This window comes from Schistocerca gregaria, chromosome 5, assembly GCF_023897955.1.
Source record: "Schistocerca gregaria isolate iqSchGreg1 chromosome 5, iqSchGreg1.2, whole genome shotgun sequence".
Classification (NCBI taxonomy): Eukaryota; Metazoa; Arthropoda; class Insecta; order Orthoptera; family Acrididae; genus Schistocerca; species Schistocerca gregaria.
This window is the reverse complement of record NC_064924.1, coordinates 533281674-533425852: the sequence shown is the minus strand read 5'-3', so window position 1 is coordinate 533425852 and position 144179 is coordinate 533281674.

Sequence of the window (144179 nt, the reverse complement as noted above, 5' to 3'; positions counted from 1 at the left end):
GCGTGTTGGTGTGAGTAGAAGAGTCGGTATTGACATCTGTGCAGTTGCATGGTAGAAAGTGGGATTAACCGTTGAATGTGTTAACGTCAGTTTGTAGAAGAAAAGTAGTTTAGTGCTTCAGCTTCGGAAAAGATTGCGGGATCAATTAATTGTCGTGTTTTAGGATCAGTAATTATTATCGTGGCGAACCACATTGGTAGTAGAATGAAAAGATGAAAGGCTTCCGTGATTAGTGACCAACAAATTAATTAATGTGGAAACGCAACATCGCAATGGATACTTCATAGTGAATGTGAAACAAACGGAATTGTTAATTAACACTGGATGAGCGTAGGCTAGGGTGACCATAAGTGCAGTTTTTAACGGGAATGGCCTTTGTTTTCATTCTGTATCTCGTTGTCCCGAAATATATTCAACGGGACGCCAAATGTCCTGTTAATCAGCAAACAGTAACCACAAGCGGTACTTGTTGGTCACTCTAAGCTCATTAGCCCAAAACATCGGGAATCCTTACCACCTCTTATCCTAACTGGAACAAATATTAACTTCTCTCCCTCAGCAAAGAGTTTGAGAGTAATAGTAGATGAAAATCTAAATTGGACAGAGCACGTAACTGCAGTGTGCAAAAAAGCATCAGCATCCCTTCATGTCCTACAAAAATATAAAAAACTCTTCCCTTTCGATCTGAAAAAGAAATTAGTACAAACGCTTATACTCCCAATCATTGACTACAGAGATATTATCCTACAGGGCCTCTCTCAGGAAAATTCCCGACGTCTAGAACTGGTCATGAATGCCTGCGTCCGATATATCTGTGACGTTCGACTTTTTGATCACTTTTCACCAGCATATGCAAAATTGTCCTGGCTGCGTGCAGACAAACGCAGATATTTCCATACACTCTGTCTCATCTACTGCCTTATAAATGTAAACTGTCCCTCATATCTCTCCTCGTCCCTAACGCTCATGTCGGAACAACATGACAGAAACACACGTTCCCATTATAATAAAATCCTCTGCGTTCCACTGCACTCCCTCGTTATGTTAGAGAACTTAAAAACATGTCCAGCTTCAAAAAACAGTTAATGACGTATCTACTTAAGCAACAGTAATGCCTTCCTCTGTACATGAATGCACTTCACCTCATTACTTCCCTCTTTCCACCTCCTTAAATCCCCATTCCGCAAAACACGTTAAACTAGTAAACATCTACTTTACACACCAAGATATTATGTACATCGGCACAAACCTTCGTTACTATTGCCAATCCTTCTCATGTTTGTCATTATTATTTGATTTTTTTTACTGTTATTATTATTGCTTATCACTGCTTTTATCATAATCTGTATGTATAGCACCTGCTGTAAAAATACTGCCAGCATTTAATTTATTAAGTCTTAGTCATGTTTATCATTACATTTTATTATTGCTTTTATCATAATCTGTATGTATAGCACCTGTTGTAAAAATACTGCCGCATTTAGTTAATTAGGTCTTAGCCACTACTCTTTATTCATATTGTCACTAGAGTAAGCTAACATTCTCATTTAAACTATTGTCATGATGTAACTCTGATGTGTGAAATGCTGCATGTGTGGAACACTGGTCCGATGTAAGAGACGGCCTGAAAGCCCTAATCTGATCAGGTTAAATAAATAAATATCTTTTCATTTTATTGTATTATTTATTTTTACGTCAATTTAGTGTATTAGACATAGTTTTTTGCCATTTTATTGAGTCTTGCTTTGTCTAGAATGCAAAGATATATTAAGGAACCATTATTTTGGCCGCGGGATGAGGAGAGGTGTGAACAGAAGATTGTGTGTCATCATGCTCACTGCCAGTGTCTTATGCGTGAGGGACCGACGACCGTAGCAGTCTGGTCCCTTGAATCCCCCAAACCAGCCAACCATCCTTACGCATGAGCTTCGCAGTTCGTATCGACTACTTGGTACTGTAGTAATGACGGACGGATGTAACAACTTTTCGTTAAAGTACATTATAGCGTTACCAATGTTCAATTTTTTTTGTAGTTACGAATTAGCTATTCACTGTTAGATGACATAAATTTGTAATAGATGCAACGGACACGATGCCTTTGCACTGTTACAGACAACAATGAGAAGTAGGCGGCAGTTTCAGCACTTGGTTCGGCAACCCTGCTTTAGTGAGCTTCATTGTCTGTTGTCTGCTGTGTGTGAAACTAATTCGTGCCTGTTAATATGAGGAAAAGAAAGTGTTCTTTCTGAAAGACCATGAAAGAAGAGTTCCTTTTCTTGAAGGAAACTACGAGTACGGAGGTAGAACGTACGTCATGCCGTTAGATTTTTTTCTATGGAACACGGAAGACGTGTCGACGTAACGCAGCACGTAAAGAAAGGGAAGCAACTTTTGGTGGTTCTACGAGAGCTTCTATCAGCGTAACATAGTTTGTAATAACGTACAAACAGAGGAAGATACATGTATCGCGCGGAAGAAGGGCTGTTTACGTTCCATACCGCAAAACACAATCATTCATCTGCACGGCACCTTCTCATCAGATACCTGTTTGAGAAGAAATACACACGTTCTAGGGCAAAATGCGAGTGGACTTTAGTGAATATTTTATCGCCGTACGCAATGTATAAAGTTCAGTTAGAACTTACAGATGCTAAATACGTCTCTGTGATGGTTGATGCATTAAATCACGAACGCTTAAGGCTAGTGCCGATTCTAACAAGGTATTTCATTCCTACCGAAGGAGTTCACTGTGAAGCGATCGTTTTCAGAGCACTGTTGGAGAAATGTCAGAATCATTACGTAGATATTTTCTGAATAATTTAATAAAGGAAAATATAGTGGACAAAATTGTCGCATTTTGTGCAGGTAATACTAATTTTGGTGGTTACAAGACGGCAGAAACAAACTAAACAGTGTTCTCAAGATGAACTTTCAAAGTATCGGTTGTGTAGCCCACACGGTGCACAATGGAGGTCACACAAGTGAGGACATGTTTCCCATTGATATAGAAACAATAGAGATATTTTTTTATGTTTTCACATTTACACTATGCATTTGGAAGAATGGAAATCATTCTGGTAGTTTCGTCGATACTGAATGCAAGCATCTTCTAGGTAGTATTAAAACTAGGTGGTTATCATTGTTAGGAGAAGTTACATGAGTTATTTTCATGTATGAACCTGTGAAATCTAATTTTCTGTCTCTGGGTATGTGTCCTACATTGCTGAAACAGTTTTTTTTTTTTTTTTTTTGAGAACTCACGGTCATTATAACAGGAAATTTCAAATTTCTGTTATTTCTTCAGTTTTAATTAACCTGGAAATGGAAGGTATTCTCATTCAGTCAAAGTACGAGACGATCAAAAACGTATATTATGAAACTTTTGTCACTTATTAAGAAAAGTGGACTTCATTTCAACCGCTGAAATAATTTCATTGTATACCACTGAAAAATTCTGTTTCTTGGGCTAAACTTTTAAATTACCTGAAAATTCTTCAGACAGTAGCTTCAAGTGCAACATTTCAAATGCATTGTTTAATGAGATAGGATGCGTGAATAACATTGAGTCCAAGAAACCTAAGGAATGGGAAAAGATAATATGAAATAGATAAAGATGGTGTAATGTGTTCCATATACCTAAACGTACACATACTTTGTGTAGAAACATAGACACGATCATGACTTTTACTTTTGCTGTAACAGGGAAATGCTGTTGTGGAAAGGAAACACCGTTTTACCTCGGAAACTATTGAAGCAATTATAATAATTAAGGCTCATCATCAAGCCCTTACTTGCAAGGAGTTCTTGCTATTAACCAATTCAAACCTGTTGAAAGATATTCGGATACGTACAAAACAAGTAGTAGTGTTGCTGATGCAGTAGATAAACGGTCTACAGATTTCTGATGTCTACATTAGTGTTCATCTGCCAGTTTCTCAGTATTTTGAATTATTAGAATTTCTTGGAAAAACAATGAATTATCATGTGATGTAGTAACATTACAAGCATGTTTTGAAGAGTCTTGTTAAAACATTCATGGTGGTGTCTGATTGTTCTATATCGTGTCTCCCTACCACTTTCGCGCAACGACGCTCTGAGCGTGTTTTTTAGGGAATTGACTAGTTTGAACCTGTGACCTGTTGCTGGTAAGGAGACCCCAGACCACACATGACATGTAGAATTCAGAAGAGTTCAGTGAGACTAGCGATGATATAACCAAATACTAAATGATCTCAGCGTCAGCTCCACTGCACTCCCTGTAAAAGAATCTTAATACTAACTAAATATAGTGGAAAGTGTTCAAGGCTTTCCTATTTTTAGTTAGATGGTAAAATAACGTCGAAAAAGCAGTTAAGTTTACCATTGGAAATTTTAGTCTATTCACAAAACATCGTTTATAAACTGCACTATTGATAAAAGGAAATGTTTTAATACAGGATGGTAAAAACCAACTGCGTTCAACAAAAATGTGAACGAATATTCCCTGAATGGGTTTCCAAGTTCTACAATCGATCGAGGGATGACCTATGCCATATCACATCTATAATCTAGGTTTAATTTAAGTTTCATAAAAGAGAAAACTATCAAAATGGTCTACAGTGACCCTCAATTATCTTTAATAACTTATCTAACTTGTCGTAAATTACAGTGGCTGATGTGGCTTCTCAATAACTATATAAAAGAAAAATCATCGCGTTTCAGATCTGTTCTTCAAGTGGCAAATGTGAACACCATGAGTTTTAATGAACGATCGACACTAGTATTACGCAAAAAGAGGTGTAACAGATGAGTCTTCTGCAGTTCTGAGTGAAGCCTTATGCGCTCAAAAATGCGGCATCGCGTGCGTTCATTACCTTGTCGCTGTTTAGGCAGCGTCAGGGCGACAGCGGCCAGCGCACCAGCCATCCAGCTCGCCGTCTCGGAACTAACCCTCCTCTAACTTCTCCTTAATACAATTTACCGAAGTTGGTTTAAAAAAAAAAACTATCTGGCTGTGTTTTAATCTGACCAATCAGGGTCTCAATGTTAACCTTAAGCTCCGCCTACAAAAATTCTGTCTATCCTATGAGAAACGTTATACTTTTCGTGGTGGGGCAATGTTTTTAAAGTTTGCAACGTAACAGAGACGCTAAAAAGTCTCACGCTAAAACCTGCGGGTGGTGTGGTCCTTTTAGCGTTATCGTAAGATCTATACTGTTCTTCTGGAGGGCTCTATGTTTTAACATGGGCTGGGGGGTGGTCATTGACGTACCTGAGACGCGAGAAAGTCTCAAGTTAAAACTTGCGGATGGTAGTGGCCCTTTCTGTGTTATCGTAAGATCTATACTGTTTTTAGGGAGGGCTCTAGCTTTTAACATGGGCTGGGGGGTGGTCCTTGACGTAACAGGGACACGAAAAAGTCTCACGCTAAAACGTGCGGGTGGTAGTCTTACAGGTAGGCTGCCGACGTGGGTGTCCGTCCCCTATCGTAGGGCCTTCTAGCTTAACACGGTTCTGCTCTCGGTTTCTGTCCTCGTTTCTCCCCTCGGAACTGCGTCTGCCTCACGGTGGGAAGGTACGACATGCATTTAGGTATTCTTGTGTTAGTCTCATCTACATGACTACTCTGCAATTCACATTTAAGTGCTTGACAGAGGGTTCATCGAACCACAATCATACTATCTCTCTACTATTCCACTCCCTAACAGCGAGTGGGAGAAACGAACACCTAAACCTTTCTGTTCGAGCTCTGATTTCTCTTATTTTATTTTGATGATAATTCCTACCTATGTAGGTTGGGCTCAACAAAATATTTTCACATTCGGAAGAGAAAGTTGGTGACTGAAATTTCGTAAAAAGGTCTCGCCGCGACGAAAAACGTCTATGCTGTAATGACTTCCATCCCAACTCGTGTATCATATCTGCCACACTCTCTCCCCTATAACGTGATAATACAAAACGAGCTGCCCTTTTTTGCACCCTTTCGATGTCCTCCGTCAGTCCCATCTGCTAAGGATCCCACACTGGGCAGCAATATTCTAACAGAGGACGAACGAGTGTAGTGTAAGCTGTCTCTTTAGTGGACTTGTTGCATCTTCTAAGAGTCCTGCCAATGAAACGCAACCTTTGGCTCGCCTTCGCCACAATATTATCTATGTGGTCCTTCCAACTGAAGTTGTTCGTAATTTTAACGTGCAGGTACTTAGTTGAATTGACAGCCTTGAGAATTGTACTATTTATCGAGTAATCGAATTCCAACGGATTTCTTTTGGAATTCATGTGGATCATCTCACACTTTTCATTATTTAGCGTCAACTGCCACCTGACACACCATACAGCAATCTTTTCTAAATCGCTTTGCAACTGATACTGGTCTTCGGATGACCTTACTAGACGGTAAATTGCAGCATCATCTGCGAACAATCTAAGAGAACTGCTCAGATTGTCACCTAGGTCATTTATATAGATCAGGAACAGCAGAGGTCCCAGGACGCTTCCCTGGGGAACAACTGATATCACTTCAGTTTTACTCGATGATTTGCCGTCTATTACTACGAACTGCGACCTTCCTGACAGGAAATCACGAATCCAGTCGCACAACTGAGACGATACCCCATAGCTCCGCAGCTTGATTAGAAGTCGCTTGTGAGGAACGGTGTCAAAAGCTTTCCGGAAATCTAGTAATATGGAATCAACTTGAGATCCCCTGTCGATAGCGGCCATTACTTCGTGCGAATAAAGAGCTAGCTGCGTTGCACAAGAGCGATGTTTTCTGAAGCCATGCTGATTACGTGTCAATAGATCGTTCCCTTCGAGGTGATTCATAATGTTTGAATACAGTATATGCTCCAAAACCCTGCTGCAAACCGACGTCAATGATATAGGTCTGTAGTTAAATGGATTACTCCTACTACCCTTCTTGAACACTGGTGCGACCTGCGCAATTTTCCATTCTCTAGGTACAGATCTATCTGTGAGCGAGCGATTGTATATGAGTGCTAAGTAGGGAGCTATTGCATCAGAGTAATCTGAAAGGAACCTAATCGGTATACAATCTGGACCTGAAGACTTGCCCGTATCAAGCGATTTGAGTTGCTTCGGAACCGCTAAGGTATCTACTTCTACGAAACTCATGCTAGCAAATGTTCGGGTTTCAAATTCTGGAATATTCCATTCGTCTTTCCTGGTGAAGGAATTTTGGAAAACTGCGTTCAATAACTCCGCTTTAGCGGCACAGTCGTCGATAACAGTACCATCGGCACTGCGCAACGAAGGTATTGACTGCGTCTTGCCGCTTGTGTACTTTACATACGACCAGAATTTCTTCAGATTTTCTACCAAATTTCGAGACAATGTTTCGTTGTGGAACCTATTAAAGTCTGTGGTATTCTATTTGCTCACTCGTTACTCGTATTACTTTGGTTAATTTAATGTCACGATTTATTCGGAGCTATATGACATACTACTGGATTTGCTTATCATGTCAGGGTTTTCATCGAAGGTGTTGGATTTGCCTGACACCTTACACTTGTTAAAATATATGCTTTTTATGTGTATAAACTTTAGTTTTTAAGTATTATAGTAAAGCGATGCAGTCATATATGCAGAATATTTTCTTTCTGTCTAGTATCCCGTTTTGTCCCTTTTCTTACCCAATTTTTCGCGAATGTCCCGGTTTTTTATTTGAAAAATCTAGACACTCTAACTTGGACGTTGTGATGGAAATGTGTTATTTGCGAAAGGAACAATAAAATAAAATAATTGAGTTGAACTATTATTATTTCAAAAAGACAGTTTTAATTTTTTATTTGAGTACGTTTAATATTTGAGAAGAGTAAAAGACAGTTTTTTTTTATATGGACATGGTCATGCTTAATAAGTAACGAAGCCTGTTCTGAACGAAAGGCTCCCATACTTGAGTCCTATAGTCTGATAGCCCGATGGCCGTAAAAATAAGTAAGAGCAGGCATTACTAACTAGTCGTGGAGATTTACAATTGTACCATTGTACGAAAGTGAAAAATGGATGATACGCAGGTCAGAGAAGAAAAGAATAGAGGCTTTTGAAATGTGAAGATTAGGGGGACTAATGAGGAGAAATTTAATTTATGGCACAACTTGAATAAAAGAAGGGATCAGTTGGGGGGGGGGGGGGGGACAGTCTTAGGAATCAACGAATCGTCAGTTTGTCATTGGACGGAAGTATGAGACGTAAAAATACAGAGGGACACAGAGGGGTAAATATAGCAAGCAGATTCTAATGGATGCTATTTGCAGTAGTTATTTGGAGATGTAATGGATTCCAGATGGTAGACTGCCATGGACAGCTGTATCAAAGCTGTCTTCAGACAGAGGAACGCAAAAACAACACATAACTTATAATTTCTGATGTAACGCAAGCCCTGTTTCAAATATGAGATAATGTACTACATATCGTCAGGCGATCCACCTCTAGTAGCTGATTATATACTTGAAAATTAGACAAGATGAGATTATGTACTCGCGAAAGTGGTTGGAAACCAAAAACAAAACAAAAAAGCCTTAGAGATTATTAATGACCTCCGCTTTCTGGCTTTGTCAGAGCGTCTAGTATCGTCCTGCCGAAGTTTCAACAGCTGCGAATGGCGTCATTCAAACCCTGTGTGGAGGGGTGCTGGGCCACCACACCGCAGTACAATTTCACAGACATCCCAGGCGCGGCTTCACATTCAGGTAGGCTCTCAGATGGCATCACATGTCTGGGTGAACTCCATCTAATCGTCCCATAAGAAAAAGCCCTGACAGTCCCGCGATTTTAACGCAGGACCTCCACGTAACAGCCACACGCACTGACTGACGACAGCAACGTGAAATGTAGTTAAATCAGTGAGATGAAAGCGGCAGACTTACATACTCCAGTGGTGAACTGTAATGCCAAACGGAGGCAGTATTCGAAAATACTACAGTGCATCACAAAAGTATTCTACCATTCTCATTGTTCTTGAAATGTGAAGTTCTCTTGGAACATCTGAGGCCCACAAGAAGCAATTGCCGGTCATTCTGTAGTGTGAATATTTTCTGACAATGCACCACAAGCAGGTAGCTGTATAACTAACTAGGTACAATGTATATTTGCATTATAAGACACTACAACACGCAGTCACTTTATTATTCGGGCACATGTCGTATAGGTGGCGCGGCGGTGGTGCTTGCTGTAGACCGAGCGGGGCTCAATCTGTGCTGCGTTTCCGTGTTGTTATGGTGCACAGTACGATGGGGCGACAAAGGAAACAATACCTCATTTGAAGAGAGACAACTTGTTTTCTCCATCACGCTAAACCAGGTTCCGAAAGACAGATTGCCGCATTGTTTCAAATGAGTAAGAGTGCTAAAGGTGACATTATATGAAGATTCAACACAGAGGACAGATTTGAAACAAGGCTACCAAAGAAGCTAAGTAGGAGAGAGGGATCGTGAGCAATAAGAAAAATTATAACAAAATCAATGTAGTCGGCAAATAAAATTGGTGCAGCAGTGCAGCAGGGATATGAGAAGGATGTGCATCCTGAAACAGTCAGACGAATAATCAGACGAGGGGGGGGGGGGGGGGGGGAGGGGTATAACGGTCAAGTAAGCACGAAGAAGACTATGATAAGTGAGAGGAATAGGAAGACACGACTGGACGTCGCGAAGAAGCACGTAAATAAAAGTGTCAATTGGTGAGACGAAGTAATTTTTGTCGATGAATGTCAAGTGTAGATGTTCTCCTCAAACAGAAGACCTACGACTTGGAGAAAACCAAGTGAAGAATTTTAATCTAAGCATCTTCAACCCAGAGTTAAGCACTGTCGTAGAGGTGTCATAATTTGAGGTTCCACGTCGTCTTCTGGGGTAGGCGAATTAGCATTCATTGAAGGTACAATAGACAAGCATAAGTATCTGAACGTCCTAAAAGAGAATTTACCGCAAAGTGCTACAAATTTCTGGCTTTCGAGGACGTTCAAATTGTATCAAGTCAATGATCCGAAGCATAAAGCGGATATTGTGAGACTATGGACGCTGTATAATTGCCCTAAGGTTTTGGATACCCCCGTCCTCAGTGTCCCGACTTGAACCCAATAGAAAATCTTCGGAGTGAATTGAAGCGAAAAGTACGACAAATGCCAGTGACATCAAAGCAAGCTTTAAAGGAAATAATACTGAAAGGATGGCGAAGTCCTGATTATACTCGGAAGCTCGTTCACAGCATGCCTAAACGCTTGGAACAAATGATTAAACAAAAAGGACTGCATACAAGGTATTCAAATGTACAAGGTCACTGTGATAGTGAGCATGTTTCTTCATGTATTATTGTTTATCTTGTTTGAGTTACGTTTGCAAATAAGAAAATGCTGTTTGTGCCGAGACTACTATTGCAATATGTGATGCCTGTATATAATGAGGTAAAAATAAAACATAACACTGGTGGCCGAATACTATAGTGATTCACTGTATGTAGTCCCCACAGAAAACTGCACAGAACAAACAAATTTCACTTTAACTATCAATATGAGGAACTCAGTTTAAATATAGTATGATTTCGAATTTATGAATAACAAAGGAGAAATATGTTCCCGCAGAACGAAATGCTGTCATCCTTAACATCGTTCTGAAAAACATCAGAATAAAACGAACGCAGATTTCAATCGGATCGGTTCTGACACAGCGGATTCTACGCATATACTGGGCAGTAAACTTTGTCCAGTTACAATACGGTGTTCAGCGATGTTATAAGAATTGTCAACGTTAAAAACGTCCTTCCATATTATCTGGGCTTTCTGAAAAAATTTACAATAGTTGAACAACGAAAAAAAAAGCCACACAACTCACGTCAAAATAACGAAATAGACAAAAGTCTAATGAAGTACTAATGAGTTTCTTCGGAGATTTCAAAGTAGATACAATATTTCAAAATCGATCTGCACAAATAAAATACCAGCAAAAGAATCATGGCTAATAAGTATTGTCAAAATAGTTCGATTCCGTTTCGACAACTGGGTGTAACATTTTAAGAGACTGATAAAAAAAACGTCACATCTGACAATAGTATTTCTATTAATTACTGGCTATAGGAAACTGCGTACTACAAGAGAAACTCAGCTAAGTGAATTGGTGCAGTCTCTGGTTACTGAAAACTGCGCCCTATTCACGCAATCCAATCTTAATGAATGAACGATTAATTTGTAGAACAACACCCAAATGACTCTAAAGTTGGCAAATTGGATCATAATCAGTACCCAACCAACCTATGGATTTCAAAAATCAATTAGTCACGTTCACACATGATTTCAAAAGATTACTGAAATCTGCGACAGGTGGCAGTTATTTCATTACCGCCCGACTGCATGCTGGAGCCATACGGTGCTGGGGTTTCGTGATACGCAATACGTGTCCTAATCAAAGTGTCAAAACGTAAAACAACAATTGTGTGATTTAGCTAGAATCCAATTTCCTCCAAGACTGTATTCCGCAAGCGATATGTAAAGTGGACGGCACTGGTGTTAGGACTACGAATTTCGTTTTCCTATTCCACTTGGGAGTGGCACATGGAAAGGACTGGCGGTGAGCTACTCTATGAGCTTTAATTTCTTCGACGTTTTTCGTGGTGGTCATTTTATGGAATGTACGTGAAAGGAAGTAATATGATTTTGGATTCTTCTTGCAACGATAAACTTTTGAATTTTAATAGTAAACTTGTTCGTGATATGCGACACGTCTTTTGTAGCTTCTTCCACAAGCCTGCAGAGTAGCTCCATAACGCTCTCGCGCCTACTGGACTATTCCGTGACGAAGCGCACCGCTCTTCTGTTTTGTGTAGCTTGTCTATTAATCCTGTTTGGTAAGTGTTGCAGATTGATGACAAATTCACAACTGTCGATCGAACTAGTGTTTTTTTAGCAATTTCTTTCGTGGATGAATTATAGTTCCTTAAGATTTTTCCGATGAATCTCAGTGACGCATATGTTTTCCCTAGAAGTATTTACATGTAGTTATTCCACTTTAGGCAGATCTGCATGGTTACACACACGTATTTTGCTGTTTTTACTGTTTCCAGTTCATCGATGACTTCGTCAGATGTCTACGGATGAATGTCTGAAGACTAATTATGAGCGTTTTTGTTTTTTTCTTTTTTTTTACATAGTTCAGTTTATTCGTTTTGCGGTGAAACAGGATTTCCAGAATAATTTATATGCAATTTAAATCTCAGTAGACATGTAAGACAACTTTAAATTTTATCTAGTATTTTATCATCAGAATTATTACACTTACTGTAATATAGACACACTCAAAAAACAAGCTTATTTTTTAAGAATTTGTAACCATACAATAATCGCATTAGGTTTTCACGGTTTGAAATATTACTAGGGTGAGTCAAATGAAAACCTTAAACTTGTAGTAACAAATCGAAATTTCGCACCGTTATCCTGAAAGTTGGTAAGCGTGCTACAAACAACGTGTAGAATGACCTGTATGTGGAAGCATAGTGCAGATGCACACATACCGTCGCAGTATCAATATAAAGATATCCGCCCCACTTGCGACTTGCACCAGGGAAAAACAGCGTTCTGTTATTCGGTTTTTGCATAGTGAAGGTGTGAAACCTATTGAAATTCATCGACGAATGAAGATTCAGTACGGTGGTGCACGTTTGTCACAGCAGCAAGTCTACTAATGGAGTAAGAAGTTCGCAAATGGTGTGACTTCAGTGGAAGATGCACCTCGTCCAGGTCAGGCACAACCAGTTCTGACTCCACAGAACATTGCAGCAGTTGAAGCCATAGTGAAGGAAAACCGCCGCTTAGGCGCTTTGAACGAGGCGGTGACAGCTTCCTTGCAAGAATCATTATTGAGGACGAAACCTGGGTTCACTTCCACCAACCGGAAACGAAGAGAGCGAGCAAGACATGGTGCCATTCCTCATCACCAAAACCAAAGAAGTTTCGAACAGAACTACCAGCAGGGAAGGTTATGCTGACTCTCTTTTGGGACGAAAAAGGCGTCATTTTGGAGCATTACATGCCTAGAGGGACCACTGTCACCAGTGCATCATACACAGATCTCCTACAAATAATCATCTGTGGCCTGCAATCAAATCAAAGCGTCGTGGATTGCTGTCAGCAGGAGTCCTTTTGCAACCTGACAATGCAGTGCTCCACACTGCCTGTACAACAGTTGCAACAATCGCAGACCTGCTTTTTGAGTTTCTTCCTCATCCACCATACTCACTAGACCTTGCCCCAAGTGATTTCCATTTGTTTGGGCCACTCAAAGACGTAATGGGAGGAAAGAAGATCCGTTTTGGTGAAGAGGTACGCCACGCGGTGCATGATTGGTTTCGCGGACTACCAAAAGAATTGTTTTCTAAAGGAATTCATGTACTTTGTAAGCGCTGGAGGACTTCCATTGGGTGTGGGGGAGATTATGTTGAAAAGTAATACAGCTTTGTACCACTTCTGCACAATAAATAATATTTAAAAAAATTTAATGTTTTCATTTGACTCACTCTCGTACTTTCTTTAACATACATTATTTTGTTGTGTACATAGTTCCGCATAGTCAGCGCATACACAACTTTCCCACTAGAGCGCGCCCCTCTAAGCATAACAGCGCAGGCGCAACGCTCGTCCGTCTCCGCACTACGAGATGGCGCTGCCTTACAGACGGACCAAATTCTGCTTCCGCCGATACGCGTATTAATATGTAACACAGCCAATGAGATGGCTGCTAGCGTAGAACCTTTTCTCCTCGCGGATCACACTTGTGCAGTGATACCTGAACGCTCGAGGTATTGTAACGAGTGTACAGACCTCCGATTAGTCAGTATGCATTAGTCTGTACCAGTCTATAGTCAAGTTTCAGTCTGCGCCTAATAAGATTATCATATTCCTGTACATAGCCATGAAGATAAATGTATAGACACTTTGTCAAGTATCAGAGATACCAAGACCAAAGGAACTTCAGATTGTCAATTGTAAACAGCATCCAGAATCAAGTAATTTCTATGCTTTTTATTATTTTAATAAATGTTTGTGAAAATTAATCAAGTTCTGTTTAAAGTCGGTTACCGTCAATCTGCTACTCTAAGCGTGCAAGTGGCATTTCTATCGTCTGACCTAACGGCATAAGATAAACACGCCACAGTAAGACCACGAGACATATTGCTGACACTCACCTACTTCGTTAGAGCGACAAGTCAAATAATCTGATGGTGTGTGTAACGAAGGTCGTACAGTTCGCACTTCACATATTTGCTCTACGTCGCTTACGTTGTGAGAAACCTGCGTAAATAATTAATTCAGTTTTTCAGTGCGGCAGTAATAGATCGCAGAAGTTAATATGCTCCTTCTAGACATAAATATAGTCCCCCACGGACAGCGGTGATTACGTCACCTCACCCCACACGCTGGTGCCACTGACCGCTAGAGTTCAGAAACGTTTACGTTATCGATCGTCAAAGTGTCATATACATACTGAAAGATATTTGCTATATGTAACATCGTTTTATTATATTCTGCATTATTTATACATCGGTTTTTACGATACAATGAATACATGATCAAATATTTCATGCATAAAATTAACATTGCTGCATGTGAATGTGGTGGAGGCAACCGGCACACCCATTTATAAAAGAAAATCCTTTGCACGTAACCAACAAGATCCTCTTTGCTCCCCAACGGCTGTTACTGTCTTTCTAAAGGTTGCCTAGCAACGCAGTAATGTGCAAGTGAAATAGCATATGAATGTGGCGGTTGATCTTCGTAAGCAAGATCTTTCCTGCACACCTTTTAAGGACAGCACAACGGCAGAGGTTCAGGCACATGTTTGTCCCCATTGCAAGGGTGGGAGAGAAGGCGGTGTTTCGTGGGATTAGGATGGGTTTCACCAGCCGCAGAGGTAGTTGGATGCCTCATCGTTGCTGGCACCGAAGTCCCAACCCTCTCAATAGTTCAATGGCACTAAGCATCTGAGTCCTGACTGGCCGTGGCAGTTGCTTTACGGGAATATTCCATCACTGTCTGGGTTATCTCCCTCGTTTTCCGAGAATTACGTTTCTCATTGCAGCAATCGCATACCTCCCACCTCTACCTGAACTCCTTTTACTCGTTTCTCATACAACTGTACTGCAGTGTTCGGAAGCTGCTTTGAAGATCTAATAATACTGTGACTATCGGCACTTAATGTTCAAAAGGTTTTCTGCAGTTCGCAGGCATTTGAATTGGCATTTAGACTACACAGATCCGCCCTTGTATCACTGATAGCAGACCAGCACTCGTTGTTACACCAGGGAGGAGGACGACATTTTTGCTGACATGAACACTGTTGGATGATGGCGTCATCGACGTAGTGAATCATTTTAAAAAAAATATGATATGGGTATTCTTAGATGCTGTCACGATATTTAGGTACAGCAACCAAATGTTAAAATGTTATTGAAATCTTATGGGACTTAACTGCTAAGGTCATCAGTCCATAAGCTTATACACTATTTAACCTAAATTATCCAAAGGACAAACACACACACCCATGCCCGAGGAAGGACTCGAACCTCCGCCGGGACCAGCCGCACAGTCCATGACTGCAGCGCCCGAGACCGCTCGGCTAATCCCGGGCGTACTGCAATCGGCAACAGCTTTACCCAGGGGCAGTTTGTGGTCGTTCCAAGTAGATCCTGTGCTTTCAAATCCCCACAGATGACGAACTGCCGGGGGAACACATGACGTCAATGTTGGTCAGACCATCTCGAAATACTGGTTAATGACGGTTCAGACGGAGAAAACTTATAATGCCCCTATGATGCACGTACACTGTGAAAGCAATTGCTCTTAAAATGCTGGTACGGAAAAGGGGCGTGGAGTACTATGCAGAAACGCAGAGATGGCCACATCATCATCATCATAAGTCTCACTCTCCACCGAAGTCAGTGAAAGTTTCAGTTGCGTCACACGCGACCTGAACCCACCGACAATCCACTGCAGTGTTGGAGCTGTTTTGTCAGTGTCATTCCTGTGCCACCTTGTTTTTCCACTGAGATAAGGATACTGCGACGATTGGGATTTTACAGAGCTGGATGGATTCGTCAGACAGTCTTTATCTTCCATCGTCTGAGCTGGCAGAATTAAATTAATGAGAAGAAAGTAGATGCGTTGTGTGAATAAAACGGTTCTATATTGCAAATAATATTACGATGATAATAATTTTAATTTCGAAATTTGTGGTAAGGTTTTATGAGACCAAACTACTTAGATCATCGGTCCCTAAGCCTACGCACTACTTAATATAATTTAAACCTTACGCGATGGACAACAGACACACACATGCCAGAGGGAACACTCGAACCTCCGTAATAATTTTAATAATTATGATAACTGAAGGTATATGGCTTTACACTCACTTCATAAGTAACGCACGGGCCAAATAACATGGAAAAAGTCCTACTAAACGGTACTGACAAACCATAGCATCTCGTTAAAATGACTACTTACTGTCTCTGTCGCAAATAAAACGATTAAAATATGATGCACAGTTATTACTGTCTGCTTAAGCACACTGCGGTATTGCTTCTCTAGTACCTCCGACGTATGCTACAATGATCTCTGACTGACACTGTCAGAGAATATTGGCTGGCCGGAGTGGCCGTGCGGTTCTAGGCGCTTCAGTTTGGAACCGCGGGACCGCTACTGTCGCAGGTTCGAATCCTGCCTTGAGCATGGATGTGTGTGATGTCCTTAGGTTAGTTAGGTTTAAGTAGATCTAAGTTCTAGGGGACTGATGACCTCAGATGATAAATCGCATAGTGCTCAGAGCCATTTGAACCATTTTCAACCAGAGAATATCCCTCAAAATTCCATACCTTTACTTGCTGTTGTTTCACCAAAATAACTCAGTCCTAGACTAATGCTTCAGTTCAATCTGTACACTACTAGCCTCACTTCTGTCTTCGTCTATGACGTTAAACAAACACACATGCCCGCATTGACATTTACGAGAGAAGAGATGCAACTGTGGAATCACAATGACATACTATGTAAATACCACCACTGTTTCTACTGAATATTTGTCTAGCGGTACAACTATCGGATCTGTTACTGTATGCAACCCCGACTGTATGAATCAAAGTGAATTATAAATAATTACTGACGATTACTGAGCATTTAATGATGGCGTCTAACTGAATTTTCTTAGCATTGGGTGGACTGTGCCTCTTGGGTCGCAGTCTGATTGGGAATTTCAATCTGTAACTGCTCGTCATTCGGCGAAGTTTGAACGTTTCCTTCGCTCAGTGTCTATTTCTAATTTTCGACGTTCTGTGATAAATCGCACGGAGAAAACGTTTGACGACGCAGCTTTGTCTGTGCTGGGGAAAGGTTTGAACTTCGCACCGACGTCTAAGAGTTTGCCAGTCGTTGATTTTATTAGTTCTATCGAACAGACTGTTTATGAACTACCTTCCGAGGCTGCGGAAGAAGTTAGGAGGGAACCTTATCTTGTGCTGACTGGGGCCCGTCCACCCAAGTGTAACATTACAGCAGCTGAGGCTGTTGCTTTACGTTCACTCAGAATGGATCTTGATATTGTTATTTTACCTGCGGACAAGGGTAATGCCACCGTTTTGTTGAACAGGAAAAGGCAATTGTGCCTTGAGAATGGCAGGGTGTGCTCCTGTCGAAATATCGGCGGTGTTCGACGACGTCACCCGGCAGCAAACCCGTAAGTTATTTGAACAATTACTGAGCAGTGTAAACTTTGTATGACAATTTAAATGAAATTTTCAACAGGGAGAGACTATCGAAATACTGGTAATATTGCCTGTGGCTGCTTGTACACCAGTGAAGCTCTGCTGTTGTTAAATTTATGTGTGGACTTCAATTCTTGCAAATGATGTTATTCAAAAATTAATTCAAATTTCAACGCTCATAACAGCCGTCAAAGATTCATTTTCTGTTTCGCGACTGCAAATCAAATATTTATGGTTCCACTATCAGCTTAAACAGTGTGACAGCAAAATGTAACGGAGAGATGATTTCAGACTGAATGGAAACCAACTGTATTGAGCATAACTATTATTCTTTTAGATAAATGTTTTTAGTTTTTCCTGTACTTTGCATTCGTGCAACTTCAGTTAATTTCATACAAAACGTTTGCTGCGAGATAAATATCTACTGGGATGTAAATCAATGTTCAGCGCCAGAGATGAATAACAGCAGTACTTTCTTTGCCCAACTGTGATGCCGCTGCTGTAGCTGACAATCGTTAGCGGTGTCGCATGGCAGAGTTTTGGTGACTCACACGACAAGGACAAACAGGCTCTACCACATCTTGTCAGTGAGGTAATTAATTTAAAGAAATAATAAATAATTTCTGTCACCGCTCCAAGGCATCATCCTGTGATTGTTGTTGTTGTGGTCTTCCGTCCAGAGACTGGTTTGATGCAGCTCTCCATGCTACTCTATCCTGTGCAAGCTTCTTCATCACGCAGTACCTACTGCAACCTACATCCTTCTCAATCTGTTTAGGGTATTCATCTCTTGGTCTCCCTCTACGATTTTTACCCTCCTCGCTGCCCTCCAGTACTAAATTGGTGATCCCTTGATGCTTCAGAATACTCCCTACCAACCGATCCCTTCTTCTAGTCAAGTTGCGCCACAAATTTCTCTTCTCTCCAATTCTATTCAGTACCTCCTCATTAGTTATGTGATCTACCCATCTAATCTTCAGCATTCTTCAGTAGCACCACATTTCGAAAGATTCTATTCTCTTCTAGTCCAAACTATTTATCGTCCATGGATCACTTCCATACACTGCTACACTCCATACAAACACTTTCAGAAACGACTTCCTCACACTTAAATCTTTGCTCGATGTTAACAAATTTCTCTTCTTCAGAAACGCTTTCCTTGCCATTGCCAGTCTACATTTTAAATCCTCTCTACTTCGACCATCATCAGTTATTTTCCTTCCCAAATAGCAAAACTCATTTACTACTTTAAGCGTCTCATTTCCTAATCTAATTCCCGCAGCATCAACCAATTTTACTCGACTGCATTTCATTACCCTCGTTTTGCTTTTGTTGATGTTCATCTCATATACTTCTTTCAAGACACTGTCCATTCCGTTCAGCTGCTCTTTCAGGTCCTTTGCTGTCTCTGACAGAATTACAATGTCATCGGCGAACCTCAAAGTTTTTATTTCTTCTCCGTGGATTTTAATTACTACTCTAAATTTTTTTTGTTTCCTTTACTGCTTGCTCAATATACAGATTGAATAACATCGAGGATGTGCTACAACCCTGTCTCACTCCCTTCCCAAGCACTGCTTCCCTACCATGCCCCTCGTCTCTTTTAACTGCCATCTGGTTTCTGTACAAATTGTAAATAGCCTTTCGCTCCCTGTGTTTTACCCCTGCCACCTTCAGAATTTGAAAGAGAATATTCCAGTCAACATTGTCAAAAGCTTTCTCTAAGTCTACAAATGCTAGAAAGTAGGTTTGCCTTTCCTTCATATATTTTCTAAGATAAGTCGTAGGGTCAGTATTGCCTCACGTGTTGCAACAGCCGGGGTAAGTGGCCGTGCGGTTCTAGTCGCTACAGCCTGGAACTGAGCGACAGCTACGGTCGCAGGTTCGAATCCTGCCTCGGGCATGGATGTGTGTGTTATCCATAGGTTAGTTTGGTTTAAGTAGTTCTAAGTTCTAGGCGACTGATGACCTCAGAAGTTAAGTGCTCAGAGCCCTTTGAATCATTTGTTCCAACATTTCTACGGAATCCAAACTGATCTTCTCCGAGGTTGGCTTCTACCAGTTCTCCCATATAATTTAGAATTTACTATTGAAAATTTGTGACAACTTTTCATATAAGGTATGACACTAGAATGTGTTAGGACTGAGGTATGAACACTGTCTTCTGTGCAGAGCAATGGGCACTTACAAAGTGCCGTAATTAAATAACGTATTGTCAGTTTTATTAATACTGTTACTGCCAAACTGGGTGCACACTAAGCACCTTGCTTCAAACAATTTAATGGTTGGATAATCTCTTTACAGTTTAATTCTTTAAAGACGAAAGATCCATTAGTAATCACTTTTCACAGCTCCGTTTGCATTACTACAGTAGTTCACAGTCTCTCCTCGACTAAAATAAAGCTGATAACGTTTACTACACTGTCTCATCGAATTTAACATACACTCACATCTTTTTAAGATCACTGGTTTTGTCTTGTTTTTTCGGCGTCTTAATTCTTCTGTTTTTCTGCGGAGGTCTCTTACTTAACCTAAGTGTCTAAACATTTTGGTCCTTGCATTGTTCTTTCTTGTAATCCCACTCTCTTGCAACCCTTCTTTTCTGAAACATCGAAATCTCATTTGTTCTCAAAATGTTATGTCTTACGTCAACAATGATGTGCCCTTATGAGGCGTCACGGCTCTGTGACAATTTAAATGCCGCGCCAATGTGTCATACGTTCCGCGGCAGCCAAGTACGTTACTGGGTATCGCCCTGTGATGGTGCACGTACAGCTCACCTCTGAGAGTGTGCTCTGGAAAACTGGGCTTTTAGAGCTGCAGGGTGGAAGATGGTTCGGAAGCACAAAATGACGGCAACGGTCCGTAGGAGGCTAGTCATTTCGTCTGTGGATTACTGTGCTGTGTGAATGCAGTATGTGGTCGGTATTTCCCATAAATGGCCGAATAACAAAATTTTGTATGAAATTATTATTTTTATCATTTTAGATTGTAATTGTTGTACGTCTAGACCTACGTATTCAAAGATATGTTGATTAATGCGTTAGAACTGTGGTTGGCGGAGTCTTGTTTGAGTAACTGACTAACAAATTTAGTGATTACATTGCGGCACAGTTCTAATTAATTTTGAAGTGCTGATAATTCTAAGTTATGTTCTAAGTGATTTGTTGAACTAATACAGAGTTGTTCTACTTTGTTTATTATTGCTGAGCTAATGACTATTGAGGTTAAATGGGCTATATTTAGTTTTATATAGCTGCACCGTAAATTATTTAATTTTCAAATGATTTAAAATCATTCTTGAACACTCAACCATAAAACCATTAGCGTTCCTCTTTTTATTCTTCTGTGGGTAGTAAAAAGTTTATGAGTAATGACCAATCACAGCTTTTTCTAATAGAAAATTTAAGGGTATTACTTTTTTTTCAAATACTAATCCGTTGTGGTTTCTGTTCGAGTATATCTGGAAGGGAGATGACCGGGCTGATGAACTTAAGAAAATATTGGCGACGTTATGAATTGGAAATTAATAATTCTAGAATTATAGTACTGAATGCCAAATACTAGTATCCAGCTATTAACCGTCACGTTAGCAACTGTATTTTTTCTTTGGTCTGGTATTGTCATAGCTATGAACTGGAAAAAAATGATCTATAATCATTATAATATGCTTGTTACCAGACGATGTCCTATTAAAAAGTCCAAGAATATCTACAAACATCTCAAAATTTCGCTTCTGAGCAAGTGTTTCAAAATGTTTTTTCGCTTCTTGTAATGTTTTCAGTGTCACGCTTGAGTGACTCAGATCTGTTCTTCGTGCGCGTGACACACAGTCCTTCATGTTTCAGGCAACTTCTCGCTTTCTGGTTTGTCACCAAAACTTTTCTGTTCTACATCTACATCCATACTCCGCAAGCCACCTGACGGTGTGTGGTGGAGGGTTTTATTTGTCTTTGTGTCGTTCTACATTCTCCATGACCCGCCAACAGGTGATCGTGAGCCCATTGCAACACTTCATTTCTAAATGATGCAAAAACTACCACATATGGTCCGCACTTTGTACTTCTGGAGAATAAATCGTCGTGGGTCACAAAGTGTGGCTGTGACCTAATAGCTCAAAATACTATGTCTGTTGCTTGTGCTTTCTGCCATTACCTTGCCATTACCTTGTCCTTACAGAGCTTTAATTTTTGTGCTTGTCTGTGTCAGTATGCACTTTCCCAGGTTTATGCAATATCTCAAAATTAGACTCGCTTAATTTAGATTCCCACAGTGTTAATCTACGGGAGGGCTCTTTCAATCCCAGTAGCCACTTAAGGGAAGCATGATGTCACTATCTTAAGTGTTTATTCACATAAATGACAGTGACAGTAGGTAAAACCATAAATAACAGCTAACAGAACTTTTTATGCTGTTCAATAGCTGCATTCTGCTTTATTCAATTGTCTCTGGATTTTGGTTATTACCGATGATCTGGTTCAAGACACAGCCAACAGCAGTATTTCTTGCATCGCAGGATAAGATGAACTCTTGTTTGAAGTTAGGAAATATCAATACAGGACGGGATACTAAAATATGTTTCAGGTTCTCGAATGTAGGTTGACACTTTACTGACCACTACAATGTTACTCCTTTTTTTTTAAAAAAAAAAAAAAAACGATTCAAGCGCTCGTCAATGTACAAAATCCCTCACGCATTCCCCAACGTAATTACAGAGGCCTAAAAATAATTCCAAGCGTTTTGTAGTTTGTGGTGGTATGAAATCACGAACCGCTGATATTAAACGTGGATCAGTCTGCACCCTTTCTTGTCTGTACAAGTCCTAGATAGTTTATTTCTGTTCTAGCGAAATGGCACATACTGGCGCTAAGTGTTAAGCATGCTGTTGATATTCGTTTAAGGATTTCTTCTAATCATTTCACATGTTCTTCCATATCCTTTGCAAATAGGATGAAGTCATTAGGATACACCTCGCATTTCTTAGGTGTCAAGTCATGGAGCACTCCATATAAATGTCTCTGAATCGTAGCAAGTGTGTTTTTAGTCCAGATGGCATTGTATGATACAGGTGATATCCCCATAGCTTAGAAAAAGCTGTCTGGTCGGTCTTCTGGAACTACTTCAAGCTGGTGGTAGCCACTCTTCAACCTCATAGGCCCAATTTATTTACTTTGCCCCAGATTATGAAGTGTCTCCTTGATGTTGATAATGACGTACGCACAGGTGACAGTTTATACGTTTAAAAAACGGTAATCGCCTCAGAACCTATATTTTTTGGTAATATCTGATGAAGTTTTGGGCACAATGACACAATTTGCACTCCAGGGACTACTGCTATCCTAGATGGTACCAACTTCACGACAGGTACACTTCGTGATATTGTTTCACTCAAACCCATTTTTCCTGATGGAAACAAAGTTGCACAACTTTCGATCGCATGCCGTGAAAGATCAATGACTGTGTGATGTTTATTCAGAAACTCGAGTCCTACCATCGCCTAATATCCCTCTCCAACGTCTGTAAACACCTTCATACGCTTCTTAAACCTTCTGCCCCAGTGTTAAAAGAGAGCAATGTTCTCCCCAATGATTCTACCTCATTTTAGCCACTATACGGAATTTACTTCGTGGAGACCGGTCTCTTACTACTTAAGAGGTCCAGACTAACACTGCCACATGTATACCCCTGTCTACCAGGAATTCATGTTCCCTATTCCCTACAAAGTCAATCAAACAACAATCTTCCTCTTCTTTCGTTCTTTCGTTTACTATTTTGATGGGAATGACCTCCGCGGGTCAAGGCACTCCCGTTTGAGGTTCACTAGAGCTTCCTCTAACTGCGCTTCATCTGCTTACTATTTGTGCAGTTACGCAGCTTATGTCCATCTTCACTTCATTCAAAGCATTGTACTGGAGCCATTGCCTCTTTATGTTCCCCGTTTGTACCCGTCTTTAGCATTTAACATCAGAGGACAAAACACCTGAGTCACTCTGCACCCTAGTCGAAAACTGTATCTCCACTAACTTTGTGGCAGTTCTGATGGCTGAGGACAAGTCACTAGGATTCTGCATTCTGACCTTTTGCGACAAATCTCGGGAAATACCTGTCATGAATACGTGAAACGCTGTATCTCTGGGCCTGCCGGAGTGGCCGTGCGGTTCTAGGCGCTACAGTGTGGAGCCGAGCGACCGCTCCGGTTGCAGGTTCGAATCCTGCCTCGGGCTTGGACGTGTGTAATGTCCTTAGGTTAGTTAGGTTTAATTAGTTCTAAGTTCTAGGCGACTGATGACCTCATAAGTTAAGTCGCATAGTGCTCAGAGCTGTATCTCTGCTTCCCTCAAGAGGACTCGATCCGTCTCTGCATTGTGAGTCAGTTTATTACTTAGCCACATCTCAGCAATATCGTTTCTTCCAGGAGTGATGTTTCGAGCCGGCGTGTAGTTTTAATCTGCCACGAAGTTTCATATCAGTGCACATTCCTCTGCCGAGTGGAAATAACATTGAACAATGTAATTCTTTTATTAAATTGTTACGAAATATTTCTGTTTATCCATTTCTGATTCAGTTATCAGTGTTTAACGACTTTTATTATTTGTGGATTGCTTTATTACTATTATTATTTTACAGCATCGCATTTCACCGCTAAAATTTGACACTCATCTTGGCCTCTACTGATGTAAGAACTTCGTATTTGGATTCCGCCTTGGTTGAGGATGATAACTTTAGAAATAGTTCTCAAAGGGTGGATGCCTGACTGCACTTATTTAAGTTGTGCATTTGAAGGTTAATATGTTTGTCGAACTGTATTGTCATTTTCTGGATCACTAATCAAATCGATATTCAAGGGTAAAGGGTATGCTAACATGTTTTCTTCTCAGTTCTAGACTTTGTTTAGTTATTATTAGAACTACCGACCAATACTTGAAGGCCTTAATCGTTACCTGTACTCAATTTGTATTTCTTACCACTTACTGTGTCGTGTTGTCTGTAATGAACATTGTTTTTTTTAAATTACTTACATTCTTTGGTCTCAGTAACCTAGTATTACCGCAGCCCGCACCCTGACTTTTATCCACCACTCCAACGATGTGGAAACTGATACAGAGTATGGGGGTGATATTATCTCTGTAGCAGACGTTGGAGGCGGTTCCAGAGATTGCACTAAACACATCAAAATGGGATGATTTTCCGCTACAGGGAATACGCACCCAGCCCGGCGGCTAGAGAGGAAGCTCTTATCTTGTTGTTTAAGTCTCTTTACGCCGAGTCGCAGATATAACTTTTTTCCTACTTTATTTATTTTCATTTCGGAACGCTGGTTGTGTGAACTGGTGTTGAAGAGGACGTGACATTTGTTGATAGGTACTGATCAAAGCACATGTTCCTTCAATTGTAACGATCACTCTATACTTTCTGACCATCCACTCAGCTTCGATGCTGCTCCACTGATTGGCTTGGCGCAGTGGCTTGCTACATTCGTGTTTGACTGCGACAAGAACTCTAACACTCTCTTTCTTTTTAAAACCCTTTACTTTCTCTTTCCCAGCGTCATCTCCTGGGCACATCGCTTCTCATTATGTCCCCCCCCCCCCCCCCCCCCGCACTCCCCCGCCCTTCCCTCGCCACACACACCTTCATTATTCTTTATTTGCTCCTCCTCTTCTTTCTCACCATTCTATCCATTTGTGTGCTTAAAATATAGTAATTTAAACTCCAGTTCTTAAGATGTTTAGTAATTTTCTTCACGAAAACTGGATGAGAGACACGGAAATCCAACACATAATATTACTTTCACATGAGGCGGCAAGGTATTACTGTAAGACTTCCTTTAAGTGCAAAAGATCTTTAATACGCATTATCAAGGGAATACAGTTGCTACTCAGATCTTACTAGAGCCAGTGATGAGAGAGAACTTGAAATACGCTTTACCGAAGTAACAAATATTGGCATTTACTATCTTAGAGTAATCATTGTTCGTTTGCTGCGATTACCTACTGGAAATCACCATTTTTAATAAATTCACTGAGGCTCTGGAAAACGTTTTAATGCGTAAGATGGACAATCATATGTGGAGACATACTTATAAACATAAATGTCATGGATGAAACAACAATACTGGCCATTAAAATTGCTACACCACGAAGTTTCCAACCCATTTCTCATACAGAAACAGCAGTTGACCGGCGTTGTCTGGTGAAACGTTGTTGTGATGCCTCGTGTAGGCAGGAGAAATGCGTATCATCATGCGTCTTTGAGAAAGGTCAGATTGTAGCCTAGCCTATCGCGATTGTGGTTTATCGTATCGCGACTTTGCTGCTCGGGTTGATCGAGATCCAATGACTGTTAGCAGAATATGGAATCGGTGGGTTCAGGAGGGTAATACGGAACGCCGTGCTGGATCCCATCGACCTCGTATCTCTAGCAGTCAAGATGACAGGCATCTTATCCGCATGGCTGTAAAGGAACGTGCAGTCACGCCTCGATTCCTGAGTCAACAGATGGGGACTTTGCAAGACTACAACCATCTGCACGAACAGTTTGACGACGCTTACAGCAGCATGGACTATTAGCTCAGAGACCATGGCTGCGGTTACCATTGATGCTGCATCAGAGACAGGAGCGCCTGCGATGGTGTACTCAACGACGAACCTGGGAGCACGAATGGCAAAACGTAAGTTTTTCGGATGAATCCAGGTTCTGTTTACAGCATCATGATGATCGCATCCGTGTTTGGCGACATCGCGGTGAACGCACATTGGAAGCGTGTATTCGTAATCGCTATACTGGCGTATCAGACTGCGTGATGGTATGGGGTGCCATTGGTTACACGTCTCGGTCACCTCTTGTTCGCATTGACGGCACTTTGAACAGTGGACGTTAGATTTCACCTGTGTTACGACCCGTGCCTGTACCCTTCATTCGATACCTGCGAAACCGTACATGTTGCAGGTCCTGTACGGGCCTTTCTGGATACAGAAAATGTTCGACTGCTGCACTGACCAGCACATTCTCCAGATCTCTCACCAATTGGAAACGTTTGGTCAATGGTGTCCGAGCAACTGACTCATCACAACACGCCAGTCACTACTCTTGATGAACTATGGTACCGTGTTGAAACTGCATGGGCAGCTGTACCTGTACACGCCATCCAAGCTCTGTTTGACTCAATGCCTAGGCGTATCAAGGCCGTTATTACGGCCAGAGGTGGTTGTTCTGGGTACTGATTTTTCAGGATCTATGCACCCAAATTACGTGAAAAAGTAATCATATGTCAGTTCTAGTGTAACATATTTCTCCAATGAATACCCGTTTATCATTTGCATTTCTTCTTGGTGTAGAAATTTTAATGGCCAGTAGTGCATTACCAGTCTCATAAATACTCTTCACAGCTTTGGTATGTCAGAGTTGCCAAACAAGGCAGCAAGGGTAAAAAAATCTCAGTATAAGTAACCGGTCACTACAAGTACAGACAAGGACCATTGCACTACACTCGTCAAATTTTAGGAAATTCTGATCGTTTTTGTCAGCTGATAAAAGTAAAAGCTGCGTTCCATGAGCCCTGCACACTGTAAGCCTACAAAACACCTCTTTCATAAGCCAGAATTAAAAATTGGATACATTGTTCTTTAAATTCTCTACAACATTTAATGTAAACGTTGAGCAGTCATTTTTAAAAGCATTCATATCAGTACCAATGTCTAATAAAGTGAAGTGCACCACAATAGTATTAGAAAATTCTCGTAGACCTTGAAATATCTCATTTCCGTAACCAAAAGCAATAGTGAAGGAGAGTTGTTAAACTGTTTATAGATAGTTGTTGCTTACTACAAAAATTGCCAAATGGCAAAATAATACTTATTACTGAAAATAACAGCAAATTAGTCTGGAAGATTGCAAAACAGGAAACCGAAAAACAGAAACAGAATCACACTAACAAAATCACAAAAGAGTGGCCAAGGCCGAGAAATGACCCACGGAAAATACCAAATGCATATTTTTCAACTAAACAAAAAACTGAAAATCAAAAGCTGTTACAGTAAAAAGTTATGCAGCAAGTACAATAAAGTAGTTTTCCGCCACGGAATTTAAAAATAAGAAGTTAGCAAGTGTAGATAAAACGCCGGTCTGCTTTCTTAAAAATGCATAGGAAGCATGCAAACCCCATTGATTGACACAATAATTGAGTCTTTCAGCTCAGGTAACATGTTACAGTATCCGAGATAGACAAGAGTTTGATGTCTACTAAATAAAACTGATGGAGAAGATGTTGAAAGAATAGGTTCATTTCTCTGCTGGCGTCATTCAAAATAATAATGGGCATATCTGCATTATTGAAGCCTTTTATACTGTTGACCATAAAATTCTATTAAAAACCTAGAATCATTAGAAATAGGTGTAATTGCAATAACTGATCCTTGTCACATCTGAAAAACAGTGTACAAAGGGCAGAGGTAACACAGGTTGCAAGTAAAACAAACTTTTTAGTGAGATATCTATCAGACCCTAAGTATATTAATAAAGGAGTCACTCAGGGCAGATCTCATTATCAACACTGTTTTTTTAACATATCAGCAACGTTCCAGAGGACTTTGGATACGAAGAAAAATGATCTATGCTGACGAAAGCAACATTTTAATCACAGATGAGACATCAGAACTGCTAGTAAAGAAAGCAAATGAAACCCTCAAATATGTTTGTAGCTCGTCATCATGCCATAAACTTACACTGAATGTAAAGAAAACATAATGCAAGTATTTCTGCTTAAGGGAAAAAAGATGTCTGTAAAATTAAATGTCCATAAAAATTTCACAGATTGTATAGCAAGCACAAAATTTATAAGAATCAATGTTGACTGTGAGAAAAGAAAAAGGAAAAGGTCGTTTGAAGGACTTGTTCAGCGTACAGAAACTTAAAATCTCTCAGATGGTGGTCAGTTTGGATTTTGGAAAAGTGTAGACACCAGAGGGGCAGTTTTGAAGTTCCGATTAACAATGGGGGCAAAACGTAAGAAAAATCAACACGTTTATTATTTTTGTCAACCAAGAAGAAACGTTCTATAACGCCAAATGCTGCAAGGTGTTGGACGCTCTGAGAAAGTAGGAGTAAGCTATAGAGGAAAATGAGTAATACACAACATTTTAAAGAATAGCAGGGAACAATGAGCGTGGAAGACAGAGTGATGTGATGTGCCAGAATCAAGGTGTCTTTCGTCCCTACTGTTCAAGTACTGAAGAACATAGAATAAAGCTTCAAGAGCGGTACAAAATTTAGGATCACAGACTGTCATTGTTACACTTTGCTGATGTCATTACTATCCCCAATGAAAGTGGTGATTAATGACAGGATCTGTTGAATGGAATGTACACTCTAATGAATGCAGAATATTTACCAAGAGCAACCCAATGGAAGATGAAAGTAATGGAGATTAGCTGAAATGAAATTAGCGATAAACCTGACATCAAAACTGCTGACCACGAAGCAGACAAAGTTAAGGAATTCTGCTAACTTTGAAGCAAAATAACATATGACAGATGAAGCAAGGATGACATTAAAAGTAGACTAGCACAGCCAAACTGGACATTCCTCGGAGAAAGACGTAAGCTAATATAAAACACTGGTGAGCCGTTTACCGGCTCATGGAACGATTTTCGATCCCTTCTTCCACCTATGTTAGTGGTTCCCAAACTCTTTCAGACCACTTCCCCTGAGTGCAACCAGATACTCGCTAGTAACTCCCCCTCCCTTCCCCCCACTGCTGCCACCATTAAAATTACCGCCTAACTTAACTTTAGAATGAAAAAAACTTTCATTAACACTTTCATTATTAAAACGACGGAAGATAATTTATATTTATTTTTATAGGTGTTTTATTGAACCAAGAATTAATGATTCAGTACAACAATTGTCGCTGTTTATTTCTAAAAACATAATTTCAAGAACGATGAAGCAATGTTCATTGCATGATGAATGTTACCTGTAACTCCTTCTAAGAAAAGGAAGCTAGCTGTCCACATTGAGGACTAATACTTGTTACAAAACATGCTTCCTCTGCACCATAGCTCTTCTCAGCAACACTCGCTTGACGCATTCTCTGCACCCTCATTTCAAATCAACGAAACTTAAATCTGTGCACTATACTTAAGGCTGCTGTTTGTGCTTCAAATGATTGTAGGACTCGTTACTTCCGAACAGACAGAACGTGGAAGATATCAAGCCGTCATGATTTGTACCTTACCACTGATCCTATTATTACTATTACGGGGTTCTGTTGTTCTATCTATTGGTTTGTTTATTTTTAAGTAAGGAATAAAGAAACAATTTATGGTTTGTTGTGGGAACTACCTGCAACTCGGAAAATGTATTTTCTGCAGCTATATAGGCATATGTGACCTTACGAACCGTAGAGCGGCCTGAGCTAGCGAGGCGAGCGCATCGCTGCCGTTGCGCGCTACGCTAACTCGGCCGTTGAGAGCTCGTGAAGAGGTTTCTCTGCTGTGGGAGCCGCGCAGAGCAAATTGTCGTGCGTTGTTTTCACAACGCGTGCAGATTGTCGTGTTCCGCGCCTCACAGCATGGGAAAGAAGGGTGCGCAGAGGAAACCTGCCGTTACGTAGGGTCCTTCGGTTGCGCAACTCACTGAGTCTGCCGACCATGCAAGGAACTCCCGAGAAGACGAGTCGCGGCCTGTCCCTCCTTTGTACATTAAGTGTAAAGGCGGGTGGACAGCGCTGTTCGACACCATGACGAATTGCGCTCGGAACGAAGTGGTCTACGAGTCTGTCGATACAGACTCGCTGATCTGCGTTCGAGCTGCCAACGTGGCCGACCACAGGGCGATCAAGGTCGCAGTGGCCGACCACATCGTCGACGCGCCCCGGTGCGTGAGAAGGCACCTTCCGTAAGAAGGATGAAGACGACCAAGGCACTCCTCAGGGGGCTACTTTGGTGCTGTGACGAGGCAGCGGTCCGGGAAGGGCTGCTGCGAGCCGGGTTTGGTAGTGCAACCGCAAGGTTGCACAACCGGACCAACAAGAAGAGGGCGCCGCTCTATGCCGTGACCGTGCATACGGTCGACGGCGGGAGCGACATCTTCGACTTGCGGAGGCTGCTGGGCTTCCCGGTGACGTCAGAGGCTCTCCCGACCGCCATGGACCCCCAGCCCCAGTGCTTCAGGTGCGAGGGCGAGGGCCATGTTGCGAAGTATTGCCGCAACGCGGTGCGGTGCGTCAAGTGCTCAGGGGAGCACGACAGCCGCGCCTGCAACCGCGGCAGCAACGTTCTGCCGACCTGTGTCCGGTGTGGCGGCCCGCACGTCGCCAGTTGGCGCGGTTGTGCGGCTTTCGCAAGCCGCAGCCGTGCCGGGGGCGGCGAGGCGGCCGCGGCCGCGGCCGCACCGACGCAGCGGAAGAAGCGAAGACGACGTCGGAAACGGCGTAGGGCGCAGAACAGCCCGGCGCAGCAGAGGGACGGCGCAGCAGCAGCTCCACCTGCCAGGAGCAGGGAAGACCGCTTGGAAACGGGCGGCCAGGACGCAGCCCGCGCTCCCGAGAAGTTACGTGACCTCGAACTCGGCACCGCCGTGAAGGAGGCCACTGCAGCCCTCAGAGCCGTCATTGCGACAGAGAGGGCTGCCTTCGCAGCCGCCGTGGCTGCAGAGAGAGAAGAGGCCTTGAGGCAGCTGCGAGCAGTCTTCGCCCGAGGCCCCAGCGCAGTAGTACCTGCGAACACTCCTGCGACCTCGCAGAAGGACGTCCGCGCGCCTGAGCCAGCGGTTGCCCCAGCAGCACCGCAGGTGAAAGGTGCTAAGAAGAAAACCGCCGCTCCAGCTGAACCGGTGGCAACGCCGACCGCTATGGGAGCGGGTACCGCAAGGGATCGAGAAGCCAAAAGGGCAGCCTTTATCGCCGAGTTGCGAGCGAACGGCATCACTTCCTCGGACGTTGAACAGACGCAGCTCTTCGAACAAGCGGAGCTCCTTGAAGCTACATTGCAAAAGGGCTGCGGCGTGCAGTAGAGGAGGACGCTGAACGGTAGCCACGCTGCCGTTCTGCACCAGCCTGATGAAGCTGCACCAAGTCCCCGACGACAAGGCGCAGCAGAGGGCATAACAGCAACGCATGAGTTGCCGCGCCGAACTCTTATGTTACAGGGAGGAAGCCACTGCGGCCGGCTCAGGGGACTACAAGCGAGCCCAGCCGCAGCACTCGGACTGACCCAGCTAACGGACACGCAGCACATAGGTAACGATGCATGATACCTCACGCTAACCGACCTCACCTTGCATGCTCTATCGCAGCTAGCAAGCCGCTACTGCCCTTACTACCCGTCCTACTGTCGCAGAGGTTTTTTTCCCTTGGCGCTGGCCTTGGCACTTTTTCCCCTCTGCCCTTACAACCGCTACCCTTCGATCGCTTTCGACCACTTCTATCTCCTGATGGACCATGTAAATGAGTAATCTTACCCAGACGCATGGACAACATCACAGCCTGCATCCTGTGACGCCTGATTCAAAACTAACATGCTTACGGAGGTGACAGTAGAACTTTTGGTTTGGTCACCACGTTGGTGCGGGCGTGGAGGGGCCCCATCCTATATAAAAAAAAGACTCAATTTTATCGTCACAGATGCAAGGCACACAGTATGTATGTAGTGGTTGATCTCTGCGAAGAAGATGTTCATACTTAAGTTTCACGAGCTGTAATATATACCACATTGTTTCATACATTAATGCTAGTATTTGAAAAAAATGCAATTATTGTCAACTGCTGTTATTAGTATTAAGCGTAACGAAATAGTGATAATAGCGATTTAAAATATAATTTAGTGTCATAAACGAAACACAATTCAATCCTATTGTTTTTACGCTTCAAAAATTACGTTCTACCCCTCAGGGGGTAATTACCCCCAGGTTGGGAACCACTGCTCTATGCTGTCGTCATCTACCAACGAGTGCAGCCGAGTCCCACTAAAGGACGCTGAAGGCCTCGAGTGCATGAGTTAATAGAGCTACCTCCGCAGTCTCGCTCTCTCAGTGCATATTCTTATACTTCGGAGCGCCGGTATTCAAGTGGTGCCATTGAGACAGAGTGGTATTTGCCTTGCATTGGGACTTGCTGACTGGACCACAGGTCGAACACGTTGCCAGCCGTAGGCTCGGGCTAATTGCAGACTGAAGGCATTTGAATGTATAATGCTCACTCTGACTTCCTTTCGTTGACACATGTGGGATGGAAAACCGAAGAAGAATGAATTTGGTGAGGAACATTGTGGAGCAAACGGTTCTGTCGAGTGACTTGTATGACGTCAGCTAACCGTTGTTCGCATTGTCAAGCATCACTAGAACTGCCCCTGTTACTGCAAGATTTTGCGCCCCTCTCGGCATTTTTTGGACTGATTACAGCTCCCCTGCCAGGACGAAAATTTTTTTTCCACTAACTTATTATATATAGCCTTGGATTCTATCATTATATACTGTTATTGGGCTTCATAATGTATTTTTATATAAGCTTAATTATACCGTTACTTGATATTACTATCCTCATTGTTTTAGATATATTTTTCAGTCACAGCTCTGAAAGCTTCTTGGAGTGTGTGTTATGTATCCCTGGCATTGTGTATACCTTATCTAATTTTATGGGTTATAAAGAGTTTTCCAAGCGTTGAGCAACACTGTACAGCCAGTTTAATGCTCTCGGGACTTTATGACCGAGCCCACTTATTTATAGAGTATAGCATGCATTAGTGCACCTTTTTCAAATCTATTTTTGTGCCAGTGGAGCATGAGATGTGTTTGTAAGTACATACTTGTGAATGAGGCCTCGTGGTTATAAAGTTGTGTACGTTCTAAATAAAATAAGTTTCTTGAGCTAAATATTTTTGGAGTTTGGCTCTTCCACGCTCAGCTCCTCGCTCTCAACACTTTCAGTTGGCCTTAATTTGAGGGAGAAATTTCTGATAATGCATGTCTGGAGCACAGCATTCTGTGGCAGTCAGTCAAGGACCATGGGAAATTCTGAAAAGAAGAGAGTTGAAGCGCCTGAGATCTGGGGCCACAGAATGATGTTTAAAATTGAGTACACTGATAAGGTAATGAATGAAGTGGTTTACCACAGAATCGGCGAAGAAACAATAATATAAAATGGTGACATAAACAAGGGAAACCTGATAGGAGAAATTTTAAGACATAAAGAACTTTGTAAATTAGTGGTAAGTTCCTATGGAACCAAACTGCTGAGGTCATCAGTCCATAGGTTTACACACCACTTAATCTGATTTAAATTAACTTAAGCTAACTACCCAGTGAGGCTAAGACATAAGGGAATAACTTCCGTGGTGCTAAGGAAGCTGTAGAGGATAAAATCTGTAGGGTCAGACTGAGAGTGGAAGACTCCCAACAAATAACTGAGCACGTAAAGCGTAAGTGCTCTGAGATAAAGAGGCTGGTACCAAACGAGTCAGTAGACAGATGACTCCAGAAACAAAATAAGTTGTCAATCACCTGAAGTATAATCAACACACAAAACACGTGAAAAGGAGGTGTGGTTGTCATGTTATACCCTTAGAGTCCTAACAAGAGGGTGTAATAGACGGTACCTTATAGTTACATACTATTCCGTATGCACTTCATCTTCAGATATTCAATTTTTTCAGCTTTCTGTAAAGAAAACATGCTCACAATCTTCAAGGTACTTCAACGAAGAGCTATAGAATAATGGTTAACCAGTAACCAAGTTCCTTGCAAAGATGTCTTTAAACAACCGTATATTCTAAAAGTAGCTGTGAGTAGACCTATAAATCTGTTACGCACACGAAGAACGTCAGCGGTCATCTGATAAATAGCAGTATTGATGATCATGTGGCAAGTGCCAGACTAAAATTACATACACGAAAAGTAAATAAGCAAAAAACACTTAACATTTTCTGTAAAGCAATAAAATTGTAGCATGTATTGCCGAAGCAGATTAAATAGACAACTAATATCCAAATATTTAAATGGTCAGTTAAAGAATCCAACTTAAATAATTCGTCCTACAAAGTCAAGTACTATTTAGATAACACAAAATATGAAACTGTAAAAATTTATATTTGTAATAATAAGCAACTCTCATGAAACTGTCATAGTGTAATGCTTGTTACTGCAAAATCCAGTGCACAGGATTTGTGAAGGAAAATTCTAAATTTATTTCCATTTTCTTGAGCTCAACGTTTCATTTATTGTGACGAGGAGGAGACCAGCTTTCCTGATGGGCCAAGTAGTGTCAGAATCATAACACTGTCTGATTGCGTGTCTGTGTGTGTCTGTGTGTCTGTGTCTGTCTGTCTGTGTGTGTGTGTGTGTGTGTGTGTGTGTGTGTGTGTGTGTGTGTGTGTGTGCGCTCCTGCATGAGCGCATGTGGACAGTTTAGTGTACTATGTGGCTGTGTGCAGTCTGGACAGTGAACAGCGAAATGAGACATATAAATAGTGATAAGGTATATTTTGATAAGATAAAATTTTTATATGCATGAATATCTCATTGTCATGTAAACTGTTTCCCTTTTAAATGAATATGATCTGGTTGATATCATTTTGCAAATTATCTGTAGATGATAAAACAACTAACTAACAAAGTAAAGCTTCAGACGCGATTTATCACACCAGTGTCAGCATTTCAACTAGCAGCAGTGTTGTTGAGGTTGCAGTTCAAAGTACCGAAACCATGCATGATCTTAGTTGAACGACAATGAGTGAAGTATTGGATATACACCCTGCTGACGGCTGTAGCTCTGGAAATAGAAATATCGGTACCATTCTTATGACTTGACATACTCTTCCCTTTGCTATCACAGTACTCCATGTCAAATCCATACCTTCCTTACGTCTGAACATAGTCATTTCCTTTGCACATTTCAGAACAGAAATACATAATCTATAAGCCTGCTGTCTGTCTTTGCTGTATACGTATGTATGAGTATCTGGTGGTCCATAGCTATACAAATGATAAAGGGCCAAATTTTGTATGACGCATGATATGAATTGTATGTTTACATAGACACAGTATGCGGTGATATTTTGCTGGATTGGAGATTGGTTTCAAGCTCTAACATTCTAGCTCCTGTCCTCAGTGGGAGAGCAGAGTAATTGAGAAAGAGTCTTTCTGTATTTGGCGACATGTAGGGGCACTTTGCTGGGTTCATTATCGGCGCAATATGGCGATATGTGTAAAATAGTTTTTTGCTGCTGAAAGTCTCATCTGCAGAAAGGAAGAACAGGCAGACAGTGCTTCCAGACTGCCGGCATCAGTAATTAGACGGATAAATTCTATAACAGCCAATCATAATGCTCAGTTCATGCACAATACATCCTTTGTGATGAGATATAGGAGTCTCTACATAATGGTCAGCATGTTTGCTATGTTAAAAGCAGGAAGGGTAGCACATGATGGATGGGGTGCCACGTTATGACCACGAGAAAGAATGCATTCGACCTTATTCTGCGCTATTTACGTAAAAAGTCTCTGTTAGGACAAAAATCTGCATACATACATCCGAGACATCACGAAAGCTGCTACAAAAGCGAGCGTTAACTATTTGTGGGGCACTATACAGTTTCCGAGAGGTCGACATGGTTCTTCTTTTACATAGCCATGTGACATCAGTATAACACTGAGAACCTTTGTAGACACACTTGCAGTGATGTGTAGCTATGTCCACGCATTTCTTGGTGATGTATCAGTCACACTAGGCAGGTACACATGACTAGACACACCTCTAATGTCCCGTTAGGATCGCGAGGAAGAGAAAGCAGCCTGTGGTATTCTGGGAAACGCTGGAACTGATTTATGGAGCGTCTGCGAGGATGAGTCGCTCTGCAAATAGGTCTTCGCTCCCATTCGGTTGTGTCAGCAATGGCCGGCCAGAGTGGCCGTGCGGTTCTAGGCGGTGCAGTCTGGAGCCAAGCGACCGCTACGGCCGCAGGTTCGAATCCTGCCTCGGGCATGGATGTGTGTGATGTCCTTAGGTTAGTTAGGTTTGATTAGTTCTAAGTCCTAGGCGACTGATGACCTCAGAAGTTAAGTCGCATAGTGCTCAGAGCCATTTTGTCAGCAATGGTAAACACATGTGCGTACTGCACAGAGGATGATTTGGCACTTATTTAGATAGACGTGATGTCAGTACAACACTCAAAGAACTTTAACTATAGACTTGACTTTCACATGCGTCGGTTGCGGCGTGTGAGTGATGGCTCTTGCTGGCTTCAGTCCAGCGGTGGCTCGCAGTGGTATCGACAGGCGTGCACGCCCATGGGGCGTCTGATATGTTGACGATAGTTCGAAAGCGATTTTACGTGCTATGAGTGTTTGTGGACAAGATTATTTCCATCTGTTTAAGCGTTGTGAGCGTGTTCACACAGCATTATGTATGCATTATTTCAGTGATTTATGAGTAGTTTACAGGTCTGCACATCAGTACATCGCATTATTTCAGTGATTTACAAGTAGTTTGCAGGTCTGTATGTTGTGTACTGCATTATTTTGACAATTTACGAATTGATTTTATGTCTGCACATCTGTGTGCTGCATTGTTTATGAATAGTTTCCATGTCTGTGTGCTATGTATAGCATTCTTTCGGTAATTTAGTAGTTGTTTGCGTGTCTGCAGGGCAATTAACATGCGTTATTTCGGTAACTTACTAGTAGTTTGCCGGTCTTTAGGCTGTGCGGCGTGACCCCAAGCATGTCAGAGAATGTTTGTTCCTAAATAAATAAAGTGCACACCTTCTTCTCTTCAGCAGCCCAGCACAGGCTGAGTCATTTTCTCGCCATTTCCCCCTCCAGACCGCCATATTGGATTATGTCATAGGAGGGACAGCAGTGCCTTCTGGTAGCAGCACTGTACACTAGGTCAGTTGGACTCCAGACCTCATGGCGGAGACACTGGATAACTGTACTGCCTCAGATTGTTTAAATAAAGACTGGCTGCAAAATAAAGACTTATGTCCATTCTATCCAGAACAGGCTGTGTCCTTTTCCCGCCATTTTCCCCCAATCCAGACTGCTATCTTGTGGCCCTCTGGCGGTGGTACCATGAACTAGGTCAGTTGGACTCCAGACCCCACGCCGAACACACTTGATGGTGGTACTCCCTCTAATTGTTTAAATAAAGACTGCATGCAAAATACAGACTTGTGTCCAGCACAGTCTCAGTCCTCTTCCTGCTATTTCCTAGGAAGAGGTGGCAGTCAGATGACAGGTTAGTGGAGGTATCCCAAGTGACCTCTCTTCCCACCAAAATCTGCCATCTTTGATGATGTCACAGCAGCCATCTTGGATCACTTCATGCACTGTTGTCAAGTCTACCGGCCGTCATCTTGGATGACATCATTGCCGCCATCTTGGATAATGATACTTGGGACCACACATACTAATGGTGCAGGCAGTGACAGATTTTCAATAGCTGCTAACTGCCGATTAACAGGCCGTTCTGTTCTTATGAAGAATAAACCCAGGTACCGAATGTTAGTATGAAAATACTGACACTTGCTGAGATAAGTATTCAGGCCTGCGTGTTACAATTTTGTGGATTGGAGTTGCGGGTTCTGAGCATACTCTTTGCTGCGGACTACTGTGATATTTCTCTTGTAAGTTCGTCAGAAAGGAACAGCTGGTAAAATTTTCAGGAAAACGAATGTATGTTTTACATGATAATCGCTTTTATTTGCATAAATTAAAATATATATGGATAAATAGTAGTTGTTGTGACTCCTCATGGAGTGACAATTTAAGACAAATGTTGGGGCAAATTGATATGGTTCAAGTGGTTCAAATGGCTCTGAGTACTATGGGACTCAAGATCTGAGGTCATCAGTCCCCTGGAACTTAAAACTACTTAAACGTAACTAATCTGAGAACATCACACACATCCATGCCCCAGGCAGGATTCAAACCTGCGACCGTAGCGGTCGCGTGGTTCCAGCCTGAAGCGCCTAGAACCGCTCAGCCACAACGGCCGTCCAAATTGACATGAATAAATGTTTATATTCCCAGGTCGTGTACCAGGAAGGATTTTTATTGTGGTTTGAAAATTTATATGTTTTTATGAAAAACAAGTGACATAATCGACAGCTCGGCTGCTACGGGTTCAATAATGACCATTTCTTGCAGCTTTCCAGAGCGATTTTAACTTCATATCGCATATTCAGGTGAGAGTGAAAATTACTGAGTTAAAGCAGAGGGAAGCAAATCTGTAGTAGCACAGTCAACGAAGTAAAATTAAGGAGAAGCATCTTGCAGTCGCAAATTTTTTCACTGTGGTAGGAGGGAGCGTGTTTAACAACATAGGGTTTTCCCTGACTGGTAGGGTGCGAGCAGCGGGTTGTGGCAGGGGGGGCGGGGGGGGGGGGCATTTAAAGTCGACTTTTTATGTCTTTCTGAAAAACACGAACCCAGCGGTTTCAAAATTAAACTACCTTAAATTTCCTACAAAGAATATTGTTTTCATGTTTTCTGTAGGATTGATAGTTTGCACGTTGCAGGGAATGGAAATCTCGCAGGTCATTAAAGATAGTGTTTTAATAATATTAAATAAATGTTTATTGCTAAATGAAGTGGATTAAGAACTAATATTAAATGTGTAGACCACATATTAGGCAATAAATTGTGTTCTGGAGGCGTAACACGACGGAAGTGAAAAGCGAGTGGGAGGAATGGAGGTGGAGGGCAGAACTGCGAGGAAAGCTACGTCGCCAGACTGTGGTCGTGTACTTCCCTCCTTCGTAGCCCGCAAATTCAACATCGAAAAGACAATTCCCCATTCCCTCCACCTCACTATTTCATAAAAAGCAATTATAGGGTGTTTCAGACAGCCCACCTTATGTATTGCTCTCGATGTAGGGAGCATACGCTACCGTAGGATGCACAACGTTTGATGATGCTACATCGTATACATATATAAGATACTAATAATAATAATAATAGTAGTAACAGAAGAAAATGAGATAGACAGGTTCTACGTAACTCTCCGACCACATATCTTTTATTTCAGTAATCAGTCTTCTAACCTTTTTGATGCGAACCACCATGAATTACTCTCCTGTTCCAAATTTTTCATCTCAGAGTAGAACACGCAACCTACATCCTCAATATCTATTGCTGGATGTATCTCAATCTCTGTCTTCCTCTACAGTTTTTACCCTCCAGTTCCCTCAAGTACCATGGGATTTATTCCCTGATGTCTTAACGGATGATCTTTCATGTTTTTCCTTTGTCTCATCAGTGTTTTCTGTACATTACTCTTCTCGCCGGTTCTGCAGGGAACCTCCCCATTCCTTTGCTTATTAGTCCACCTAGTGTTCAACATTCTTCCACAGCACCACATTTCAAATGCTTCGATTTTCTTCTGTTCCGGTATTCTGACAATCAGTATTTCACTGCCATACAACGCTGTGCTCCAAAAGTTCATTCTCAGGTATTCCTTCCTCACACAAATAGTAGACTTGTCTTGGCCCGGAATGCCCTCCCTGCCAGCGGTAGTGAGCTTTTTATGTCTCCCTTCCTCTTCTAACAATACCACCACTTGCAAAGGAGGTTAGAAATTAGATTAATAATGTTGCTCACGCAGCATATGTTCCCTTTATCGGGCAACAACAAAGTTATTGACTGTGGATGGTATCGTCAGATTGTAAATAATGAAGTCACTGTAAAAAATTCATTAATTTTGGCATTTATCTTGAATGGATTCCCACGTAGATTTCGTAGAAGTTGTTATGGCTCATCTTGTTGATTCTAGGGTGATTCCACTGTGACTGCTAGAAGGTCCAGATCTATACTTTAACAGTATTTGAAGACCTAACAAATGCGTTTTCCAGGAATTTCTTAATGATCAAACAATCCGAGATCAGAACAATGGTATGGTAGAAATAATTTTTGACATGGTGTTCACGATCCACATTTTTGTTAAACTTCTTGCAAATTCACATATACTTCTTCTTAATTGTCACATCATCAAGAAAACGGTTTTGTATCAATCCTCATATATTTAATTTCCAAACACAAGACTTGACTGTTCTTTTACAAAGCGAAATAACAACTTAACTTTTGCAATGTGAAACGTAGACTGCTCTATGCGAATTCGCGCCCACATGGTTACAAGTAAGTCAAAGATTATGACAGTCTCACAGGAATGAATACACCCAAGAAACATATCAGTGCAATATATCGATACATCGGAGAACATATACATTAATAAAACCAAACGTGAATATTGTCACAAAAATATGTCTGTTACTTCGCAGAAAAGTAGTACGATATTACTGGTATCCTGAACTGGGGTTGGAATGCCGTAATGGTCACGTAAATAAAGAACCATTACACTCTGTCCATCATGCATAATTTTTTTCCTGCTTAGATTCCAGTATTGCTCAATTTCGTCTACTTCTACTTCTCATGTTAAGTTGCTCACTGTTCTCATTTCTCATATTTCTCAGTACTTTACACATACCTGCTGCACTTACATATGGCACACACATTTAATATTTGGTATTAACTCACATCATTTAACAATAAACATTTATTTTGTAAAATTAAATCAATATTTTTAATTACTTGTGATGATTTCATCCACTACAAAGCAGAAACTGTTAGCGATAGGGAAAAAATGAATAGAAAACTTTCTGTAGTAAATTGACCGCAGGTAAATTTTGTACTGGGAAACATTTTCGCTAGATGCCGACGTTTTTGAGTTATTAGAGAAAAACATGAAAAAATTACATTTAAATGCTCTCTCGCCACAACGATCACACGCCCTCCTAGCACTGTGTAAAAATATACGACTAGGATTTTTTCCTTAATTATTTTCTTTTGTCTTCGTTGACTGGACTATAAGCGCTTCAAGCACTTGCGCGTAGCCCATACCACATGCAAATAACCCGTCAAATTATTCATAACGTATAGCTTAGAATATTAGGCTGAATTCATCTGACATAGAAAAACAGAACACTGCAAAGGCTTCGGACCCAAAAACTGTTTACGTGCAACATGGAGGCTCCTGTAGTGAAACGATCATAAATGAGAATTTTCTGGAAGCTGTATTTTAATTGTCTTGCGTTGCGATGATGCTTTGCGCAGAAGACGGAAGTATTTAACATACTGTCGAATACGAAGCCATTAGATATGCAGCATAAACTCAGGTTTGGGTATGATAGGGAAGGAAATCGACCAAGTTCTTTTGAGAGGAACCTCTCCGGCATTTGCCTTAATCACTGTATTACAACAACGGGAAAGCTCAGAGAGATTGCATGGATGATGATTCGAAGCAGGGTCCTGTAGAACCTGAGTCCAGCATCAAACGGCACGGTCCCCTGAAGGTAATACACTCCTGGAAATGGAAAAAAGAACACATTGACACCGGTGTGTCAGACCCACCATACTTGCTCCGGACACTGCGAGAGGGCTGTACAAGCAATGATCACACGCACGGCACAGCAGACACACCAGGAACCGCGGTGTTGGCCGTCGAATGGCGCTAGCTGCGCAGCATTTGTGCACCGTCGCCGTCAGTGTCAGCCAGTGTGCCGTGGCATACGGAGCTCCATCGCAGTCTTTAACACTGGTAGCATGCCGCGACAGCGTGGACGTGAACTGTATGTGCAGTTGATGGACTTTGAGCGAGGGCGTATAGTGGGCATGCGGGAGGCCGGGTGGACATACCGCCGAATTGCTCAACACGTGGGGCGTGAGGTCTCCACAGTACATCGATGTTGTCGCCAGTGGTCGGCAGAAGGTGCACGTGCCCGTCGACCTGGGACCGGACCGCAGCGACGCACGGATGCACGCCAAGAACGTAGGATCCTACGCAGTGCCGTAGGGGACTGCACCGCCACTTCCCAGCAAATTAGGGACACTGTTGCTCCTGGGGTATCGGCGAGGACCATTCGCAACCGTCTCCATGAAGCTGGGCTACGGTCCCGCACACTGTTAGGCCGTCTTCCGCTCACACCCCAACATCGTGCAGCCCGCCTCCAGTGGTGTCGCGACAGGCGTGAATGGAGGGACGAATGGAGACGTGTCGTCTTCAGCGATGAGAGTCGCTTCTCCCTTGGTGCCAATGATAGTCGTATGCGTGTTTGGCGCCGTGCAGGTGAGCGCCACAATCAGGACTGCATACGACCGAGGCACACTGGGCCAACACCCGGCATCATGGTGTGGGGAGCGATCTCCTACACTGGCCGTACACCTCTGGTGATCGTCGAGGGGACACTGAATAGTGCATGGTACATCCAAACCGTCATCGAACCCATCGTTCTACCATTCCTAGACCGGCAAGGGAACTTGCTGTTCCAACAGGACAATGCACGTCCGCATGTATCCCGTGCCACCCAACGTGCTCTAGAAGGTGTAAGTCAACTATCCTGACCAGCAAGATCTCCGGATCTGTCCCCCATTGAGCATGTTTGGGACTGGATGAAGCGTCGTCTCTCGCGATCTGCACGTCCAGCACGAACGCTGGTCCAACTGAGGCGCCAGGTGGAAATGGCATGGCAAGCCGTTCCACAGGACTACATCCAGCATCTCTACAATCGTCTCCATGGGAGAATAGCAGCCTGCATTGCTGCGAAAGGTGGATATACACTGTACTAGTGCCGACATTGTGCATGCTCTGTTGCCTGTGTCTATGTGCCTGTGGTTCTGTCAGTGTGATCATGTGATGTATCTGACCCCAGGAATGTGTCAATAAAGTTTCCCCTTACTGGGACAATGAATTCACGGTGTTCTTATTTCAATTTCCAGGAGTGTATTTGGCATATGTGTGTACTCCAGAGTTCCAGATTTATGTCCTTTTTTTAATTACTATTAGGAATATGTTAGGACATAAATTAAGTAACAGATTATTAATTGTTGAAGCAGATCCGATTGCGAGACCTTACTTACAAGACGCCTTACTGACAAGACTTGTTTTAACGACACAACATTGGTGACTGCTTGCTGGTTCCTTAGATAGCATACAAAACTTCTAAAGTAATATTTTCAGATCCTGTAATAACTCCAGATCAGGAATGTTGAAACCAGATATATTCCTTATCCCTTTTTATATCATTTATTGAAAATTTATAAGCACTAATGTTTACGATGGTCAAAAAAATGGCTCGGAGCACTATGGGACTTAGCATCTGAGGTCACCAGTCCCTTAGAACTTAGAACTACTTAAACCTAACTAACCTAAGGACATCACACACATCCATGCCCGAGGCAGGATTCCAACCTGCGACCGTAGCGGTCGCGCGGTTACAGACTGAAGCGCCTAGAACCGCTCAGCCACCCTGGCTGGCTCACGATGGATAACACGTTACGTGAGGGAGCTACGCTTTTCGTTAACTAAACAAATAAAGTTCATTCAGCAACCGTTAACGGAAAAGAGATAATGTTTTACACTACAGCTGGACCTCAAATAAGTGAGATGAATCAGTATTAATCAATGACCTCTATATATCAAAGGTAATGTCCTGATTGACTGACTTACTAATCGTCGCCCAGCCCAGACCGCTAAAGACAGAAACTTGAAATTTGAAGAAGGTGTGGATCTTATACTGTATGTAACGTTTAAAAAGTGATTTTTCTAAATCCCAGTCCTAAAGAGGTGAAATAGAGGATGAAGAATTTTTTGAAAACTGTCGTTGTTGTTGTTGTGGTCTTCAGTCCAGAGATTGGTTTGATGCAGCTCCCCATGCTACTCTATCCTGTACAAGCTTCTTCATCTCGCAGTACCTACTGCAACCTACATCCTTCTGAATCTGTTTAGTGTATCCATCCTTGGTGTCCCTTTACAATTTTTACACCCCCACGCTGCCCTCCAGTATTAAATTGGTGCTCCCTTGATGCCTCTTATGATGTCCTACCAACCGATCCCTTCTTCTAGTCATGGCGTGCCACAAATTTCTCTTCTCTACAATTCTATTCAATACCTCCTCGTTAGTTATGTGATCTACCCATCTGATCTTCAGCATTCTTCTGTAGCACCACATTTCGAAAGATTCTGTTCTCTTCTTGACTAAAGGATTTATGGTCCACATTTCACTTCCATACATAGCTACACTCCATACAAATACTTTCAGAAATGACTTCCCGACACTTAAATAAATACTCGATGTTAACAAATTTCTCTTCTTCTCAAACGCTTTCCTTGCAATTGACAGTCTACATTTTATATCTTCTCTACTTCGACCATCATCAGTTATTTTGCTCCCCAAATAGCAAAACGCATTTACTACTTTAAGTGTCTCATTCCCTCAGCATCAGCAGATTTAATTCGACTACATTCCATTATCCCCGTTTTGATTTTGTTCATGTTCATCTTATATCCTCCATTCAAGACACTATCCATTCCGTTCAGCTGCTCTTCCAGCTCCTTTGCTGTCTCTGACAGAACTACAATGTCATCGGCGAACCTTGAAATTTGTATTTCTTCTCCATCTATTTTAATTCCTACTCTGATGTTTTCTTTTGTTTCCTTTACTGCTTGCTCAATAGACAGATTAATAACTGTCGTTATTATGGCAATTTTGAAGCTAGACTTACGAAACTTGGTGTTTTTATTTCTTGGTAAGAAATACAGGAACATGTGTTTCAGTATTTTTGGAAATTTAACCCGATGAGTGTGAAACAGTGGGTGAAAACGTTTCTGAAAAAATCATTATTAAAGAACTACAAAAGAATTTTTAAATCTACATCTATGAAGAATGGTATTTCACTTAAAGTATTTTTAAATCAACATCTATGAACAGTGGTATTTGACTCCTCACTTACAAATTAAAAAAAGATGTTTCAATGTTTTTGCAAACTGAACTCCTAAAGGGACGAAATAGAGGATGAGATCTTTTATGGAGCTATTTTATGATGAAGCCATTAAAACTAAATGTATGGCCATTTAACTTTGGCTTCTCAGTTATAAATAAAAAATACGTGTTTCACCGTTCTTGGAAATTCAACTCTCATGGGGTGAAATGGGGGATGAAAATTTTAATTTAAATATTTTTTTGTGCAAGCATTTTTGAACCTAAATCTATGAAAATTGGTATTTGGCTTCCCTGTTAGGAATAAAATATACGCATGTCACTGCTTTTGGAAATTCAACCTCTAAGTGGGTGAAATGGTTTATGAAAATATTTCATTGCGAAAACATCGTTAAAGTTAAATCTTTAAAAATTGGTGTCTGGCTTCTCGGTTGGAGATGGAAAAATATATGTTTCACAAGTTTTGGAAATTCAACGCCTAAGGGGGTGAAATAGGGTCAAACTCATTCGCTCACTCATCATATCCCAGCCAAAATCACAAAGGATAGAAACTTGAATTTTGGAGAGGGCAGATCTTACACTGTAGGCATCGTTTAAGAAGAGAGTGTCCGAAATTCCATTCTTAGGGGTGTGAAACAGCCGGCCGCGGTGGTCTCGCGGTTAAGGCGCTCAGTCCGGAACCGCGTGACTGCTACGGTCGCAGGTTCGAATCCTGCCTCGGGCATGGATGTGTGTGACGTCCTTAGGTTAGTTAGGTTTAAGTAGTTCTAAGTTCTAGGGGACTGATGACCACAGATGTTAAGTCCCATAGTGCTCAGAGCCATTTTTTGGTGTGAAAGAGGATGAGAGGCTTTTTGCTCATATGGCAAAGACTACCAAATCCAATTTTGAAGCTAGAACAACGAAAAAACGAAAAACTGGCGTTTGCTTTCTCAGTCAGAAAAAAACCATGTGTTCCAGCATTTTTGGAAGGTCAGGAACTAAGGGAGTAAAGAGAGAGTGAAGGTTTTTTTGAAAATAGATAGATACTAAAGGACTACTAACGGATTTTTGAGGCTACATCTATGCCAATTGGTATTTGACTTCACGGTAACAAATTTGAAAAGTTACGTGTTTCAGTGTTTCTGGAAATTCAGCGCCAAAGTGAGTGCAACTGGGGATGTAAATTTTTAAGAAAATATGTATTTACATTAAAAAAATTTATAGCTGCATTTATTAAATTTGGTGTTTCCCTACTCGGTTATGTATAAAGAAATATTTGTTAGGGGATGAAAGTTGCTGTGCAAATGTCTCCACAAGAACACAAAGGCATGATTGACAACAATTGTGGGTTCCAGCTTCCAGAATCGTTTTCTGGTCAGAAGTACATCCGGAAAAGGCTATGCTTTTATGGTCTTAATTACAGTGAAAAAGATTAGAAGGTGTTGCAACTTGTGAAAAACATAAAAATTTGCAGTGGTTCATGGTGTGTTCCTGTAGCCATGTCCTAGTCCATGAACCACGGGCAACGTATGAGTGGCCAAGTAAGTGGTCCCGACAGTCGGGATACCAGCTACTTTGGAATAAGGCTGGGAATCTCGGACATATTCTGAGTCGTGGTCACCTTTGTGCTCATATGGCAAAGACTACCAAATCCAACGGTTAGTCCCTCAACCGTTAGAGGTAAAATTCAATGGGACTTGGGGCAAGCAAGGCTAGCAACCTGCTTCCCTGGTACTTTAAATGTGATGCTGGCAACAATCAGAGCAAAATGCCTCGGACCTTTGGAGGTGACGGAGTCCCACCTCTACCTGACAAACCAAGGACTCCTAAGATATGACTTGGCAAACAAATGGTAATGAGATGGGGAGCCATTAATATCAATGGAGGCTACTCTGGGAAGAAGGTAGAGCTGACAGTCGCTGCACGTAAGATGGGGCTGGACGTTTTAGCTGTTAGTGACATTTGGGTAAGGAGTGAGAAAGAAGAGGAAGTGGGAGATTACAAGGTCTACCTGTCAGGAGTCAAAGCAGGAATAGCACAATGGGGTGTAGGGCTTTACATCAGGAAAGAAATGGAACACAGCGTAGTTGCAGTAAGGTATGTAAACAAACGACTCATGTGGATAGATTTGACAGTGTCTAGAAAATTAGGATTGTGTCAGTATATTCGCATTGTGAAGGGACAGATCAAGATAAGATGGATAGTTTTGATGAGGCACTCAGTGATATAGTTCTTAGAGTAAAGGACAAGGACGGTGTTCTCCTCATGGATCATTTTAATGCCAGGATTGTAAATCGAACAGAAGGATATGAAAAGGTTATGGGTAAATTTGGAGAGGATATGGAGGCCAACAGGAACGGGAAACAACTCTTGGATTTCTACGACAGTATGGGCTTTTTTTTTGTCATCAGTCCACTGACTGGTTTGATGCGGCCCGCCACGAATTCCTTTCCTGTGCCAACCTCTTCATCTCAGAGTAGCACTTGCAACCTGCATCCTCAATTATTTGCTTGACGTATTCCAATCTCTGTCTTCCTCTACAGTTTTTGCCCTCTACAGCTCCCTCTAGTACCATGGAAGTCATTCCCTCATGTCTTAGCAGATGTCCTATCATCCTGTCCCTTCTCCTTATCAGTGTTTTCCACATATTCCTTTCCTCTCCGATTCTGCTTAGAACCTCCCATTCCTTACCTTATCAGTCCACCTAATTTTCAACATTCGTCTATAGCACCACATCTCAAATGCTTCCATTCTCTTCTGTTCCGGTATTTCCACAGTCCATGTTTCACTACCATACAATGCTGTACTCCAGACGTACATCCTCAGAAATTTCTTCCTCAAATTAAGGCCGGTATTTGATATTAGTAGACTTCTCTTGGCCAGAAATGCCTTTTTTGCCATAGCGAGTCTGCTTTTGATGTCCTCCTTGCTCCGTCCGTCATTGGTTATTTTACTGCCTAGGTTGCAGAATTCCTTAACTTCATTGACTTCGTTACCATAAATCCTGATGTTAAGTTTCTCGCTGTTCTCATTTCTACTACTTCTCATTATCTTCATCTTTCTCCGATTTACTCTCAAACCATACTGTGTACTCATTAGACTGTTCATTCCGTTCAGCAGATCATTTAATTCTTCTTCACTTTCACTCAGGATAGCAATGTCTTCAGCAAATCCTATCATTGATATCCTTTCACCTTGTATTGTAATTCTATTCCTGAAGCTTTCTTTTATTTCCATCACTGCTTCCTCGATGTACAGATTGAAGAGTAGGGCCGAAAGGCTACAGCCTTGTCTTACTCCCTCCTTAATACGAGCACTTGGTTCTTGATCGTCCACTCTTATTTTTCCCTCTTAGTTGTTGTACATATTGTATATGACCCGTCTCTCCCTATAGCTTACCCCTGCTTTTTTCAGAATCTTGAGCAGCTTGCACCATTTTATATTGTCGAACGCTTTTTCCAGGTCGACAAATCCTATGAACGTGTCTTGATTTTTCTTTAGCCTTGCTTCCATTATTAGCCGTACCGTCAGAATTGCCTCTGTCGTGCCTTTACTTTTCCTAAAGCCAAACTGATTGTAACCTAGCGCATTCTCAATTTTCTTTTCCATTCTACTGTATATTATTCTTGTAAGCAGCTTCGATGCATGAGCTGTTAAGCTGATTGTGCGATAATTCTCGCACTTGTCAGCTCTTGCCGTCTTCGGAATTGGGTAGATGATGCTTTTCCGAAAGTCAGATGGTATGTAGCCAGACTCATATATTCTACACACCAACGTGAATAGTCGTTTTGTTGCCACTTCCCCTAATGATTTTAGAAATTCTGATGGAATGTTATCTATCCCTTCTGCTTTATTTGACCGTAAGTCCTCCAAAGCTCTTTAAATTCCGATTCTAATACTGGATCCCCTATCTCTTCTAAATCGACTCCTGTTTCTTCTTCTATCACATCAGACAAATCTTCACCCTCATAGAGGCTTTCAATGTATTCTTTCCACCTATCTGCTCTCTCCTCTGCATTTAACAGTGGAATTCCCATTGAACGCTTAATGTTACCACCGTTGCTTTTTATGTCACCAAAGGTTGTTTTGACTTTCCTGTATGCTGAGTCTGTCCTTCCGACAATCATATCTTTTTCGATGTCTTCACATTTTTCCTGCAGCTATTTCGTCTTAGCTTCCCTGCACTTCCTATTTATTTCATTTCTCAGCGACTTGTATTTCTGTATTCCTGGATTTCCCGGAACATGTTTGTTCTTCCTCCTTTCATCAATCAACTGAAGTATTTCTTCTGTTACCCATGGTTTCTTCGCAGCTACCTTCTTTGTACCTATGTTTTCCTTCCCAACTTCTGTGATGGACCTTTTTAGAGACGTTCATTCCTCTTCAACTGTGTTGCCTACTGCGCTATTCCTTTTCGCTGTTTCTATAGCGTTAGAGGACTTCAAACGTATCTCGTCATTCCTTAGAACTTCCGTATCCTACTTCTTAGCATATTGATTCTTCCTGACTAATGTCTTGAACTTCAGCCTACTCTTCATCACTACTACATTGTGATCTGAGTCTATATCTGCTACTGGGTACGCCTTACAATCCAGTATCTGATTTCGGAATCTCTGTCTGACCATGATGTAATCTAATTGAAATCTTCTCGTATCTCCTGGCCTTTTCTAAGTATACCTCCTCCTCTTGTGATTCTTGAACAGGGTATTCGCTATTACTAGCTGAAACTTGTTACAGAACTCAATTAGTCTTTCTCCTCTTTCATCCCTTGTCCCAAGCCCATATTCTCCTGTACCCTTTTCTTCTACTCCTTCTCCTACAACTGCATACCAGTCGCCCATGACTATTAGATTTTCGTCCCCCTTTACATACTGCATTACCCTTTCAATATCCTCATACACTTTCTCTATCTGTTCATCTTCAGCTTGTGACGTCGGCATGTATACCTGAACTATCGTTGTCGGTCGATTCTGATTAGAACAAGCCGGACACTGAACTGTTCACAGTAACACACCCTCTACCCTACCTTCCTATTCATAACGAACCCTTCACATGTTATGCCATTTTCTGCTGCTGTTGATATTACCCGATACTTATCTGACCAGAAATCCTTGTCTTCCTTCCACTTCACTCCACTGACTCCTACTATTTCTAGATTGAGCCTTTGCATTTCCCTTTTCAGATTTTCTAGTTTCCCTACCACGTTCAAGCTTCTGACCCTCCATGCCCCGACTCGTAGAACATTATGCTTTCGTTGATTATTCAATCATTTTCTCATTGTAACCTCCCTCTTTGCAATCCCCTCCCGGAGATCCGAATGGGGGACTATTCCTGAATCTTTTGCCAATGGAGAGATCATCATGACACTTCTCAACTACAGGCCACATGTCCTGTGGATACACGTTACGTGTCTTTAATGAAGTGGTTTCCATTGCCTTCTGCATCCTCATGTCGTTGATCATTGCTGATTGTTCCGCCTTTAATGGCAATTTATCACCCCTAGGACAAAAGAGTGCTCTGAACCTCTATCCGCTTCTCTGCCCTCTTTGAGAAGGCCGTTGGCAGAATGAGGCTTAGTAATCACAAATCACATAAGAACTTTCACCGGTATACTAGGGAACGCTGAGGAACCAGATCTGTCATTGACTATATAATAACAGATCAGGTATTAAGAAAGGCTGTGAGGGATACACGTGTATTCAGGGGATTCTTTGATGACACTGATCATTATTTAATCTGCAGTGAAATTATGTGACCCAAAGTGCAGGAGGTCAGGTCCGTATGTAGGAGGATAAGAGTGGAGAAACTTCAGGATAAGGAAATCAGGCACTAGTACATAACAGCGATCTCAGAAAGGTACCAGTTAGTTGAATGTAGTCAATAACAGTCATTGGAAAAGAAATGGACAAGGTACAGGGACACAGTATTAGAAGTGGCTAAAGAATGTCTTGGAATAGTAGTGTGTAAAAGTAGGATGAAGCAAACAGCTTGGTGGAATGACACAGTCAAGGCAGCCTGTAAAAGGAAAAAGAAGGCATATCAAAAATGGCTACATACTAGAACTCAGGTAGACAGAGAAAGTTATGTTGAAGAAAGAAACAAAGCCAAACAGATAATTGCAGCATTGTTATGAGTAGAACAGGGAATAGTATGTATGCTTTATAGTTCTAGAAAAGGCATATTACCTGGTTCCTAGGAGGAAGTTATTGCCTGTTCTACGAGATTATGGAATAGGAGGCAAACGTCTGCAAGCAATTAAAGGTCTTTACTTGGATAGCCAGGCAGCAATTAGAGTTGACGGTAAATTGAGTTCATGGTTCAGAGTAGTTTCAGGAGTAAGACAAGGCTGCAACCTCTCTCCACTGTTGTTCATATTATTTATGAATCATATGTTGAAAACAATAGACTGGTTGGGTGAGATCAAGATATGTGAACACACAATAAGCAGTCTTGCATATGTGGATGACTTAGTTGTGATGGCAGATTCGATTGAAAGTTTCCAAAGTAATATTTCAGAGCTATATCAGAAATGTAAGGACTATGGTATGAAGATTAGCATCTCCAAAACGAAAGTAATGCCAGTGGGAAATAAATACAAACGGATTGAGTGCCAAATAGGAGGAACAAAGTTAGAACAGGTGGACGGTTTCAAGTACTGAGGATGCATATTCTCACAGGATGGCAACATAGTGAAAGAACTGGAAGCGAGGAGTAGCAAAGCTAATGCAGTGAGCGCTCAGCTACGATCTACTCTCTTCTGCAAGAAGGAAGTCAGTACCAAGAATAAGTTATCTGTGCACCGTTCAATCTTCCGACCAATTTTGTTGTACGGGAGCGAAAGCTGGGTGGATTCAGGTTGAGGTTATGGATATGAAAGTATCTAGGATTATTGTAGGTACTAGTAGATGGGAACAACGGCAGGAGGGTGTCCACAATGAGAAATCAAAGAAAAACTGGGAATGAACTCTATAGATGTAGTAGTCAGGGCGAACAGGCTTAGATGGTAGGGTCATGTTACACGCATGGAAGAAGCAAGGTTACCCAAGAGACTCATGGGTTCAGCAGTAGAGGGTAGGAGGAGTCGGGGCAGACCAAGGAGAAGGTACCTGGATTCGGTTAAGAATGACTTTGAAGTAATAGGTTTAACATCAGAAGAGGTGAAACGTCCCCTTTGTAAAATTTATACTCGACTGTGCTTAAACTGACACACAATATTTTTAGCGCAACGCAATCTGACTTTCAATAATCCCTACAAAAGAATGGCCCTGACTAACATTAACCTATACCTTTCACAAATCACTTACCTCACCAAAAATCTTCGTTACTCGAACTACAGCAATACAGCGAGCACCACTACTGCCAGCTAAATAAAAGATTCAAACTACGGATGGCACTAACTACTGATGGGTATAGTTAGCAAATGAAAGATTTTAATAGAGAACAAAGAGTGTATTTACCTTAATAGTCAAAATATATATGATAGTTCATGACATCCAGTCTTACAAATTACAAAACTCCGGCATCTCTCTCCCCACGTCCAGCACTGCTGGTGGCTCACCTCCAACTGCGCAACGCTACGTGCTCTTAGCATCCAGCTGCCGCTGCCCAACACTACAATGGCGAGTATTACAACAATGCCAACCATCCACAGACTGCACATGGCACAGCCATTGATTTTCATACAGAGCGCTACGTGGCGGCAGCGTTACCAATAAAAAAACCTAAACAGCCTACTTACATAGCCCCCATGCTCCCCACAAAAAAATTTACAAATTCTTTTCGGCAGTGGCCAATACAGATTTGAAAAATTTTTTCATAATTACAATGACAAAGAAATGAAATGCACACACTTATCGATACAATGTTGGTCAAAAGCTAAAATTTTCTCACAGTCCATAAAGACAGTCCTGATAATTCATCAAAGTAAAATTGCAGTGTTTTTCTCAACGTCTGAGTAGTAAAAGAAAATGCACTCAGAAGTAGTGGATTTCCATGCAGTCTTGAAGAAGTAGTGTTGTCCTTCCAACGGAAAGACAGTGCTGACTCTTGACATGCAGACAGGTAATAGGCCACAACAGAGCAAACCCACAGCAGAGTCAGTCGAAGTTTTAAAGAATATTGGTAGGTAGATCGTCACAGAGTAGACCCATTGTAGTCCTGGTAGAGATTACGGTATTGGTGGGCCACCAGAGGTGCAGACCCAGAGCATGGCCTTGTAGAAATAATGGTATTGGTGAGTCATCAAAGGTGTAGACCCACTTCAGTCCTTGTAGAGATTATGGTATTGGTGGGCCACCAGAGATGCAGACCCACTGTAGACCTTGTAGAAATAATGGTATTGGTGGGTCATCAAAGGTGTAGACCCACTGTAGTCCTTGTAGAAATAATGGTATTGGTGGGTCATCAAAGGTGTAGACCCACTGTAGTCCTTGTAGAGATGGCCAGCAGCCATCTGTTTGACTGTGCAGGCGCACAATTACCATTGAAGAGTCTTGTGGATAATATAGCAAGTCCATAACCCACCACTTGTCCACTCACAAAGTTTTTGGAATTGTCCTTAGAACCAACAATGCTGTTAACGAGTCCCTTGCTGAATTATCAATACACGTGCAAACATTATCAGTCCCTACTTCTCACATATTGTCCATATACTATGACCAACAGAAATGTGTGCAGTGAAATGTAACTTACAAGTTACCTAATTTGATGAACAGGTGTCAATTACAATTTTATAACATGAGAATACAATAACAAAGGTACAAAAAACATCATTGAAGAACATAATAGTACAGCTAACATTTGCAGCAATACAGGCTTTACAAAGGAATCGAAATAGCAAATACATCAGTGTTACAAAAATTATAAGTACATACATAAAAGGTCAGAATAACTTTTGAAGCATCAACTTCACACATGAGCATTAGAACAAAACAGAATAAATAATGTTTAAACATCTTTACGAAGTAAATAGCATGTTATTAATGCAAATTATATTTGAGGATAACAGTATTTCTCATCATAGTGAATGTAGCTTAGTATTAGAAGAGAAAAAATTCTATGAAACAGTACACAGAGACAGGAAGTAAACAAATACACAAAGGTACACAAACAAATAGCAGGATAACACTAAAGGAAAGGACAGGGTTTGTTTTCAGTGTAACATTTGGTACTGCAGTCCAACCCAAAACTTCATTCTGTAGATCTTTCGTCGTATCTCAACATTTGTTTCCTCCAAAAAAATCCTATCCAAGCATGCTTTCTGTATTTTGTTCACATCCTCTTTCAAAAATATTTTTTCTCCACTGTACACAACTTTTTTGGCAAAACCATTTTCTTATGGCTTCTCAATGCTTCTCTTCCAATTCATCATAGTTAATTTCTTATATAGTCTACCCCCTCTTAAGCTAACTTAAATCTACTGAGCTCAGATGCTTATCTAAGGGACGAGGCAAAGCAGCAGCACAAAACAAATTAATACAAACAGCAATGTCCCAAAAAAATGGTAATTGGTAAAGCAATTGCAACATTACAACTAATATAAGGCGCCGTGCAGCAAACAAGAGAAGCAAATCCCTAGTAAAACTGGCTTAACAGAGTAATACAAAGTCAAATTCAGTAACATTACGCCTGGCACACAGCAGCAGCAAATGCAATAGCTTATAACTAAACATGACAAAGCTCAAGCAGAAACAAATATTACAATAAAGACAACAATGCAGAAAAGGGAAATGTCTATTCACATATTAATATCTATGTCATTAAAGTGGTGCACCACAAGAAGTTATCCTACCATAAAAATTACCAAGTACTTGAAAAGAAAATTATGTATGCAGTTCCTGTGAAGGGAAGTCTTTTTGTGCTCCTTCGTTTTTTTTTTTTAAGTACATCGTAAAGTTATTATTTACTGCATCTGTAGGCATAAAATAACTATATTAGTACATCTATTAAATTGTATTTTAACCAATGCTGCAGTGCAGATAGAAACTAGATATTAAACAAAATGAGTAAATAAATATATAAAGCAATCCATATGGTATTTCTCTCAACTAGAAACACAATAGCCGTGTAATGTTTCTCATCGTTTCATTAGGCATTTTAGTAAATATCATAAATTAAGAGCTCCACAGTACAATCATATGTTTTCAAGTTTGAGCGTGTCGTATTTGCAATGCTTCCTACAAAGGAATGAATGTCAATAGGGAGAATAATGGCCTCTTTTCTTTTTTTTTTACCTGTGTCTCTGAAAGGCACACACTAATAGCTTTCTTTTTGTCAGGTGGTTGTCGCGCAGCTGGGTGCCCACGACGCATTACGTGCAGGTGGTCACTTAACTGTCTTATCGAAATATTTACGACACCAGTTCCACTACAGTGGCAGTCTCATATAAAAATATTTTCACAGGTTGAGAATTTGGGTTACAAACGTGTAGAAAATAAAATCCTATAAATATTACAGTGTCCAAAAAATTTTCGTCGGCATTGTAATACATTCACGCACTTACATACATTTCATAACTCTTAAAGTACGATTCTTGGTTTCCAACAATCTTTTTCATAAACCAGAGTCCCTAACCACTAGTCATTATTCCTTACTTTATTCGTCGACACTTCTTCAATATTTCATCATAACAGATACGTAGCATAATCAAATAACTCATATAGCATCAGCTTATTGATCATAAACATACCGCAACAGCATAATTCACATCGTCGTCGTAATAATAACATCATAACACCTCAGTCAAATCTCAAAAACGTCATAGCTTTCTACAATAATTTCAAAACCTAAAAAAAAATTCTCTGCTCATTTCAAAAGTGTCATCTACCTCAAACGTACTTTAAAAATCACGACCCCATACCAAACACATCATTCAAAGCTCTCATAGTATCACAATGGTTCCAAAAAAAAAAATATGAACAGTTCACAAAGTACAGACAAAATACAATTTCATAGGTGTTAAATCATCCAACTGTGTAATTGTGTAAACATGTGTCACTGATGATGTAGTAAAAAAAATGTTTATCTCTCAGTTAAATGATCAGATAGCTGCGTAATTTATGTGTTAGAGAAATATGGTACCGATGTGTAAAGTTGTATAAGCAAATACCATATTAGCTAGGGCTCCTTGTGCTTGCCACACACATGGTACACAAAGTAGGCGTGTACCCCCCTGAGGATTAATGTAATTATATCATCAGGTGTTACAGATTACTGCAATGGAATGAAATGTATCACGGAAAACCTTTGTATCATTGTACTTCAAATATCTTTAAAAATAAATGTTTTAAGTACAAAATTAATCACTCAAATACGTGTACTGTAGCGATAAACTGTTCATCTTGTTGTAAGATAATTATGTGGAAGTGTCGTAGTTATCGTCCTCTGTAAGCAAAGTTCTGCTGAAGTCAATGTACTTACCTTGTAATAAACGAAGTGAATTGCTTTGCGTATAAATATCTTAGTTATTACGCTTATTGCCGTGATGAAGAAAGTACTGTGCTGTAACGTATTTCTGTGCTATGGGAAAGGCTGTCTAATTGTAGCTATACCACAAAAGTTACCACTAAAACATGTTTTACTTTCCAGAATAATTCAGAAAAACTGTGCAGATATAAAACAGATACACCGCAAAAGCACAATGTAAATTGTGTCACACATTAGTAGCGTCGTGATATAATCGTGTAGCTATCAAAGAAACCAAACGCTAAGTCATCTTTAATCTCGAAGAAAGTACTTCAAATAAAGAATGTCTTTTCAACTGAACCAAAATGTTGCATTTAAACCTCATTAACAGTATATCTTCTAAGTATGTAAGCCTTATAGTCGTTATGTAATCGTGCAACTAACAAGCAAGAATGTACAAATAACAACACTGTGTCGTCTGTTCACTATAACAATGCATTCGTAATTTCTGTTTAAAAATGTTCCCTAGGTTCTAGAGTGTATAGTTAACTTCAAAACTTTGTTGCATGTTAACAGTTTCTCAGTGTGACAAAGCATACTAGAAATGTGAAGTGAAATGTTTTATGGCAAAGACAAAGTTAAAAAGCAGATTATATTTCAATAAACGGTTTTACATGTGAAATGTGGTGTAAACCTTTACTCTTCCTCAGTATGCAGCAAATCAACTTGAAGTCAATCATCATGTGGTATACGGCAGTAAAGAACACTGGAATTTTGCTCAAGGTTAGCTTATGTTATTTTTCTCTGAGCCAGCCGCCGCACGCGGCTGCCTGCGGTGCGAGTCATTGTCTGTTACCTCTTTGTTGGCGCGCGTCGTTACTGGGAATAGGAGACCTAACTTCTACAAATTTACCTTGCCGAGAGGGCCCTACCCTGTTTGAAGCTCACCAATTCTGATCGATTTCCGGTCTGTCATTATGATTATATCGTCTGTCGTCATGTCGGTAGTTCCTGTAATTTCTTTTTTGTCGGTCATGTGGTGCAGAATTTCTCCCTGAATTATCACTGCGCGGTGGACCCTTGCGTCTGAAGTTATTCTGTCTCCCGTGATAATAATAGTTCTGGTTGCCATATTGTCTGTTTCTATGATTGTCTTTGTCATATTCATTGCTACGGAAATAAGATCTTTCTCTATAACTATTACTCTGCCAGTGGTTGTCATACGGGTGGTGTCTGTTTTGGTCACGATTTGTGTTGTGTGAATAGCCTTGTCGTGTCCAGTTGTTATTTCTTTCATCGCGGAATTGCGATGGATATGACCTGTAATTGTTGTGCTTCTGTTTTTGCGTTCCGCGATTGTCAGTGTCAATTTCCAGTTCTTGTAAGAGTCGCTGAAAAGCTTCAGTGTCGTCTTTGCAACGTCCTACCAAAATAATGTGTCGTAAATGTTCAGGCAATTTGATTAAGCTGAGGGGCTGTATAGGTTAGAAAAATACTGATTCTTATGCAACATGTCTTCAAAATATTTCATAGGACTGGAAAATTCAGATTGTTCGAAATGTTTCATCGTTATGATGCCATGTTTTACTCGGTCTTGTGTGGCTTGAGACCAATATGCTGAGAGGAAGGCATGGTAAAATTCTCCTTCACTGTGGCAATCGTGAATGACCGATCGCATTCTTACAGCTGGTTCATTCTCTAAATAGCCACACATAAATTCTAATCTGTGCTCTAATGACCAGTTGGGGGGGGGGGGGGGGGGGGGGGAACAATGAGAGAATTGATGAAGCCACGCTTGTGGATGAATGTCGTTGCCAGAATTCTTGAATGTTTTGAATTTACGTGTACTAATGAACAGCTTATAGTCAAAATCATCGTGTCGGCGGGTCGCATGTCGGTCATTGTTACGTCGTTTCGGCGGTTCCATCTCAAAATTCGGTGTACTTTGCCAATTTCTTTCATAATCTCCAAAGTGCCCTGTGTTATTATTTTGTGGCAGTTCCGTATTTTTATGTCCCTCTTCCCGTATTGGTGTGCGAGAGTCCTCTGAAATACGTAATTCTTGTATTACCTGTGTCAGCTGATCTTGTACTTCCCGGATTTCTCTTTGGTGTTGCGTATTAATTTGATTTTGATTTTGTTTGAATTTCCTAATTTGTTCGAACTCTTCTGTGTCATTAAAGACTACCGGTTCTGTGTCATTCAGATTATCATCTACCTTCATAGATAAATTATTTAGCTGATCCGAAAGTTCAACTACTTTCTCTGATAATGAACTAATGTCCTCCATGTGTCTTTCTGAACCAATTTTGAGAGTATCTACTGTGTCCTTTAAGTTTTCTTGAGTTTTTGCAAGTTGCGTAACCGAATCGGTAGATGCAACTGAGTCAATTTTAGCTTGCAAGGTCTCATGATTTTCATGAACAATTGTTTGCAGTTCTTTTATGGCTGCTTCGTGATTCTGTAATGCATTTTCATGCCGCGAAAAAATAGGTTGGAAATGCTCACAAATTTGTGTTTTTACGTCATTACAGACTTTTTGACATTTCGATTCGATTTTATGTAATACAGTAGTTAAATCTTCACGTGTTTGTTCAAGCGTATGTTCCACTGAGTCTAACTTTTGAAGCTTTTGCTCCATTGCGTCTAACTTTTGCTGTCTTTGTCTCTGATTTTGTTCCATTGTGTCTAACTTTTGAAGATTTTGTTCCATTGTGTCTAACTTTTGAAGCTTTTTCTGTGTTTGTCTCTGATTTTGTTCCATTGTGTCTAACTTCTGAAGCTTTTGTCCCATTTGTTTCTGATTTTGTTCCATTTGTTGCATAATTGCAATAATAATGTATTAGTGTGTGGAATCTGTTTCTCTATGCTTTTTGGCAGTGCATTTTCACCGGCAACATTTACATTTTGACATGCAGAAAATGTGTCTTGACTCATTTGAGTAAACGGTGAGGACTAATAACCTAAGTCTACAGTATTTGGAATATTGTGTTCTGTCATTTCGGATACTTGAGGCGAGCTGTTGCCGACTGATCGATCGATAATTGTTCCCTGTTCACTACTTGTTTCATTGTCTACACCATTATTTGCCGCCCGCTCCATTTCCCTATGCATAATTACCAAATTACTACTTCGAATGTCTGTTAATTCACTACACAGTGGTGCTGATAAGCGACTCTCGTCGTCACTATTATTTCTCAGTTTACTTTGGAGCCTAGTGTTACGTTTTTCACACGCCATTATTGTCACAATATTTCACACGATAACACATGAAAGCACAATTTGAAGAGCAAAAATAAGAGAACAAATTAACATAGCACTGAAAATAATATCTAGTTAATTGCAAGCGAAGCTGCGAAATACTTGGTGCAAATCTACATGCATGCCACAACTGTTTTACTGTACAACAATGAAAAACTACAACTACAAAGGAGATTCTCTCTATGATTACGCGCTAGCAATAAACAAAGGCTACACTAACTACACAAACTACAAGAAAAAATCAGAAGATTCCAGTGAGGTATCCTTGGCTAAGGGTCGACATATGAAACGTCCCCTTTGTAAAATTTATACACGACTGTGCTTAAACTGACACACAATATTTTTAGCGCAACGCAATCTGACTTTCAATAATCCCTACAAAAGAATGGCCCTGACTAACATTAACCTATACCTTTCACAAATCACTTACCTCACCAAAAATCTTCGTTACTCGAACTACTGCAATACAGCGAGCACCACTACTGCCAGCTAAATAAAAGATTCAAACTACGGAAGGCACTAACTACTGATAGGTATAATTAGCAAATGAAAAATTTTAATAGAGAACAAAGAGTGTATTTACCTTAATAGTCAAAATATATATGATAGTTCATGACATCCAGTCTTACAAATTACAAAACTCCGGCATCTCTCTCCCCACGTCCAGCACTGCTGGCGGCTCACCTCCAACTGCGCAACGCTACGTGCTCTTAGCATCCAGCTGCCGCTGCCCAACACTACAATGGCGAGTATTACAACAATGCCAACCAGCCACAGACTGCACATGGCACAGCCAGTGATTTTCATATAGAGTGCTACGTGGCGGCAGCGTTACCAATAAAAAAACCTAAACAGCCTACTTACAGAGATACCAATGTTAGCACTGAATAAGGGATTATGGAGGAATTTTATAAGGGGGCTATGCTCCAGACTGAACGCTGAAAGGCATAATCAGCCTTAAATGACGATGATGATGATGATGATGATGATGATGATAAAAATTCGCGTAAATTAAAAAAATCTCTACAGGCCACACGGCCTACACGAAGCAGCAGGCCATAAACCAGTAAATTATAAATCGCAGTATTAATGTACCAATAACTTTGAAAATATGGCTGTTTAAAAAAATGCAAGACTAGTTTTGGAATCAGCACAACAATTGTTTTATGATAAGTCTCTTACAACGTAAATTATTTTAGCAAATTCATTTATTTTTTTCGCTAAGTTGCAAGAACGATTTGAGGAAGGAATAGATCACCCAAATATTGTACCTACACATTGGTATACGTTACTGCTACTATAACACGCACAAGCAGAGAGGAACCTCTCTTACGAAATAAGTAATATAAATTAAAACAGTGCTAGCCATGAGGCAGCTTCCTTCTCACATTAAGTATATATTTCTGCTTATTTTGTGACCTCGTATCCTTTAAACTGATGGGGATAGGTATGCTAGCGTATAAGTTTTTAAATGGCACGCCAAGGCAGTTCTAATTGAGACTACGTTGTGTTAGGGTGTCAGAAACTCAAATACCTTGTTTGTTGTGAATCCAAACCAAAATTAAATCGGCAACAGTGAAAACATGTGGTTGATGTTTGTTAGTGTAGATACTGAGAATTGTGATTCCTGTGAACTGTATTTACTAATAAATCGCGTACTTTCAATAAACGAGTTGACTTACTAATTTATGCTTGGAGAACAGCATATGTAACACCAGTGAACTCATATGCCAGTCACCTGGAATGGACCGGAGCCAGTCGAATTCATCGCTGTTATCACTAAAATCCATTAAATGGATTTGTGATAGGTTTATTGGGTAATGTGGTTTGGGTTCTGCATGTAATGTAGTGCTATCTGCATTGAAGTGGCGCATTGTCATCAAAAAATTAATAACTGTCACGGTAGATATTTTATGGAGCCGATAAAATAAATGTAACCCTTTCCGCATTTGTCGATTTATGTGATAACCTATAACTGTCACAAGCCTTTTCTGAACCTGGCAATACAGGGTCCTACCAAGAAAGCTCGTAAGCTAGTGCCCTATGAGCCCACACGGTAGGAGAATGGTGAAAATATTACCCTGTGAGAGCATTACAAGAGAGGAACTTACAACCTTCACCAGGGTGACGGCAAAGTAATTCGAATCAACATCCTCTCTAATCTGAGTCCCGTTCTTACATCTGCATCACCCGTTCGGTCTTGAAAGCTAACTTAGAATTACTAAAACGTTAATAAAAAAAACTCCTGTGGGGCGCATAGTGCTGTGCTGCGAAAGTTGGGTAATAGGATTTTGATCTTTTAAAAAGGTAATGACGTCAAGGATGCAACCAGAAGCATTTCCTCGTAATACTGCCTTAAGGATACTGCTTCTGAACAGCAATAATTATTGGTTCGAGTACCGGTCTGGCACAAATTTTCGTAACTGCACGGAGTTCTTTGTACCCATTTGTATATCATCGTCGGAGGTTGCACCCAGGTGATACGTGGTGAGCTTGTGCCGGGGCCAATATTTCTCTGAAACGTCTGTACGGAGGTTACTTTCCCACATTTTGATTTCTGTGTGAGGGTTATTAATAAAACCAATGTCTAACTTCAGAAGGCTTAACTCGATAGTTTAAATAAAGGTCTGAAGCATAATACAGAAACTTCTTTAAATTAGGCTACTGCTACTAAGTTTGTTGTTGATGTGAAACTTGCTATGGACGCGACTAAGTTAGGTAGGTGTAAAGAAAACCAAGAGATGGTGTAAAGTTAACGATCCATCACTAAACATATGAAGAGCAGCAGTCAGGTTAAGAATAATTAATCCCTTGTTATATTGAAACGTATTAATAGAAAGCTTAGCGATGAAAGTGCACTCATCGTCGAGGCAGATAAAGGGAACTCCTCTGACATGTTATATAGTGTTGATTATGTTAACAAAATATCACCTTCCTTCTCTGAGAATAATATTCACCACATCAGTAGGAACCCCATGACCAGTTTCCAGAAAGAACTCAAAGATGCTTTTGACGCAAATGATTCTCCTTTTTCCCTTAAAGATCGTATGAGATAGGTATGCATGAATCCCAGGACTCCAACCCTGCGATCAAACGCTAAGATACATAAAGAACACTGGCCCGATGGCTAATGGAATTGGTAGCCCTGGCTACCTCCTATCCAAAAAACGTATTGCTTCTTAAAATTTTTAGACATTTTAAGTTTCTTTTTCTTTTAAAAATAGGAAAGTAATAATTAATTCACTGAAATATGTTACGTTTCTTCCTGCGTATTTGCTTTCATCCCTTGACATTACCAACCTTACGCTAACATTCCAATAGAGGAGGCAGTCACCATTATCGAAAATAATCTGAACAAATATAAGAAATTACAGATTGCAGAACTTGAAAAATGACCACTCTTTTGAAAATTATTCTTAAGTACAATTATTTCAGCTTCAGTGACAGTTGTTCTAACGAAACGAAGGCTTCTCTATGGGAAACTGCCTATCCGTGTTTTTAGCTGACGTTTTCTTTAATTCCACAAGAACATTAAATTCACTTACGAAATCGAGAATCAGTGTCATACACCTAACTTCCTTGACCTGAAATTGTACATAACAGATGAGGAAATTGACTTTAACATTTACAGAAAATCCCGTTCGACTGATCATATCGTCCATGCTTAGACCACAAATCCCTACAGGTATAAAACTGTATTCTTTGGTGTAATGATTGACCGTATGTTTCAGGTCCATTCAGCACGGTTTGCTGTTGTCACAGAAATTAATAATCCCAAACACATTGCTGTCAGTAACGGCTGTCAAGCCAATCTCGTGCAAAAAATTTACAAGACAGGAACTAACGAGAACTCTGCTATATCTTTACTAAATAAAGACGGCCCTACTCCAAAGAAATATTTTTCCATTCCGTTCTTACGTGATAATTCCAATTGGATTGCGAGGTTATTTAAACAATATGACCTCATTGTGGAGTTCACTATTAATAGTCTCACTAAGCTTCTTTTCATGCGTAACGTTAGACCTCCTATTCACAAATACCTAAAACCTGGCGTGTCCAAAATTGAGTGCAGCTTTGTCCCAGGCTTTCATATAGGACAAACAGAGGATATTTACTACTTCGTTTCTGGAACAAAGAGAGAGATAATGCTTATAAGTCAACGTTCGCAGAATCAACGTTCGTAGAACATCTTAAAGCTGAAAAACACTTAGATCCACGGCTTTCGTTACTTAATATGGACATTTGGCACATAGTGATAAAGAGTACAAAATTAATCTTTTATAAAAGATAGAAATTCTTAAGCATTCCCGTCCGGGGTCCAACAGCCAGCTGAATAAATAGCTTTCGCTTAGGAACAGGTTCTTTTTTCACTGTACTGCCCGTCTTTTCAAATAATTTTATAACCTGCCTATTTTTTTAACCAATGGCTTGCATCACATAGTAAAAACGACCAATTGGATCTGTCGATTCAAATGACTTTTAACCTCCCTGACTGCTTAATGCTTTTTACTGTATGCTATAAACGACCATTTTCAAATGATGTTCGTTCATTTTTTCATCAATTTTGTTATCTAGTCAAAAGTCTTAGTGCTTTTTAATGTAATTACTTTTTTAAGTATTTTTAAATATGTTTTAACTGTTATGGCTAGTCGGAGCCGCAAGGCAACCATTTGTGTAGGTGTCAGTGGGCCTAACACATTTTCCTATGTTACGCCGTTAAATTTTTGAGTTGCTAACGTATATATGCTGCGATGCAGCTAAATTTGTAAGAGCTACAGGTAGAAGTCCTAAACGGAAAGACAGCTTGTAAATACGCATGGGACCTCGCTCTCGCCTTCGATTCTGATGTCCCAGCCGTGGCGGGGCGGGCCCACTTACTTGCTTACCTGCGTCGCTGACAACTGGTATCCGTCGTCCGGCCTCTACCTACGTCATGACACTGGAAAGTTCAGCCTACCGCCGCCCCTCCATCGGCCCACGCTTTATTAGCACATGACATACGGTCTTAATGGTGTTTCATTTATTTAAAATTGATGTTCAGTTTAGTTTGGCATATGTTACAGACACGAGAGCCCTGACTGTGCTTAGTCTTCAAAAAAATTTAGGCACCTTAGCGCTTGTTGCTTCTTATGTGAGTTAAATCTTTTATATTCAAACTACCTGTCTGTTGGGGGCTAATCATCATATGTCTCGTGGCTTTTTAATATTTTACTTATGAAGCAAAGTTCTTTTGGTCACCGTATCCTCCAACTTTTTACGTTGCTCTTTAACTGCTTGACAGTTCTCTAGAAAAATTTTTTTAACGATGGTTTCTGTTAGTTACTGTACACTTATTGCTATTAACCTGCTGTTAATTGTGATCTAACCCTGGTAATCACTACATTCGTATTCTGCACCCATTTTTATATGACTATTGTCCAGAGTTTGCTTGACAATTGCTTTCCAATGAAACCTTGATTGTATGATCTTCTGAGGATGGATAATTAAGTTGTCGAAACTAATCAAGAAGTTACTCTAACAAAAAAATTTTGCAGCTGACGGCTAATTACCTCTAGACTTAAAACGTGTCACGGCTACTGATTGACAGCCATGAATAAAATTTTTATTTATTTTGACATGAACCTGCTTTCGGCTCCTGAAGACATCTTGAGGAGATAACTGAATGTTGCAAACATAGGTGAACATGATGAACCACTTACACAAATATTATTTGTACAGAAAATACAAAACTGACAATGTGTTCACATAGGATACATAAGAAAAATGTAACAATAATTACATTTACTTAAAAAGGGAGTAAACAAAGTTTTTATATGGAGATACATATAAGAAATCACGATAAATAAAATGAATTTCCAATTTGAATCCAGTATTTGTAACGAAAACTTAATTTAACAAGGTATAACATGGGAAATGAGTCTGAGAGTCTGATGATTGATGATCTAGTAATAGAATGGCATTCTGCGTCATATGTTTGTTGATTTCCATTATTTCCAGTAGGGTATCGTTCTCCTAATATATATATATATATATATATATATATATATATATATATATATATATATATATATATATATATATATATATTCTACATCGTATGGATGGCTCTCTGCTAAAGGAAGACCAACAAAAGTCGAATCATTCTCTCTTAATCGCCAGCTTCTCTCATGTTCACGCGCCCTAATTGTCACAGCTCTTTCCTGACTGACATATACACACTTTTTTACAAAGCTTCCAAGTGATTTTATACATACTATGAAAGGTGTCAGGCAAACCCAACACCTTCCATGAAAACCCTGACATGATAAGCAAATCCAGTAGTATGTCACATAGCTCCGAATAAAGCGTGACATTAGATTAACCAAAGTAATACGAGTAACGAGTGAGCAAATGGAATACCACAGACTAACACAAGAATGCCTAAATGCATGTCATACCTTCCCACCGTGAGACAGACGCAGTTCCGAGGGGAGAAACGAGAACAGAAGCCGAGAGCAGAACCGTGTTAAGCTGGAAGGCCCTACGATAAGGGACGGACACCCACGACGCCAGCTAACCGCTAGGACCACCCCAGACGCAAGTTTTAGCATGAGACTTTTCACGTCTGTGTTATGTCAGGACCCCCCCCCCAGCCCATGTTAAGAGATAGAGCCCTCCAAAACAACACTATAGATCTTACGATAACGCTAAAAGGACCACACCACCTGCAAGTTTTAGCATGAGACTTTTTTGCATCTCTGCTAAGTTGCAAACTTTAAAAACATTGCCCCACCATGAAAAGTATAACGTTTCTCATTGGATAGACAGAATTTTTGTAGGCGGAGCTTAAGGTTAACATTGAGACCCTGATTGGTGAGATGGAAACGCAGCCAGATAGTTTTTTTTAAACCAACTTCAGTAAATTGTAGTAAGGAGAAGTTAGGAGAGAGTTGCTTTCGAGATGGAGAGATGGACGGAGCTGCGCCGGCTGCCACCCCCTGACAAACACCGACAAGGTAATGAACGCACGCGATGCCGCATAACAGCACATAAAGCTTCACTCACAACTGCAGAAGTCTCATCTGTTATACCCCCTTTTTGCGTAATACTAGTGTCGATCGTCAATTAAAGCTCATGGTGTTCACATTTGCCTCTTGGAGTAAAAATCTGAAATGCGATGATTTTTCTGTTATATAGTTATTGAGAAGCCACATCAGCCACTATAATTTACAACAAGTTAGATAAGTAATTAAACATAATTGAGGGTCACTGTAGACCATTTTGAAACTTTTCTCTCTTGTGAAACTTAATTTAAACCTAGATTATAGATGTGATATGGCATAGGTCATACTTCGATCCACTGTAGAACTTGGAAACCCACTCAGGGAATATACGTTCACATTTTGGTTGAACGCAGTTGGTTTTTGATCATCCTGTATTAAAAAATTTCTTTTTATCAATAGCGCAATTTATAAACGATGTTTTATGAGTAGAATAAAATTTCCGATGGTAAACTTAACTGCTTTTTCGACGTTATTTTACCAGCTAACTAAAAATAGGAAAGCCTTGAACCCCTTCCACTAAATTCAGTTAGTACTAAGATTCTTTTACAGGAGCTGACGCTCAGATCATTAAGTATTTGGTTATATCATCGCTAGTCTCACTGAACTCTTCTGAATTCTACATGTCATGGGTGGTCTGAAGTCTTCTTACCAGAAAACAGGTCCCAGGTTCAAACTAGTCAATTCCCTAAAAAACACACTCAGAGTGTCGTTGCGCGAAAGTGGTAGGGAGACACGATATACACTCCTGGAAATGGAAAAAAGAACACATTGACACCGGTTTGTCAGACCCACCATACTTTGCTCCGGACACTGCGAGAGGGCTGTACAAGCAATGATCACATGCATGGCACAGCGGACACACCAGGAACCGCGGTGTTGGCCGTCGAATGGCGCTAGCTGCGCAGCATTTGTGCACCGCCGCCGTCAGTGTCAGCCAGTTTGCCGTGGCATATGGAGCTCCATCGCAGTCTTTAACACTGGTAGCATGCCGCAACAGCGTGGACGTGAACCGTATGTGCAGTTGACGGACTTTGAGCGAGGGCGTATAGTGGGCATGCGGGGGGCCGGGTGGACGTACCGCCGAATTGCTCAACATGTGGGGCGTGAGGTCTCCACAGTACATCGATGTTGTCGCCAGTGGTCGGCGGAAGGTGCACGTGCCCGTCGACCTGGGACCGGACCGCAGCGACGCACGGATGCACGCCAAGACCGTAGGATCCTACGCAGTGCCGTAGGGGACCGCACCGCCACTTCCCAGCAAATTAGGGACATTGTTGCTCCTGGGGTATCGGCGAGGACCATTCGCAACCGTCTCCATGAAGCTGGGCTACGGTCCCGCACACCGTTAGGCCGTCTTCCGCTCACGCCCCAACACCGTGCAGCCCGCCTCCAGTGGTGTCGCGACAGGCGTGAATGGAGGGACGAATGGAGACGTGTCGTCTTCAGCGATGAGAGTCGCTTCTGCCTTGGTGCCAATGATGGTCGTATGCGTGTTTGGCGCCGTGCAGGTGAGCGTCACAATCAGGACTGCATACGACCGAGGCACACAGGGCCAACACCCGGCATCATGGTGTGGGGAGCGATCTCCTACACTGGCCGCACACCTCTGGTGATCGTCGAGGGGACACTGAATAGTGCACGGTACATTCAAACCGTCATCGAACACATCGTTCTACCATTCCTAGACCGGCAAGGGAACTTGCTGTTCCAACAGGACAATGCACGTCCGCATGTATCCCGTGCCACCCAACGTGCTCTAGAAGGTGTAAGTCAACTACCCTGGCCAGCAAGATCTCCGGATCTGTCCCCCATTGAGCATGTTTGGGACTGGATGAAGCGTCGTTTCACGCGGTCTGCACGTCCAGCACGAACGCTGGTCCAACTGAGGCGCCAGGTGGAAATAGCATGGCAAGCCGTTCCACAGGACTACATCTCTACGATCGTCTCCATGGGAGAATAGCAGCCTGCATTGCTGCGAAAGGTGGATATACACTGTACTAGTGCCGACATTGTGCATGCTCTGTTGCCTGTGTCTATATGCCTGTGGTTCTGTCAGTGTGATCATGTGATGTATCTGACCCCAGGAATGTGTCAATAAAGTTTCCCCTTCCTGGGACAATGAATTCATGGTGTTCTTATTTCAATTTCCAGGAGTGCAGAACCAACAGACACCACCATGAATGTTAGAAAATGGCGACCCTGCCAGGGTGGTAAAATACCATGATTGAAGGCCGCCCACATGCCTAACTAAGTCAGAAAAATATAGTGTTGAAAAATTTTCATAATAAAAAAAAATTTTTCAATGTTATAAATAGTCGAAAACAACAGCTGCAGCGATAGATAGTAAGAAAGTATTCAATAAATAGTGGGACATTCTAGCAGTGACAATAGCATAATTAAGTTATGAATTTTAAAAATTGTTAGAATCAAGTTTTCTGCTCAATGCAAGCGCACACGTGGCGTATACATAGTTGACAAGTTGGTTCTGACCCAACAAGTAAGTGAATTGATTGTCAAGGGGTGTGAACAAAAGGTTTATGAAACGCGTGAGATCGTATGAGTGCATGTTGACTCGACCGTATTGAGGTAGAGACCCAGCATGGAAATGGACAGAGAATAGAGGGCAGTACAACTGACGATGCAGTATCGCGAGAAGTAGGACATATAACGCACCATAACGAGGATAATGTATTTCAAGGCATAGAAAACATAAGTCAGCATACGACAGACGAGCAGGAAAGTACAGAGACAGTCGATGAGGACTCTAACTTGAGTCTTGAATACGTAGAACCCATAGTGCAAGTTATCAGAGCTCCCTCACCACAGAGTACAAGGAATGCGAGCAGAAACGTGTCACAGCACAGTTCAATGCAATCGGTTGCAAAGCAACACTTGGGCGAAAACACAAAGCGTAGGACGTCGGAAGAAAACGCAATAGGACCCATCAATCTGGCATAATTATTACAACAAATTACAGGAACCATGACAAGGCAAAAATAAAGACATAGCGAACCAAATTCAAATTCAGAATACAGAAACCATAAGACAAATGCGTGAGATTAAAGAACAAAACAAAAAAATTCAGTTACACCTAAGTCATATTGAAGACGAGGCAAAAGAATCTCGAGAAGTGATAGGTAACTTAATAACAGATCACAATCAATTGAGGACAGACATTGCCAAGGGAGTAGCGGACGTACAAACATTGCGTAATGACATTCAGGGCGAGATCAAAGCATTACGTAACAACACCCAGGGAAAAGTCAAGAAACCAGAGAAACAGATAAACGTTATTACTATACAAGCAGCAGGTATAGCGCGTGAAATTGCTGAAAGCAGTGTGTTACACAAGCGTATCACAAAAGCAGCGCTGAAAAGATATGATAACCGCATAGTCAAAATAGAAGCCCAAACGAAGCGAAAATTTCAGAAATTGCGAACAGAGTTGTTGCAAACCATTGAAGAACGTAGTGAACAGGATAGAACAAGCACAGAGTCTGCAACCACATCCGTATCTGTAACAGCACCGGAAAAACAAGCAATTAACGAAGATATTACGTATTTGCGATTCCAATCACAGTCGAAAAGTAACATACGTGAAATCAGACAGCGTGCATAGCAACAAATACGTTTCGAAATTCTTGATGAACAAACGTCATCACAAACACATGCGGAACCAGAAATGTATGTCTCAAGACAGTGTGGATCGTGCAATGAAACAGCAAGGTTAGCCAGAGAAGATACCGAACCAATACCTGACACCGAAAAGCCAGGTCGCGAAGAGTACAGCGCAAAGCATTCAGCTACACGTCCACAACTGATGGAAGAAAATTATTGAGTACCACTCCAACGATACTACGCAAGGGTAGGCGAAAGTTACAGTGGACAATATCCAATGGATCTACAACAACCGGAAAGAGCGACGGAAGAAATGATCAGAAACAACAGTGGCGAAGAATCGTGAATTTCATATGGAACTATGACGAAGTTGCAAGACTTCAACTTTTTTCAAGGTTGTCTGAAATGTTGCCAAAACATGAAATTTTTCACCAGTCTTTGAAACCATCAAGTGATTGCTCTTAAACAGCATACAGAAGTAGTGTAGTTTTATTCGTTTTCTTTTTTCGTAGAAAACTATGGATCAGGGCAGAACTATAGCCAATGCTGTAATAAATTTATTTGATTGTTTGTAACTCTGTTTGAATAATGAAAGAGATATGAGGCGATATGGAAAGCTGCATGCTTGCGGCTGTGTGGATGCTGAGAGCTTGCAGGGATTACTGTGTCATTGTTTTCTTTTTTTTATCTTTATATGCTAAATACGTGTTTTCTTGTACTGATACCTCCATGCATTAAGGTCCAAGAGGTTTATAAAAGTGAAGTTTCCTATGTTACGTTGTATGCTCTAGTAATGTGTGTGTCTAGTTGTGCTGGTTCACAAACACAGAACATCATCGAGATATCTGAATCAGAACTTAATTTTACAATTCAGTGGCTCTTTCTACAAGAAAGATTGCACTTGAAGATTATCATTTATTTATTTAATTATTTGTTATAGTCGACTTTCTTGGTTGCAATTTTAGATTGTTACATATATATTATTGTTTATCAGCTTTCGTAATAATCTACTTATTTTCCCAGCCTTTTTTCTCTGTGTCTGTATGTTTAGGTTGTCTATGATGCTATTACGTTCTCTCTATTTTATCCACTACTATCACTCTAACGTTTCGATGGATACCTATTCTCCCTTTCTTGTCACATAAAGAGATCCGGAGGCTTTCGTTATTTCAGATTATCTTGATTAATTTGCAGTTATCATAGTGCCTACTTCCATAAGAACTGCTACAACACCATATACAACTGTTACAAAAGCAAACAATATAACTAATACAATTGCAAAGAAAAGAAAGACTAAGTCCCCGATACTATTACCACCACGTAGATTTCTTTTATTACACGGGGTGTTCAAAACGTCTCTCCGCAGTGCCGGACGATTGTTAGCCGTGCGTGCCGTATGCCGCAGTGAATATACCGAAATGAAACTCAGCGAAATACAAGTTATTAACTTATTGAATATTCATTTTTACTTACAGATTATCACACTAGATGTTGAAAGTGTCCCCCCTGTTGTTGAATACACAGTTGAGTTCGTCTAATTATGCGGCACGCGCGGTTAACAATCATACGGCACTGCGGAGAAGCATTTTGAACACCCCGTATTTACTTATTTCTAGCAAAAGCTTCTGCTAAGGAGATTCGTTATTGTTACCAAACTAATATTTACATATTGACATTTCCGCCGTCGTTACAGATGATCACTTTTTGCCTTTATTGTAGTCTGTGATAAACATACCCACGTAGAATTTAGTACTATCGAAATATACCTAGTCTCTAAGGTCCACCCTGTAGGGTCCAAGAATATTTCGCTGCCTACAGAGTGCATAGTAACGGATCAGGGCTTATCGTTAACTCTTCACTGATCCTTCTCAGTCGTCTTGGGTACGTATGAGAACAACTCCCTTCACTCATTTCGCTACCGGGCCATTTGGTCTCTAGAAGAGCGAAGCGTTCCAAAGGATTGGAAAAGGGCACAAGTCATCCCCGTTTTCAAGAAGGGACGTCGAACAGATGTGCAGAACTATAGACCTATATCTCTAACGTCGATCACTTGTAGAATTTTGGAACACGTATTATGTTCGAGTATAATGTCTTTTCTGGAGACTAGAAATCTACTCTGTAGGAATCAGCATGGGTTTCGAAAAAGACGGTCGTGTGAAACCCAGCTCGCGCTATTCGTCCACGAGACTCAGAGGGCCTTAGACACGGGTTCACAGGTAGATGCCGTGTTTCTTGACTTCCGCAAGGCGTTTGACACAGTTCCCCAGTCGTTTAATGAACAAAGGAAGAGCATACGGACTATCAGATCAATTGTGTGATTGGATTGAGGAGTTCCTAGATAACAGAACGCAGCATGTCATTCTCAATGGAGAGAAGTCTTCCGAAGTAAGAGTGATTTCAGGTGTGCCGCAGGGGAGTGTCATAGGACCGTTGCTATTCACAATATACATAAATGACCTGGTGGATGACATCGGAAGTTCACTGAGGCTTTTTGCAGATGATGCTGTGGTGCATCGAGAGGTTGCAACAATGGAAAATTGTACTTAAATGCAGGAGAATCTGCAGCGAATTGACGCATGGTGCACGGAATGGCAATTGAATCTCAATGTAGACAAGTGTAATGTGATGCGAATACATAGAAAGATAGGTCCCTTATCATTTAGCTACAAAATAGCAGGTCAGCAACCGGAAGCAGTTAATTCCATAAATTATCTGGGAGTACTCATTAGGAGTGATTTAAAATGGAATGATCATATAAAGTTGATCGTCGGTAAAGCAGATGCCAGACTGAGATTCATTGGAAGAATCCTAAGGAAATGCAATCTGACAACAAAGGAAGTAGGTTACAGTACGCTTGTTCGCCCAATGCTTGAATACTGCTCAGCAGTGTGGGATCCGCACCAGGTAGGGTTGATAGAAGAGATAGAGAAGATCCAACAGAGAGCAGCGCGCTTCGTTACAGGATCATTTAGTAATTGCGAAAGCGTTACGGAGATGATAGATAAACTCCAGTGGAAGACTCTGCAGGAGAGACGCTCAGTAGCTCGGTACGGGCTTTTGTTAAAGTTTCGAGAAAATACCTTCACCGAAGAGTGAAGCAGTATATTGCTCCCTCCTACTAATATCTCGCGAAGAGACCATGAGGATAAAATCAGAGAGATTAGAGCCCACACAGAAGCATACCGACAATCCTTCTTTCCACGTACAATACGAGACTGGAATAGAAGGGAGAACCGATAGAGGTACTCGGGGCACGCTCCGCCACACACCGTCAGGTGGTCTGCGGAGTATGGATGTCGATGTAGATGTAGATGTAGACCTATCAGGCTTCGTTAACTTTCCCTAGGATCGTATACAGGCTTTAGTCCTCTCTGATGTGGTGTCTATTGACTATAGTTACCACTTATTTTTTTCTCAGACAGCATCGGCTACAGTATTTATGCTGTCAAAGTCCTCTTTTACTCTAGTTATGTCGCAAACAGATTTATCTCTCAAAGCCTGCCTAGCTGTTGTTCAAATAGGGAACATTCCCTTAGGACATGATCTGGTGCTCCAATTTCGCCACAGTCACAGTTGGTCGTTGCTCTTTTACCGGTTCTGTTCAGATTTGTAGTATATGGCCTATGTCCGCAGAGGTAGTGGCCCAGTCCTCTACTTGTCTCAAAATGTCCTCTGAAACCTTGCAGTTAAATCAAGAAGAAATTGAAACGTTCTCCTTCCTGTACCTGAGTTCCGTATCCGCTGACATTCTGTAAATATTAAGTCCCTTGTTACTGTTGGATTTCCTGTCGGTTCTCAGAGAGTTTCGTGGATATTTCCGTATTGGTTCTTTTTCAGAAACTAGATGACATCCATTCTTCCTATTAGTATGTCTAGGAGACATATTAATATATTTCAAACCCCCGTAGATGTGGTTCAGAAGGCTTCGCAGCATCCTAGCCGAATTCCTCGCTGTACTTGTCTTGCTGCAGCGGCAGGTTTCACTAGTCGCAACCTGTGCGCCCAGATACTGGCACCATAGTTGACAAGTACTCCTGATACAGCCTGATTACATTCAGTGGCAAATGAACCTTCCTTTGTCCCATATTAATAATTCTATACATTATACCATTCCCTTTCGTTGCTACACTTTCTATGTGTGCACGATTTTAAGCGTTCTTCCAGGTGTATGCCTAAATACCGTTGACAGTATGCCCTGGAATTATCTCCTTGTTTATTTTAGCCAACGGATCCCTAATAATACTTCCTTCAAATAATAAGTATGTCGATTTTTTTGTGGAGGTACCATGAGTCACACCTGTGAGCAATACTAATGCAAGATTCCACCCAGTTTTCCATATTCATTTTCTATCGAATCACGACTGTTGGCGTGCATTAAAAGTAGTAAATCATCGGCGTATGCAATACCTCCCGTCAGTTCCTGACTGCTTTGTGATCTAACGAGAAGTGGTGCTAAGCGCCAGAATTCAGGACCGCAAACATAGCCCTGGGGAGCATCTTCTCATAAAACATTTGGTAACTGTTGATGTGGGACTTCACAGCTCCACGTATCGGTTTTTGCAGTAATCCAACAGGCAGTAGTATAACATTCTTGTGCATCCCGTTTCCCTTAGTCTTTTACGGAATGAGAGTTACAGTTAGTTATCAAACACCCCAGCTATGTCTATCATCATTCCTATTCCATATTTTGTGCCCATGTCGTACACAATTTCTCCTCTTTATTAACTACATTCTCAGTACATTTACCCTTCCTGAATACATACTGAGAGTTATTTATTACCCTTAGAATCATGTGTCATTTTGATCTATTGATTAGCACTTTTTCCAAAATCTTACCCTATACATTTATTAGGTAAATAGACTAGTTTGATTTGGTGTGTATGGGATCATTATCTTTTCCAATTTTTTAGTGGCTTTTGCCATTTTCCAACATTTTGGAAAGCACCCCTGGATAACACACTCATTAATTAATCTGCTCATGGAAGGAAACACAGAGGATATTATTGATTGTACTATCGCACCTTGTATGCCATTGGCACCAAGTGCTCACTTATATATCGCATACGATTTCAGCGACCTCTATATCAGCACAAGGGTATATGGCAGCTGCATTGTCAAAAGTTCTTCCAGTTCTTCTCTCGCTTTTTTGAGATATTCATTGTCCACCTTTTCATCGTCATCTGGAAAAAGAACTCGAAGGATAACTTCAACGGACTCCCTCCAGTTTGATGTAATCCGATACTCAGTATGGATGTGAATAGAACGAAGAGGGATCTAATTTTCTCAGTTGTAATTTTATAAGGAGTGCCCCAGGGGTCTACTGCCGGGATTTAAAGAACAAACGTCTCCCAGCTAGCTCGCCTCACTGACCTTATCTCAGATTTTTGCCTTTCTTTTAGTTGCCTGCATTGCGTCAGTGTAAATTCGTGTCATACAAACTTCTTCGATATATTCTTCTCGTCTTCCATGCTTGTCTTCTGAGGCAAGCAGGTTTTGCGTTCCAAAGTATCAGTTGTGCTGCAGAGACATGTTTCTTCAGTGGCGTGGCATTTTCTATTCCTTTCTACAGGGTGTTACAAAAAGGTACAGCCAAACTTTCAGGAAACATTCCTCACACACAAAGAAAAAAACTATATTATGTGGACATGTGGACTTGTGTCCGGAAACGCTTACTTTCCATGTTAGAACTCATTTTATTACTTCTCTTCAAATCATATTAATCATGGAATGGAAACACACAGCAACAGAACGTACCAGCGTGACTTCAAACACTTTGTTACAGGAAATGTTCTAAATGTCCTCCGTTTGCGAGGATACATGCATCCACCCTCCGTCGCATGGAATCCCTGAAGCGCTGATGCAGCCCTGGAGAATGGCGTATTGTATCACAGCCGTCCACAATACGAGTACGAAGAGTCTCTACATTTGGTACTGGGGTCGCGTAGACAAGAGCTTTCAAATGCCCCAATAAATGAAAGTCAAGAGGGTTGAGGTCAGGAGAGCATGCATTTCCATGGAATTGGTCTGCCTCTACCAATCTATTGGTCACCGAATGTGTTGTTGAGAAGCGTACGAACACTTCGACTGAAATGTGCAGGAGCTCCATCGTGTATGAACCACACGTTGTGTCGTACTTCTAAAGGCACATGTTCTAGCAGCACAGGTAGAGCATGAAATCATGATAACGTGCTCCATTGAGCGTAGGTGGAAGAACATTGGGCGTAATGAAGACATCAGCAACAATGCCTGCCCAAAGGTTCACAGAAAATCTGTGTTGATGACATGATTGCACAATTGCGTGCGGATTCTCGTAAGCCCACACATGTTGATTGTGAAAATTTACAATCTGATCACGTTGGAATGAAGCCTCATCCGTAAAGAGAACATTTGCACTGAAATGAGGATTGATACATTGTTGGATGAACCATTCGCAGAAGTGTACCCGTGCAGGCCAATCAGCTGCTGATAGTGCCTGCACACGCTATACATGGTACGGAAGCAACTGGTTCTCTCGTAGTACTCTCCATACAGTGACGTGGTAAGCGTTACCTTGTACAGCAGCAACTTCTCTGACGCTGAAATTAGGGTTATCGTCAACTGCGCGAAGAATTGCCTCGTCCATTGCCGGTGTCCTCGTCGTTCTAGGTCTTCCCCAGTTGCGCGTCATAGGCTGGAATATTCCGTGCTCCCTAAGATTCCGATGAATTGCTTCGAACGTCTTCCTGTCGAGACACTTTCGTTCTGGAAATCTGTCTCGATACAAACGTACCGCGCCACGGCTATTGCTCCATGCTGATCCATACATAAAATGGGCATCTGCCAACTCTTCATTTGCAAACAATGAACTGACTGCAAAACCTCTTTCGCGATGAACACTAACCTGTTGATGCTACGTACTGATGTGTTCGATGCTAGTACTGTAGAGCAATGAGTCGCATGTCAACACAAGCACCGAAGTCAACATTACCTTCCTTCAATTGGGCCAACTGGCGGTGAATCGCGGAAATACAGTACATACTGACGAAACTAAAATGAGCTCTAACATGGAAATTAAGCGTTTGCGGACAGATGTCCACATAACATCTTTTCTTTATTTGTGTGTGTGAGGAATGTTTCCTGAAAGTTTGACCGTACCTTTTGTAACACCCTGTATTTGGCTTCCAAAAATTCAGTGACCCTCAACCTGTTCTGGTAGGTAGGAGAGTTAAAAGGAAGACTGTGTACACACATCTGCAGCTCCAGAATTACTTCTTCCAATTCATTGCCTCTGTTATCTGGTGTTTCACTGTGTTATACAACAGATTTATCGACTGCTTCGATGTTAAATACAATAAGACTGCCGTGAAGAGTCTGACATGCTTTAAATTTTCGATCTGTATGGAAGAATGTGACGCTGGAGGAATTCATGTGACATTACGAGTAGTCAGCTCGTGCTGCCAGAGCAGGTGGAGGGGCGTTAACTGTCAGTGCAGCTGCCGAGTAGGCCTGTCCACATAAGGGCAGTGACGGATGGACGTGGGATTTTCCCCGGCGGGTCTACGCAGGCGTAGGGGAGTCGGTTGGACAAGAAGCAATGGCGACTTCAGCAAACGAAATACAAGATGGGCACAGAATTTTAGGGAAGGTACGTTAAAGATCTTACAAATGAGACACAATAAAACCAAATTCACCATAAAAATTGCTGCAGTGAGACGACCTTATTGAATTTTTCAACATGATTCTATGATAACTGTTTTAATAATCGGTATTCAGCTGGAGAATATAAATTAATAATAATTAAACCAATGGATACTGTACTGGAACTAAACCTGTCTACCACTTTGTCTAGCATTACTCTGTTCCAGATTATTTACAGCCAGCATGCGTACAAGTTAACATGTACTGTGTTGTTTATTAACATGTACTTTATTTCCTCTAAGTAAACGAAGAGGACGAGCCTGATTATTAGGAAGTCTGAACGGCAACGTGTACGTGAGGTTCGTGCAAAAAGTCCTAACTGAATTGTTGGAGAACGTACCCTTGGCTGTTAGTGAGTGGATGTGGGTACAACATTACGGTGCACCGCCTCACTTCAGTGCGGATCTCCGCAACCATCTCATTGCTGTATTTCCTGGTCGTCGGACTGCAAGGGGAGGTCCTATTCCATGGCGTGCTAGGTCACCTGGGCTGATTCCCCTTGTTTGCTATGGCAATATATAAAAACACTTGTGCGTGAGACCCCAGTGGATATGGAGATGGAATTAGTTGCCAGAATTGTAGTTACCTGTGATGTGATTGGAAACACACCATGGATATTTGTCAGGGTATGTAAGAAACTTGTTTGACGATGTCATTCTTGCATTGAGATTGATGGCCGACAGTATCAGCAGATTTTGTAAGACACCGTGCAAATGATATATTCATTCTCAGTGAAGGTATTTGCAGTTAACTGTAGCTAATGTAAATAAAAAATCATAGTGTAATGGGTTTTTTATGCTTATTATCTTCATAAGCTTACTTCTCCGACCCTCAAACTGTTCAATGGAGCTTCCTCTATGATCTGTTAAATTTTTGCATGCTGTTAAGGAACCACCCTGTATGAATGTCCATTAATATAAGTTATATTAAAACCCTAAAGAAGTGTGATAATCGACACGTTCAATATTCACATGAAAGAACATGTACCTAAACGACAGAAGAACGCATATTGTTTAATCTGGCCATAGTTATTTAGAAATTTAACGTAACTATTACGTAGTGTAACACTGGATGTAAGCACGTTTAGGAATTTAGTTAATAAGTTATGTAGTACCGAATTATTTTTGTAATCAAAAGAAGCAAAATTAAAATTGTCCTGAATTATTTATTAGAAGTAATCCAACCCCTGTCTTCCCCTAAACATTTTACCTCCTACAGTGCTAGATTCTCTTCTTTCCTAGTTTTCCTATTGTCCATGATTTACTACCACACCCTACTGAGCTCAAAACGTATATTCTCAGAAAGTTCTTCCCCAATTTATAGGCGTATACTGTGTGAGAATGAGGGTGCCATTCTGTCATTCTGTGCAATGGATTAATCTGAGATGTACCCTTTACCCTGTGGCTTCTGCAAGATGCAATTTCCACCCCCACACTACTATAGAAGTCAGACAGACGCTCCTAACGTTCTGAAGATAAATGCCTGAAAAACTTTCAGTAATAAATATCTTCTGTAGTTGTCCGCTGTAAGGAAATGACACAAAAATTCACAACATTTAAAAACATAAAACTAACGAAAATTATTATTTTTATTTTGTAAAAATTCTGAGAAACCGCAATGGCACTTTTAGTTATGAACTGAAGTTATTTCCAGGTTCTTTTCGGAATGTGAAGTTACCTCTCAAGGATAGGATTAGCTAATGAAATTTCAATATAATGTTTAAGATTGTTATTGAGTTGGTAGAATGGCTGAGAGCTGCACCTACTCAACTTGTATATTTATCCATTAGAATGTTGCTAGGTATGGTGAATGCTGTCTCGTGTCAAATGGAGCGAAGTGGTCTTTTCTGGAGGAAATATGGGGCTCGCAAGAGCTGTAGCTCACAATACCGTAAGCTGAAATGACTGCTGTCTGCGCCGCTCGCTACTGACAAATGAGACAACTCTCGTTCTATTTGGATTGACTTTCACCAATCAAACTCTCCCTATGCCTCGATGAAGTCAAGGACTCCTACTCGCCCCTAGTCTAACTATTGGCGTGATACGCCGATCAGATAACCAGTCCACCGCGATGCCACTCAAAAATCGCTTGCAGGCGTTTAACTATAATTCTGTCCGTTCACACCGCACAATAAGTGTGGTGGCCAACACAGTGAACAACGCTTAATCGCAAGGACTCAGTATAGAGTCGTACTTCGATTCGCTCTCGACGGAGGTGCTCTCCCAGTGAAGTACTGAGTAGAGACTTGTTCCTCGCTCTTTGAGTACACATACGAGCGCGCACGCTCTCGTTACATGTTCTCGCTCCAAGAGCGACAAAGGAACGTCCCCCCTCCATGCCAGAGGTGAAGGGGTATTTCTTACGGTCTCTTCCATTACTTCTTCAGCTCAAAGCGTCAGAAATATCGTCTGCCAATCAGCATTGCTCTTCTAAAACGGGAGGATGACGTTTCGTTTAAGGCGGCCAATCCGGAAATGTGTAGCATCGGCGTTTGGCGTTTGCTGTCTCCCTGTGAAAATCTCTGAAACTGCGTGCTATATTTGTAAAGAATACGTAGGCTGGGCGCTCCCACACAATATATCGAAATTTGCTTTTAAGCTGAACACGGGGTCGTTCCTCCTTTCATTCGGGCAAACGCTGTCCGCTCCACAGGCGGTCACCAGCCAACGTAGATAGCACCCTGTGAAAAACTCTGAAGGGACCAGTGTGCGGTGTTTGCCTCTCCGTCGTGTCTTGAATGTGTGTGTGTGTGTATGCCAGCCTCCAGTATTTCAACCACAGTGCACTTACTTGTTATTTGTATATCGTTTACATGAATTCATACAACATTGACTTTATCTTATAGAGTTTGGGTTCGACTGAAGCGTCTTGATATGCAGAACATGATTATGAGGGTGGAATATGTAAGCAATGAAGGTCAGGAGACAACGATGTCTTACAACTGGTAGCTTCCTTTTGGGAACAAATGCCCACTAAGATCTCTTTATGTCCGCCTTGCGTCCTCTGGCATGAGTTACGTTGGTTCCAAGACAGCAGAATCCTAAAACTTCGCCTATTTCGTGGTCACCAACTTTGATGTTGAGTTTTTCGGCAATCTCATTTCCGTTACTCCTCATTACCTTTGTCTTTCATCAGTATACCCTCAGTCCATTTTCTGTACTCATTAGACTGTTCATTTCAACTAGTCTTGTAATTTTTATTCCATTAAGGAGTCTAGTGGTTGACATCCTTTCATCCTGGACTGTACACAATTCAAAAAATGTTTTGGATCACCCTGATTCCCAGAACTCCTGAAGACAGACATTGACTGTGGATACTGTATCACATAAACAGGTGATGCGAAACGTTTTTGGGATGTGTGTAATTCCATTCTTGAACCTATTTTTTATGTGCAGTATTACTCCTTCAAGGTGTAGATTGAAATACAGAAGTGAAACACATCATCCCACTGTGACGCCCTTTATATTGCGAGCATTTAGTTCTAGTTTTCCATTCTTACTGTACCCTCTTAGTTCCCCTACATATTGCATATACCCCTTCTATATCTACGTCTTACTCCTATTTTTCTAACAACTTTGAATATCTTCCACCACTTTACGTTCTTGAACGCTTTTTCTAGGTTTACATGACAAACGAATATGTCGCACTTTTCTTGTAAGTCTTGGTTCCGTTATCAGTCGCAGCATTACAAATGCCCTTATGGTGTCTACATCTTTACTAAACCCAAACTAATCGTTATAACTGAACTGTAATATCTTTGCACTTGTTTTGTGTGTTACGTTTGTCAGAAACTTGGTTGCTTTAAGCGTTAAGTTAACTGTGCTGTAAATTTGCCCTTGCTATCTTTATAATACCAGAAAGGACTTTCATTGTTAGCTTCACTGCCTTACATAGATTCCTCGGATGCTTGTACTTGCACAATTTTCATAATTGCAGAGAATTAATTCCATGTCAAGGGCGGACCAAACAAGGGAAGGAGGGACGGACGGAGGGGGGGGGGGGGGGGGCGATCATCCCCTCCCTGCTCTAAATTTAAACTAAATTAAATTCAAATGGCAATTTTTGTAATTAAGCAAACGAATTTAGAGCCTTTGTCTGTGGATTTAGTCATTTAATTCAGTATTCCCGAAGCCATCTGACTTTGTGTGCTCGAGAGAATGTACTACCTGTACCTGTGACTTGTGCTACTCCTCCTGTTCGAATTTTGGGCGCCAAATATTAACAGGGCGCGCAAATCTGCGACAGCAGCACGCGCTTCGCGTTTACCTTGGGCCGCGATCTGCTTGGCCCCATTGTTACCATTGCTACTATTGTTAGACTGCTGCAACGCCGGAGCGTTCACACCGCGGGGTGCGGTAAGCCGCCATTGAGAACAGTTGCCGCTGTTGCTGCGATCAGCTTTTGATGCTGCCGCGAGCAGCTTTGTTGGTGGCGTTACAGCTACGCTGACCTCACGTGCCGTCTTTTCATAGTCCGCGATCCGAGGCTTGGCCGTTCAAATCCGCCACCGAGTGGCGTCATGTGAAGGCCGCTAATGGAAACAATGTAGCGATAGCTCAGTGTGGAGCGGTCGTCTGTCTTGATAGTATGGAGTTAACCAGTTCTGTGAGACATGAAACGAGATTCAAAGGCAACATCTTTCCTCTCTAGAAAACAGAAGACAACATATAAGTGACTCTTTGTGGTGACCAGGGTTTTTTGTTTCTATATTACTTAATTTCGAAATAATGTATAGCAACATTGCCGGCCGTTGTGGCCGAGCTGTTCTAGGCGCTACGGTCGCAGGCATGGATGTGTGTCATGTCCTAGATTAATTAGGTATAAGTAGTTCTAAGTACAGGGGACTGATGACCTCAGATGTTAAGTCCCACAGTGTTAAGTCCCACAGTGCATAGAGCCATTTGAACCATTTATAGTAACATTATTCGAGATTACTCACAAATTTTTACGTGTTCTCGTCCACAGTGGACTATTTTTGACGCTGCGACTGTGCAGTTAAATTAGAAAATACAGAGAATTTCTGCATCAGTCATTTCACTTGATAAGAACGAAGTATTTTGATGTTCGCCCATCATCTTCAGGTTTTAAATGGATCAAACTAAGCGATGAAACTAAATTAGTAAATCTGTATTTACTTAGGTAGTGAAAAGTGAACTTTCGTGTATAGACGTATTTTTTGATCCAGTGAGTACTCTTCAGCGAATGATAGTGTATATTTCCTTTAACTTTTCTCAACGTCTATACCCGGATGACAGTAAGAATGTGACTGATACTGGAGGGGCCGATGTCGTCGAATCGGTAGTGCATACGCTGGCTGTATGGCTCTAGCACAAACAGCTGTGCAATTCCTAACTAGAGACGGGCAGTCTGCTTCTGAATTGATTCAAAGAGCCGTTCTAAAGAGTGACTGATGGATGATTCAGAAAAAATGAGTGGTAGTTCATTTGATTTCAAAATGCGTCTCTTCTGGTAGATATGAGCGGGATGAAAATTCTGCCTAGCAAGCTGCAGTGGCTCCCCACCCAACATCAGTAAGAAATGATTCCCAAGCTACAAAAAATGTGTTATAGACCATGTACTAACGCGGATTTGCATACCTTATTAATACATAAAGCTTTTCTCGTCCATATAAACAGAAAATAAAGGAAGCTCCTTTTTTTAATTTATTGGATGTCGGGCAGTAGCTATTCAGCTATCTCAATAGTAATAGTAATGAGGACTACATGAAAATAAGCACAACACAACGCTCAGTCCTCCAGTGAAAATCTTCAACCCAACCAGGAATCAGAACTAGGCCCTTTGGCTTCACATTCGGCCGCGTTCGCCGTGCAGCTACCAAGGTAAAGAAGACCAAAACGCTCCTGTACGATGTACTAATGCAGAAACCACTTCCAGCATCATATTCCCACTCTTGATTTCAAAAGACTATCTCAAATTTCAGAAGCTCAGTGAATGTTTTCTCATTTTTGAGTGAGTTGTTGCTTCTTACCCTTTGAGTTAGCGTCGCACTTGAATGTGTTGCCAGCGATTATAAAAGCTGCTGTCTTCAGCCACCTTGCGGTCGGTGCACATGGCTAAGCGATCCAGGCATCTCTCCCCTCCCAACAGCTTGTAAGCTCCCCCTCACTTATAGACCTTAATGACAGTGAAAAATTAAACCACGTGTACCTAATGGAAATTTGGGAAAAGCAATCGTCACCGAAGTTAATCTGTCGGTAAAGAGAGAGGAAAGGGTTACAGCCAAATTAAAGGAAAGATGCAAATGAAATTGGTGGAAATTGATTTTGAAAAGGGGTAAAATTAATAAAGAAAGTAAATGTGCGGTCGTTACGTTAACAATTCATTGGCGTTAATTAGATGTTTGAGATTTGGGGAAAATTACGGTCGCCAGTCCTATGGACAACTACTATAATAACTGAAAATGAAAGATTAATGCACATATATTTAGCTCTAAAAGTGGGGCAAATAAAGGTTGACACATGTTGTGTGAAAACTAAATGCCCTACTCCAGCCAGACTCTGCTCTGCCCGTGCTCCACGCGGCAGAGTTAACACTACCAAAGATCCTAAACACCTTGGTTCTACACATGACCTATCGATGTAGTCGTTCGATAGCATAGTATCTTAGGCCAGACCCAGCGTAAAAATACACATAATATTTACAAAACAAACCAATTATACATCGACATAAATGCATATATATTCATATAGTAAAACAATTACAATATACAAAGACACAGAAACGTCATATCATCAGGTAACAAAATAAGGCAAATAATTTATAGTACAATAGATGGATATAAGAGTATATGCATTTCCTGCATTACAAGTTCAGGCTCCCCGCCACTCTCACCTATCGGACTCTCTCACTGGCTCACTGCTTTCCACTATTCTCAGGAATCAGATTGCAAGGTATCTCGCTAACTCACTACTTAACACCACTCTTAGGGAACGGATTGCAAGCTGACTCACTACTTCCCGCCACTCTCGCGGACGAGGTCCCACGGACCAGACCACGTGGCGACTTGACGTGTCACTCTATTCGCTGCGCTCTTAACACTGTGATACAGCCGGAAACTCGCTTTCTGGACTGAACATTTCGCCATCCGAGTTCAGCTCTTTATTCTTTGTGTCATTATTTGATTTGTTCTAGTCGTCGTCTTCTTGTGTTATTGCTCTTCCGTTTCCTTGTTGTGTGGATGTTCAGGTTAGGTGTACTAGTATGTCTCCTTCTATTCCTGTTGCATATATAGTTGCTGTTCTTGGTGTGCTGGTAGCCTTTACCCACGTTTTAGTTACTTTGTGTGGGTAGGAGACTAAATATAATAGTATGTATAACATATAATTATTTTAACACACATTATAGTCCATGTATAAACGTGGTCTCAGGAGGAATGAAACCATGGTTTGAAAAAAAAACTGAATATGGACATATGCTCTATTCTAAATGGTTTCTGAGATGGAACGTATTTAAAGTTACATTTGTACGTTTTTCTTGAAAAACACGAAATCCGCGGACTATAGCCAAAACTTGCCGCAATACAGAATTAAACTACTTCAAAAAGGCCCTATTCATTTTTTCTCAAGAACTTGCAGGTTGCATAAAGAGAGTGAAAAAATACAGAAAATCTTGCGCAACTTGCATTCGTTGAGGGGTAGATAAGCCGATTTGCGATAGTTTCTTGAACTGACAGACCACATGTTCTATATCAATTATTCGTCTCGACTTAGTTTACACTATTATATTACGTTGAAACCGATGACTATGTAGTGAACAATAGAGAAAACAGGTAACACATTAAATATGTTCTATCTTGGAAACCATTCAGAAAAGTACATGTATCCGCAAGAAGTGCTTTTTGCTTCTAATGATCGTTCCTGTCGTATCCCTGAATATAGACCAATCATCCTGGGACAAGCTGTATATTAATTTTAATTTTATATTTATTCATTTAACCTGAACAAGTTAATGACTTCAGGAGTCTTCTTACATGAGACTAGAGTTTTACATGTAATTAAAAAGCTCTTTAAAATCACAGTTTTTTGTAAAAAAAATATCATGATAATTTTAATATGATATCACTTTTTCTTCTTCTCTCTGCATGTGTTAAGAATTTGACTGAAACTGTTGATTTTCCTCGGTCTTCCTGTATATTTTCTGCCCACTGGGTATTAATTGTCACCAATTTTGGCAATCTGTCGTCTTCTATTCTTGTGACATAATCCTTTCAGTTGGTTCCTTTTTTTATAATCTACTCATTTAAGTTCTTCACTTTTAGTTCTGTTCTGATATCTACATTCACTCTTCTGTGAGACAAAATTTACCAAGCTACTCATCCTAGCAATCAGATCTCTAGTGTTGCTTTTCTCAGGGGGAACAAGTGTTTCTGCTGTGTTGTCCAGGTAATAAGAGCTTCAAGGTCTAAGGAGCAAGTTATTATAAGCAGTAGTGGGTCAACAATAAGCTTGATCATTTGGACTGAGACTCCTCCTGTACAGTAAACGCTGTGCTGAAGGATTCTTCGACAGCATTCTCAGCTCAAGAAAGGATTTTGGCTGCAGACACAATTTGTATCTGAAAATTACAAGGGACATAACACAAAATTATTACTGCTTTTTATATGTTCTTTCAAAATAGACCGAATCATATAAAAATAGAGGTTTGGTGACCTGAATTAAAAAGGCAGTGTACCTTACTTTTACTTAGTTTTGTGAGTGAATGATGAGACCTCACCCATGAAAAATAGCTACTCCATTCCAGAGAGTGACCAGTTCTAATCCAATCTCTGAAAAAGAACGATTCTTCGCATATCTGTTCCTAACTGGATTACGTTCCCACGCCGCCTTTTAACTTGCTACAATGAGTTCACTTCACAGGATCATAATGTCTTTGTGGCTTAACAAACGCACTCCTGTGTATGAAATGATACCTTGTTCCTATCATTTCTATTAGGGGGTGTTGATATAAATCGAGATATCAATATTTTTCCAAAAAAATATCGAAACAATCAGCTAATGCCAACATCGAGTGCCGGTATTTTTATTTTATATTATATTTTTCGCAATTTTTGGTAAATATTTGAAGTTTTTCTTTTGAAGTTCTAGTAGAATATAACTTCACGAGCCTTACTACTTTCTCAGCTTTCATCATGTCTAGTCTTTCTCTTTGACTGCGAAGCAAGTATAGATGTCACAAAGAAGAAATCCGATTGCTCTGTCGGAGTCGATGTGAATGGAATACCAAGATAACTGATGTGACGATATAGGACACCAGTTACATTAAAAAACAATTGTTACATCGGCTTTCTTCAAAAACAGCTACTGAAACTGATGAAAAGAAATCTATATGACAAGATTGGTCTTTGCAGTCAGCGGAGAAGTGTGAGAGGAAGTGCTGACGTTATCGGCGCTTGGCGCTACCAACAGGAACTGCAATGATTTAACTTTGAAACGTCCCCTTAGAAAAATTTATACTCGACTGTGCTTAAACTGACACACAATATTTTTAGCGCAACGCAATCTGACTTTCAAAACTCCCTACAAAAGGATGACCCTGACTAACAATAACCTATACCTTTCACAAATCACTTACCTCACAAAAATCTTCGTTACTCAAGCTACTGCAATACAGCGAGCGCCACTACTGCCAGCTAGATAAAAGATTCAAACTACGGAAGGCACTAACTACTGATAGGCATAGTAAGCAAATGAAAGATTTTAATACAGACAAACAATGTATTTACCTTAATAGTCATAATATATATATCAGTTCGTGACACCAATTCTTACAAATTTCAAAACTCCGCCATCTCTCTCCCCACGTCCACCACTGCTGGCGGCTCACCTCCAACTGCGCAATGCTACGCGCTGTTAGCATCCAGCTGCCGCTGCCCAACACTACAATGGCAGACAACAATGCAAACCAGCCACAGACTGCACACGGCACAGCCAGTGATTTTTATAAAGAGCGCTACGTGGCGGCGGCGTTACCAATAAAAAAACCTAAACAGCCTACTTACATAGCCCTCATGCTCCCCACAAAAAATATTTACAAATTGTTTTGGGCAGTGGCCAATACAGATTTGAAAAATTTTTTCATAATTACAATGACAAAGAAATTAAATGCACACACTTATAGATACAATGTTGGTCAAAAGCTAAAATTTTCTCACAGTCCATAAAGACAGTCCTGATCATTCATCAAAGTAAAATTGCAGTGTTTTTCTCAAAGTCTGAGTAGTAAAAGAAAATGCACACGGAAGTAGTGGATTTCCATGCATTCTTGAAGAAGTAGTGTTGTCCTTCCAATGGAAAGACAGTGCTGACTCTTGACATGCAGACAGGTAATGGGCCACAACAGAGCAAACCCACAGCAGAGTCAGTCGAAGTTTTCAAGAATATTGGTAGGTAGGTCGTCACAGAGTAGACCCATTGTAGTCCTGGTAGAGATTACGGTATTGGTGGGCCACCAGAAGTGCAGACCCACTGCAGTCCTTGTAGAAATAATGGTATCAGTGGGTCGTCAAAGGTGTAGACCCACTTAGTCCTTGTAGAGATGGCCAGCAGCCATCTGTTTGACTGTGCAGGCGCACAATCACCATTGAAGAGTCTTGTGGATAATATAGCAAGTCCATAACCACCACTTGTGCACTCACAAAAATTGTTTTTGAAATGTCCTTACAACCAGCAATGCTGTTATCCAGTCCCTTACTGAATTATTAACACACGTGCAAACACTATCAGTCACTACTTCTCACATATTGTCCATATACTATGACCAACAGAAATGTGTGCAGTGAAATGTAATTTTCAAGTTACTTAATTTGATGAACTGGTGTCAATTACAATTTTATAACAGAAGAAAGCAATAACAAACGCACAAAATATATCCTTAAAGAACATAATAGTACAGATAACATTTGCAGTAATACAGGCTTTACAAAAGAATCGAAATAACAAATACATCAGTGTTACAAAAATTATGACATAAGTACATACATAAAAGATCAGAATAACTTTTGAAACATCAACTTCACACATGAGCATTAGAACAAAACAGAATAAATAATGTGTAAACACCTTTACAAAGTACATGACATGCTATTAATTCAAATTATATTTGATGATAACAGTATTCCTCATCATAGTGAATGTAGCTTAGTATTAGAAAAATTCTGCAACATAAGTCTTATCAGATAAACATATAAAGACAGGAAGAACATAAATACACAAGGGTACACAAACACATAGTGGGATAACACAAGGAATGGGCAGGGTTCGTTTTACTGCAGTATTTTGCAAACAAAACTTTCTTTACTTCTCGGAGATCTCCCTTGGTTCTTCATTATTTCCAAAAAGTCCTATCTATACCTGCTTTCTGTACTTTTCTCATATAACCTCTCAGTGCATTTCTTCAAATCCATCGCAACTCATTCTCTTATATAGGCTCCCCCCTCTTAAGCTAACTGAGCTCAGATGCTTAACTAAGGGACGAGGCAATGCAGCAGCACAAAACAATTAATACAAACAGCAATGAAAAAAAAAGGAGCAGGTAAGCAAAGCAAGCAGCAATAAATGTAATAACTTATATCTAAACATGACAAAACCACAAGCAGAAAAAAATAGTACACTGAAGACAACAACACAGATAAGGGAAATGTATATTCACATCTTAATGTCTATGTAATTAAAATGGTGCACCACTACTTACTCAATGAAATAAATTACCAAGTACTTGAAAAGAAAATTATGTATGCATTTCCTGTTACTAGTCCCTTCTTATTGTTCTTTCCTTTCCAAGTGCTCCTTTTTTTTGCCGAATGTATATCATAAAATTATTATTTAACAGATCTGTTGACAGAAAGTTTTCACATTAGCAAATGCATTTACTTTTATTTTATAAAACCAGTGTTGTAACACAGCTGGAAAACAGATATCAAATGAAATAAGCATTTTTGTAGAAAGCATAAAATATCATTCAATAGTGATGTGGCATTTCATAAGTTAGTAGAAATTCTCTCAATTCTCGTAGAAAGACGCTTGTCATTATCAGGTGTGCAGATGTAAGAAAGTATCTTTCCAAGTAATGAGCTTGTCGTTTTTGCGATGCTTTCTACAAAGGAATGTCAATAGCGAGCATAACGGCCTCTTTTTTTTCACATGTGCCTCTGACAGGCACACACTAATGGCTTTCTTTTGTCAGGTGGTTGTAGCGCAGCTGGGTGCCCACGACGCATTACATGCAGGTGGTCACTTAACTGTCTTATCGAAATATTTACGACACCAGTTTCCGCTACAGTGGCAGTCTCATATAAAAAAAATTCACAGGTCAAGAATTTGCGTTACAAATCTGTAGAAATAAAATCATTTAAATATAATTGTGTCCAAAAAATTTTCGCCAGCATAGTGATACATTCACGCATATACACTCATTTCATAACTCTTAAAGTACGATTCTCGGTTTCCAACATCCTTTTTCACAAATCAGAGTCCCTAACCACTACTCATTATTTCTTACCTTATTACACATATATATATATATTCGTCGACACTTCTTCAATGTTTCATCATAACAGATACGTAGCATAACCAAATAACTCATAGCATCAGCTTAAATATACCTCAGCAGCATAATTCACATCGTCGTCGTAATAATAACATCATAACACCACAGTCAAATTCTCAAAATCTCCGTAGCTTCCACCAATAATTTCAAAACCTAAAAAAAATTCTCTGCTCATGTCAAAAGTGTCATCTGCCTCAAACGTACTTTAGAAATCGTGATCCCATATCAAATATGTCATTCAAAGCTCTCATAGTATCACAATGGATCCGAAAAAATATGAACAGTTCACAAAGTACAGACAAAATACAACATCGTAAGTGTGAAGTTATCCAATGGCGTAATTACGTAAACATCTGTCACTGATGTAGTAAAGTAAATGTTTGTCTCTCTCAGTTAAATGATCAGATAGCTGTGTAATTTATGTGTTAGAGAAATATGGTACCGATGTGTAAAGTTGTATAAACAAATACCATATTAGCTAGGGCTCCTTGTGCTTGCCAAACACATGGTACACAAAGTAAGCGCTACGTGGCGGCGGCGTTACCAATAAAAAAACCTAAACAGCCTACTTACAACTTCACCACGCAGTTTTCACAATACAGCTGCTAGGGCGCTGGCATTTGCAGAAATGGAAAAACAGGGTAGTCGACCTGAAGTGTTCCAGCCAAATATGTGAGGAAATCGAACAACGGGCACATCTACACGTTTTATTGTGCCACTTAGCGGCAGGTACCATTGTTAGCAAAGTTTTTTTCAGTTCTTGTTCCAAGGCAAATAGGCTGCTAGGTTGTTCAGGTACAGAATATCTAACAATAAATCAGTACTTAAATATACAGCTCTAAAACTCCATCCTTCGATGATTGTGTTCGATATATCAAGGTGTAGCAATGATATGTTTTTCTATATACACTCCTGGAAATGGAAAAAAGAACACATTGACACCGGTGTGTCAGACCCACCATACTTGCTCCGGACACTGCGAGAGGGCTGTACAAGCAATGATCACACGCACGGCACAGCGGACACACCAGGAACCGCGGTGTTGGCCGTCGAATGGCGCTAGCTGCGCAGCATTTGTGCACCGCCGCCGTCAGTGTCAGCCAGTTTGCCGTGGCATACGGAGCTCCATCGCAGTCTTTAACACTGGTAGCATACCGCGACAGCGTGGACGTGAACCGTATGTGCAGTTGATGGACTTTGAGCGAGGGCGTATAGTGGGCATGCGGGAGGCCGGGTGGACGTACCGCCGAATTGCTCAACACGTGGGGCGTGAGGTCTCCAACAGTACACCGATGTTGTCGCCAGTGGTCGGCGGAAGGTGCACGTGCACGTCGACCTGGCACCGGACCGCAGCGTCGCACGGATGCACGCCAAGACCGTAGGATCCTACGCAGTGCCGTAGGGGACCGCACCGCCACTTCCCAGCAAATTAGGGACACTGTTGCTCCTGGGGTATCGGCGAGGACCATTCGCAACCGTCTCCATGAAGCTGGGCTATGGTCCCGCACACCGTTAGGCCGTCTTCCGCTCACACCCCAACATCGTGCAGCCCGCCTCCAGTGGTGTCGCGACAGGCGTGAATGGAGGGACGAATGGAGACGTGTCGCCTTCAGCGATGAGAGTCGCTTATGCCTTGGTGCCAATGATGGTCGTATGCGTGTTTGGCGCCGGGCAGGTGAGTGCCACAATCAGGACTGCATACGACCGAGGCACACAGGGCCAACACCCGGCATCATGGTGTGGGGAGCGATCTCCTGCACTGGCCGTACACCTCTGGTGATCGTCGAGGGGACACTGAATAGTGCACGGTACATCCAAACCGTCAGCGAACCCATCGTTCTACCATTCCTAGACCGGCAAGGGAACTTGCTGTTCCAACAGGACATTGCACGTCTGCATGTATCCCGTGCTCTAGAAGATGTAAGTCAACTACCCTGGCCAGCAAGATCTCCGGATCTGTCCCCCATTGAGCATGTTTGGGACTGGATGAAGCGTTGTCTCACGCAGTCTGCACGTCCAGCACGAACGCTGGTCCAACTGAGGCGCCAGGTGGAAATGGCATGGCAAGCCGTTCTACAGGACTACATCCAGCATCTCTACGATCGTCTCCATGGGAGAATAGCAGCCTGCATTGCTGCGAAAGGTGGATATACACTGTACTAGTGCCGACATTGTGCATGCTCTGTTGCCTGTGCCTATGTGCCTGTGGTTCTGTCAGTGTGATCATGTGATGTATCTGACCCCAGGAACGTGTCAATAAAGTTTCCCCTTCCTGGGACAATGATTTCACGGTGTTCTTATTTCAATTTCCAGGAGTGTAGATATATGGGATTCGCGGTATTTAAAAATATCAATAGCCCTAACTTCTATAGCTCAACAAAAGCAACGGGAATACACAGTCTTTTACAATAATCAGAATCAAACACGTTCAGTTGTCGTATTGGATACGAAAGGGGAACTGAAATGGATCTCGGTCATTTAAGTAAATACAGTAACTAACAATACTACCCATCACTGTACGGCGTATTTAGATGGTCATACTTTGCAGAGAAGTATCTCTTATTAACCCTGGAGTGGTTTTACATTGTGATTATTTAAAGTTGCAGCCTTCCCACGCTCAGTACCTTTCAAATGGGCGTGTTGTTGAAGATCCGTTTATAGCTAACGTCAGTTGGGTAGCTAAACAGAGAGCAACAGGACAAGGAAGTGAGTTGGGGTACAACTGTCCACCACGCGCATATCTACGTAAAAATTTCTTAAAGTAGGTATTTCCTTTTTTTAACATTTTTCACACGAAATTCATTGTAAGTGCAATATTTACAATCTGAATAAAATAACTAACTAACGTGACTGCTTATGCAGTCTTCAACATGTACTATAATTTTCAGAAACTGATACTCATAAACATGTTTTTATTTTAGTGATGTCAGATCCGAAGAAAAAAAGAATGGATGTGTCTTCCGACTCTGAAGTGTGGACGACGTGGCTCGAAGATGATGCAGAGAGTGATGAAAATGACTTACTTGATCCTGAATAATCTGATTCAAATGAAGATGATCAAATAATGGAAAGCGATAATGATACTGAAACTGAACAATCTGCAGATGAGTACGATAATAAGAACGGTGAGTCCAGTATTTTTTATTATCTTGGGGAGGAACGTAAAACAAAATGGTCTTAGTCTTTCGTAAAAGAAACATGAGAAGAAGGTCAGAGAATATAAGAACTCATCTAGTTGGTCCCAAGATGCAGGCATCGGCAATACTTTCTGAACTTAAGTTATTAGATCTTTTCTGAGACAGCAGAGTTTACAAAATTATAGTTAAGAGCACAAATATTTATGAAGAAGGTCAGAGAATATAAGAACTCATCTAGTTGGTCCCAAGATGCAGGCATCGGCAATACTTTCTGAACTTAAGTTATTAGATCTTTTCTGAGACAGCAGAGTTTACAAAATTATAGTTAAGAGCACAAATATTTATGTAAGAAATTTCAGAGACATACAGATGCTAGACTCACTGATGAGACTGAAATAAGAGCACTTCTCGGAATAGTCTACCCAATAGAAACCCTAAGAAGTTCTAGAAAAACACTAGCATGCAATGGGATAACTCTAGAGGACTCGCCGTAACATTATTAGTGACGACTAGTTCAACAGTATATCACTGACTAAGAAGCTACTAGAAGCCAAGGGACTGACATACGTTGGAATGCTCATGATAAACAAGAAGGAAATCCCCAAGGAGTTTTTACCTAACAAGCAAAGACCTCAATACTCTTCTTTGTCTGGCTTCCAAGAGAACTGTACGTTAGTTTCATACTTCCCTAAAGTTAATAAAGCTGTTCTCTTGATATCTACATTACATCATGAAGATACCATTGATAAAATTCAAGAGATTCACTGAAACCAGAAATTGTAACTTTTTACAATATGACAAAGATTGGAGTTCATTTACTTGATAAACTAATTCAAAAAAATGATGAGTCGCCAAACACTTGTATATTGTTTTCTGTAATTTACTTAATGTTTCTGCCATGAACGCACTGCCATGTGCATGTACCGAGCAAAGTCTAGAACACCTACATCATTGAAAAGAACTGAGTTTCTGAGAGGTTGGCCTGTGGAAATGATGAAACCTCAAATTCAGAACCGATCTACTGTCCCTCACATTCCCATTGAATTACTGCGGCGTGTACGTGTTCTATTGACATAAATTCGACAGTTATACTACAAGACAATCCCAGAGAAGGTTCAGAAGGACGTTGCTACGAGTGTGGAAGGCATGAAAGGCAAGTCAACTAGAAAATCGTGTCATCAATGTAAAAGGTGGATGGGTTGGCTTCATTTCCATACCATATGTGTTAACTGTCTCTGAAATAAATTATAGAAATATTTTTTTGGAAATTTGTGTTTTATTTCCATCCCTATACGTACACAAACATAGAATAAGCAGCTAAGGAACATTTGATAATCATTTTAATGAATAATTAAGAAACACAATTGAGGGACAGGAGTCCCCCATGCACCTAACACTGTAACGATAAAGAACGCGCCTACTGCATGGTTAATGAGATGAGATTCATTGCGCAAATGTTGTACGGACCGTTCAGTCAAAAACATGAAACGCCAACACAAAAAGAAAGAGAATTATGGCAAAGGATATATGCCACCTAGTTCAGAATAACTATCTTGCTCGTCACTGTCATTGCCTGAGCTCTGGTCCAAGGAAGAATTATTGGATTTGTCCAAGGATGTAATTATATTACTTTCTACATTTACTTCATTTTTTCATGCATCCTTAACAATAGGTGGTGTGTAGCTTACGATATTATTCCACTTCTCTGGCATTACTCGTGTCTCTGTTCCCTGAAACAGTCTTTGAATTTCTGCCACAGTGAAGCTTTGGTCAATTTTTGCCATGTAATATATAGTCTGTGCTGAAATAATTTCGATGGCGTTGAAGTGGCAGTGGTACGCTGGAAGCTTGAGAATCTTGTGGTCACATTTTTTAACTAACTCGTCCACAACATACTGTTAAAATTGTTGCTTCCTTTTTCACTATCTTCAAGAGTTCGGCCTTATTTAAATCCTCCTGAATTTTCACATTCTGGCGTTTCAGCCGTTCACCAATGTCGTCCTTTTGCGTTTCCATAGTCGCAGATTTATCTTTAGTCACAGACTCGTATTGGGGCATTATCCATTACAATGACAGACGGTCGATTTAAGTTTTCCAATAATTGCTTTTTGAACCACTTCAGAAAACCATTGTGGTTCACCTCCTGGTGGTAGTCACTTGTTTTCCTCGATTTGCAAACGAGAAGACAGTTACATGCAATTCTAGCATGCTTTCCCACAGGAATAGCAGAACTTCCACATAAGCTGTCATTGTCCAGTCTTTTCTGACTGAATGACCGGCATTTATTCACGTTTCGTCGAGCCACACGATGGCTTCAAACGTCACTCCAACGATATATCTTAAAAATCGACTATGCCACGCTACGACGTCATCTCTCACAGTTATAATTTTCGGTCCTTTGATTTTTTTTTTTTTTTGTGCCGAAAACCGAGGGCTCTGACAACCATTATTAAAGAGGTCCTGCTGCCACTGAATAACTCTGCCTTGCGAAGAGCAACGCACAGTTCTTTTTTTAATATTTGGATGTTATTTTCTTTCGTATTATCCATATATGTAGCGACGAACAGCATCTTGCTGAAAAGATTCCAAGTTTGTTAAAAGTGGTTCTCTCTTCTTTTTCCCGAGTGTGTGCTCTTATGATGACCCAGGCTGTTCCCCTTCTGTATATTTTTCCATACAAAATTTGACGACGGTATTATTTTTGTGTACCTTCGAAGCGTATGCGGTTCTTCCGACAACCTTTGTTAGAGGCAGTAGAGTCGGAGAATTGGCTCTCTCCTTGTAGAAATATTCCCGCACGAAGCACAAAAACTCAAGTGTCTGACCGCGCGAAATATGAGCAGATCGCCGAACTTTCCGTTTAGCAGCCACTTCTTTTTGTACACTTCCACGACAAGCTTCATACATTTTGTAGCGAAAAATAAGCTCGCCGCACAGGCAACAAAGCATGCAATGAAACGGACCACCGGACCACAACTGTCCGCGTGTGATACCGGCTTCTAGTGTCGTCTGCAACAGTCAGTGAACAGCTACACATCAGTCACTTTGTGATTCTGATCCAGGTATATATGATCGTACTTCGTTCAGTGTGACCTGTCTATGGTTTTTTTTTTTTTTTTTGCGTGAAACAGAGGTATCTTCCTAGAATTTTTCCATTCTTTTGGTAATTTCCTTTCCTTCCATGTCTGTATGAAAATTTTCTGGCCCATCTGCGTCTCGTTACCCGTATCAACAAGTGACCTCTTGGAATTTTATGCCCAAGTCACTGTGCAACGGAGCAAGTATCATTTTATATTTACATCAGTATGGAACGCGGAAACTCCAGATTTCTAAATGGATCCGACTTCCATAAATAAAACAGCTGATTACTTTACGAATGATTTAATGCGTTCATTTATGCCAATAGCTGCTTAGGCGTGCTAACTGCTGTATACATGCATGCTTGTATCGCGAAAGGATTCAGTATGTAACTTATGATTTTAGTTCTACATATACTTTTCAGGTTCCAGACCAGATGAACATTTTAAGGAATCAGAGTCTTCAGTGAGTAATACATCGCAGGTCCAAGATGGTCAGATCAGCTGCTCTTGAGCGTCTTTGCCTATAGACTATACGTCAGCGTCAAGCATTACTTACGAAAACGACGTTGCTCTACGTATTGGAACTAGGCCTTCAGACAAACTTCTTACAACGATACTTCAAAATTACTGGGAACCTATTCATGACTATAAATATCCATATCCCAGTGACAACAAGGGAGGGAAGGTTGAAAAAGGATATTTGTAAAAAGAGCACTTAAATAAATATAAATCAAGGTTAGCTTTGACTTGCCCTACTTTGCTAAGAATGTTCTTTATTGCGCCCGCTCTTAAAGGTGGTCACCATAGAGGAATGGAGCTTAACACACTAGTTACTAGGAAAAGACGGTGACTTGGTTTGCTGCAAGCCGGCCACTGTGGCCGAGCGGTTCTAGGCGCTTCAGTCCGGAACCGCGCTGCTGCTACTGTCGCAAGTTCGAATCCAGCCTCGGGCATGGATGTGTGTGCTGTCCTTAGGTTAGTTAGGTTTATGTAGTTCTTAGTCTAGGGGACTGATTACCTCAGCTGTTAAGTACCATAGTCCTTAGAGCCATTTGAACCATTTTGCTTTGCCGCAGAGAAACGCTGTATCATCAGCAAGCTTTAGAATGTGCTAACGACTTTCTGGCTTTTTACAAATGGACACAGATAGATTGAAAAAAGCAAAACGAAACCGAAAAAAGTTGTTATTTTCTTTGTAAAACGTTTATTTCTTGCGTGGCGGTTCATACATTTATAGGCCACCGCGATGATGGCTTTGTTTTCTCAAAAGATCCCAGAATATAAAATAAAGATAACTTTAAAGAACTAATGAAATGTCGCGTCGAAGTCTGTGGAGACATTAAACTAACAGCAGAGTACAGCTCTGACATCGCAAGTGGTACATTCATTAATAAAACCGTAAAAAATGATTTGGCTGACTGCCGTGCTCAAGAAATTATTTCGCAGATGTTACACAGAATCCAAGAAAACTAATTCTACAATATTGGGTTTGATGAGACCATAAGTCAAAAAATTCAGACGACATTTTTTCAGAGACATTTGTACCAAGATACGACCAGAGAAAATTTCATAGATTTTACCAATCCGCGAGAGCTAGAAAAAAATCTTAGGAAATAATCAAAGTTCTCAACAAATATAAAGTAAGCAAAGATTTCTCTTCAATTTCTGAAAGCTAGAGTGATCAAGAGGAGTCCTTTGAAGATGACAAGGACACCATTATTTGTGACAAAGATAAAGTGGGTGATGACCTTTGAACTTGTCTATTTCTAAATACTCTGAAGTGCAGTTTATACGGATTTCAATTGGTATCATTAGAGACGTTGTGTCTTTTTTCACAGCTTCGCCAAAAATAAATGCTGTGTTGCTGTGCTCATAAAACATGTATGGTACCCGCTAGTCTCTATGTGTGAAACAAAGTGGACAGAAAAAATCTATCTGTAGTCTCTTTTTTTAAAAAATATAATAAAAAATCCTGTCTTGCCTTGAGGTTATTTCACAATGGTAACATTTTACAAGAGATCACTGCAACATAACCATAACAGCTAGGACCTTTTTATATTCAATCAGCAATAGAGAATTCTTTGTAATTCCCCTATGCCTTGCTGATGTGCTTAGCCAAACAAAGTAACTGAGAAAAAGGGGTTTCACAATTCAACCTGCTGAATGATCAAACGAAAAAACTGGTAGATGATATAGAATGCGCCAGGATCACATCCTGACAAAATAGCAGGCCGAACGCTGCACCATGAAGTATGGACAGCTATTTTAGGGTGAATGTCAATATCCCTATTCTTGACACACTAAACACTGATCTAGAAAACAGATTCTCTGAAGACGTTCTCAGTCTCTATAATCTCAACACACTTCTACCAGAAATCTGCTCATCTTCAACAATGTCCTTGGAGTCAGTTGTTAGGGATGCAGAGATTCTATTTACGAAGTACTACAAGGTAATTGGAGAGGATGAATATGATTGCATGTATGATCTGAAGGAAGAGATCAAGATTTGGGTGATAAAATGGAGAAGGCAAGATGCAAGCATAAGATTCCTGCTAAGCTATATTTTAGTTTTGCATTCCAGAAATGTTTCTACAATTAGTTCTTTGATATTGATACTTTCTTCCCTTCCTGTATCAACTGCAACAGCAGAAAGATCTTTCTCGACACTCAGACTCATTAAAAATCGGTTGAGAAACCATTGTGGGCAAAACCGCTTAATAGACCTTGCTTTGTTGTATGTTCATACAGACGTCATTATTAACAAAGAAAGAATTATAGCTGTGTATATTGAGAAAGGCAGAAAGAACAGAAAAGATGTGTTTTCTTAAGTACAAATAAGATTTAATGTAATAATAATTGTTCTTCTCTGAAGTAAAAAGATCGACTAATTATCATTCACACACTTAAATCACAATTTTCTATAACAACTGAAAAGTTCAAGCTGCTAATATACAAGAAGCACGCCATATTTACACTGTATGTTTAGAGAACTTAAGTGAAAAATACAAACACGATTGCTTTTTGTAAAAGATCTTGTTTGCCAGATTTTAACCACTTACTGTGAGAAAGAAACACAACTTTCTTACATTAAAAACAATGGCTTTATGCACCTGCAAGTGAGCTTTAAGCTACTGTAACGCTGTAATATCATTCTAGCTCTTTACATTATACTTATTTAGATATATTAGTTTCAAATATGTTGTTTTCATAACGTAATTAATATAGATACTGCATTTTTATTCCCACTATGTTGGTTCACCCCCCCCCCCTCCTGCCCCATGAACCATGGACCTTGCCGTTGGTGGGGAGGATTCCATATCTCAACGATACAGATAGCCGTACCGTAGGTGCAACCACAACGGAGGGGTATCAGTTGAGAGCCCCGACAAACATGAGGTTCCTGAAGAGGGGCAGCAGCCTTTTCAGTAGTTGCAGTGGCAACAGTCTGGATGATTGACTGATCTGGATCTGTAACACTAACCAAAACGGCCTTGCTGTTGTGGGACTGCGAACGGCTGAAAGCAAGGGGAAACTATAGCTGTAATTTTTCCCAAGGGAATGCAGTTTTACTGTATGATTAAATGACGATGGCGTCCTCTTGGGTAAAATATTCAGGAGGTAAAAGAGTCCCCCATTCGGATCTCCGGGCGTGGACTACTCAGGAGGACGTCGTTATCAAGAGAAAGAAAACTGGCATTCTTCGGATCGGAACGTGGAATGTCAGATCCCTTAATCGGGCAGGCAGGTTACAAAATTTAAAAAGGGAAATGGATAGGTTAAATTTAGATGTAGTGGGAATTAGTGAAGTTCGGTGGCAGGAGGACCAAGACTTTTGGTCAGGTGACTACAGGGTTATAAATACAAAATCAAATAGGGATAATGCAGGAGTAGGTTCAATAATGAATAAAGAAATAGGAGTGCGGGTAAGCTACTACAAACAGCACAGTGAACGCAATATTGTGGCCAAGATAGACACGAAGCCCACGCCTACTGCAGTAGTTCGAGTTTATATGCCAACTGGCTCTGCAAATGATGAAGAAATTCATGAAATGTATGATGAGATAAAAGAAATTATTCAGATAGCGAACGGAGACAAAAATGTAATAGTCATGGGTGACTGGAATTCGGTAGTAGGAAAAGGGAGAGAAGGAAACGTAGTAGGTGAATGTGGATTGGGGCTAAGAAATGAAAGAGGCAGCCTCCTGGTAGAATTTTTCACAGAGCATAACTTGATCATACCTAACATTTGGTTCAATAATCATGAAATAATGTTGTATACATGGAAGAACCCTCGAGATACTAAAAGGTTTCAGGTAGATTATATAATGGTAAGACAGAGATTTAGGAAACAGATTTTAAATTGTAAGACATTTCCAGGGGCACATGTTGACTCTGACCACAATCTGTTGGTTATGAACTGTATATTAAAACTGACGAAACTGCAAAAAGGTGGGAATTTAAGGTGATGGGTCCTGGATAAACTGAAAGAACTAGATTTTGTACAAAGTTTTAGGGAGAGCATAAGGGAACAATTGACGGGAATGGAGGAAAGAAATACAGTAGAGCCGGCCGGAGTGGCCGTACGGTTCTGGGCGCTACAGTCTGGAACCGAGCGTCCGCTACGGTCGCAGGTTCGTTTCCTGCCTCGGGTATGGATGTGTGTGATGTCCTTAGGTTAGATAGGTTTAATTAGTTCTAAGTTCTTGCCGACTGATGACCTCAGAAGTTAAGTCGCATTGTGCTCAGAGCCATTTGAGCCAAATACAGTAGAAGAAGAATGGGTAGCTTTGAGGAATGAAATAGTGAAGGCAGCAGAGGATCAAGTATGTAAAACGACGAGGGCTAGTAGAAATCCTTGGGTAACAGAGGAAATATTGAATTTAATTGATCAAAGGAGAAAATATAAAAATGCAGTAAGTACAGCAGGCAAAAAGGAATACAAACGTCTCAAAAATGAGATCGACAGGAAGTGCAAAATGGCTAAGCAGGGATGGATAGGGGACAAATGTAAGGATGTAGCGGCGTATCTCACGAGGGGTAAGATAGATACTGCCTACAGGACAGAGCACTGAAAGACCTAAGTCGAAACATGGCCCTGGGAGTAGACAACATTCCATTAGAACTACTGACTGCCTTGGGAGAGCCAGGCCTAACAAAACTCTACCGTCTGGTGAGCAAGATGTATGAGACAAGCTAAATTCCCACAGACTTTAAGAAGAATATAGTAATTCCAATCCCAAAGAATGCACGTGTAGACAAATGTGAAAATTAGCGAACTATCAGTTTAATAAGTCAGAGCTGCAAAATACTAACGCGAATTCGTTACAGACCAATGGAAAAGCTGGTAGAAGCTCACCTCGGGGAAATTCAGTTTGGATTCCGTAGAAATGTTGGAACACATGATGAAGGAAAGGCAAACCTACGTTTCCAGCATTTGTAGACATAGAGAAAGCTTTTGACAATGTTGACTGGAACACTCTCTTTCAAATTCTGAAGGTGGCAGGGGTAAAATACAGGAACCGAAAGGCTGTTTACAATTTGTACAGAAAGCAGATGGCAGTTATAATACTCTACGGACATGAAAGGGAACCAGAGGTTGAGAAGGGAGTGAGACAGGATTGGAGCCTCTCCCCGATGCTCTACAACTTGTATATTGAGCAAGCAGTATAGGAAACAAAAGAAAAGTACGGATTAGGTATTAAAATCCATTGAGAAGAAAGAAAAACTTTGAGGTTTCCAGGAGACATTGTAATTCTGTCAGAGACAGGAAAGGACTTGGAAGAGCAGTTGAACGGAATGGACAGTGTCTTGAAAGGAGGATATAAGATGAACATCAACAAAAGCGAAACGAGGATAATGGAATGTAGTTTAAGTAAATCGGGTGATGCTGAAGGAATTAGATTAGGAAATGGGACACTTAAAGTAGTAAAGGAGTTTTGCTGTTTGGGGAGCAAAATAACTGATGATGGTCGAAGTAGAGAGGATATAAAATGTAGACTGGCAATGGCAAGGAAAACGTTTCTGAAGAAGAGAAATTTGTTAACATCGAGTATTTATTTAAGTGTCAGGAAGTCGTTTCTGAAAGTATTTGTATGGAGTGTAGCCATGTATGAAGGTGAAACATGGACGATAAATAGTTTAGACAAGAAGAGAATAGAAGCTTTCGAAATGTGGTGCTATAGAAGAATACTGAAGATTATATGGGTAATTAATGTGGAGGTATTGAATAGAATTGGGGAGAAGAGGAGTTTGTGGCACAACTTGACTAGAAGAAGAGATCGGTTGGTGGGACATGTTCTGAGGCATCAAGGGATCACCAATTTAGCATTTGAGGGCAGCGTGGAGGGTAAAAATCGTAGAGTGAGACCAAGAGATGGATACACTAAGCAGATTCAGAAGGATGTAGGCTGCAGTAGGTACTGGAGATGAAGAAGATTGCACAGGATAGAGTAGCATGGAGAGCTGCATCAAACCAGTCTCATGACTGAAGAGCACAACAACAACAACAACATATTGGTTTATATAGCTGTGAATTGTCTTCAAAATAACAATTAGAAAAAATTTATGAGTATCTATTCAATATTTGACAATTATATATATATATATATATATATATATATATATATATATATATATATATATATATATATATATATATATATGTGTGTGTGTGTGTGTGTGTGTGTGTGTGTGTGTGTGTGTATGTGTGTGTGTGTGTGTGTGTGTATGTGTGTGTGTGTGTGTGTGTGTGTGTGTGTGTGTTTGTGTACTGAACTGGCAAAGATATAATGGTCAATAAATTGAGAACTACAGTTTTAAAAGTATGTTATTCTAATTTCGGTTTATTTGCTTTTAATTTGGTTATCAACTCCATTGTTAACAAAAGGCTTATGAGCTTGTAACTGTGTTTTAACAGTTACATAAAGGAAATTATTCGCAAAATTATTGTCTAAAATAAGCACGTTTTTGCAATTGTTAGATATTTCTAACAATCAGAACAGCTTATGAAAGTAGTTTGTGAAGGTTTTTACCCTTAACCATCAAGGGGAGGACCCCTTGGTCCTCTGCCTCTTCTAGGCAACAGCCACCTTCCAGAGTATTTCTTTCAACTGTCTCTGTTTCAAGTTAAATATGGTCATGGTAAATGTGTAATTTTCTAGGGTTCGCATACATCATCCCACAACAGTTAGAGACTTGTACATGGTGAGAAAAGATGAGGTCTTTACACCCAGGGGATATCATTGTAATTAATTGTAATTTTTTAGTGGATCTCTAATGCAAAAAGCTCAAAACTGCTCTCTGCGATTCCTATAATTTAATTTTAAGAAGAAAACCTACTTCCAGAGTAAAAAGAGCCTTAACTTCCAAGGAATTTTGAAATAAATTAAAAATCAGACGTCACAAAATGCTTTACGGCTAATTTGGGAAATATAGTTATATGTAAGTCCTCATAATGAGACTAAAGAAAATTGTAGCAAAGCCTCACTAGTTTATATGACTTCCACAATGGTCAACCATCTGGCATCGTAAGGTATGTTAAATGGGTTCATCTGTCAAAAAAAAGTTAGATCTAGACCTCATAAAATCATCACTTGCTTTGGGCCTTCGTCCCACTTCAACGTGGGGTAGGCCTTGTTAGTATGGATTTGGCAATGTTAATGGCAGAGGGTGGCTGGATGCCTTACCTGTCGCCACCCCTTACCCCCCGGGATGGAATTAGTGTACCCCAGCTGTCTGTATCTAGGGTAAGCCATTAAATACTGCGATCGTTTCAAATATCTGTGGGTCGTGTAACTGAGGCGGGACATGTGGACCAGCTCAGTATTCACTTAGTGGAAAGTGGAAAACCACCTAAAAACCACATGCAGCGTGGTCCTGGCATACTGACCTCGTCGTTAACCCGCCGGGCGGATTCGATCTGGAGCTGGCGCGCCTACACAAGTCCAGGAAGCAGCACATTAGCGCCCTCAGCTAACCTGGCGGATCGTAGACCTCGTCAAATAAAATGTATAATTGATCAGTAACTAACGTAACTTTAATTGCAGTAGGTAGAAGTAGAAAATTAATGCAATTTGCGGTGTAATTCAATGTAGTATAATCAAAGTGATTATCAGTTCACTATTTTAGAAGTATTAATGAAGCATATCAATATGAGCAAATGTTATTAAAAATTAAATACTTACAGTGAATGTCACTCATTATCAACAAGCATACGGTTATACTTTTATCGGTTGTTCGATGTACATGTACTTTTAAAAACTCGCTGCACTCACCTTGATCTCTAGTGAAACTGGGCCACACAGTGTGCTTTCTGTGATGTTAAGGTGTTGAGTATTTCACTGACATCAGTGGATCCATCTCCTACATTTTCGATATTCAGGAGGCTGTGTTCACTCTCTCGGTTCACAGAATACCGCAGACAGTTCTTTATCATTTTTAGCTTCGAAAATGAGCTCTTAGCCGAAGATACAGTAATAGAAATAGTTAAAAACAAGTATAGCGCTTTACATAAAGCCGGAATCCTAGTACCTTCGATTTCATTTTCTATTGGTAATAGCTCTGTTAACTGAACTATGAATGTTAATGAGACTGTTTATTTTATCACAGCTTTTTAGAAACTTAGTGCTTTGTCTGGGAAATCACTGTATAAATCTTCCTCATATTCATTTGATACAATTACTGCTGGATTATAACCCTCTTCGTCGGAAGAAGTGTTTAGAAATGTTGATAAAATTGTGTGAAGAAATGGTTAACTTCATGCATACCGTTAAATCTGTTTTTTATCTGTCCTAAAAAATCGCCCAAATAGCCGTTACAAACAATGGCTCTGAAATCCATATTTAATCCACTGGTCCTGACATAATTTATCAAAACGTTTTTTTCACTTTTCGAATTCCTTTGTTTTCAAATTTTACTGAAATAACACTATTGTTTGCCAAAGATGTAGCTGATGGCATTGCTTCTCGAAAATTGTTTCGACAGAAAATTAAACTATCAGCTGCATTGTGAACAAGAGAACACGCTTTATCAAGCTCCACGTTTTTCGATTACGTAATTTGAGATACTCATTTAGTACATTTTAGACTGCTTTACTGTAGTTCTATCTGAAGAATGAATTCAAGTTTGACTTGCTGACTTTTCAAAACATAAGCTTCTTCTATTACTTCCCTTTCCTTTGTTATCGACATTATTTTTATAGAGCCTTTAATAGACCTTTATTTCGAATACCAACGTGTTTGAACAAATCTTTATTAAGGCAAAAGAATATACCAAAAGTTTCTATCTTTTAATACTGTAACTGAAGAAAAGACACGTCCTATCCGTTCTGTCATTAAAATATCTGCCTTCTTCAGTTCCATACACAGCAAGTATAAGTACTGCATTTAAATTATGCTCTGAAGAATGTAGATACTTTGCTGTTCTTTGTCTTCGTTGAGTTCTGATTCAAACACCATTGTATATGCTTGACATACTGCGACAACCGTCAAAATTCTGACCACGGCACTTAGTTAGCAAGAGCCCCTTTTCGTCTATTGCACGTGGTATTTCCTTTTCTATTTCTAATACATGTTCTTCTATTATTTCACGACAGCCCAAAGATAATTCATTAATACTCAAGTCAAAAGACTTTCCAGTGACTTCATGTAACACATCTAAATATCTGTCTCGATTTATCTCATGTTGTAATATCTGTAGTAACAGTAAACAACTGTGCAGCTTTAACTACATTCATAATTTCTTTCGTTTCAATATACAGGGTGTCTCACCTGATTCTGCCACCACACATATCTCTGGAAAAACTATAGATATTCAAAAACGGTTTTTTCTAGCAAGAACATACGACAGGGGCTTAGGAAGCCAAATACTATGCGAAATTTTAAAACGTAAACATATACTATTTTCAACACACTTGTGTATTTTTAAATGGACACACCCCATTATTTCGAATGCAATAAATAGCATGACAAAATTACAAAAATAATGGCGTTGGTTGCATCGCAGTACGTCAATTACATCCCAAGAAATTGCGATGCGAAGTTGACGCTTGAAATAAATGAAGCGCACGTCTTGAGACTCAAGCATGCACCTCACATTGCCGGTAATCGTGATGTCCTGCACATAATGTTTATTGTTGCGAAATGACAATTAGAGGTACAATTAGTGGTGACGAACTTGGTTTTATGTTTCTAAGCCTCATAAGTTCTGAAATATGTGGTTTGTAAAGGATAGCAACGGCGTCACAGTTTAGGAAGTAATGCATCGCATGTAGTACTGTGCTCAGAGCAGGGGTTGCCTGCACTGGTGCCTGTATCCTGCCGTAAACGTATCAATATCACCACTGCACGTGTTCAAATGTCTCCTAATCTGCTCTGCTGAACTGCTCTCATACTGTAACGTAATTCACATACGTTGCCACATTAAAACCTGTTTTCTTGTGTCTTGTTACATTTACCGTCATCTAGTCAATATACCGTTCTTCAGTAACGAAGAGAAAGTAGATATTATTTTAATTTATGGCGAATGTCACAGAAATGCAACACCATATCGGCAGTGTCCGTCACGTCGAACGGTTGGCAACATCTGTCAGACACGAACGGGAACAGCACGCTGGGCTTCCACAAAGCGTCGACTTACAACGCCAGCGACTGGCAATGGAAACGAAATTGCTGCTATGGCTGCTGTAGCGCACAATTCTCAGGTGGGTGTACGAGAAATTGCACGAGGTGTATGAATAAGAAACAGTAGTGTGTGCAGAATATTGCATGTGCAACGTTTTCAACCGTTCCATATCTCACTGCACCAAGAACTGTACGGGAATGACTTTGAATCCCGCATTGCATTCTGTCGTTTTGCACTTCAACAGTTGCAAGGTAATCCAGTATTCCTAAGCAATACGTTCATTTACAAATGATGGTAATATGAATCTGCGGAACATGCACTACTGGTCCGTACAAAATCCCCACTGGATTCGCCAAGCTGCTCATCAACGACAATGGAGTGTCAATGTTTGGTGCGGTATCATTGCTAACTGTATTGTAGGTCCGTATTTTTACCGTGATACACTGAATGGACAGCGATGTGCTTCATTTCTTCAACACACACTAGCGTTCCTCACGGAGGATCTAGTATTGGAAACTTGTTTATCAATATGGTTCCAACAGGATGGACGTCCCGCACATAAAGCAAAAGTTGATTGGATTGGATTGTTTGGGGGAAGAGAGCAAACAGCGAGGTCATCGGTCTCATCGGATTAGGGAAGGTAGTCGGCAGTGTCCTTTCAAAGGAACCATCCCGGCATTTACCTGGAACGATTTAGGGAAATCACCGAAAACCTAAATCAGGAAGGCCGGTCGCGGGATTGAACCGTCGTCCTCCCGAATGCGAGTCCAGTGTGCTAACCACTGTGCCACCTCGCTCGGTGCAAAAGTTGAAAGAGACGTTCTAGATTCGACAGTTCCAAATAGGTGAATGGGGCGGCGAGGTACTGTGCGATGGCCAGCGCGGTTCCCCGACTTGACGCCATTAGACTTCTTTCTCTGGGGCGAAGTGAGACAGAGTGTAGCAAGAACTCCCAACGACAGTACATGATATGCAACATCGTATTACTGTGGCTTGTCCGGCAATATCCACAGAAATTCTAATATACATGTAACACTCTCTCGTTACCCATCTGCAAAAGTGTATTGATGCAAACGGAGGGCACTCCGAACATATGTTGACGCGACAACTTCATTGGTCAAGGTGTGAGTGTATTTTCTATGCTGGATGTAATGCACAAGAACACAGTTTCTATGAGTGACTGGGCACTAGTAAATGTGTTCAGAAAAGTGAATTCAAGCGTGTTACCTCTAATTGTAGCTCTATTTGTTATTTCACTAGAATAAACATACATTTAAGATTTGAAAAACGTAGCTTTGCGTTGGATGTGTTACTTGTTTATTTTTCTGGATTGTGCATTTTGCGTTAGCCCCTGACACAGGCAGCGTGAGGTGCGCGCTTCAGTCTCAGGACGTGCGATAGCTGTGCGCTTCATTTATTTCAAACGTCAACTTCGCTTCGCAAATTCTCGGGATGTAATTGACGTATTGCGATGCAACGAACGTCATTATTTTTGCTATTAATTGCATACGAAATAAAAGGGGATGCCCATTTAAAAATGCTTAATTTTGTGTTGAAAACAGTATTTCCCTAAGCCATACGTTCATGATGGAAAAAACAGTTTTTGAATATCTATTGTTACACACTGTATTTACCTCAATTTGACCAGGGTATATGACATTTCCATCGTTAGAGAAAAGCGACCTGTCGAGTTTTCATATTAAGGGTCGAAAATCCTCAAAATCAGGACCACAAATCAATTTTCCCTTTGATTACTAATTTCATCTACATGCAAGACATCTTCAGATCATAAAAATATTGTTGATCGGTGTAACTGGCATGAGTGCTCAACACATTGTTAACATCTTTTTGAAAACCTGACAGAATTCATGCAAAATTAATAGGTAAAGTAATTTTACATCTTTCATAGCCAGTCAAATAGAACGAAGGTCATAAGGCTACGGCATAATGTGTATTTTATCCACAATAGATGCAGTTGAACTCCACGACTGTTCCTTTATAAGATGTAGAATAATAGCAGCTACCAATCACAATAGAAAGTGATTTTATGTAACACACGAACGATTTCGGCTATGTGCACTCCTTCAGATGTTTTACATTGATGTACATGTTTCCATATTCAATGCTGAAGGTCACTGTTTAAATCAAAAGCACATAATGTGATGACTACATGTGGTTGTTGTTATCTTCAGTCCTGAGACTGGTTTGATGCAGCTTCCCATGCTACTCTATCCTGTGCAAGCTTCTTCATCTCCCAGTACCTACTGCAACCTACATCCTTCTGAATCTGCTTAGTGTATTCATCTCTTGGTCTCCCTCTACGATTTTTACCCTCCACGCTGCCCTCCAATACTAAATTGGTGATCCCTTGATACCTCAGAACATGTCCTACCAACCGATCCCTTCTTCTGGTCAAGTTGTGCCACAAACTTCGCGTCTCCCCAATCCTATTCAATACTTCCTCATTAGTTATGTGATCTACCCATCTAATCTTCAGCATTCTTCTGTAGCACCACATTTCGAAAGCTTCTATTCTCTTCTTGTCCAAAGTATTTATCGTCCATGTTTTACTTCCATACATGGCTATACTCCATACAAATACTTTCAGAAATGACTTCCTGACACTTAAATCTATGAACTATGTTAACAAATTTCTCTTCTTCAGAAATGCTTTCCTTGCCATTGCCAGTCTAAATTTATATCCTCTCTACTTCGACTATCATCAGTTATTTTGCTCCCCAGATACCAACTCTCCTTTACTACTTTAAGTGTCTCATTTCCTAATCTGATTCCCTCATCATCACCCGACTTAATTCGACTACATTCCATTATTCTCGTTTTGATTTTGTTGATGTTCATCTTATATCCTCCTTTCAAGACAGTGTCCATTCCGTTCAACTGCTCTTCCAAGTCCTTTGCAGTCTCTGACAGAATTACCATGTCATCGGCGAACCTCAAAGTTTTTATTTCTTCTCCATGGATTTTAATACCTACTCCGATTTTTTCTTTTGTTTCCTTTACTGCTTGCTCAATACACAGATTGAATAACATCGGGGAGAGGCTCCAACCCTGTCTCACACCCTTTCCAACCACTGCTTCCCTTTCATGTCCCTCTACTCTTATAACTGCCATCTGGTTTCTGTACTAATTGTAAATAGCCTTTCTCTCCCTGTATTTTACCCCTGCCACTTGTAGAATTTGAAAGAGAGTATTCCAGTCAACATTGTCAAAAGCTTTCTCTAAGTCTACAAACGCTAGAAACGTAGGTTTGCCTTTCCTTAATCTTTCTTCTAAGATACGTCGTAAGGTCAGTATTGCCTCACGTGTTCCAGTATTTCTACGGAATCCAAACTGAACTTCCCCGAGGTCGGCTTCTACTAGTTTTTCCATTCGTCTGTAAAGAATTATCGTTCGTATTTTGCAGCTATGACTTATTAAACTGATTGTTCGGTAATTTTCTCATCTGTCAACACTTGCTTTCTTTAGGATTGGAATTAATATATTCTTCTTGAAGTCTGAGGGTATTTCGCTTGTTTCATACATCTTGCTCACAAGATGGTACAGTTTTGTCAGGACTGGCTCTCCCAAGGCCGTCAGTAGTTCCAATGGGATGTTGTCTACTCCGGGGGCCTTGTTTCGACACAGGTCTTTCAGTGCTCTGTCAAACTCTTCACGCAGTATCGTATCTCCCATTTCATCTTCGTCTACATCCTCTTCCATTTCCATAATATTGTTCTCAAGTACATCGCCCTTGTATAGACCCTCTATATACTCCTTCCACCTTTCTGCTTTCCCTTCTTTGCTTAGAACTGGGTTTCCATCTGAGCTCTTGATGTTCATACAAGTGGTTCTCTCTTCTCCAAAGGTCTCTTTAATTTTCCTGTAGGCAGTATCTATCTTACCCCTAGTGAGATAAGCCTCTACATCCTTACATTTGTCCTCTAGCCATCCCTGCTTAGCCATTTTGCACTTCCTGTCGATCTCATTTTTGAGACGTTTGTATTCGTTTTTGCCTGCTTCATTTACTACATTTTTATATTTTCTCTTTTCATCAATTAAATTCAATTTTTTTTTCTGTTACACAAGGATTTCTACTAGCCCTCGTCTTTTTACCTACTTGATCCTCTGCTGCCTTCACTACTTTATCCCTCAAAGCTACCCATTCTTCTTCTACTGTATTTCTTTTCCCCATTTCTGTCAGTTGTTCCCTCATGCTCTCCCTGAAACTCTGTACAACCTCTGGTTCTTTCAGTTTATCCAGGTCCCATCTCCTTAAATTTCCACGTTTTTGCAGTTTCTTCAGTTTTAATCTACAGGTCATAACCAATAGATTGTGGTCAGAGTCCACATCTGCCCCTGGAAATGTCTTACAATTTAAAACCTGGTTCCTAAATCTCTGTCTTCCTATTATATAATCTATCTGATACCTTTTAGTATCTCCAGGGTTCTTCCATGTATACAACCTCCTTTCATGATTCTGAAACCAAGTGATAGCTATGATTAAGTTGTGCTCGGTGCAAAATTCTACCAGGCGGCTTCCACTTTCATTTCTTAGCCCCAATCCATATTCACCTACTATGTTTCCTTCTGTCCCTTCTCCTACACTCGAATTCCAGTCTCTCATGACTATTAAATTTTCGTCTCTCTTCACTATCTGAATAATTTCTTTTATTTCATCATACATTTCTTCAATTTCTTCATCATCTGCAGAGCTAGTTGGCATATAAACTTGTACTACTGTAGTATGTGTGGGCTTTGTATCTATCTTTGCCACAATAATGCGTTCACTATGCTGTTTGTAGTAGCTTACCCGCATTCCTATTTTCCAATTCATTATTAAACCTACTCCTGCATTACGCCTAGTTGATTTTGTGTTTATAACCCTGTAGTCACCTGACCAGAAGTCTTGTTCCTCCTGCCACCGAACTTCACTAATTCCCACTATATCTAACTTTAACCTATCAATTTCCCTTTTTAAATTTTCTATCCTACCTGCCCGATTAAGGGATCTGACATTCCACGCTCCGATCCGTAGAACGCCAGTTTTCTTTCTCTTGATGGCGGCATCCTCTTGAGTAGTCCCCGCCCGGAGATGCGAATGGGGGACTATTTTACCTCCGGAATATTTTACCCAAGAGGACGCCATCATCATTTAATCATACACTAAAGCTGCTTGCCCTCGGGAAAAATTACGGCCGTAGTTTCCCCTTGCTTTCAGCCGTTCGCAGTGCCAGCACAGCAAGGCCGTACTGGTTATTGTTACAAGGCCAGATCAGTCAATCATCCAGACTGTTGCCCTTGCAACTACCAAAAAGGCTGCTGCCCCTCTTCATGAACCACACGTTTGTGTGGCCTCCCAACAGATATCCCTTCGCTGTGGTTGTACCTACGGTACGGCTATCTGTATCGCTGAGGCACGCAAGCCTCCCCACCAACGACTAGGTACATGGTTCATGGGGGGAGGTAACGACATATACACAAATCAATCAATTGGGAGCGGCATATGTTGTAATATATCATGTAGTTATATGTAGCTGTTATATCGATATCATTTTCATATTACTTTCATCTCATTTTTTACACAAATATTTCGCGTTTTACACATTAAACTGTATATTAGGCACTATAGTAATTATTGGAGCACCAGTACATTATGGGCGAGCAATAGCGCGCATGCAGTCTTTGGTCTTCTGATCCTTGGCTTCCAGTCCTTCGGCTATGGAGGTCTACGTCTTTTTCGCATATTACTGTTCAGACAGGTGTGCTTGGTGGCAGTCGAAACCGCCCCAGTTTGTAACGCTGATCGGATGGCGATCGTTGGAACTAGAATGATGTTGGTGAGCCCAGGCTCGTACGTTTCGTTGGATAGAATATTTGGTGGTGCATTTCGTGATTGCATCTGAGAGTCGATAAGAATTTTATCTCATAATCAGCTGAGAAGATGAACTACTTTGCTGTTGTTAATATTGACACTACTGTGTGCTGGACCTATTTGCTCGTTTTTATGAGTAATTGTTGGGGTAACGTATTTTAATTTTGTGTTGCGATTGACTGTTAGAAAATGTGCTATCGAAATTTGAATGTTTGCTTTAGAATTTCTTGATTAATGGGAAGTGAACCAAATTTTTCTCGCTCGCCTTCCGTTTACGTTGCTCTGCTGCGCTACGTTAATTATTACTTATCTTTACATTCGTTTGAATCCGCGACTGTATAAGGTCACCGCTCGTAAAAGTGTGAATTATTTGCAGTTAACATTTATTGGATTCAAACGATAAATATTTGGTTCACATAATCCCACGAGATTTTTCTGCAGTTTATTTATTTGTAATTTGTACCGCTAACCTACCTAATAGATCATAAAGGGCTAAGAATCACTTCATTTCCAAATGCATGGTTTTAGAGGGCTGGTGTATAAATGACCCCTACGACACTGACGCGAACCATGCTAGGTCACGCTTTGCCCACAGAAAAAGTGGATCATAAAAGAAACAGTGCAGTCGTATTCTAGCTAAGAAATCGTTTCACTCGCACATGATAAGGCACTGTTGGTGAACAAACGCTTTAATATAGATAATAAGTGAAGGGTTTGCTGGTGCAGGACATAAGTTGATCATGAAACAGTTTTAGTTCCTCAAGGTGCAAGGCAGCGCAATATCTAGCGCCAGAACTAAGATACTCACACCTGAAAACCGTACGGGTTGCCTTCGTATGATTTAACGGGACATTTCTACATGACATATTTGAATGGCCCAATGAAGGTTTCACTCAGTGGGAAGCAATACGTTGATGATGGATTAAGACGGTGGCTCTGACGTGGACAAGTGGAGTGGTACCACAGGGGTATACAGCCCCTCTGCGTAAGGTGGCGCAAGGCCGTCTTATTGAATGGATATTACGTTGAAACGTAAACTTTTGTAGCTGAAAGATTACGAAATAATACGGTGTATTGGAATCTTGAATGAAACCAACCTGCTTTCAGAAAAAAAGTGTTACTTATCGAACACCCCTCGTACAAACACGTAGCGCAACATGAGTCAGGAAATGTGCTCATTTCCTGTGATGCACTTATCTATGTGGACAGTCCGACGATGTCTGAAGCTACATCGACTGGCAGCATTAAGGCCCTTGTTGCAGGAGTAAAAGTATAGCGACACACTAACTGTGTTACTTTGAGCAGCAGCCATTTCTGACGTGTTAATACAGGTGGCCGTCTCTTTCTAAGAAGTGTCTGTGACGTTATCGTTCAACAAGTTAACGGAGGACAGCATGTTGCCTGTATTGTCCTGGCCTATCTCGATACAAATATAACCTTGGCCAGCTCATTCTCCATATCCCCCACCCACTCGGGCGTTTCTAAGAAACTGGCATGGCACTCTCAGCGTCCTTTATGGTTGACAAAAGCTATCATAGAAATGAATGTGCATGGGATGACGTAGGTGAATCTGTCACCCAAACTGAGTTGAATCCGCAGATGTGACAGCTTAATACATTTAATTTCGTATTCCTCCCAAATCATCAACAGATTTAATCGTGTATTAATACTATTATATCACTGGTGCCCGTTGTTGTTGTGGTCTTGAGTCCTGATACTGGTTTGATGCAGCTCTCCATGCTAGCCTACCCGGTGCAAGTTTCTTCATCTCCCAGTACCTACTGCAAACTACATCCTTCTGAATCTGTTTAGTGTATTCATCTCTTGGTCTCCCTCTACGATTTTTACCCTCCACGTGGCCTCCAATGCTAAATTTGTGATACCTTGGTGCCTCAAAACATGTCCTACCAACCGGTCCCTCCTTCTAGTCAAGCTGTGCCACAAGCTCCTCTTCTCCCCAATTCTATTCAATGCCTCCTCATTAGTTGTGTGATCTACCCATCTAATCTTCAGCATTCTTCTGTAGCACCACATTTCGAAAGCTTCTATTCTCTTCCTGTCCAAACTATTTATTGTCCATGTTTCAATTCCATACATGGCTACATTCCATACGAATACTTTCAGAAACGACTTCCTGACACTTAAATCTATACTCGATGTTAACAAATTTCTCTTCTTCAGAAACGCTTTCCTTGCCATTGCCAGTCTACATTTTATATCTTCTCCACTTCGACCATCATCGTTTTCCCACAGTGCTTGTCTCACTACCATACCATGCTGTGCTCCAAACGTACATTCTAAGATATTTATTCATCGAATTAACGCTGATGTTTTATTCTACTATACGTTTCTTGGCCAAATACCCTCTTTTCTTTGTACTAGTCTGCTTTTTACGTCCCCCTTGCTCAGTCTGCAATGGGTTATTTTGCTGCCTACGTAGCAGGATTCCTTAACATCGTCTGCATTGTGATCACTAATTCTTATGTTAAGTTTATCGGTATTCTGATTCCTGCTACTTCCCATTACTTTCATCTTTCTTCGATTTAATCTCAGTCCATATTCTGTACACATTAGACTGTTCATTCCATTCAACAGATCCTATAATTTTCCTTCACTTTCACTGAGGACAGTTAAGTATACAATTATATTAAAAATTTTACTATTGTATGTGCTTTTCCTTTTTAATTTCTTGCCGTAGAACCGAACGCCGTCCTAACGGGACATTGCAATAGGGATGTCTTTTTTTTCTTTACTCTGTTTGCCGCCTGTTTCCTGGGCAACATTAATGTCTGTTTCACTATGATTCACTCACTTTTCTAAAAAGTATTCTTTCCAATCGTTTTCCTTGCCACTTACTTTCTTATTTAAACGAATTTGGCTGACTTGAACACAGAAATCACAATCCGTTAATTTGATGCTAAATATGCTATTTGGCTGATTTAAGTGGTAGAATTTTCTGATTTTCTCTTACCAATTTACGTCAGGAAGACTAGTAACCACTACGAGCGCTATACTTTATATTTTCTTTCACGTTTTTTAGCAGAAAATGACAAAGATATCTTATTCTTCAGAAAGTGAGTTTATTCCATAACTTATAATTGCATATTATTATTCAAACCGGATCCACATGTCCATATTCCCTGCAAACGGATACAAGCCACGTTGCCTGACCACTATTATACAGCAGGATAACAAATCAAACACCTTTCAGCCGTCTAATTTCCAAACTCATTTTATTCTCCTACTAGTTTGGGCGGTTTACTATGCCTTCTTCAGGTCCCTGATGGACATGTAGGTAGAGTCCACCTCGGTTCCGGTCAAAATAGGGTCAGTGTTCAAATACTGCTATCTGTAGATTTCTGCTTGCTATAGCGATCACTTCAACCATCATCTGCCGACTGTTAGATAAAGGCTGAAAGGTGTTTGATTTGAGTGTTTGATCTGACATCCTGCAGCGAACAGCGGAGTCCCGCAACCATCTCTGAGAAGATGGATATACAGAGACTATTATGCTTGGTGAGATATCTTGTACAGCTGCTCATGCTGGCTTTTCCTTTTACTATTCCCACTATAAGTCGTTAAGCTAATAGAGGAGGTGATCCCTGCGTATGTAATTTCCTATGAATGTTTTGCTATCACATCGCGTTACTAAATTTTTTTCATGGCTCGAAACTTCGTATTTGAATGGAAATTTTTCTTAAATCAAAGCAGATCCGGATTTACTTTCACAGGTAATCCTTTTACCTCATCCTAGTTGGACTCCTACAAGGGGATATGAAGTACAAATTAACTTACGATCTAAAAGACGGCACCTGATTATGATTCGAATCCAATTACATAAAGATAAGCATATATGTGAGGGTTTTTCAACCCCAGAGAGCTTTTGTGGATAATGCGCGTCATGTAACAGCGTGAGAGACAGCTAGCCGTCAGTGTCTGAGATTGGGGAAAAGATTTTAGACAGTCGCTTCTCGTGTAGACGGCTACCGTCATCACTCGAGAGCTTCTCACCAAAATTCGCAGTTAAGAAAAACTACAAGAGCATTGTAGGAATAGTTGAGAGTACTCGGAGAAAATTGAGGGGCCGTACAACGTCCCAGATTTGTGCCGTATTTCACAGTTTGCACACTATCACATCTTCGTAGCATATCTTGCAGTAGTATTGCAGACATTAAATCAAAGCAGCCCCAAAACTGTGTTTTGAGTCATAATACGTGGTCGTAGCATTTTTCTGGTCGAATAATTATCCCTTTTTACTTCCTAAACGAACAGCGCGAGCAGTTACCCTGTTTGTAAAGCTCTAGGCTTAAACAATGCTACTCAGTAAGTAACATACAAAAATATCGGAGACGTGTTATACATTTTTAATAAATGAAAATTTGAAACAAGAAATTCACCGAAGCAGACACGATCCAACGTTAACGTAAAAATACGAATACCAAACTAGTACACTGGCAACGGCCTTGCCGCATTGGATACACCCGTTGCCGTGAGATCACCTAAGTTAAGCGCTGTCGGGCGTGGTCGGGACCTGGATAGGTGACATCTAGGCCGCTATGCGCTGTTGCCATTTTTCGGGGTGCACTCAGCCTCGTGATGCCAATTGAGGCGCTATTCGACCGATTAGTAGCGGCTTCGGTCAAGAATAGCATCATGACAACCGAGAGAGTGGTGTGCTGACCCCACGCCCCTCCTATCCGCATCCTCCACTGAGGATGACACGGAGGTCGGATGGTTCCGGTGGGCTACTCGTGGCCTGAAGATAGATTGCTTTTGAACTAGTACATTATCTACTGCGCCACATTAACACTGCAACGGTATACTCTGTAAAAGTATACTGACATCGTCGGGACACTTGAGACTACTTTCCAAAGAACAGGCACTGTGAGTGAATGCCAACGGTGTATCAGCAAAAAATGTAATAGACATAGCTACCAGAAAGAAAACTGAGGACGAAGAAGTGCATTCAATTTGTTGTGTAGTATGAGGGGAGGCCAGCATTATGGAATATACAGTTACTGGGCTACACGAACTGAAATATGAAGAAAAGTTTGTTGGCTGAAAAGGCTACAGTTTTCAACACATACAGAAATGTAATTTACCAGAATAACCACACTTCAAGGAATCAGGCAAAGTAATTTTATAGCACACACTAAGTAACACAGAGAAATAAGTGAAGATATTTCTAATGGTAACTCGGAAAATTGCCGTTTAACTTCAAATAATACTGCTGTACCGTATCTATAATTCTATACGGCACTGTATTTATTAGCTATGTTATTATATTGGTGTTGAACTGACTTTGAGGAATGTACGAGTGGTTCCTTAAGTCAATACTTGCAGCAACTTTGAAATAAACATACGTCCGGAAATGCTTCATTTAGCGCTGTTTGTTTTTGAACGTCTGTAGGTATCAAAATAAAAATTGGTGTAACGTTATTTCATCGTAACTGGTATTTTACAGAATATTAAAGGCAATGAACGTAGCTGATGCTAGAACTATTAGTCTCACAAGCAATCTGTCTGTAACACTATTTGATTTACGCGTCCTAGTATCTAGATTGGCAATTTCGGATCCAATTATGAAGAGTATTTCTTCCATCTTCATCGCTGCCAATCTCGTAAAATTTCGATATTGTGGATTTTCCATTACAAGGTCTACAATGAGATTCTTGCGTGTTCCGAAATGATCCCGCCACCTTATCGCTATCTTATCCAACCCCAAAACGGTCTATTACACTTTTCTTCCTTTTTTAACCACTAAAAGCATTAAGGGGGGTAGGACGTGAAACCGGCCGACTTCGAGAAGGAGAGGCACCACAGGACATTTTAATTTACACTGTCTATACTTTTACAAATAAATTTATAAAACTTTGCCAGCATGACCAGGAAGCACTCAGGATTCGCACTCATAGCAGTGGAAGTTCAAAAACATGAAAAAATGATATGTTTTAAATGTGAAATGTCATGGTCTTTTCACTTACTGTTGGCTGCATTTGTTGCTATAGGTACACTTTCCTTCATAAGTAAGAGAGATTCTTGGATGAATTTTGCACAGCTTACAAACCAAACTTATACGTGTATGAAACTCTAGAAATTATTTAATCTATTAAAGAATGAATGAGCTGTTACATTTTAAACTTCATGTTTAGAGAAAACTCGAATTTTATAGTTAATTGTCTAAATTTATACCACAGGTTCTAACAGATTTGGGAAATTCTAGAATTTCACAGACCTGGAATTATGGTGTGTATGCTGTGCAAAATTCATTGAAGAATCTCTCTTACGTATGAAGAAAAGTGTACCTACAGCAACAAATGCAGCTAATATTAAGTGAAGAAAATGATGAAATTTTACACGTAAAAAATTGTTTTCTTATGTTTTTGAACTTCCACTGCTATGCGTGTGAATCCTGAATCCTTCCTGGTCATGCTGGCAAAGTTTTATGAAATTATTTGTAAAAGTATAGACAGTGTAAATTAAAATGTCCTGTGGTGCCTCTCCTGCTCCAAGTCGGCTAGTTTCACGTCCTACCCTCCTTAAAACTGCAGGTGGAGCCACCGCACTCTTTCACCGCAACCTCTTCCTTCACTCACAGAACTACCACATAAAAATCTCGCAGAGAGTCGTCTCTTGGTTCCCACGGACACTACCACCCTGGGGTGTGCAAACCCTTCGAAGAACTGCTCTCGTAACACTCCCAGACACTATCAGACAGTCCTCGCAAGGAAGTATCTGACAGTAAAAACGAAAATCTGTCCCCCGTGTAAACATTTTTGCGAGTGCTGTCTGAGAGTACCAGACTGCCCGAGAGGAAGAAAATACTCACGTATATCCTGGCCGTAATGGTCAGGATTGGAGGCCTGGATTCACATACGGTTATAATTTGTTAGGGATTCTTACAACAGCGTATGCTACACAGCGAAGTGTAAACTCATTTCAAAGTACAAACAGTTGGAAGAAGTGCTTTCGTACAACGAGACTGAGCAGAAAGTGAAATATCCAGTTGAATGGAAACGGTGTTCGCTCACGCATGCATATTGCGCGGCATCGGCCGCTTGCTTATGGATGCGCCGGTACAAACAGCGGCTGCGCCGTGGAGGCCGCCCGTGAAGCATGAAGAACGCCCTCCGCCCAGTGCGCGGGGCTGCGTCGTTACGGCGGCGGCCGACCAGCCGGTGGCGGCCGTTAGCATGCGGCGTATCTCAGGGCCGTCACTGGTAACGGGCGGCGGCCTCAGCAGCGTCGTTAGATTTGCATGCGCGGCCAGTGGGGCGAGCTGCCGCGCGCGGCCCGCGCGGAGCACACAGCTGCTTCTGGGGGCAGGTCCGGATACTGGCCAGCGCAGATGCCGCTCCGTCCTGCCGCGTCACAGCAGCGCCACCACCAGGTGGCTCTGAGAACGATATTTTTAAGACAATTAATAATGCAGTTTTCGACAAGACAGTGGAGAATACTGTCGAGGGAAACTCCCAGTCGCACCCATCACAGGCTTTGTGGTAAGATGGCACAGAGGATAACCTGTCAAACATTGAACACAGATCAAACATGGAAACATACTGAGCTTTTTAAAAGAAACAAAATAGGATCAGTGAACGATCCAAGCCCAGAAAATAAAATATCGAATGAACTACCAGAGTCAAGCCCTCGTGGATATGTCGCAATGATGATGGACTACAAAGCGGGAGATCCTTGTTCAAATCTCCCTCATGCAATTTTTTTCTTTTTTTTTTCCTACTTCACGAAATTATGAACTGTCTGTGAGGTCAGTGACCTGCCTGATCGCTGTATTCAAATTTGTATTTATGTTGTAGTGTAACGGCCGGCCGCGGTGGTCTCGCGGTTCTAGGCGCGCAGTCCGGATCCGTGCGACTGCTACGGCCGCAGGTTCGAATCCTGCCTCGGGCATGGATGTGTGTGATGTCCTTAGGTTAGTAAGGTTTAAGTAGTTCTAAGTTCTAGGGGACTAATGACCACAGCAGTTGAGTCCCATAGTGCTCAGAGCCATTTGTAGTGTAACGTCCATTTACAACAGCGAGGTGTAAGGAAGGGACCTATAATGAAAGTGTGACTCGTCAGTTTCTCCCGGCGTATTTGTTGCTCGAACAGTCCACGGATATACTGCCGGTTCATAGTGTCCAACGGGCACAATATTTCAGCGATCAGACATGTCGCCACCGTCAGGTGCGCTAACGAACTGAGCTCCTGAGGGAGGGTGGCCGATTTATCGGACAGACAGTACGCACCATGGAAGATCGTTGCCGAGAACATCAAAGGCACACTCGACGCAAATATCCAAATAAGTCGGCGGTAGCAGAGCACTGTTTGTCCGAGAAACACGAGATGGATTATGAGCGTACCAGATCCTGGGTCTGACCTCTAAATATTGGGACAGCATTATAAGGGAGCCTATCGGAATTCGCACCAGGGAAGATCTTATCAACCGAGATTGCGGCTACAATTCTCAGCAAGGCTTCGGACCCGGCACTGAATGTAATTAAGAAGACTCTCAGCAAGAAGACCGAACTGGCGACCAGAGCGGACGTAGCAAGCACATCGACGCTACGACAGATTCTGACGCCCACGTCTTCGCGACCGCCGTCACGCGGGCGCAGGCGCGGATGGCGGAGAGAGCGACCCGCGGGAGGAGGGGATTTAAATCGGCCGCCCGTCCTCAGGAGCTCAGTTCGTCAGCGCACCTGACGATGTCGACATCTCTGACCGCTGAAATATTGTGCCCGTTGGACACAATGAACCGGCAGTATATCCGTGGACTGTTCGAGCTATAATGAAAGTAGTTTCCGCACAACATACCACAGCTCATATGGGTCCTACTGCTTACACTGCAACCGAATTACTGCTGTTGATTTCTTTTTAAAAATCGTGAGTTTGAGGTATTGATATTTTAAAAACTTCAATACTGCCCCTCGATATACCTAAAAAAAAATTATAAATATACCGACATATCGACGGAGAAAGTATCGACGTGCTGGCCAAAACAAATATCGGCTGCACATTTTAATAAACTGCCAGTTTTAGAGCCGTATATTTAAGTCCTGATTTATTATTAGTAATTCTGTGTAACAACAAGCTAGCAGCCTGATTATCGCTCTCAGAGCAAGAACTCAAAGGAAAACAATGCATATTCAATCTTGGTGATAACCAGTTTCCTATCAATGGTATGGAAATGACCGTTGGTGTCATTGGCCAGGAGGCCCCTACGGGGCAGCTCCGACCCCCTTGATGCAGACCTTATTACATTCGACACCACATTGGGCGACCTGCGCGCCGGACGGGGATGAAATGATGATGAAGACAACACAACACCCAGTTCCTGAGCGGAGAAAATCCCCGACCAACCTGGGAATTAAATTCGGGCCCCTACGACGGCAAGCTGTCAGGAAGACCACTCAGCTATCGGTGAGGACCTAAAAATGGTAATTGCAGGTCAGTGGTGCAGGTAAAGACGTCCGATGAGTCCGTCGTTCCGTTGCGTCACATATAGGAGTTGTCTGGAACACTTCATTTCAACTCCCTCGGTTTTCTACTCTGGAAACGCCAGAGACTTTGGAATTATAGTGTCAAAATTGCGTGGAGAAGTTAAACGTTGGAGTTTCTGTTGGTAGCGCCGAACGCCGATTACGTCAACTTTTCCCTTCACCCGTGTTCGCCCAGTGCAACGATCAAACTTGTCATTTCGATTTTTGTTCATCAGTTTCAGCAGCTGTTTTTCAAGAATGCCAATGTGAAGAAATAACGCACTAGTTGACTTACAAATTGCTTTTCAAGGCAACTGGTGAGTTATTTCTTCACATTGGATATCTTGTTATTACATTCACATCACGAACCCCCCCCCCCCCCCCCCCCCTCAGTGCAATCACCTTCTTCTTTCTGCCATCTATTCTTGCTTCACACAGTCGTAGAGAAAGACTGGCGTGCTGAAAGCTCAAAACGTAGTAAGACTCCTTCACACAGAGAAATGGCTCTGAGAACTATGGGACTTACCTTCTGAGGTCATCAGCCCCCCTAGAACTTAGAACTACTTAAACCTAAGTAAACTAAAGACATCACACACATCCATGCCCGAGGCAGGATTCGAATCTGCGACCGTAGCGGTCACACAGAGAAAGTAAATTTATGTTGTACTACAATTTCAAAAGAACAACTTCAAATATTTAACAAAAATTGCGAAGAAATGTAATATAAAATAAAAATATCGGCATTCGATGTTGCCATTTCGATATCGATATATCGGTAATTGTAGTCTTACTGGCTTGGTGTAAAAGTAAAATTGCCGGGGCTGGCACGGTTTTCAGCTTATATCGTCACGATTCCGGCTTCTGGCACCATTCAGAGAGGGCCGAATCTACGCGTGCGCGAAAGGTGAGTTGGGCAGCTCATGGCAGTTCCGGCCCGGTTCGGGACCGAGTGACGTCAGATGGCGCTCCCGCCTCCCTACAACCGTCAAGCATCCGTCGTTGCTTCCTTTCGACATCCAAAGCTCCCACCCCCGCCTCCACGTCCTACTAAGCCTGTAACCTTGATCTCTGTTAAAATTTTTACTGTTCATTCTACCCTCAAGCGTCTATTTTATAACGGAATCCCAGTATGTAGAACATGAGCTAAGACTCTCGTGTTTTCAAAATGTGTTTTGTATCCGTTTTCCAGGCAATGCTCAGCTATGGCCGAATTTTCAGACTCCCTCTGTTTACTGTGTCGTTTGTGCTCTACAAGTGTAAGAAATTTCCTGACATACATAGATGCTGCATTAATCGGAAGGTACGCCAACGCACCGGGCACTGGAAGAGCTGTGACGTCTTTAACAAGGCGGAGCATATCTCGGGTCGGAACCGTGGTCTCCGCAGCACAGGTCCTATCTTACTGCTCATGGCGCCACAGTACGGAAGAAAAGCAGCCGGCTTGGCCTCTTCTGCTGATTCTTCGGCGGCACTTGCGTTAGCAGTTTCTCTCTTGTCATAAACGTTATCTCCGAATACGTGTCTTAGGTGCTGCAGTTCAGAGTGGAGGTGGGCGTCGCCAGAAATAACTTTGGCTCTGTTTATTATCGTATTCATCATCGCTCTCTTGTGTGCAGGAGGGTGAGAACTAACGTCCTTCAAGTATCGATTAGTGTGCGTCGCCTTCCTGTACACTGAATGACAAGTAGGCCTCCTGCCTTCCTCTCCGATGAAACATCCAATAACGTTAGGTTGCCATCCTTCTCCATCTCATTCGTAGATTTAATGTTGGGATGGACACAGTTTATTTGATCAGCGATGGCGGTCATAGGCATCGGAAGCTCTAGAAGTTTATCCGAATTGACGTGGTTTAAACACCGAGACGATTTTGTTCAGACGTTGAATTCTTGTAGCGAAATGTCATTGTAAATTATCCCACACGCAGTTTTCACACAGAGCGTTTGTAACTTTTACACGCTCTACACGGTATGCTTACATTAAAGCTGTAGTTTCATCAATGTTTAAGTGTTCTACGCAATTACAAGAAACCAGCAAATCCCCGATTCCTTAAACAAGCCAACTCCCATGTATAAATCGGTTTCAAACTTCTGATTACTTTACAAATGAGTTCATTTCTTAAATATTTGACGTTCAACATGAAAGCCACAAAAAGTTTAGAAAGGGTTTGAAATTATCTTTAAAGTTTTTTGGAAGTCGCTAAGCATTCTAATTATGAAACATGGGACGATTTAAGTCTGAGTAATTTCCGCGTCATGAGTTACGCTGCCTCTTCATATTTAAGCTGTTTCTAACTGTATTACTGTGATTTGCAAAACCTGGTTTTTCAATTATCTCAGGGTTTATAATGTCATATCTCCTTATCTGTGTGCCGTAAAATTATACAATTTTCGGCCGGGCGCGGTGGCCGAGTGGTACTAGGCGCTTCAGTCCAGAACGGTGCGCCTGCTACGGTCGCAGGTTCGAATCTTGCCTCTGGCATGGATGTGTGTCATATCCTTAGGTTAGTTAGCTTTAATTAGTTTTAAGTTCTAGGGGACTGATGACCTCAGATGTTAAGTCCCATAGTGCTCAGAGCCATTTGAACCATTTTGATATAATTTTCCACGTACGTTCAGTGGTATACCTGAACACTACGTGCAAAATGTACTGCGAATGGAGACAGTAGTAAGGAAGTAATGGATGAAAACGTCATGCTTGATGAGCTTTTACTACATGAGCAGTGAAAATACAGATGGCGGCCATGCCATACACCGTTCCGTGTATCTAGATGAGCGGGTTGTCCAAGAGATTTGGGTAAAGGAAAAAGTGCTTTACCTGCTAGCTCGCACGTTACTGGATAGTAGCAAAACACTGTCTTCTCCCGCCTGGCACCTAGAGTTCAGTTCTTGTTACATTTCGCTGCATTAATGACATGGCCATGTAGACATGCGACCTCAAATTCGGTTCGGCGTTTGTGAAATCGCCCAGTGTCAAGGCAGCATCGCCATCCCCCCGTCACTCTGTGCAACAAACCGTCAAACTCTCGCCTCAAGAGGCGAAGCCACAAACTACATAACCAATGCGCAGGAAAGGACAGAAGCAGTACTCCCATGAAGTCTTCCTCGATCCCTCCAGCCAAACAACACCTGCTCTAGCCGGAAAGGCACGAAGAAGTCTGCTAAAGGCAAACGGTTTTCTCCTTTGGCAAACCGAAGATCCTGTTCGATGGTGTCACCATGTGATACCTTAGCCCGGCCAGCCTCTGTTTCGCCAGTGCGCACCACGAACCGTTTTCAGCGTTGGACTCTTTGGACCGACTTCACAAGCAAGCCGATGCTCCTGTGGACGCCATGGAGCAGGATCCTCTTGGTCCTGTCCCATGCAGCAGCGACTCTATACCGGCTGTGACTCGGCGGCCGCCGAGTTGACACCCCTCCATCTCTTCCTCCTCATGACTGTCCTACAATGGAACGTTAGCAGCCTTCAGTCCACAAAGACGATTTACGGCTGCTTTTAACATCATAGCATCCCCTTATACTCTGCCTTCAGGAAACGAAATTGCGCTCTCACGAAAGCTTTGAGCTTTCACATTACATACCAATTCGTTTTTACCTTCCCCATGAGGTCAGCATTCCCTCTCATAGGGGAGTCACGCTGCAAATACGGGATGGCCTTCATAGGTCAACCCATCTCCCTGACTACCCATCTTCAAGCTGTTGCAGTTCGCCTTTTCGTTCCCCGCCTGACTTTCTTCCTCTGTACCTTTGTGTACCACCTTTCTTCGATGTCATCAGGGCAGACATCCTTCAGCTTACTGGGAAGCTACCTCCCCCATTTTTGCTACTCAGTAACTTTAATGCGTATCATCCCCTCTGGGGTTCTCCCAGGACTGCCAGAAAGGTGCTCTCTTGGCTAACCTTCTTAGCCAACTTAACCACTTCTGTCTTAACTCTGGAGCACCCACTTTCCTTTTCGACTCCTCGCACATCTATTCCTATTTGGACCTATCCTTTTTCACTGCCCAGCTTGTCCATTCCCTTCAGTGGTCCGTTCTTTCTGACACATACTCGAGCGACCATTTCCCGTGTGCTCTCCGTTTGGTGACTCCTACCCCATCCACATGCACACCCAAATGGCACCTTACAAAGGCTGACTGGCAGCTTCACTCCTCCCTGACGACCTTCGCAGAACAGGATTCGCCCAGCTGTGATGACCAGGAGGACTATCGCACCAATGTTATCCTTACTGCTGAAGAACGTTACATTCCTCGCTCGCACTTCCTCTTTGCAACGTCGTGTTCCAGTCCCTTCGTGGACTGAGGCATGCTGCGATGCAATTCGTGCATGGAGATGTGCTCTCCACGTTTTTAACCATCATCCAACAATAGCAAACTGCATTCATTATAAACAGATTCGTGCAAAGTTTCGTCATGTCCTTCGGGATAGCAAACGAGCTAGCTGGCTTTCGTATACTAGTTCTTTTAACAATCCCACCCCTTCCTCTTTCGTGTGGCTTAACCTCCGACGGCTCTCTGGGACCAAGATCCATTCCCCAATTTCCGGACTGACAGTAGCAGACGATGTTATCGTGGACCCTATTGCTATCTTGAACACCTTGGACCACCATTTTGAGGAAGGTTCGAGCTGTTCTCACCATCACCCTACCCTCATCCATCGGAAATGAGCGGAGGAGGCTCGAACGATGCCGTTCTCTTCTCATAATCGTGAGTGCTACAATACCGCCTATACTATGAGGGAACTAGATCACGCTCTCATCCCAATCCTCCGCCCCAGGGCCTGGTGTTGTGAACATTCAGATGCTGCAGCACCTTTCTCATGTGGGCGTGCACTTTCTGATTAACAAGTACAACTGCATCTGGGCAGAGGACACATTTCCCGGACGTTGTCGTGAAGCCATCGTTGTACCCATGCCTAAGCCCAGCAAGGACAAAGACCTTCCTTCTACCTACCGCCCCATCTCTCTTACCAGTTGGTTTCGAAGGTGATGGAACATATAAATCATGCCCGGCTGGTTTGGTGTCTTGAGTCTCGCTGTTTACTTACGAATGCACACTGTGGATTTCGAGCACGGCGTTCTGCAGGTGATCATCTTGTTACTTTGTCCACCCATGTCATGAATTGCTTTCTGCCCTAATCCCAGACTGTGGCCGTGTTTTTCGATTTGGAGAAGGCCTATAACACCTGCTAGAGAACTGGTATCCTTTGTACTCCTTACACGTGGGGCTTCCATGGCGACTGCCCTGTTACCTTCAGGCATTTTTACAGCATCGGTTTTTCAAGTTGTGTGTGGGTTCTGCCTTGTCGGACATCTTTGTCCAGGAAAACGGTGTGCCTCAGGGTTATTTCCTGCGTGTCGTCCTCTTTGCTAACGCCATTAATCCTATCATGGCGCGCCTCACACCAGGCATCTCCAGCTGCCTTTTTGTTCACGATTTTGCCATCTATTGCAGCTCTCCACTTACCTGTTTCACTGAGCGGCGTTCTCAGCACTGTCTTGATTGTCTTTAATCCTGGAGCATCGACAACGGCTTTCGCTTTTCTCCTGATAAAACCGTCTGTATGAACTTCTGGCGGCTCCTCCCATGTGTCTTACCTGGCAGCTCACTGTACGCAGTCCCTCAATGTCCTACGTGTACTTCCTGGGGTGCCGATCGAACCATCCTCTTCCATCTGTACCAGTCCCTTGTCCGTTCGAAACTCGGCTATGGGTGCTTCTTTTATGTGATTGTACGCCCATCCCTCTTATGCCGTCTCAACACTATCCACCACCGTGGCATCCGTTTGGCCATGGGCACCTTTTACACCAGCCCGATTGAGAGTCTGTATGCTGTATCTGCTGAACTACCACTGTCCTACTTCCATGACTTCCTTCTCAGCAGGAGCCATGCGTGAGCTCCCCTTCTATGCCTCCTTCTTTGATGATTTCTTTGACTGTCAGTATGGGGCTCATCCCTCTTCTCTGTTACCTCCTGGAGTCCGCTTTCGCCACTTCATACGGCGGCTTAACTTCCCCCTACCTGGAACTTCCCAGTGGGTGTGAATCCTTCACCACCTTGTCCTCCATTCACTTCCTGAGGACACTACTCCAGCCTCGTTCTATCTCCTCCAGTTTCACAACCTTGGTGATAGTACCTTTTGTCTACACTGATGTCTCTCGGACTGACCGTGGGATGGATGTGCCTTCGTCATTGGCACCTGTGTCTTTCGATATCGGATTCCAGCACACTCTTCGGTATTTACAGCCGAGCTGTTCGCCTTGTATCAGTCCACGAAGTACATCCGGCGACACAGCCTTTCCAATTGTGTCCTCTGCTCAGACTCACTCAGTGTCCTCCAAGTCTATGTGTGCTGTACACTGCTCATCCCTTAGTGCAGCGGGTCCATGAAAACTGTCACTCACTCACTCTTCATGGAGCCAGTGTCATGTTTCTGTGGGTCCCTCGTCATGTATGTCTGCCAGAAAACGAGGCTGCTGACGCTGCTGCCGAGGCTGCAGTCCTCTTACCCGAGCCCACGAGTACCTCTATTCCCTCCGATGATCTCTGCGTTGCCGTCTGCCAGGAGGTGGTGTCCCTTTGGCATCGCCAGTGTTCCTCCCTTCATGGAATAAGCTTCGGCTTGTTAAGCCTCTCCCAGCGCCTTGGACGACCTCCTCTCGGCCCTCTCGCAGGGAGGAGACGCTGCGTATTGGGCACTGACTTTTTAGCCATCGTCATTCGCTAACTGGCGCTTTGTACACATTGTGCCCTAGTTTTAACTGTCCGCCACTTGCTCGGGTTTGCTGTCTGATTTATCAGCCGTTTTAGCGAATGAAGCGCGGTCTGTCGACCACGTTTTACGTTTTATCCGCCGAAGCAATATGGCGAAGGCCATTAAACTTTTAGTTTTTAACCTCCATTTCTGTACGGTGTTTTTTAGCCCGTTTTCCACATGCCTCTTTTCAGGTGTCTTCTATTCTGTGCATAGGGGCTGCTGTGTTCGTGTTCTATAGTTTTGATTTGGGAGCGTTTGACCGCAGTTGTTTTAGTTCCCTGAAGGAAGACAAAACAAAAACAATCGAATACATCGGCAGTTTTATTGGCTCCTATCGGTGAAGGCAGTGCACGACCTGATTTATTGGCTTGAGCCGTTAGTATGTCGGAGAGTTCGGTCGTGCCCCAGCGCTCTAAAGCCCATGCATTTAGTACAGTATTGATTCTTAACTCTTGTAAGTAAGTAGGAAAGTTAGCTAGTAGCTTCTAAATAAGTGAAATGACTGATTAAATCTCATGGAATTAAAAGTGTCGACGGAACCAGTGTATTCTAGTTTAAAACAAATGTTTAACATTGTGCTCCCACGTAATCTGCACATTCAAATGCTAAACAGTTAAATACTATTAATGCCTGTAGTGCGAGCAAATGCAGAACTAGAGCCACTATAGTTCATTTATTGGAATATTAATTCGAAAAACCTCAACAATAAACGGTTAAATTTGGAATATACAGTTTTCCCCAGTCGCTACGTAAAATAAAGTTCGTTACCCTGAATAAGTACTGCGAAAACATGCAGCAACAACCTAACGAAGCTCGTAAAATCATGCAAAATCAATCATCAAATCACAGTAAGGTGGTCTATATCCAGCCAAAATTTGAAGTTTATTGCGGCTGCAGGTTCGAACTGCTCTCCCGACAGACTCACCACCGACGACCAACCAAAGCACAATGACCACCATTCATTATGAGACCACAAGCATATTAGACCTCGCCCTTAAAAACTTTCTGTGGTGTCACACATAGCTAAATTCATGTTATGAACTGTAACAGTGACCAACATTCATACCTAAACTTAATTTCTCATGCATGTAAGATTTTAGGATGTTGTTAATACACTCCTGGAAATTGAAATAAGAACACCGTGAATTCATTGTCCCAGGAAGGGGAAACTTTATTGGCACATTCCTGGGGTCAGATACATCACATGATCACACTGACAGAACCACAGGCACATAGACACAGGCAACAGACCATGCACAATGTCGGCACTAGTACAGTGTATATCCACCTTTCGCAGCAATGCAGGCTGCTATTCTCCCATGGAGACGATCGTAGAGGTGCTGGATGTAGTCCTGTGGAACGGCTTGCCATGCCACTTCCACCTGGCACCTCTTGGACCAGTGTTCGTGCTGGACGTGCAGACCGCGTGAGACGACGCTTCATCCAGTCCCAAACATGCTCAATGGGGGACAGATCCGGAGATCTTGCTGGCCAGGGTAGTTGACTTACACCTTCTAGAGCACGTTGGGTGGCACGGGATACATGCGGACGTGCATTGTCCTTTTGGAACAGCAAGTTCCCTTTCCGGTCTAGGAATGGTAGAACGATGGGTTCGATGACGGTTTGGATGTACCGCGCACTATTCAGTGTCCCCTCGACGATCACCAGAGGTGTACGGCCAGTGTAGGGGATCGCTCCCCACACCATGATGCCGGGTGTTGGCCCTGTGTGCCTCGGTCGTATGCAGTCCTGATTTTGGTGCTCACCTGCACGGCGCCAAACACACATACGACCATCATTGGCACCAAGGCAGAAGCGACTCTCATCGCTGAAGACGACACGTCACCATTCGTCCCTCCATTCAAGCCTGTCGCGATACCACTGGAGGCGGGCTGCACGATGTTGGGGAGTGAGCGGAAGACGGCCTAACGGTGTGCGGGACCGTAGCCCAGCTTCATGGAGACGGTTGCGAATGGTCCCCGCCGATACCCCAGGAGCAACAGTGTCCCTAATTTGCTGGGAAGTGGCGGTGCGGTCCCCTACGGCACTGCGTAGGATCCTACGGTCTTGGCGTGCATCCGTGCGTCGCTGCGGTCCGGTCCCAGGTCGACGGGCACGTGCACCTTCCGCCGACCACTGGCGACAACATCGATGTACTGTGGAGACCTCACGACCCACGTGTTGAGCAATTCGGCGGTACGTCCACCCGGCCTCCCGCATGCCCACTATACGCCCTCGCTCAAAGTCCGTCAACTGCACATACGGTTCACGTCCACGCTGTCGCGGCATGCTACCAGTGTTAAAGACTGCAATGGAGCTCCGTATGCCACGGCAAACTGGCTGACACTGTCGGCGGCGGTGCACAAATGCTGCGCAGCTAGCGCCATTCGACGGCCAACACCGCGGTTCCTGCTGTGTCCGCTGTGCCGTGCGTGTGATCATTGCTTGTACAGCCCTCTCGCAGTGTCCAGAGCAAGTATGGTGGGTCTGACACACCGGTGTCAATGTGTTCTTTTTTCCATTTCCAGGAGTGTATTATTATGATCATGTTGTACCCCTTCACTGAAAAAAAAACGCGATATTAAACAACTTATCAACAAAATTCACAAATCATGCCAACATCCGATGATAGAATGTGACCTGAAATTATAGAAAATTGTAAATACGTTTAAGAGTTGAAGTGTCCTGTTCATTAGTTGCAATTTCTTTCATTTAATAATTATATTCGTTATAATTCGCCTCCCCCCACGGCGGTTTTATGCCATTTTATTAATGGCCATTTGCATAAATAACCAGTTAAGGCATATAAAATAGTAGATTGTGGGTACTCATCAACTGGTAAGATTAGATAAGGATCTAGGAAGCTCATGCTGCCTTCACAATACGTGTAGCTGTAGAGCATTTATAGTACTGGCACAGTTACGTAACAACTTTCAGTAAGTTTTCAAATCTCCCCAGTAAGTAATGCAATGTGAAACATGTGCAACTTCATTTTCAGTAAGCACACTAAATATCATTATTTTCTTCTGTTTCATTTCCGTTGTCTGATTTCAAATTGTTATAAAAGCTATGATGAATGGGAGGTACAAAGTTAAACAACAACATTTTATCACACAGTTTAGCAACCTTGGTGGAGTTAGGAGCTGTTGGTTCCAGTGTGGGTCAGTCATTTTCTATGCCTTACCTTTGCTCTTCTGCAGACTTCCGGTAGTGCAGTGGCTTGCATCACTATAAGTGAACTGTACGTGGACTATATGCCCTCCCTAGTATCTCTGAACACTTTCGGAAGTCCTCGCTTATGCCAGAAGGGTTTTGGTTAATTTCCAATAGCTTCTTTGTTAATGGAGTTAAAATTACAAAATGCTCTTTCTGCATTTCGAGTATAACGAACGATTTGTTTTTCCTTGCATTTCGGATCGGTTTTGTCCATTCTTTAGTTGTGTAAATTTTCTGTGTAAATAGTTAAATTTTTCATTGATTCCAGAAGCTGTACCACAAGACAAACGGGTATTTTCTATCTGTTCGTCATTAACCAAAAATCACTTTCTTTGTCGGCCATGTTGATTACTACCCAAGGTATAAAGCTGCTCTCCGACTGGTCGCTCAGGCAATCGTTACTCAATCGAAACTCAGGTGTCAAAGAGACACGGGATACCCACTCATTCGACTCAGATGTGGAGACTGCTTCTCTTTTTCAGTACTGACATGCAGTCATCCCACTCTCTGGTAGTTCGATAAACTGACGCCAGATGGACGTTGTTCACATAATATGTACCCAGTTTATTATCACCAAACTGAGGGGTACCCCGTGTTCCACTTGGATCTTTAGTTGTAGCCCTACTATTTTGCTGCTAATGTGTCGTCTGTACCCGTTAACTCAGCGCGCACGCTCGGACGTCGGCAGAATCACCAGCCTACCAGCACTGTTCTCTCAACTGGCTCACCACTGGAAGCTGTAAAAGCCTTCATCATTACCTCTCACTGCGTGAGCAGACTTCTCCTAATGCGACAACAGCTTCCAACAATCGTCAGACCACTGCTCGTCCCAGCGCGAGCTGAAGTGTTTGAAAATGCAGTTGATGAATATTTCAGCGCAGTGTAGGTAGCAGTTTTGTTGCATATATTTAGGATATAACGAAATATTAAGATACAGCATTTTAGTATTGCATCTTTGTGACATTTTATTATGTCCACATAAGAAGGAAAAACGTCTGGCAGCACGTGTTGGGATTCCGCAGCATCAGCATCGAGACCAGTTGGCACTGAAGTTTATCGATGAGCGGTATTGCTGTCAGCACTGATTGGGATTCCTCGACCGTCACGAGGGTACAGAGTCGATGGGACCAGTAACCCACACCGCTTCTCAGAAGCGTGCCTGTTCTCCGTACAGGATTACAATGGATGATGTAACTGTGTGTGGAAGTCTCAGGGAGAACGAATTTTGCCAGATTGTATTCAGCATCGTCACACGCGTCCAATACAGAGTTTCATTCGGTTCAAACACGACCTCTGGTTCGCATAGCCGCTAATTTCGACAGGAGGAGATATGTAAGGCTAGTAACTGGCCTATCTTCAACCAAATACGCAATACCGCGCGTTACCTGTCAGGTCGTGATATGCCTCAACACACAGTGTGTTCTACAGTTGTCCCGGTCAGCACGTTTTCCAAATCTCTCACCCACTGCAGATATCTGTTCACAGAGTGCCAAGAGATTAGAACGCTACTACTTATCAGCTACTATCGTTGATGGTCTTGTAAGCTTCCTCCTTCAGAATTTAATCCATGTTGACATATTTTCATAGAAATTTGCACCGATTAACACGCCGTTTTTAAGTCTATGATTATTGACCCTTGAAAGTTCTGGTATAGGGCAATATGACCTCATTTCTAAAACAGATTCATACAGGCAAGCTTCCTTCTCACAACATTTAAGCTGTGCATTTGGAGTCCTTAATTCACTTTAATGATCACGTTTCCAACAAAACAATAACTATTTGACCTAGATATCTTACTTTATGGGCAAAATACTTCAGTGGGCATGCTTGACTCATAACTATGTATCTTTCTGCAAGAACCTGAAAATACTATATTCGAAGAATATTGTATGGAACGTAACATCATGTACTGCTCCAAAGGTCTCGACGAAAATTTACCTTTTGGAACCTAAATGTGTATGGCTAAAAACACTGCAAGTAATCTTATACTGACTGAATAAATGCTCCATACGAAAAATAAATCTTTGTCACCAAATAACTACACTCAAGGAAAACAACCACAGAAGGATACCTGTTACTAAATAATTGAAAGACGATGCCCTTGTGACTTCTTAAAAGAATTGTTATATATGCTCATAAATCACCAGGTGAATGAAGCACAGATTTTATACAGCTCGGTTACGAATCTAATATACTGCACAGAGAAACAAATTTTCTCTCTCTCTCTCTCTCTCTCTCTCTCTCTCTCTATCTATCTATCTCTCTCTCTCTCTCTCTCTCTCTCACACACACACACACTAATGGAAAGTCCTTGTTTCACCATGCCCTCTACCATGGGTCAATAAATACCCTTGCATCAATATGGCAAGTCTACCTTCCCGTTTTCAGCAAATATTACCATATATTCCAGTTTTGTTGTACATATCCAGATTGTCATCATCAACCACTTTCTTTCTTATTCTCTCAATGTGGGTTCGAATACCACAATTGCTCCTTACAACCACCGCTAGAAAACTCTTCGCTTACTCAAGAGCACAACCTGTGCGTCTCTCACTTACCACATTGCAATGAAGTTATAAAAGTCATGGAATAACTCATAATATCTTGTCGGACCCCATTTCTCAGGCATAGTGTAGCAACTCGACATGGCATGGACTCCACATATCATTGGAATCCCGTCCAGAAATATTGATCCATACTGCCTCTGTAGCTGTCCATAATTGCGAAAGTGTTGCCAGTGCAGGATTTTGGGCAAAAAATGATCTCTCCATTATGTCCCATAAACATTCGATGGAATTCATGTCGAACGATCTGGGAGGCATTATCACTCGCTCTAATTATCTGGTGTGTGCCGATATGGCACATTAGCATCCACAAACATTCCTTCGTTGTTTAGGAACTTAAAGTCCATGAATGGCTGCAGATGGTCTCCAGGTAGCTGAACATAGTCATTTCTAATCACTGGTCGGTTCAGTTGTACCAGAGGACCTAGTCCGTTCCATGTCAACACAGCCCACATCATTATGGAGCCACCAACAGCGTCCACAGCGTCTGATTAACACCTTGGGTCCAAGATGGCTCCGTGGGGTCTGCACCACGCTCGAACCCTACCATCTGTTCTTACCAACTTAAATGAGGACTCATCTGACCAATCCACGGTTTGCCGGTTGTCTAGAGTCCAAACGGTATGATCAGGAGCACAGGAGAAGCGCTGCAGGCGATGTCGTGCTGTCAGCAAAGACACTCGAGGCGGTGGTCTGCTGCCACAGCCCATTAATACCACATTTCGCACCACTGTCCTAACGGATACTTTTGTTGTAGGTCCCACGTTGATTTCTGCGGTTATTTCGTGCAGTGTTGCTTCTCTGTTAGCACTGGCAACTTTGCGCAAGCGCCGCTGCCCCCGGTCGTTACGTGTTTGCCGTCGGCCACTGCATTGTCCGTGATGAGAGATAATGCCTGAGATTTGGTGCTATCGGCACACTTTTGACACTCGGATCTCGGAATACTGAATTCAGTAATGATTTCCGAAATGGAGTGTCCCATGCGTCTAGCTCCAATTACCATTCTGCGTTGAAAGTGTGTTAATTCCGCCCGTGCGGCCATTACCACGTCGGAAACCTTTCCACATGAATCACCTGAGTGCAGATGACAGCTGCGCCAATGTTCTGCCCTTTTATATCCAGTGTACGCAATGCTAGCACAGTCTGCATATGTGCATATCGCTCTCCCATGAATTTTTGTCACCGCATTGTTTACTCTTATTGGACGAGCCACGGCTCGCAGCAAGGTGCGTCGTTGAAACACACCACCGCGGTTGAGGCTACAGTAGTTAGTCCACAGATATCGACCACTGGGCGAGCGTATTCACAGACGCGTAAATCATTAAAAAAATGGAATTTTGCAATTCAAAAAGGCAGCTTTCAAATAGAATGGAGTGGCATAACTGTATTTTTCATCCAAGCTTAGTTCGATTAAGTGCCCATCCAGGTTAGGACATATTTTGCTGAAAAAAGCGTCAACTCTCCATACTAAATTCGCACACTATTTACTCCCAAAAAGGCTAACAAGTTAATTACATATTATTCCTACTGTATCTTATAGGCGTAGTGAGTAAATTTTTGTTATTTTCTATCTTTTCCTGTGTTGCAGTTTTAATGACTAGCAGTATATTTCCATTGTGAATGCACCTACTTTCGGGATTTTAGACCCTTTATTCCGCTCTCTCCACCGATGGGAATTTCTTTCCTGACTGTCTGCTAAAATAAGCAGAATGCTAAGAAACAAACGAAGGGAGCATGACTAAAGTTCTCTAAGATTGTAGGGGTAGCGGATGATTTATACGAGTGTGGAGTGTAGGGCCATATTATTAAGGACAATGGTAGTTTTGGAGCTCCTGATATGCACTTTCTTCGCTCAGTTATGGTAATGACCAAAAGTGATAGTAAGAGATATGACGACGTATGGAACACGCTCAACATTTTCATTATAAATAACAAAATCAGATATCTCATAAAGAAGGAAGAACTTCAGCCAAAATTGGTCTAAATGTGTAAGCCTAGAGGGTTCTACAGAGCGGGCCAGCAAAGAGCTGATGTAAAGATACAGTCTGAAGTTCGTAACAGTGCATAAAGATGGTGGTGATGATGATAATGATAATTTTTTGCATTGCTACTTTCCACTATTGAATACCATAGAATACTGGAGCTTAGCCATCTTAGCACTTAATTATGTCAGTTAGTAATGAGAAAGATCCTTGTTCTCAAAGTCAATGAAATCTGAATTGTATGCCAGTTTGCAATGAAAATTCAACAGGCATTAATTATAATTTAGTTTCTCGTCTCAAATAATCAACTTTAACATTCATAAGAGTAGAATAATACCTAGCTATACACAGCCGCTCTTTAAAAAGGTACAGATTTGGCTGTCATAGCAGCTTCACATAACCCTCTAAATAATTCATCAAAATCAACTACTTGTATCAAATACACTGAGTAACGATCACTTTTACTCACGTAACTTCTTTAAGAAGAATACAACTCATATCTCTTTCACATGAAGTCAGCCGATAAAACAACGACATAATTTCAAGTAAGAAAGGCATTCAATCAAAATAACAACCCTGGTTCTTCCATTTCGGTAACTGACAATCTCACAATGTTCATTAATTTCGTGATTAACCAAGACATCACCTTTAGATAAACGGTCATCCACCTATAAAACCCTGTAGATATATGTCGTTCTCATGAAGGGACGCTGTAATTTTGACAGCAACCGCGAGTTCGAGAACACATTATTCCACATGAAAAACAGAAACAGATATACTTGTTACAGTTTTCTGATTGCTGAGAATGCTGTGAAAGCGTGGTTACTGTAAAATTTACAAACGCGACACAAATATCTGTTAGATGCCTGTTGCTATTGGTGATTGTCAATTACTGGAGACACATTCTGTTGATCTGATAGTTCAGTGCCTTGTCTCTCACGGGAGACACATTCTGTTTATTTGATAGTCTTTCGTCCTCCGTTTGCTGATGTGCTTTCTCCGTCTCCTTGTGTGGGATATTAATTGTAATTAATTTCTGCATATCGTTTTCCATCTAATTTTTCAAATCCTTGTTCATGTGTAAGGCAAAGCATTAGGCGAACTGTTACCGACCGATCGATTGACAATACTTCTTGTTCACTGATTGTTTCACTGTCTACGCCGTTATTTACTGCCTGGTCCACGTCCCTATGCACAATTACCAAATTATAGTTTTGAATATTTATCACTTAATTGCAAGGTGGTGCTAAGAAGCTACGTTCGTGTCACGGTCATTCCTCAATTTGCTTTTCAGCCTAGTTTTACGCTTTTCACACGCCTTGACTGTCACACTGTTTCACACGATAACACACAAAAAACTATTTGAGAAGCAAAAATCGAAAGACACAGTAAAAAAGCACTGAAAATAACAAATATTTAATTAGTTGCAAAAGCGACTGCCAGATACTTAGCGCAAATCCTTATGCATACCACAACTGCTTCACTCATTACAATACAGTAAAACAATAAGAAACTACAACTACAAAGGAAGTTCCATATATACAGTTAGGCGCTAGCAGTAGACAATAACTAATTTCTAATCATGCACTAATTATTCAAAGTAAAAGAAAATCAGAAGATTCCAGTGAGTATCTTCGGCTAAGGGTCGACAGGTGAAACTACTTTATTTAATTCTTACTTAAAGTGAAATAACTGAGAACGTGAAACTTCAACGTTTTTACTAAAACTGCTTAATGCAATTGAACCTTCTAAAACTGGTGAGTGAAGCTAAATGTAATGTCACGTTCCTATTTATTATCATTTCATTTCTGACCTACAGAAGTTTCCCTGACAAATACTGTTCAAACTTATTCTATTCATTTATGACCCACAATACACAATCTTACTTTTACTTAACCCAAAAGAATGGCTCTGAATTAGAAGAAATCCTAACAATAACCCATACATTTCATAAGTCACACACCTCACAGAAAATCTCCATTGCACGAATTACAGCGATACAGCAAGCACCAAGCACCAGCTAAGTAAACGATTCTAATTACTGAAGGCTCTAACTACTAACAGGCATGTGGTTAGCAAAAGAAAGATTTTGTTGCAAAGCAAACAATGTATTTAGCAGATTTTACCTTAATCATCTGACATTCAGTTCTAAAGGTTATATAATCGTCAGTAATTCTATTATCATTTTACAATCCATTTCCAACCAATATTAAATCTCCATGACGGACACACGTCCAGACCGTCCACTCGCGCTAACACTGTAAACATCCATCACTGCTAATAATTAACTTCCAACCTCGCACGATATTCCCTAGGAGACATACAACTATATCAGTCAATTCCAAGCCGAGTAAATCTTTGCATAAGAGCCAGGGTTGAACCATTGCGTCATTGGCTTGCTTAATTGGTGAAGATCTTTCTCTTCAATTTTTGTGAAATTGTAATCATTTGCTTTTGCTGTGCATCACATCTACCGATTTCCGTCCTATTCGGATATTTCCTTCGTGGTGCGTCCTTCCTTCTTTTCTTGTCTTCAGGTCCGTATATTCACAGAAGTGAAGCATCTAGACGACACAATCATATGTCTATATAAATTCGTAGGCATACACCCTATCGGCAGGTATGAAATGATTAGAATTACAAATTACTTGTGACAGATAGAACACCCACCACAGTGCATTAGTGTTGATCGTGTTTCATGTTACCAGAACTGGCAGGGTATATAAGGGACATGAACAGCGTCAGATGCTGACTAAACAGTGTGGAGGACTCTGAGATGACGGATAGTGCTATCAGCAACCAACAAAGTTTGAAAAGAGTCTCATTATGGGTCTGTACTTCGCCATCTGGTTGAATCGTGCATACACGCTGTCAAGGTTCCAGACAACTAGGTCTGAACATCAGAAGGCATCGCCGTATTTTGACAGGGTCACTGTAACACATTCACATCTGCGTCTGCCATCCGAAAAAGAAGTATTTGTCTCCCTGCACCATTTTGGACCAACCCGCACCATTGGTCGGAGGCTAGCAGCAGCCTGGCTAGGGAATTACCGTCCCATGTATTGCCTGCCGTTAACACCACAACACAAACAGCTGCGTTTGGAGTGGTGCCAGAACCAGATGGACTCCTGACGAATGGCGTTGGACTGTGTTCAGTAACGACTCACGGCTCTGCTCGAGCGAATGACTGTGCTCGGCGAGTATAGCAGTGACGTGGGAGAGATACCATTTTTGCAGTGTTTAAGAGGCAGAGTGTTGTTACGTTTGGTGTGAAGGTGAGGGAAGCCATTGGGTAAGACTTTAGGTAGCAGCTGGTGGTGACTGATGGGACGCTGAGCAGCAGATTCGTCCGTCACGGCCATCCTGCAGCCACATTTGTTACCTTTCATGCTACTGTATCGTGGTGCCAATTTTCAACAGGACAATGCTCGTTAAGACGTGGCACTTGTCTCTATGAACTGTCTGCGTGATGCTGCGGTACTCCCGGGACCAGCGAGATTCCCATACCTTTCCCAGTAGAATATATGTGGATCCAGTTCGAACATCTACTCAATACCAGTGTCAGGATATCAACAACCAGTTACAACAGTTGTTGGCCACCTTGCTTCAGGAGATGTTACAATCCCTTCCCAGCCAAATCAGTGCGTGCATCAAGGTCAAAGGGTGTTTTTGGCACAAATTAGTGGACTCATACTGCCAAGTTCTTTGTGAAGTTTCACTTAGAGTCTCGTCTCCAGGTAATGCATTCTCTACACAAACGACAAATGAACATCATAACTAATGGGTCTAAGAGGAGCATCACACTGTACAACGACATCTTGAATTGTGCTGTAAATTTCTTAACAGTCGTTTTGGAGTAAATGTTTTTTTATCGTCAAGAAGAAGCATTCATCCCAGTACTAGAAACAGTGGTCAAGAACTCATCAAAAATGGTCGAATGTGTGTGTGAATTCCTAAGGGACCAAACTGCTGGGGTCATCGGCCCCTAGACTTGCACACTACTTACAATAATTTATGCTAAGAACAACACACACACCCATGCTCGACAGAGGACTCGAAATTCCGACCGGAGGGGCAGCACAGTTCGTAGCATGGCACCTCAAACCGCGCAGTCACTCCACACGGCAAAGACTCATCATCATAAAATGTGTAACATCACCTTTGGGGAATCACAAATAGTACAAAACTACAGGCAGTAGTTAATTAACGATGGGAAATCCCATTGCTCCCCAGCATACGTAGAGTATTGAGCTGACTGTTAACACAATGGAACGCAACTTTTCGCTCTTCGAACATATTTGCATGTGTTTACTCTTCGAAAGTCTCTCGTGCTTCAAGCACGCTGTGTAGCTACAATGCTAGCTCAGGGCTGCCCTAGATGCGCTTAGGTGCGTTTGCCCCAAATGCTTGATGTTGCATGTTTATCGAGATCCCGGCTACGTGGAATACCAGCCTCAAAGTAGACCGCAGCGGTAGAGGAACCTAGTGAGCTTCTGTGTCGCGGGTTGCCGCACGCGCCTTTGCAAGACGTTACAGCTGCATCCTGTGGCGGTGCTCTTTAAGTTCTGATCGTGGCTCTGCTCATGCGGCGCGCTTTCATTACGTTCGCGCATCCGCTAACACGACAAGTTACACGTTACGTACGCTGTATATGAGTGTATCGCACATCTGACTATGAAGTTCCACGTCGCAACTGGTATGGGATGTCTCACAGGAAAGTACTTCCTTATATATTTATTAAGTCTAATGAAGTGTTTCCTGCAAGTTCAGTCACCACTATTGGAATGTAAGATAATGGACAAATTTATTCAAAGAAGGAAAATTTGGGTTCCACGTCCTGTCAACGACTAGGTAGTTAGAGACAAGCTCATGTTGGGGAAAGGCATCGGCCATATCTTATAAGCATTCTGCTTATATCATTTAATGAAACCGAGAAAACCATAAACTTGTTCTAAGAGATTTAGGGATTGCAGCCGGTCGTCGTACACTTCATGTCACGGTATTTCGAGTGGACACTTGCCAGTTATCTTCAGATGAAGTTTACAACAACCGGCTGCAATCCCGAAATCCCCTCGAATATTTAATTGTCCGGGAAATTTATAATTTCACGAGCATAAATCTGGATGGGCGGATGGAGTTTTGAACGGCTATCCTCCCGCACACGGATTCAGTATATTATTACAGCCCCACATTTAGTTTTAATAGTCGAACATAGTCTCCCACATTAGCAATCAAGACCTAACTCTTGAGATCAGCCCCAGAGGATCACCAAACAATTCCAAAAAGACAGTATTCAAACTGAATTTATTTCAGTATAAAATGTAACAGTTCTGCCACGAGAATAGTAACAGTTACCACTCCTATTATTAGTATTACAGAGAGTTCATTGAACTCCTGGGAACACCACCCTCAACGTACAGTATGCGCGAAGCAAAGTAATTGCAGTACTGCATCTTAAAATATACTTTATTCAGGCTGAGGGTAGGAAAAGGATACATTCAAAGGCAAACTTCTCATCACATTTGTTTAAAAAACGTGACAATGTAAAGAAACAGGTTACCACTAGTAACTGATTACGTTTAGTTGAAATTTTCGTTGCCATTTCGATCACCCCCACATCCCAATATTGAGGGGGCAATTTTCAGCGGCTTGAAAAACGACAGGACAAACATATAGCCCACATTCATTCCTCCAGAACTAAATTACGTGGATGTTTCATTTACTACCCCACTGTAACCCAACTCTGCTTTCCACAACAAAACTGATTTTTCCCATGACTATTTTAAAATCTTTCTATAAAATTGTCCATCATTAATGTATATTCCGAACTGGTATATACTACTGGCCATTAAAATTGCTACACCACGAACATGACGTGCTACACACGCGAAATTTAACCGACAGGAAGAAGATGCTGTGATATTCAAATGATTAGCTTTTCAGAGGATTCACACGAGGTTGGCGCGAGTGGCGACACCTACAACGTGCTGACAGGAGGAAAGCTTCCAACCGATTTCTTATACACAAACAGCAGTTGACCGGCATTGCCTGGTGAGACGATGTTGTCATCCCTCGTGCGTACCATCACGTTTCCGACTTCGATAAAGGTCTGATTGTAGCCTATAGCGATTGTGGTTTATCGTATCGCGACATTGCTGCTCGCGTTGGTCGAGATACAATGACTGTTAGCAGAATATGGAATCGGTGGGTTCAGGAGGGTAATACGGAACGCCGTTCTGGATCCCAACGGCCTCGTGTCACTAACAGCCGAAATTACAGGCATCTTATCCGCATGGCTGTAATGGATCGTACAGCCACGTCTCGATACCTGAGTCAACAGATGGGGACGTTCGCAAGACAACAACCATCTGCACGAACAGGTCGACGATGTTTGCAGCAGCATTGACTATCAGCTTGGAGACCTTGGGT